At 43.4% G+C, this 144,179-nt stretch overlaps 1 pseudogene; it reads left to right on the top strand.

Annotated features, from left to right (window-relative positions):
• Nucleotides 1-130,676: 130,676 nt before the first annotated feature.
• LOC124803598 lies at nt 130,677-130,794 on the top strand (annotated as a pseudogene).
• The last annotated feature ends 13,385 nt before the right edge of the window (nt 130,795-144,179 follow it).

Raw genomic sequence — 144,179 nt, 5'->3', positions numbered from 1 at the left:
GGAATACAGATAAGCAAATAGATTATTTTATGCGTGGGGCAAGCTGACACTGGTATTGTCTTCCTTCCAGCACACTGTTCGATTCACATACATTTTGTCCTGCGACTGTCTGACAGAAGCGAGCAAATGCTAGGCGGAGAACTTCACAATTTTAAAAAACGTCTCTGAGCACTATGGAACATAACATCTGTGGTCATCAGTCCACTAGAACTTAGAACTACTTAAACCTAACTAACCTAAGGACATCACACACATCCATGCCCGAAGCAGGATTCGAACGTATGACCGTAGCGGTCACGCGGTTCCAGACTGAAGCGCCTAGAACCGCACGGCCACACGGGCCGGCGCAACTGTAAATCAGTCTTGATGTTCACAGGGTACTGTTTTCTAGCATTGTAGTATACGATATCTGGTTTCGCGCTACGACTAAATGTAATACACCTAAGCGCCAAAGAAACTGGTATAGGCATGCGTATTCAAATACATAGATACGTAAACAGGTAGAATAAGGCGCTGCGGTCGGCAACGCCTATATAAGACAAAAAGTGTCTGCTGCAGTTTATAGATCAGTTACTGCTGCTAGAATTGCACGTATCAAGGTTTAAGTGAGTTTGAACGTGGTGTTGTAGCCGGAGCACGAGCGATGGGACACAGCATCTCCGCCTTAGCGATGAAGTGGGGATCTTCTCGTACGACTATTTCACGGGGGCACCGTGAATATCAGATATTCGGTAAAACACCAAATCTCCAGCATCACTGCGGCTGGAAAAAGATCTACAAGAACGGGACCAACAACGATAGAAGAGAGCAGTCCATCGTGACAGAAGTGCAACCCTTCCGTAAATTGCTGCAGATTTCAGTGCTGGTCCATCAACAAGTGAAAGCGTGCGAACCATTCAACGAAACATCGTCGATATGGGCCTTCGCCGACCGGGGTGGCCCAGCGGTTCTAGGCGCTACAGTCCGCAAGTGCGCGACCGCTACGGTCGCAGGTTCGACTCCTGCCTAGGGCATGGATGTGTGTGATGTCCTTAGGTTACTTAGGTTTAAGTAGTTCCAAGTTCTAGGGGATTGATGACCTCAGAAGTTACGTCCCGTAGTTCAAAAATGGTTCAAATGGCTCTGAGCACTATGGGACTTAACATTTATGGTCATCAGTCCCCTAGAACTTAGAACTACTTAAACCTAACTAACCTAAGGACATCACACAACACCCAGTCATCACGAGGCAGAGAAAATCCCTGACCCCGCCGGGAATCGAACCCGAGAAGGTCCCGTAGTGCTCAGAACCATTTGATATGGGCCTTCGTAGAAGAAGGCCCACTCGTCTGCGCTTGATGACTGCGAGACTGGAAACTTTACGCCTCGCCTGGACCCGTCAACACCGATATTAGACTGTTGATGACTTGAAACATGTTGCCTGGTCGGACGAGTCTCGTTTCAAATTGTATCCGGCGGGTGGACGTGTACGGGTATGGAAACAACCTCATGAATCCATGAGCCCTGCATGTCAGCAGGGGACTGTTCAAGCTGGTGGAGGCTCTGCAATGGTGTGGGGCGTATGCAGTTTGGGACCCGAAATATGTCTAGATAAACTGACAGGTGACACGTACGTAAGCATCCTGTCTGATAACCTGCATCCGTTCACCTCCATTGGGCAATTTCAGCAGGACAATGCGACAATCCGAAGTTCCAGAATTGCTACAGAGTGGCTCCAGGAACTCTATTCTGAGTTTAAACACTTCCGCTGGCCTCCAAACTCCCTAGACATGAATATTATTGAGCATATCTGCGATGCCTTGTAACATGCTGTTCAGAAGAGATCTCCACCCGACCGTAATCTTACGGGTTTATGGTCAGCCCTGCAGGATTCGTGGTGTCAGTTCCCTTCAGCACTACTTCAGACATCAGTCGATTCCACGACAAGTCGTGCTGTGGCACTTCTGCTTGCTCGCGAGTTGCCCTACACGATATTAGACAGGTATACCAGTTTCTTTGGCTCTTCAGTGTAGTTGTAAATGTAGACATTAACTAGAAACACAAACGCGTGATATCATAAGAAGGCATTTGAGTCCAACCGTTCAGACGAGAATCTAGTGCCCTCCCCTGCTTTACTTCTTTATTAGGACATTTTGTAGTTTATAATAAGGAGAAGACAGCCGTATTCCATTTTGAAGAGTCGCCGCTTGTGGACTTCGTGCCCACGTGCTGAGGCTGGTCACGAAGCGGCGGACGTCAGTTGCCGCTACTTCATTATGCCGCATTAGCGGGAGAACGCTTTCCGCTTCCCATTTAATCAGCTCGTCAACCCGTCCGAAGTTATCTCCAGTGGCTGCTCGCAGCTAACACGTCGTCCGTCACGGCTGCATGCTTATCTGCCACCTGGCGGTTACCCGCCACTGCACCGTTTAACTTACCCACTGAGCTGAATATTAAACTTCAGTTTGCTAAATATGCACCATACTTCTGCGCAAGGCGCCGGCTTTTCGACGTGTAGTAAATTTAGATGTACATCGATTGTCCTGGAATGAAGATTGTGTACTTTGCCGGGCGCAGATTGGTTTTTCTGCAGTCGTTATTGGGTAATTACAGAAAGCAGATAGCGAAAGAGTGGGGAAAGTGGAAATAACTTTGTTGTTGTGCCTCTTTGGGTTCTTTCCCGATAGCTGTTTACGTTCCTCGCTCGTCGTGGCCGAGTGCCTTAATTCCTCTATAGCGGGTAGCTACGAAGATGGGTGGCTGTAGCCGTCATGCATACTAAACTTGTACTCATTCTTCGATATTTAGACTGCTTCACGGACTTTATTTCCATGAATTTTACTTTCTCTGTCTATCACTCGTGTGTTCTACAAACGCGTAACCTGGTCACATTCTTCTAGGTGCTCCACTATGTGTGTGTGTGTGTGTGTGTGTGTGTGTGTGTGTGTGTTCAACATCTCCTCTCAAACCGTTTAAATTTGTTATTCCTGTGCTACAAACTAACTCGCAATAATTTCGCAGACAGTATTCACATGTACCACTAAGTGCACATACAAAATTACACTGAAGAGCCGAAGAAGCTCGTACATCTGCTTAATATCATGTAGGGCCACTGCGAGCGCGCAGAAGTGACGCAATACGACGTGGCATGGACTCGAATAACGCACGTTGATAGGCAGCCCACACCTGCTAAATAATATACATGTCTACGGAGCTTGGGGGCCAGTGAAAGTATTTAAATCCAGAAGAGTGTTCCTTGAGCACGCTGTAGCAATTCTAGACGTGTAGGTTCTCGCATTGTACTGCTGGAAATATCCAAGTCCATCGGAATACACAACGGACATGAATGGATGCAGCTGATCAGATAGGATGCTTACGTACGTGTCACCTGTCAGGATCGTATATAGACGTATTATATTGACCTATTAAGAGTGTCATATCACTCCAACCCCACACGCCCCACTCTATTACAGAGCCTCCACCAGCTTGAACAGTCCCCTGCTGACATGCAGCTTTCCTGCATTCATGAAGTTGTCTCCATACCCGTTCACGTCTATTCGCTCTACACGATTTGAAACGAGACTCGTCCAGTCTAGACAACATGTTTACAGTCATCAACGGTCGAATGTTGGATCAAATGGTTCAAATGGCTCTGAGCACTATGGGACTTAACATCTGAGGTCGTCAGTCCCCTAGAACTTAGAACTACTTAAACCTAACTAACCTAAGAACATCACACACATCCATGCCCGAGGCAGGATTCGAACCTGCGACGTAGCGGTCGCGCGGTTCGAGGCTGAAGCGCTTATAACCGCTCGGCCACACCGGCCGGCCGAATGTTGGTGTTTATGGGCCCAGGTGAGGCGTAAGACTTCGTGTCGCGTAGTCGTCAAGCGTACACGAGTGGTTCTGCGGCTCCGAAAGCCCATATCGATGATGTTTCGTTGAATGGTTCGCAAGCTGGCACTTGTTGATGGCACAACATTGAAATCTGTAGCATTTTGCGGAAGGGTTGCACTTGAATCACGTTGAAGCATTCTCTTCAGTCGTCGTTGGTCACGTTCTTGCAGGATCTTTTTCCGATCGCATCAATGTCGGAAATTTAATGTTTTACCGGATTCCTGATATTCACGATACTTTAGTGAAGTAGTCGTACGGGAAAACCCCCACTTCATCGCTACCTAGGAGATGCCGTGCCCCATCGCTGATGCGCCGTTTATAACGCCATGTTCAACCTCAGTTAAATCTTGATAACCTGCCATTGCAGCAGCAGCAACAGATCTAACAACTGCGCCAGGCATTTGCTGTCTCACATGGGCGTTTCCGACCGCAGTGCCGTATTCTGGGTGTTTTCATATCTGCGTGTACTTGAATAAACATTCCTACGCCAGTTTTTTTTTATGCGTGAAACCTGAAGCATGTGCATGACGTTTAAATTTATTACTTTTTTTGCCACTGACTCGGCACGCAACGTATTTCTCACTCAGTATCCACATATGCCACTGGATGTACGTTAACAAATATGCCATTGCAAAACGCATAGTTTAAGAGATCTGAGCCGGCTGTTGTGGCCGAGCGATTCTAGGCGCTTCAGTCTGGAACCGCGCGACCGCTACGGTCGCAGGTTCGAATCCTGCCTCGGGCATGGATGTGTGTGATGTCCTTAGGTTGGTTAGCTTTAAGTAGTTCTAAGTTCAAGGGGACTGATGACCTCAGATGTTAAGTTCCATAGTGCTCAGAGCCATTTAAGAGATCTGACGTGATAAACACTGAGTTGCGTGAAAAAATTCCACATCATGCACGAAATTTTAATACATTTATTATTTGCTACTAAGACACTCCTACAGTCGAGTCAACTTAAGGAAATCACTAAAACCTGGCACTGTTTTTGACATCTTTGCATCGCGGACTACAAATGGCTGTAGGCGGAAACAATAGCCATCTGTAGACCTACAAAGGGGCGTTGCCTCAGAGAGGTTTAGAAAATCGAGTTGTAGACACGCGAAGCAGTTATACTCATAGATTTGTACGTTATTTTACATCTACATTTCTGTGCATGACTGTTTCAAAATTTCAAAGGTGTTCCCACAAATACACGGAAATCAAATTTTTACGGTGTTGTACTACATACGCAATTCGTTTTTTGTTTCAGTTTCTTAACAGAAAATCGACGAAGCAAATACCCGGGAATGCTGGGTCTGTTTGCTTGTCACAAATAAATACTTTGCAACCACACGCCACTTCATGGATTCCCCCAGCGTGTCTATTGTCTGGCATGTCTATTGTAGGTCAAAAGAAGACTTTTATCTTGTGTTTACTGATAGACGTCATCCTTCAACGCTTCCCCAGAAGGATTCTGCCTATATAATCGGTTATTCCAATAAATGGTAATCCTACAGAATGTGCAAGAGGTTTCTCATTCTTTTTGTTTGCATTATTAAGATCACCGGACAAAAAAATTTGTCACTCCAGTGCGCACGCGCAAGGTGAATCGTTAAGCCTTTACAGATGGCGCAGCGATGGCGACACGTGGCACCACGACGTGCGCACTGCCTCTACGTGACCATAAGAAATAAGCAGACAGTGAGACGTTTATGTTTCAAGCGAACATTGTACATAAACGTGGGTAAATGTGACGCAGTGGCAAAAAGCGGCAGTTGTCTTTGGCCGTGCCTCTGGCCATACGCTGTGTGAAGTTGCTGTATTTGTCGGTGTTTGGGGCGGACCGTTCAACGAGTCTACAACCAGTGGTGTGACACAGATGAGCACAAAACATTACGTCAGAATTGCATTCGGAAAATATCTAGGTAGAGAGCGACCAGAGGCGCGTTTCGCGGCTTGTGAATCAAAATAGCTTTCAAATCCGACAGGAATAGCTCTAGGCAGTGAATGACGGTCCCTCCCCACCTGTCAGCGACGGAAACTTGCGACTGAAACCGGACGCACTGTACATTTGGAGTCGGCCATTGCTCACACAGGCACAAAAACAACTGAGTGTCTTCATTAGGCTGGAAATCATCGAACATGGACAATAGCTTACTGGCGGAACATAGTGCGGTCTGAAGAATCACGTTTTTGCCTGACGCCAAATGAAGCATTTCATCCTGAATGTATGCAAGGTCAGACTCAAGTAGCCAGCCGAAGTGGCCGTGCGGTTAAAGGCGCTGCAGTTTGGAACCGCAAGACCGCTACGGTCGCAGGTTCGACTCCTGCCTCGGGCATGGATGTTTGTGATGTCCTTAGGTTAGTTAGGTTTATCTAGTTCTAAGTTCTAGGGGACTAATGACCTCAGCAGTTGAGTCCCATAGTGATCAGAGCCATTTTTCAGACTCAAGTCTGAGGTGGGTCTGTCTCTAATGTTTTGGGGTTGTTTGTCTTATCATTGCTGTGGCCTCCTTACTGGTGTGACCGTTAATATGAACCAGCATGTTTATTTAGACTTTCTGAACGGTCAGATGTTGCCTTTCAGTCAATATCTGTGTGATAAGTATGCTACTGGTATCCCTATTTCTCAAGACGACAAGAACCAAGTTATTCGAGCTGGAAGAATAGGTGACTGGTTTTCGGAACATTCCCCCACTCTACTATTCCTCCAGTGGCCTAGGGAACTGATAATTTCCCCGTTGAGCGCCCATAAGCTCGAAACAGAGACACTCCATAGGCCTGCAAAATCACGTGACTTGAACTGCATAGGAAATCTACGAAACATGTTGGAACAATGGGTGAAGCGCCGACATCAGCATTGCCACAATTTGTTGGAGCTGCGAGATCAAATCCTCTGCCAGTGGTTTAACCTGGTTGCGATGTACATGTGCAACATTGTGAGTTCACTTCATAACCGAATCCAGGCCGTTCTTAAGTCCAGAGGCGGAATTGCACAGTATCAAATTATGCTTGTAATTATTTATTTATGGATTTCTAATTCTTTTGTTCGTGAGCTTATTATTACCGTCTCGTTTGAAGGCCCCGTTTTATGGATACGCCTCACAGCCGTTGGTCATCAATGTTTCCCTAAACAAATATACACTATGTGATCAAAAGTATCCGGAGAGCAACAAAAACATACGTTTCTTCATGTTAGGTGCATTGTGCTGCTACTTACTGCCAGGTACTCCACATCAGGGACCTCAGTAGTCATTAGACATCGTGAGAGAGCAGAATGGGGCGCTTCGCGGAACTCACAGACTTCGATTGTGTTCAGGTGATTGGGTGTCACTTGTGTCATAGGTCTGTACGCGAGATTTACATATTCCTAAACATCCCTGGGTTCACTGTTTCCGATGTGATAGTGCAGTGGAAACGTGAAGGGACATGTACAGCACAGAAGAGTATAGGCCGACCTCGTCTGTTGACTGACAGAGACCGTCGACAGTTGAAGAGGGTCGTAATGTGTAACAGGCAGACACTATCCAGACCATCACACAGTTATTCCAAACTGCATGAGGATCCACTGCAAGTACTATGACAGTTAGGCGAGAGGTGAGAAAACTTGGATTCCATGGTCGAGCGGCAGCTCATAAGCCACACATCACACCGGTAATGCCAAACGACGCTATGCTTGGTGTAAGGAGCGTAAACATTGGACAACTGAACAGTGGAAAAACGTTGTGTGGAGTGACGAATCACGATACACTATGTGGTGATCGGATGGCAGAGTGTGGGTATGGCGAATGTCCGGTGAACATTATCTTCCAGAGTGTGTGGTGCCAACAGTAAAATTCGGAGGCGGTGGTGTTATGGCGTGGTCGCGTTTTTCACGGAGGGGACTAGCACTCGTGTTTTTTTTTTTTTTTTTTTTTTTTTTTTGCGTGGTACTATCACAGCACAGGCCTACATTTATGTTTTGAATACCTTCTTGCTTCCCACTGTTGTGGAACCATTCGGGGATGGCGATTGCATCTTTCGGCACGATCGAGGATCTGTTCATAATGCACGGCCTGTGGCGGAGAGTTTGCACGACAGTAACAGCCCTGTAATAGACTGAACTGCACATACTGCACTGTGAATCATACAAAACACCTTTGGGATGTTTTGGAAAGCAGGTTTCGTTCCAGGCCTCACCGACCGATATCGATACCTTTCCTCAGTGCAGCACTCCTGAAGAATGGGCACCCATTCCCCAAGAAACCTTCCAGCACCTGATTGAATGTATGCCAGCGAGAGTGGAAGCTGTCATTAAGGCTTAGGGTGGGCGAACACCATACTGAATTCCAGCATTAACGATGGAGGGTGCCACGAACGTGTAAGTCATTTTCTGTCAGGATATCTGGATACCTTTGATCACATAGTGTAGCTCTGATCAGAGGCTGTTACTGTCACAATGCACACGAAGACGGAGTTTTCAGAGTGACTTGGTTGTCTAGATGGTGGCACAAAGCGACAGCTAGATACCTGTTTGTGTTGGTAGGTTTCCTATAAACTCTGTGCCCTAGAGTAGTATCAGGTCTTCTGTAGATCAACATACCTAAAAACATGAGCCCCACCTCACTCTCCACCCCTACGAGGAAATGTTGGATGAATGTTGTTCATAAAATCATGGAAGTTGTGTAGATCCACCTTGTTGTCTAACTATACAGCAAACGTGTCATACGTATAGCGGAGCCAGCAAGATGGTTTTAGTTCCACGTTACTAAGTGCCTGCTGTTCGAAATGCTTAATAAAAACGTCAGCTACTGCAGAAAAAGGTGAGACCATAGCAACCGCCTCACATTGTTCATGAAATCTCCACCTTATAAGAGGGTAAGTCAATTAATTATTATTCGCATTTTAGTTACATTTTTGTTAATTTGGTAGTACTGTCGTTTTGCGTTGATGACGCATGCTTTGTTTATTTGTTTTTATATCTTTTTGTGGTCGCAAAGGGGTGTAAATCATGGCTGCTCCGCTGTCTATTTGCACCAAAGAAGAACAACGCTTAGTGATCCGTTTTTTGTGGTCGCAAAGGGGTCTAAACTAGCTCGCGTCCGTGTAAGAAGTCCACACGTGCACCCTGGGTAATGCTAAATGAGCTAGAAGGATAGCTGGCGCCAGACTTATCTTCTCTAGAGGATCTCCTGGCCTTGCGCACATGGAAGCAAGCCTGCCAGATAATGGCTCCTTCAGGAGCTGCATGACAAGAAATACCAGACCTAGCCTCCGAATTTTCCAACTAAATATTGAAGGACTAAGCAGATCCAAATGCGAAACTCTGTCTCGAATTCTCCGTGAGAGGAACATCGATGTTGTTGCTACACAAGAGACTCATGTAACTTGTGTGGCCGATCTTAAGGCAAGAGGCAGAATACCAGGATACGAGATACCAGGTGCGACATACCATCAGTCACACGGCTGTGCTACTTATATCCGCAGCAACATAGAAAACGCCCAATTATTGCACTCTGGCATTGACAGTGGAATCCACACTGTCACTATAAAAGTGGAAGAAGTTTCAATAACTAATGTTTACAAACCTCTACTCGTCCAGTGGCCTCCAGAGGAACTACCCCCACTCCCTCATTTAGCTCTGTACTTGGGAGATTTCAATAGTCACCATACAATGTGGAAATTGCAACATCAGTGACCAGAATGGCGTTGCACTCACAGACTGAATGGAAGGAAACAGCTTAAGTCTCATATTCGATGCAAAGGATAAGAGAACTTTCAGATCAGCAGCATGGAGTACAGACTCAAATCCAGATCTATGTTTCTCCACCCAGAATCACAGTGGCCAAGCAATTAGCATAACCAGAACGATCCTACCAGATTTCCCACGCAGTCAATATCGTCCAGTTATAGATGAAATAGGCATACAAATGCCGGTGATCCGAACTATACCAAGACCTAGATGGAATTTCCAAAAGGCAAACTGGAAACTGTTCTCCCAAGAACTTGACAAAGTCGTAAGATGGATCCCAGCAACACGTATAAATTACAGCAGATTTGTAGGTGCAGTGATTGTAACAGCAAAAAAATGTATCCCACGTGGGTACCGCAAGGAATACATTCCGGGCTGGAACAAAGATTGTGAGAAACTTCTTAAAACATACGTAAAACATTGTGATACAGACGTAGCCGATGAACTGCTACAGACACTGGACGAGGCTCGAAGGTATAGATGGATTAAGACAACTGCTGAAACTGATTTTAAAAAGTCAAGCAGAAAAGCTTGGAGCTTACTAAAGAAGTTGGGAGGAAGTAAACCACCAATGAAAGTAGCTCGTACAGTGCTACCGGACCAGATAGCAAGTCCAATTGCATCACTATCTAGAGCACCACGAGACAAACACCACACACAAAAAGTAAAAAGGGAATACAGAAACATTCAGCGAACAACACCTCAAGAAACTGAGTATTCTCGGAACTTCACAATTGAAGAACTAGAAGCTGCTCTCAGTCATGTTAAAACGGGTAAGGTGCCTGGTTATGATGGAATGCACCCTGAATTCCTGACTCGATGCGGAGATGAAACGAAGAAATGGCTGACCAAGTTTTTCTCATGCATACTAACATCGCGCTGCCTCTCAAAAGCTCTTAAAATTACTAAAATAATTGTTGTGCTGAAACCAAACAAACTATCAGATAAAGCCGAAACTTACCGCCCTGTCGCTCTTCTCAGCTGCTGCTACGAAATTTTGGAACGGCTACTCCTCAACAGACTGGGCCCAGGAATCCTAGAAGTCATTCCACCAGAGCAGGTAGGTTTCAGACCCAATAGGAACTGCACAGACCAGGTTCTAAGTCTCACGACATATATTGAAGCAGGTTCCCAAAAAGACTGCGGTAGCTTTCATAGACCTAACAGCTGCCTATGACACTGTATGGAAGGAAGGACTTCTACACAAACTGCTAAAAGTAATCCCCTGCCGCATGACATTGAGGCTTATCAACAACATGCTTTCGGATAGATACTTCCAGGTGATACAGGGTAATGACATAAGCAAACAGAGGAAACTGAGCAATGGACTGCCTCAAGGATCAGTTTTAGCGCCAATGCTCGTTAATCTTAACATCTCTGACCTGCCTGAAACCACCTCAAGGAAGTTCAGCTATGCTGATGATATGGCCCTAGCTATCCAAAGCAAGCAGTTTGAAGACACTGAAAACATCCTCACAAGTGACCTAAACAAAATGCATGAGTATTTCACCAAATGGAGGCTAATATCAAATCCCACCAGACTGAAGTAAGCTGTTTTCATTTGAACAACAGAATGGCGGGATATGAGCTGAAGGTTCATATGAATAACAGTCGACTGCGATATCAGCCACATCCAAAGTACCTGGGGGTCTCTCTAGATAGGACATTATCCTTCAAAAGACACCTGGAAAATATGTCCAATAAAATAAGCTCACGGAAAATCCTCATCCAGAGGCTCTGCCTCTCTAGATAGGACATCATCCTTCAAAAGACACCTGGAAAATGTATCCAATAAAATAAGCTCACGGAACATCCTCATCCAGAGGCTCTGCAGCACTAACTAGGGAGCAGCAGCAGACACACTACGAACCTCTGCATTCGCTTTAGTGTACTCTGTAGCCGAGTACTGTGCACCAGCGTGGTTAACCAACAAGCATGTAAACAAGGTGGACACCCAGCTAAACGCTGCTATGAGAACCATAGCTAATGCATAAAGACTACCCCACTATATTGGTTGCCACACTTAGTCATATAGCTCCACCCTCCCTGCGAAGATAGGAAACTCTGATGAAGGAATACACAAAAATAATGAATAATCCCCCTACTTCCTATTCATGAAGATGTCCCAACTTTGGAAAGAATACGACTCCGCTCCAGAAAACCCCCTTTAAGACCGGCCCAACAACTGTCAGCTGCCAACTTCAGCACGGATACTAAATGGCACGAGATCTGCAGTGATAGTGCCTCACCTGCCAACCGTGAACTTATCTGTCCATCAGAGAAACCTGAGGTCTTTGAACTTCCACGACAGCTATGGAAAAGCCTAAACAAAATCCGAACAGGACATGGACTATGTGCACACAATCTACACTAGTGGGGAAAGCTTCCCAGCCCTAGCTGTGACTGTGGGACACCTAATCAAACAATACAGCACATTGCCCCGGACTGTGAATTAAGAGCCCACCAGGGTAGTCGGGCTGACTTCTTCAACGCCACACCGCCCTGCCTCGAATGGATCGCCAATTTGAACGTCAGAATTTGAAGACTGGTGTAACGCAAAATATCTGCTGTGATGTTACTTTTTATTGGGTTTATGTATTATGTTTTATCTGAATATGTATCCTTCACTTATGTATTTTGTAGTGTATCGTATAATATCATAATGTAATAAGTGTAAACCATGTGTGTAGCGCCATATGCTAAATAAATAAATATGTGGTCGCAGGGCATATCAGGGGCGCGAAATTCATAGAAGACTTTCGGTACAGAACGGGAACAGCGTTTTGCCACAACGGAGTGTCTACGAATTGATTGAAAAATTCCGAAATAGTCGCACAAGTGTTATGCATGATGAAGGAGCCGTACGACCGTTTACCGCCACAAATGAAGAAACCATTGAGCGTTCACGTGAAATGATTCTCTTAGACAGACGATTAACTACTGACGAAGTGGCACATCGTCTGCAAATTAGTCATGGTTCTGCCTACGAAATCATCCACAACAGACTTGGGTTTCATAAATTTTGTGCAAGATGGGTCCCAAAACAACTCACACAGTTGCATAAACAAATGGGACATCTGAAAAAAACATCTGGATCGGTATGGTAACGAAGGGGACAACTTCTTAGACAGGATCATTACTGGTGACGAAACATGTATCCATCACTACGAGCCGGAGAGTAAACGGCAGAGTATGGAATGGAAACATTCAAATTCGCCGTGCAATAAAATGTTCAAGACCCAACCGGCCGCAGGATAACTGACGCTGAGGGTTTTTTGGGACGCACAAGGTCCAGTACTGGAACATTATGGGGAAAGGGACACAGCAATAAACAGCGTACTTTACAGTGAGATGCTTACTGCCAGGCTAAAGCCTGCAATTCGAAGCAAACGCCGAGGATTGCTGTCAAAAGGTGTCGTGTTGTTTCATGACAAGGTCCGTCCGCATACGGCCGCCCACACTCCAGAAACGCTCCAAAAACTCAAATTTGAAGTACTGGATCATCCTCCATATAGTCTCGATCTTGCTCCTTGTGACTATCACTTGTTTGGTCCACTCAAACAGGGATTAAGTGGCCGTCGATTTGCCTCGGACGAAGCAGTGAAAGAAGTGGTGCATTCCTGGCTCGCAGCTCAACCGAGAACCTTCATTTATGAGGGCATCAGGAAGCTTGTACAACGATGGACCAATTGCGTTGAAATGCAAGGAGACTATTTTGAAAAATGACGTTCTCGTAAGCTTGATTACAATAAAATTTTATAACTACTTTGCGGATAATAATTGACTTACCCTTGTATTTTAAATATCGCGACCGTAAGCATAATACCACTAAGTCACTTATACACGGTCCAGTAACATTAATTGACCAACACCTGTGTTCACCGTCAACGTCACAGGCGGCCAGTGGCAGTTCTAGCAGTGGAGAGAATATAAAGTGCATTGGGGGCACGCAGAAAAAAGTGCAGTCGTGGTCGTAATGCGGAAACGGAACGATTTATCTAAACATGGCTTTCAGCCCAAGAGTGGAAACATTTCCTTAAGGGCTGTTTGCAAACTGTTCGCGTGCCGCCGTGGTTAAAGTATACCGAGCACGGCAAAATTGTGCTGCTCAAAACCAGTGTCAAGAAAACTGTGGTACACCACGGTCTTAGGTGATTGCGGTGAATGATGGCCGCGGGGGTGTGTACTGTCGAACAGACGTGGAACTGTGGAGAATCTGACAGCTCAGATGAACCAAGGAGCTACCAACAGTGTCTCCTCAACGACCGTTAAGCGACCTTTGCTGTGTTTGGGTCTCCGCAACAGGCAGCTGGTTCATGCACCTTTGCTGACTGTTGCTCATCGGCTACGAGTGTTGGAATTTACGCTCTAGTAACGCAGGTGGAATTCCACGAGTGGATAGAGTAACCTTTTCACATTACTCACGTTTTATGCTCCATTGGACAGATGACCGTGGGTGTGTATGGACTTAAACGTATGAAAAACAAGAGGGTCCAGGCCCGTGGAGGGAGGGTTCTGGTCTGGGGAAGGTATTCGTGGCATTGCCTGTGTGGTCTTGTCGTTCTGGAAAGCACAATGGATCAATACGTTGGTTTTTGGGGACCACTCCTATATGCAGTGTGTTTTTCCTCGACATGCTGACATGTCCCAGCAGAACACTGCAATGTGTCAAACTGCTCGCAGTCTACGTGCAAGGTTCGAGGAACCCAATCGATCAAGTGTGGGGGCACTTCGATCGGTATATGTGCGCCATGGATCCTCAACCGAGAGCCGTAGAGCAGCTTTCAACTGCACTGGGTCCACATACCTGTCGGTACGTTCTAGAACATCACTGACTCTCTTCCTGCACGTTCTAGCTGCAATAGGTGATTATTCATCTTCTGGCAGGTGGTTCAAATGTTCAAATGTGTGTGAAATCGTATGGCACTTAACTGCTAAGGTCGTCAGTCCCTAAGCTTACACACTAGTTAACCTAAACTATCTTAAGGACAAACACACACACCCATGCCCGAGGGAGGAATCGAATCTCCGCCGGGACCAGCCGCACAGTCCATGACTGCAGAGCCTTAGACCGCTCAACTAATCCCGCGCGGCTCTGGCAGGTGGTCTAAAGGTTACAGTAACGTGAATGGAGTGTGTATGTCGGGCCGATACCACTCACTGAGGACCAGATCCCGTAGAAGTGTGAGGTTGTTTGTGTACCCTTGAAGCAATGACCTTTTGCGAGGCAGCGAGCTCCAAATGTCCGCTGCAAGGAGTTCGCCCCAAAACGACGCCTCTGATGGACCTGCGTTCTCTGATAGAGGCAATATTATCGTAGCTTTGGAAACCGACTGTCATTGACAAGCCGTGATACTTGTCTCCGAACCGCGACCGTTAAGCCGTAGTCACGAGGACCGTGGTATTCAACGAGCAGCATGCTGACTTTATCTCCACCGCTCTGGTGAATGCTCAGACTCGATCCGGCTTGGACATATGGCACGTGTGCTCCAGGGTGGTACAGGCGACTGTAGCGCTCCCCAGAGGGAATTCACGGCTGAAGGTGACGTGCGCGAACTACACAACGTACACGAGTTCTCGAAATGGACGAATGTGAACTAGCTGCGACAGCTTCAAAGCCTTCCTCACTCTGGACGAGGCTGCAGAGGTCTATGTGGACGCGTACGGTAAAAACCTGAAGTCACTTTTACTTCATCATTGTTTTTCACTTGAAATCAAGAAAGTGCGAAATATCTTACTGCAAGTACTGCGAGCTCTCGTGGCATTTACATTTATGTAACACCAGGTAACACGGAGCATACTTATATTAACCTTACCATGCCAAAGGGGGAAAAATGGTACAGTGCTGCTAAACCATCGTAACGTTTGGTACTCCATATTTTCTACAAAGGAAGACATAATTTATAAGTTACGCATTAGATAATTAAAATTATTAGCTGTCCAAGGGTACGTACAAAATATCCTGTTTTATACCCTACTGCAATCGCAAATTTTTAAAGGGTTTGGTAATCTACGTCTAAATTAATAAAAAAGTAGCAAAAGCTTTTAGAAAACGTGAAGGCAAAGAAAAATATTGAATTAGCGAGATGCAAACCAACTACAGATTGCACAGATCCCGTCGTGCCTCGACGTCTCTACTCTCTACACTACGCCGCACTTCTGTAATGCATCAACTTGCCTTATATACTGGCATCTCCCAATGACTTTAATCGCCAGTTAAGTTACATTTGATTATAACAAATCACAATAAGAGCAACGCGTTTTTGATAGATGTTCAGAGTGCCAGTGCCCTGAGACGGCATACTTTGAAACGTTGCTCCTCGTGCGTCGTCTCGGAGCTGCTGCAGTGTGTGGTGAACACCTGTCGTGGACGCGGCCACAGCCCACCAGCTCTCAGCCGCGGAGCGGTGCGCGAGGCGAATCACACGATGTGTCGCTCCGCACACCTGGACAATTTTTTAGCCCTACTACAGCTACGCTATATAGCTAAATAAGGGTCGCCAGCCACTCTTAGACCCGCGAGAGAGGGTTTAAACCGTCTCTTCCCCTGTACCACTATTCAGTGCCCTGAAACCATGTAATTACCTTCAGAAGCCCCCGAATCCGACCGCTGGATTGGGCGTCAAATACCCCAATCAGTCACTACACTGTCATCAGCAAATTTCTGCCGTCTCTTCTGCAAACAACGCACGAGCGCAATCTAAAGCAAGGGTTTCCAATCCGTGGGTCGCATGCGGCCCACAGCAAGCGTCAATGCTGCCCAAGAAGTAAGCATCTGTCGCACGACAGAGAGAGAGAGAGAGAGAGAGAGAGAGAGATCCGTTATTGTAAAGTTCTGATGAACTGAATATTTTCCCTTTGAATCCATTTGAAAATCCCAGAAAACGATACCACGATGCTATTCTCTCATTGGTCCAACGGTGCTCTCCGTCTCTCTCTCTCTCTCTCTATCTGTCTCATCTACATCTACATCTACATATACCTCGTACCACAACTACCATCTTCTCTCCCTGATCCACTCCCAAACAGAACGAGGGAAAAATGTCTGCCTATATGCCTCTGTACGAGCCCCAATCTCTCTTATCTTTGTGGTCTTTCCGCGAAATAGAAGTTGGCGGCAGTACAATTGTACTGCAGTCAGCCTCAAATCCTGGTTCTCTAAATTTCCTCAGTAGCGATTCCCGAAAAGAACGCCTCCTTTCCTCTAGAGACTCCCAGCTGAGTTCCTGAAGCATTTCCGTAACACTCGCGTGATGATCAAACCTACCAGTAACAAATCTAGCAGCCCGCCTCTGAATTGCTTCTATGTCCTCCCTCAATCCGACCTGATAGGGATCCCAAACGCCCGAGCAGTACTCAAGAATAGGTCGTATTAGTGTTTTATAAGCGGTCTCCTTTACAGATGAACCACATCTTCCCAAAATTCTACCAATGAACCGAAGAGGACCATCCGCCTTCCCCACAACTGCCATTACATGATTGTCCCACTTCATATCGCTCTGCAATGTTACGCCCAAATATTTAATCGACGTGACTGTGTCAAGTGCTACACTACTAATGGAGTATTCAAACATTACGGGATTCTTTTTCCTATTCATCTGCATTAATTTACATTTATCTATATTTAGAGTTAGCTGCTATTCTTTACACCAGTCACAAATCCTGTCCAAGTCATCTTGTATCCTCCTAGAGTCACTCAACGACGACACCTTCCCGTACACCACAGCATCATCAGCAAACAGCCTCACATTGCTATCCACCCGACCCAAAAGACCATTTATGTAGATAGAAGACAACAGCGGACCTACCACACCTCCCTGGGGCACTCCAGATAATACCCTCGCCTCCGATGAACACGCAACATCGAGGACAACGTACTGGGTTCTATTACTTAAGAAGTCTTCGAGCTACTCACATATTTGGAAACCAATCCCATATGCTCGTACCTTAGTTAGGAGTCTGCAGTGGGGCACCGAGTCAAACCCTTTCCGGAAGTCAAGGAATATGGCATCCGTCTGATACCCTTCATCCATGGTTCGCAAGATATCATGTGAAAAAAGGGCGAGTTGCGTATCGCAGCAGCGATGCTTTCTAAAGCCGTGTTGATTCATTGACAGCAACTTCTCTGTCTCAAGGAAATTCATTATATTCGAACTGAGAATATGTTCGAGAATCCTGCAACAAACCGATGTTAAGGATATTGGTCTGTAATTTTGAGGATCCGTCCTTCTACCCTCCTTATATACAGGCGTCACCTGCGCTTTTTTCCAGTCGCTCGGGACTTTACGTTGGACAAGAGATTCGCGATAATGCAAGCTAAGTAAGGAGCCAATGCAGTAGAGTACTCTCTGTAAAACCGAACTGGAATCGCATCAGGACCTGGCGATTTATTTATTTTCAACCCATTCAGCTGCTTCACAACCCCAGGGATGTCTATCACTATGTCCTCCATACGGGAATCTATACGAGACTCAAACGGCGGTATGTTTGAACGATCCTCCTGCGTGAAAGATTTCTCAAATGCTAAATTTAAATTTTCAGCTTTCGTTTTGCTGTCTTCCGTTGCCAGACCAGACTGATCAGTGAATGACTGGATGGAAGCTGTTGTGTCGGGTATCTGGGCCGACACCGTGAAGTGGAGATGGCTGAAAATGCACGCTAGACTAACGCAGACGGGCGTGAAGTACTGGAACAGGATACGTAATTAATGTTAGGAAGAAAAGTACGGAGCAGGATTAATACTTATCTTTAATATCATAGTAGTACATCGATCTTGACGATACACAGTAGACTTTAAGTTCAATCACTGTATGGCTAATGGCGCCTTGCTAGTTCGTAGCCATTAACTTAGCTGATGGCTATTCTGTCTCTCGGCTAATGAGAGAGAAAGGCTTCGTACATCTGGTCGGTAGCTAGGTTCTCGTACAACTGGGCTGTAGCTAGGTTCTCGTACAACTGGGCGAGTGCTCTCTCGTATCACGAGACCTGCCTTGGTGGTGGCGCTAGGTCTGCGATTACACAGTGGCGACACGCGGGTCCGACATGTACTAAATGGACCGCGGCCGATTTAAGCTACCACCTAGCAAGTGTGGTGTCTGGCGGTGACACCACAGAAGCCTTCGACCTGCTTACCGATTTTACGTAAGACCAGAATTTCCTTGGGTTTTCAGCAAGATCTTTTGCTAAGGTATGACGGTGGTAGTGGTTGAATGCTTCGCGCAGCGCTCTTTTTACAGCAGCACGAACCTCTACTAACTTTTGCCTGTCCTCATTCTCTCTCTCTCCTTCACAAAGGTTATTTTTAGTGTTAAGTGTGTTATATTATCTGTGGCTCAAAAATACTCGTTTTCTTCGAATGTGGCCTAGCTGAGCTAAAAGGTTGGACACCACTGGTCTAAAGTCAAAGACGGTAAGGACATACACGAGAACTCCACACTTCAAATTTGTATCGGAGCAAAACTCTATTTCTTCTTCTTCTAAGCGTCGCTCGCCAAGACCGCCTCCTTCGTCACACGACGCCTCCACCTAGCCATTCCCGGCACATCCTGTTAGGCGGTTTCTTTGTTAACAGTTCGTGTACACATCAACAGAAATAGGTTAAGAAGCTACCCACACGCGGGAAAGGGGACACACTTCCGGACGCTTCTGAACTTTTACACATCTAGAGAAACAACCTTACTGCTCCCTGACTACGGACTTCCCTAATACGCCTCTACACCTTGTAACCTCCCCACCGCAATTTTTATATGAAAAGACAAAGACAATACTTAATACAAATGGGAGCCAAGTGTAACCTCCCCACAAAAAATTTTAAAAGAAAAGGACGATACTAATTAGAAATGCTGATGGACATGGCTCTATGCGTAACCTGCCCACAATGAAATGTACTGACAATGGCAACAAAAAATGTGAAATACGCAATCTGACTCAAATATAAATCCTTCAAAAAATTAAAGTCCATTCAGTGACAAAAAATTCAATTAAACCGAAATATCGGTCTTTGGCCCTGTGTAAAACAATCAGAATTAAAGTCTTACCTCAGAATAAATGGATGTCACATATCTGCTCTTGTTGTTGCGCACCGCTTGGAGGAACTGCATTGCAAATAATAATATTCTCTTTTTTTGTGATTTTAGTGGAATTTTTCTTCAAAAGAAGTGGAATGAAATGGGGAGTGCAACGAGATCTTTAGTTCAATAAAAAATTAAATTTGAAAAAATGCTTTTGAAATAAAAAAAATTATTATTGGGGAACTTGTTGGAGAATAATTACAATAAATAAATTTTTACATTATCTAATGATTATATTAATTAATGGTATACCTTATTCCTCATCTTGACCAGTGTTGCCGACCGCCTACTTCACACAACCGCACTGGGCTGCTACTACTGACCGACCGCTCTGCATGACGACTACAGACTGAGTACTGCTCTCAACTAGACAGAGCTACAGACTCGCAACGACTGACTGACTGCTACTGCTGACCGACCGCTCTGCATGACGACTACCGACTGCTCTGCATGACGACTACCGACTGCTACTGACTGAGAACCGCTCGCAACACTCGCGCGGTCAAGCGCATACTCTCTGGTCACAGATGCTACAATGCCTCGCCATCGCTGCTATGTTACATACGTGTTTCAACCTACTCCGCCCCAGAGGGCTCAACTTGCCTCTTGCATTCTAACACTGCCACCGACCGACTCCTTGATTACACGAGCTGCCCTCAGCTCCACAACATTCTTTTCACATGCAGTAGTTTCAGCAAATTAGCCTCCAGAGCAGAGAGTAGCCACTACGATCGGCCATTTGATGCTAACGCTCATCGCACTGCCTTAAAGGGTGCAGCCTTCCAAAACTTTGTTCCCCAGAGGTTAACGGGAAACGCCAGACATTCTGTGGGAGACAGAATCCCCTTTAAAGACCGCCCAATAGGGCCAGGTCACCACATGTTAGCCGGATTAGTGGCAACCAATTATTAATCTTCCGGCAGGAGAACAACCGCTTTTTCCCAGTCACTAGGAAACCGGCGCTGTTGCTCACAGTACCATGGAGCACTTCCCAATGGTCGCAACCTGTAAATGAACTCTTACAACTTTCATAAGACGCAAGTTATTTACCGAACAGTCAAAGAAACTGGTACACCTGTCTAATAATGTGTAGGATCCATGCGAAGACCAGTAAGTACCACAACATGATATGGCATAGAATCAACTAATGTCTGAAGTAGTGCTGGAGGGAACTGACAGCACGAGTCCTGCCGGGCTGTCCATAAATCCGCAATAGTATCGGAGGTAGAGATCTCTTATAAATAGCACCTTGCTCGGCTTCCCAGATATGCTCAATAAGGTTGAAGTCAGGGGAGTTTGGTGGGCAGGGGAAGTGTTTAAACTCTGAAGAGTGTTCCTGGGGCCACTCTGTAGCAATCCTGGACGTGTGAGGTGTCGCATTGTCCTGCGTAAATTGCCCAAGCCCGCTGGAAAGTACAGTGGATATGAATGGATGCAGGTGATAAGACAGGACCCTTACGTACGTGTCACCTGTCAGAGTCGTATCTAGACCTATCAGGGGTCCCACATCATTCCAACTTCACACGCCCCACACTATTACAGAGTCTCCAACATCTTCAACTGTCCCCTGCTGACATGCAAGGTCCATGAATTCATGGGGTTGTCTCCATACCTGTACTGTGCAGACACTTGTTGTCTTATATAGCTGTTGCCGCCTGCAGCGCCGTATTCTGCCTGTTTACGTTCCTCCTTATTTGAATACGCGTGCCTATACCAGTTTATCTGGTGCTTCAGTGTTATGCAAAAACCTCTTAACACGACAATCCTTTAACCATCACTATGATGTTTCCCGTCATTTTATTCCAATAAAAGCCACCAAAAATAGTGCGTTTACTAGAGACCCTCAGTGTGGTGATGGTTTGAAACGGCATACATTCTTATGACGTAAGTTATAATATAAAATCCAAAAAATATCAGCTTTAACTGAAATTCGATATGGCGTCTCTCAACTGTGTACTGAAATGAGAGAGAGAAGTGCATGGTCTGCTTGTAGTGTGGCGTAGTTCTACCTCATTGGCCTATGTTCAGATAAGCGCTCAGAATACCTGACATGCTTTATATGCCTTTGCACATTCTGTAAAGCTATACCGCGTGCTTTTTTCCATTCTATGAAATGATAAATACGGGACGCTGAATGTTGATGGTCGAATGCACAGTACGTGTGAAGACGGCCATAGGATCTTCTTCCGACTATCGTTCTACGCCGTGTGACATGGCTGTAATTGATACAGCATTCCCTGTAGACAAGTCGGACAATGGACACTGATACACCAACAGATCGGGAAACTTAATTCACGTCCACACTAGAGCTACGCTCTACCAAAGTTATAGCTAGGTCCTTTTGGTACACTACGTAAATGACCTGGTAAATGGTAGGTCTACCGGTAGTATTGGTGGCATTCGTAGTGAAAGAAAAATGAATGAATATGAGACAGAAACTGGGGCCAACGACTTTTCTTTTTTTCTCTTTGTTTCATTGCTTCTTTGTTTCTTGGACATATAATAAGAACAACGCATCGTTCAGTGACAGTTTCGGTGATAGTCCATTGTGTATTTTATATCCTTACAAAAGATAAATTGCATTTTATTAGTAATTAAAATTAGTGGATCGTGTAACCTTTGCGCTTTTATGAAACCAAAGCAATTACTTTCGATGCAATTATAGCATACATGCACAAGCATAAAAATATCTATATAATTATTGTTGTTATTTTGTACTCAATAAGATATTCTACATTGTAATGAAAGGCAAGAGTTTTCTGTCTTGTAGTTAAGTGCGAAAACTGTTTACGAATATCATTAACATGTTCAATGTAAGCTCGACGAAGTACTGAAGCGGTGTTTGTTATGTTTTTGTTTTGCGTTTCTTTTTTACCTTTATTTTGTGGAAAATAGTTTTTGTAGCGCTACATGATAAATATTGATTTTTTTTTTTTTTTTTTGCTTTTCTACATCACTCTGCTTCGCGCTACAAATCAATAATTTCACACTAAAACCTTAATTAACCATTAGCAATTTCAATTTTGGCAGTGTTAATTTTTAAGTAACAGACAGGGGGCTGTTTATGTAGAACAAAAATACTCCGTACGTTACGTAGTACTTCATACAATCTCACTCAGTTTTTAGAAGAATCACCGCTTTCGGTTTCTAGGGGAATCCAGTAATAAGCAGACAAAATAATCGAAATGATCAAATGAAGCCCCTAGACCGACTAGAATGGTGGAGAGTTTACCACTCGTTTTTTGGCAGGCATGGAAATGGATGACATGTGACGGTGGAATAATCTGTGGACGGACGCGACCAATTTTACTTTGCACTGTGTCACAAATGCACAGAACTGCCACATATTGGGTTCTACACCGCCACATGTTGTGCAGGAACATCCACTGTATTCAGGTTATGCCAGTGTGTGGTGCGATTTCACCAGCTCCTTCATTTTTGGTGCGTTTTCAAAATGGTTCAAATGTCTCTGAGCACTATGGGACTTAACATCTGAGGACATCAGTCCCCTAGAACTTAGTAGTACTTAAACCTCACTAACCTAAGGACATCACACACATCCATGCCGGAGGTAGGATTTGAACCTGCGACCGTAGCAGTCGTGCGATTCCGGACTGAAGCGCCTAGAAGCGCTCGGCCTCAGCGGCCGGCTGGTGTGCTTTTCTTCGAGGGTGTGACACCCCATGGGTTTGTTAGGTGTAAGTGACACCTGCACGCTGTAAGGACCTCCTTGTGCAACACGTGATTCCATGCAAGATGGAGTGATATCACATGTCACCTGGTAGTTAAAATACATGTTCCGAGAAACTTTCGGTAACGACCGCATCATCTCTAAGCAATTTCACGATGTGGGGCCTTCCAGATCCCCCGGCCTACGAGTGCGACTTCAGATTGTCTTCATATCTGAAACATCGTGTCTGTGAAGGATGTATGCGGAATCTTCCTGATCTGAAGGACAGCATACGACGACGTATCGCTCTCATTACATCGGAAATGCTGCAAGCATCTGTCGACCATAGGATGCAGCATGTTGCTGAATCGCAGACTATGCTAAACGCATGTTGTAACTTGTAACTATATCGTAATAAACGCGCCAGAATAACCGTTATGAGTTGTTTAATAGCCACTCCCCTTTTCCTGTACCCATACCACGTTTTGACTGCTTACAGCGCCATATTTTCATCTGGTATCAGTAAGTGTGACTTTTTTCTTGTCAGGATACTTGACGAGCGCACCGATTAATAGACATACTGCGTTGTTTCAGCGTCCTGTGGTGTATACATCCTGCACTGCAGCACTCCATATTATAACTACGCAGTACTTCTGAACAATGTTAGAAAAACAAGAAAAAAAAATAAAATTAAAAACTGAAAACAACTGTCAAAGGTTTGGTGAGCTGATTTGCCTAAACAAAACAAAATAGACTAGATATATGTCTTAATGTAACTTTTTACTGACACTCGAAACCATTCACGGCAAATTAGTTGCATTTTAGACTTTATATTTCAATGTTTAACTTGCAATCATAATTTTAAAGAGCACTGGCGAACTATGCAGACCAGGCAGTCTGCTGTTGTGCGGCCTTAAAATATTCTTGCTGTGTGGTGTCAAATAGCCAAATATTTTACCACTTGCTATGTAAAGTCAAGCAGTTAAACTTCTTACCAACAGATATACTATTGCTATCGAAATCATTAAATTCTCAATCAATAGCTCATTTGGTGCACAGTATTTCCAGCATTGAAAGATGCGTCAAATTTTTGTCCAAATCTGTTTTATTTCTTGCTTTTTAGCTAAATGATCCCACAAAAATTGACTTTTTTATTTTTATTTATAAGTTCTGTTCAGAAAGAGTGAAATGTAACGTATTTAACTAATGATCGGTATTCTATTATTAAGGGCATACATTTCAAGTGGACCCAAATAGAGAGCTAGGCCTGTTAAAGCGCTGCTACAAGGATGGGGAGGTGTGCCAGTCCCTGATCGAATCCTCCCAGTGGATTAGCAATCTGGGTACTAGCCAGCCTTGCTGTGGATTTTAGGCGGTTTCCAACATTGTACTAGGGGAATACCGGGATGGTGCTCAAGTCTGCTCTCAGTTACAAGATTTGCAAACATGTAGAAAACTGTCACTCATTTCCATATAATTAACACGAACAACAAACAGTTGAGGTACACATATTCCGTCCTGGGGGTAATGAGGAGGCAAAAGGAAGGGCATCTGGCCACCCGTTACTACTAACCATGCCAAATCCTTACACACCCACGCTAAATCCGTTAATAGGCACGCCGAACCTGCACAGTGCTGGAGAAAGGCACAAGAAAAACAAAAATAAAATATGTATCAAGAGAAGTTTATATAGCTAGCAGCAGCTCTTTGTGAAATATTTCAATTCTCCCTCAAATTACTCATTAAGTTTTTCTTAATTAAACTGTTTGGTTTCCAGGAATATTTTTTTTTTCCAAAACTGGACCTAACACTGGTCAGTTTTACACCCTGTCTGTCCATTTCATTCTATTCGTCTACTATGAAAATTCGAAGAAAATTTTTCCCCATAATCACTAATTAACTTTTTCATAATTACCCCAATTGCATCTAAATAATTAAATCTTTTTTATAAAAATAAATTTGACTTGGGTCAATTTGATGTCTCATTTTCCATTTTTTACTTTTCGTTTGGCCATGAGACTTCGGACAAAAATCCTTTTTGTGATTTCCCCCTCTAACCTATAATTGAGTTTTCTAAGTACTCTAACTACCTCCAACTAGTGAAACCTTGTTTCCAAAACTACACCTCACGCTCATCAATTTAAAATCCCATCTGTCCATTTCTCACTCCTCGTTTGGCTAAAGGAATTCGGACAAAAGTTTGCCGCGTAATTTCCAGAGAGTCTCGTTTCGGCTCCGCTTAAACACTTGACGAAAGATTAGTGTGCCGCGTGGGGTAGCCACGCGATCTGAGGCGCCTTGCCATGTTTCGCGCAGCTCCTCCCCCCCCCCCCCCCCCCCCCCCCCGGGCCGGAGGTTCGAGTCCTCCCTCGGGCATGGTTGTGTGTATTGTCCTTAGGGTAAGTTAGATTTTGTAGCGTATAAGCCTAGGGACCGATGACATCAGCAGGTCGGTCCCATAGGAACTTACTACAAATTTCCAAAGATTAGTGTTTCAGGAGGAAGAGAGTAGAGGAGACTGATAGGCTGACAGGACCATCGATCACAGAGATGGCGGGGCAGCGTCGCGCGCTGTCAGTGCGTGTGAGACAGGTGGTCACCCAGCGCCGCCACCAGCCCTTCGGGAGTCACTCTGGCATCGCGTGTGTTACCTCAGCAGCCGGCACACTCGGCGAGCAGAGAGCACGCACCTCATTGAGACCCTGCGCAGCAGGCTGCCAGCTGCCGAACAGATTTACGGCGCAGGCCCCGGCGAGCCGAAGTGGACAATGGAGGCTGCCTACCTGTCGGCATCGCCAAGGAGGAACTCTCGCTTTTCACCGTGGGTGACACCGGACTCAGCTGACGTGATATCTGTAGAATGCACAGTTACCCAGGAGGAGAGCAAAATGTTTATTAACATAGGTCTTCGTTACATTATGTGAATGCGTGGTGTCTGTTCTTTCGGGCATGTCCAAAACAACAGACACCATGCATTCGTATAACTACTTCGTCTAGATGGGCAATGGATCCACCTTCTCCAGTGCGGAAGTATAAATACGTATGACCTCCTGCAAGAATCTTAGAGTAGCTAGCATGAGGGAAATGGACAGGAACTGTGGATAGGCGGCGCTCAGTGGGACGTGCGTAAGTCATGGGGGATGCCGAGATAGTCCACGCAACTGCGGTAACACTGTGTCCCACATGGCGCTGAGGTTAAAGTACCTGCCTAATAAGCAGGAGACCCTGGGTTCAAATCAGAGTCTGGCACACATTTTCACTCACCGCCACTAATTCCACATAATGTCCTGATGAAGCTGACATCAGTAATACCTTCCATTTCCTTCTGGATAAGCTTAAGTATTGTGGTATGAGTAAGACAGTGCACAAATGATTTAATTCATATTTAACTGGAGGAATGCAGAAGGTTGACATTAACAGTACAGATAGTCTGCAAAATCATCAGAGTCCTCTAGCGAATAATGTCACAAATAATGTCCCACAAGGTTCAGTCTTGGATCCCTTACTGGTCTTAATGTATATTAATGATTCAAATAGCTCTGAGCACTAAGGGACTTAAGATCTGAGGTCATCAGTCCCCTAGAACTACTTAAGCCTAACTAATCTAAGGACATCACAAACATCCATGCCCGAGGCAGGATTCGAACCTACGACCGTAGCGGTCGCTCGGTTCCAGACTGTAGCGCCTAGAACCGCACGCCAATGTATATTAATGACTTGCCTCTCTGTATTCATGAAGATGCAATGCTAGTTCTTTTCCTGATTTTACAAGTATAGTAATCGCACCCAACAAACAAGAATCAGCTGAGGATATTGTAAATAATGTCTTTCAGAAAAGTATTAAGTGGTTCTCTGAAAATGGACTCTCACTAAATTTCGAGAAAACACAGTTTATAGATTTCTGTACAGTAAATGGCATAACACCATTCATATATATAGACTATGAACAGAAGTCCGTTGCTAAGGCAGAATATTCGAAATTTCTGGGTGTGTGCACTGCTGAGAAATTGAATTGGAAAGAAACCTCGACGATTTGCTGAAACAGTTCGGTTCAGCTACTTGCGATGTTATGGTTAATGAAAATTTTTGTGATAAACAAATCAGTAAATTATCCTACTATGCCTATTTTGATTCACTGCTTTAATAAGACATCGCATTTTGGGGTAATTTATCATTAAGAAAAAAAGTATTCATTGTACAAAAGCGTGTAATCAGAATAATAGCCTGAGTCCACCAAACATTATCTTGCAGACATTTATGTAAGGAACTCCCGATATTCACAGTACCTTAGCAATACCGATATATTCACTTATGAAATTTGTTATTAATAACCCATCCCAATCCAAAAATAACAGCGAAGTGCATAGCTACAACACTACAAGAAAGGATGATCTTCGCTATTCTGGATTAAATCTGACTTCGGCACTGAAAGAGGTGAATTATGCTGCCACAAAAATCTATGGTCATTTGCCAAATAGCATTAAAAGTGTGACAGATAGCTAACCAAAATTTAAAAAGAAATTAGAAGAATATCTGAATGACAACTCTTTCTACTCAGTAGATGAAATTTTAGATATGAATTAGTATCTGTAAAAAAAAAAAAAAAAAAGAAAAATAAGAAATTAATTATTTTGTGTAAAGAAAACTTATGTTAAAGTGAGACGTTCCACATCGTTACGAAATGTATTCATGATCTATGGAACAAATATTAACGTATGTAGTGTATGTATGTCTGTATGTATCTAACGAAAGTTGTCTTCGTAAGCTAGCAAAATATCTAATGTGGAACACTTTGGCAGCCATTAGCAACTGATTAAGACAAAGAGAATGGATTCAAGTGTTCATTTTGTTCATAAACGTGATGATTCCGATATGCACAAGCACACGCCGTGTCGACCTAGTGAAAGTGCAGCAGTCGCCGTGCGGCAGTGCATATATACCATGTGATCAAAAAGTCAGTATAAATTTGAAAACTGAATAAATCACGGAATAATGTAGATAGAGAGGTACAAATTGACACACATGCTTGGAATGACATGGGGTTTTATTAGAACCGAAAAATACAAACGTTCAAAAAATGTCCGACAGATGGCGCTTCATCTGATCAGAATAGCAATAATTAGCATAACAAAGTAAGACAAAGCAAAGATGATGTTCTTCACAGGAAATGCTCAATATGTCAACCATCATTCCTCAACAATAGCTGTAGCCGAGGAATAATGTTGTGAACAGCACTGTAAAGCATGTCCGGAGTTATGGTGAGGCATTGGCGTCGGATGTTGTCTTTCAGCATCCATAGAGATGTCGGACGATCACGATACACTTGCGACTTCAGGTAACCCCAAAGCCAATAATCGCACGGACTGAGGTCTGGGAACCTGGGAGGCCAAGCATGACGAAAGTGGCGGCTGAGCACACGATCATCACCAAACGACGCGCGCAAGAGATCTTTCACGCGTCTAGCAATACTTTTTTTTTTTTTTTTTTTGTTCTAACAATATCCCATGTCATTCCAAGCATGTCTGTCAATTTTTACCTCTCTATCTACATTATTCAGTGGTTTATTAAGTTTTCATATTTATAGTGACTTTTTGATCACCCAGTATATGTGGCAAGACGCGACTCTGCCGGCGCGTTCCTCTCGACTGGCAGAGTGGCGAGACATGAATATTCACACGTCGCCAGTGGGTGAAGGCGAGGGCGCCTTAATGGAGGTGCAGCGGCGACGCACCGCGGAGAGAAGAGTGCAAAAGGGGAAAGGGGGTGGGAACCTAAAAACCTGCAGTCCGCTGACGAGAAATGTCAGACACTGTGAGCGGCAGAAAACTTCAGCACTAGTCGAAGTGGCACTCGCATTCCTTTTCGTCTAAAAGTAATTAATTTGCCTAGTAACATTATAGCTCCACATTTTCTTGAAAACGTCATATAAACACACAAAGCTGCTCTCTCAAATGTTTTATTTCCTACCAGTTTCAACTATTTGAGCATGACAACCCTGAGAACTAAATATGTATAAATATTTAAAGACCTCGGCTGCAAACAGTCACAAGTAACGAGTTGCCTGTTTTCAGAAGCGGCTTAGTGAAGTTTCAATAGAATCTTATGAATAACTTATTTCGAGTACACTCATTGCGTTTCTTTTATTAGATAAGTAATTGTTTTCCCGTATTTCTAGAGTAGCGAAATACATTGACAATCGTAAATTCCACCTAAAATTTTATTCTCAAAAATACGTCAGTGGTTATTTAACATTGTTAAAGTGTAAATGCGTTAGCGTTGCCTTACCACAGTTTACTTACTTCGAGAGTTCACGAAACACTACAGAAAAACTGCACAATAACCGCGCGACCGCTACGGTAGCAGGTTCGAATCCTGCCTCGGGCATGGATGTGTGTGATGTCCTTAGGTTAGTTGGGTTTAAGTAGTGCTAAGTTCTAGGGGACCGATGACCTCAGATGTTAAGTCCCATAGTGCCCAGAGCCATTTTCAAAATTTGTCGCATAAACGCCCCACACCATTACAGAAACTCCACCAGCTTGAACAGTCCCCTGCTGACATGCAGGGCCCATGTATTCATGAGGTTGTCTCCATACCCGTACACGTCCATCCGCTCGATACAATCTGAAACGAGACTCGTCCGGCCAGGCAACTTGTTTCGAATCATCAACAGTCCAATGTCGGTATTTGACAGACCCTGGCGAAGCGTGAAGCTTTGTGTCGTGCAATCATCAATGATACACGAGTGGGCCTTTGGCTCCCGAGGCCCATATCGATGATGTTTCGTTGAATGGCTCGCACATTGACATATGTTGTTGGACCAGCATTGAAATCAGTAGCAATTTGCGGGAGGGTTGCACTTCTGTCAAGCTGAACGATTCTCTTCAATGGTCGATGGTCCCTTTCTTGTAGGATCTTTTTCCGGCCGCAGCGATGTCGAGGATTTGATGTTTTAGCGAAGTCCTGGTATTTGCGGTGTACTCGTGAAATGGTCGTACTGGAAAATCCCTATATCATCATTACCTCGGATATGCTGTGTCCCATCCTTCGTGCGCCGGCTATAACACCACATTCAAACTGATTTAAATGTTGATAACTTGCCATAGTAGCAGCAGTAACTGATCCAACAAGTGTGCTAGACACTTGTTGTCTTACAATGATGTTGCGACTTCAGCGCCGTATTCTGGCTGTTTATATATGTCTGCATCTGAATACGCATGCGTATACCAGTTTCTTTGGCGCTTCAGTATACTGTTATGTGAGTTCTACGATACGCGGGCCAATGAATGAAAGTACTTTTTCTTTATTTATAGTGGTCCTGAAGACGGCGTAAGTGTTGCGCGAAAACTAGTCGGTGGAAATAAACTTTTTGATAATTCGACTGTGGTAGTTCGTTTTCTTAATTTACTTTCTTCTAATGGTGATGTCATCACTGTCGTGGACTGCATCGCACTGTGTAGCTCTGTTGAATTAGCCGGCCGCTGTGGCCAAGCGGTTCTAGGCGCTTCAGTCTGGAACCGCGCGACCGCTACGGTCGCAGGTTCGAATCCTGCCTCTGGAGTGGATGTGTGTGATGTCCATAGGTTAGTTAGGTTTAAGAAGTTCTAAGTTCTAGGGGACTTATGACCTCAGATGTTAAGTCCCATAGTGCACAGAGCAAAAGTATATTTCTACTTGAGACCTGAATAACTTTTTAGTCCTACCTGACGATGTTGCCTACTTCAGCTGAGGTCACGAACTGGGCAGAGCCCTTCCGTGCTCGGATGTATATTAACCACTGTGCGAGTGTGATGCTGTGCTGAGAGAGAGAGAGAGAGAGAGAGAGAGAGAGAGGGTGCCTCTCCTTCAGTCTCTACCATTCATTGTTGCGGATTCCAGCGAGACACCGCTAATGTCAGTAATATCGATGCGCGTTGTCGACTCTGGCGTGCCGCTGCTACCTTATGATGATACCAGAACAGGGAGAGATGCCGTTCAGTAATCTTAGTTTTGGTCCAGGCACCAGTGAGCTGGGACCACTATTCCTATGTCACCCTGTTTATATCAAATCAAATGAAATAGGGGTTAAAAGGTAAAAGTACTTAAGGGATGAGGTAGGACAGTCAAACCACATTTGAGAACGATTTCCATGCTCGAACAACAGTTCTGTTGTGTGGAATCTTGGAATTCAGGACAAAGCCGTCTTTTAGCGTTCTAAATTGGGAGTTGCTTCAGGTTCCAAGATTCCCAAAAGAAGTAAGAAGGTTGACCAGAAGGTAAGGCACCGAATTTTTTTACTTCAACAATTCTGTATTCAACATAATGAGAATTACACACACGAATGAATGGTGTTTTACATACACACGCTATTTTTTCACGTAATCTCCATGCCGTTCTATGGCTCTCCTCCAGCGCGAAACAAGGGCGTGTATGCCTTGTCGGTACCAATCCTTGTCCTGGTGGTGGAGCCAGTGCTTCACTGTGTGAACTTCGTTTGCTGATTGACAGATGCCGAGTCATAATACGTCTGTTCCCGCGAATGACAACATCAGCTCGCTGCAACATGTCAGGTGTGACAGCCGTGGGTGGTCTCCCCGACCGTTGCAAATCGTGGAGCTCCGCCGAACCGTCTTCTGATGACCTCACCCTCCGTGCCTAGCGACTAACTGTACTTCTCTTGACAGCAGGTGCTCCATAGACTTTGCGCAAGCGTTTGTGAATATTCCTTACAGTTTCCTTCTCTGCAATGAGAAATTCAGTGACGGCAGGTTGCTTGGAACGTGCACCACCTACAGACGTCATTTTGAAACTGTCCTGCAGCTACGCTATCTGTCAGAAGTGCCGAAAACTTGGCACTCTCAGTCAGCAGACTTCAAAAAATACACACGTAACGGTTTAAGTAGCTCTAAGTTCTAGGGGACTGATGACCTCAGATGTTAAGTCCCATAGTGCTCAGTGCCATTTGAACCATTTCCGATGAATTAACAAATACTCCGTAGCACAGTCAGCAAGCATTTCCGGTCGCGATGACTTCCTTATCGTTGTTTCCTGCAGTTTGACCCCGTTCACCCTGTATACGGATACGTGAACGTTGGGAGACGCATTACTAACGGACTGACAGGGATAGAGAGAAGTGGTGGACTGTGCCGAAAGAGCTGAGAGGTTCGGTGACTGTAAAAATAAATGAGAAGGCATCGAAGAGCCGTACCGAATGTATTCGCGTCAGGTGTCAGTGAGGAGACAAACACGGCGCTCGTGAGGGGCGCTAAACCGGCGAGCGGCATGAATTATGCAGCTTATTGCAGGCCGTATCGGCGCGCGACGGCTTAACAGTCGAGGAGCGCCGAGCTGCCTTCGAGCTGTGATTCGGCTGCCGACGCTCTTTTTTTTTTTTTTTTTTTTTTTTTTTTTTTTTTTTTGTTGCCGCCAGGCTGCCGTGCGGACGTCAGCGGCGCCTGCTGAGTTACGATGGGCGCGTGCGGAGGCGCACGCTCTCAATGGCCTCCATAAACGGAGTCCGCGCCGGCTGTCGGCGGAACGTTGCGTTGCGTTGCGCTGTGACGGCGGCGGCGGCGGACCGCATCGTCGTAAAACCTGCGCTCTCGCCGACGACGTCAACGGACAGCAAAACACACCGGGCCGAGTGAATGCGCGCTTCTCAGCAGAGAGTCCAAATGTGTTAACGTCTACGTAACAAGCATTTCGTACAAATGGTTTCACATTATCTTAAGCTACAGCTTCAACAACATCTATACTCCACGGATTACGGGGAAGTGCTGGGTGTATTTACTCCAACCACAATTTATGTCTCTTCTCATTGCATTCACGGATGCACAGTGTAGATTTAAGTCTCAGGAACTCCTTTCTGAAAGTATTTGTACGGATTGTTGCCATGTATGGAGGTGAAATATGAACGACAAACAGTTTGGACAAAATGTGGTTCAACAGAACAATGCTGAAGATTAGACGGGTAGGTCATGTAACTAATGACGAAGTACTGAACAGAGTTGGGGAGAAGAGAAATTTGTGGTACAACCGGACTAAAAGAAGGGATCGGTTGGTAGGACACATTCTGAGGCATCTAGTAATTTAGTACTGGAGGGAAGCATGGAGGGGGGGGGGGGGGAAGGAAATCGTAGAGGGAGACCAAGAGATGAATATAGTAAGCGCCGGCCGTTGTGGCCGAGCGGTTCTAGGCGCTTCAGTCCAGAACCGCGCTACTGCTACGGTCGCAGGTTCGAATCCTGCCTCGGGCATGGATGTGTGTGATGTCCTTAGGTTAGTTAGGTTTACGAAGTTTTAAGTCTAGGGGACTGATGACCTCAGATGTTAAGTCCCATAGTGCTCGGAGCCATTTTAACCAATATAGTAAGAAGATTTAGAAGGATGTAGGTTGCAGTAGTTACTCGGAGATAAAGAGACTTGCACAGGATAGAGTAGCATGGAGAGCTTGTAACCGGGACATCCTCCTCTAGCATTACTCTTCCTCAACAGTAGTTGCTGCACCAGTATCATTTTTCGAATTTTGGACAGGTCAGTATTACCTCAGTTGCTTTTCTGAAAACTTTCGTATAATTTTGTACACGGTATGTTATATTTCAAGCTAAAATTTATGAAAAGGAATTACTTTATAAAATATTTTAGTTTCGATATTATAATTACTTTTTAAAATTAACTTAAAATGTTAAAATTATTATTTTTTGAAACATATGAAATTACGAAATATTTGCACACTTAAAAAATTTCTGTTATTATTGACGTAATCCTGTACTGTTTACTATGTTTATTTCTGGATTCATTTATGAAATAATAATCAAAATTAATAATGTAACGAAACCTAGTATTAATTCATTTGTTAGGTAAAACTGTAAACCCTTTTGAATATTGTTTTTTCCTTAGAGTGAGGGAGTCGTAAGCTTGCCCCTTGATGTGGTCGCACGTATTTTTGTATAATGGGTGCGAACAATGTAATTTCGGATTTGTTAATATGAAAAATCAAATGAATGTATGATATACTAAAATGTGAGAAAATATATTTACGTAAATAAAAAAAAATTCTGCAACAACAATCATAAAATCTGTTTAGTTCATACCAACCGTGAGAACCTGACGTAAAATTTTCGGCTTCAAGAATCAGACCCGTATACAAGAAGACTGGAGTCATCTCAACATGATAAGCTAAGTAAACTCAAAATCTCCATAAAGACTGCTTATTAATTACTTGGACTGGGCATTGTTTAATGTGGACAACAGCTGGAGGTTACAAGCTGCACCAAACCAGTCTTTGGACTGAAGACCACAAAAGCAACAACAATGTATACTTCTCGTAACATATGCAGCTGCATCGTCATTATTAATCTAAAAATCACGTGCCATGCGTAACTCTGCAAAGTACGGTCGCCAAACGTCCTCTTCTAAAATATAAAGTCGCATTCGGGAGGACGACGGTTCAAGCCCGCGCCTGGCCATCCTGACTTAGGTTTTCCGTGATTTCCCTAAGTCGCTTCAGGCAAATGCCGGGATGGTTCCTTTGAAGGACCACGGCCGATTTCCTTCCCCATCCTCCCCTAATCCGAGCTTCATGCTCCGCCTGTAATGACCTCATTGTCGACGGGACATTAAACGCTAACCTCCTCCTCCTCAAATATAAAGGTAAATAACATGAAAGTGCTTACAAGAACAAAGGTATTACCACGTCATTTAAATGGCGCGTTCAGCGAGAAGCAGTAAGAAAACATACATTGCAGTAAATCCTAAGTAACACACACTATACATGCACTCAGCGGACTGTCACATGTGAAGTTTGTGTGAGAAATTTTCAAGTGTCAGTCAGACATTAAAAATATAAGGCTCTTACAACAATCGACATGATTACATACACATCTGTTCCTTGGCAGCAGTTATGTGAAAAACGTATCATATAAAGAATTAGGTGACGCCCATAAGCGTCTTTACAGAATCCTTAGTTCAAACGTCAAGACATATTTCAGGGCTAAACAAAAACTGTTTACATCGTATACGTTCAGTATAATATTGTTAAATCAAAAATTTAGTATCTTATCACGTAAAGTAGACATATATGTGAAAATCTAAACTGTAAAATAAAGTGTTCACAATTATAGCGTGTAACATACTTGGAGAAAGGATGTTAGCAATTAGTTTTGGGAAAAAAAACTTGGTAGGTGTCATAAATAACGGTGCTCATACTGAGAATAATTGAGATAAAATAGTAACAGTAGACGCAATAACATTAAGATGTAACTAACATTAAGATAGTCTGTATAAGATGCCGCATATGAAATATATCTGTTACTGCACAGCATGTGGCTATGGCCTTGTGTGTAACTGTTCATGGTTGTTGATAGCACAGCACAACAATCTCTTAAGTATAACCACTATTTGAAAACTCAAACAACTGAGATAATTAACACAGAGATAATCCTTACCATACCAAAAACTTATAGATTCAATAAGAAATCCGCCCCCGTGGCGAATACATTATGCTTTTATCGTTCAATGCTACAAAACAGTACTGGTATAAAAAAGAAAGTATAAAATAACATAATGTGGCAGAGAAATAACATAGTACTTCTATGAAATAAAAGGACTATCAATATAAGGCATTGTGGACAAAAGTAAAAATATAAATACAAAATACTACGACCTCACAGCATGCAGCGTCATAGCGTAAATGCAAAATATAGTCTATCGTCAATAGGTCGAGTTCAGAGAAATTGTTCGAAGTTTTCTAAAAATCTTACGTTCCTTTGTTCTATTTGTTCATTGAGGAGGCTGCCAGGATATTTATGCAAATGACTGCATATCTCTATTTCTTCGAGTATATTGATTACTCTGCCCTTCCTGACATTGCCTACAACCTCAAGTGTGTTATCTACGTCCCGAAAAGTATGATTTTCAGTGTATAAATGAGCGCAGAGAGTAGATGGGTTGTTCTCACTAGGAACATTGTTTTCTTATATCGTACCTTAAAGTTCCGTCGCGTTTGTTCTATGTAGATCTTATTACAGTTACTACATTTAATTTTTCGTATCCCGATTGCGCGAATTGTGATGAAGTATTAGTACTACGATGAATGTTTTTGGTTCTGAAGATTATCTGAATTCTTGTGCTTCTGAAAATTCTGACTATTCTGTGTGATATTGTCCCTATGTATTGTATCGCTACATATCTAAACTTACCGTTTACATGTTCTTCCTCTAGCGTGATTTCAATTGGACTTATGTGGTTTTGTTTGTGTTTACGTGCGTGTGATTTCCTGTCCATTTCAGTGTCCTAACCGTTGTTCTTTGCTATATCGTGAATTACTGCTAGATCTAATTTTTTTCTTTTTCAGTCAGAAGCATCTAGATTAATCTAATGAACACGAAGGCCTTTTTATATGATTCCAGATGGCACGAAGTTCTGTGGATAACAGTGTTTGTCGTTCGCTTATGGTACTTGCTAAACTGGTGTCTATGATCCTTGTTCGTTACTTGTAAGCCTAAAAATTTTGTACTCTTCTCCTTCTCTGTTTTCATTGTGAATCTCATTTTTGGATGCATGTTACTGAGTTCTGTTAAGATCTCATTCAATCCTTCAAGAGAGCCATCAAACGGAATCAGTTTGTGATTGACGTAGCATTTGCAATATACAACACTGTTCGCTATTTGTTTACGTTTCTCAAAAAACTGATTTTCAATACAATTTACAAAAAAAATGTCTGCTGGCGTACCAGAGAGACAACTACCTAATGCAAGGCCCTCAGGCTGTGAATAAATTTCTCCTTTGAAGTGAGAGCACGAAATCAAAAACAGCAACCTCATATTTTTTCAGAGAGGGTCTAACCTAACGTACTTATAATTTACAGCCGTTGAGATAAATGTTCTAAGCTGAGCGTTTAAATGTAACTTTTGCCACTTTCTTTATCTCCTAATAACTACTGCAACCAACCTACTTTTGAAACTGCTTACTGTTTTCATTTCGTAGGCTTCCTCTACAGTTTTTACCTCCCACCCCACATAGCCCCAACCACCCTTTAACCCACCTATACAACCAAAAACCCAACCGAAGCACTCACACACCCACCTGCACACACACACACACACACACACACACACACACACACACACACACACACACACACACACACGTGCGGGCGAGCACGCACACTTCCTTCCAGTACTAAACTGATGGTTGATATCTCAGATTTGTCAAATCGAATGCCCATTTCCTATTCTCCCCAATTCTGTTTCATAATTACTCATAAGTTACGTGAACTAACCATCTATACCTTCAGCATTCTTCTGTATCATACTATACAATTACCTTTTGAAATTACTTCCTAGCACTCAACTTTACATTCGCTGTTAACAAGTTTCTCTTCTCTTTTCTTGCAAATGCCACTCTGTATTTTGTATCCTCTGTACTTTGGCCATCATCAGTTATTTCGCTGCCCAAATAGCAAAACTCATCTACTGCTTTAAGTGTCTCGTTTCCTGACTTAATTCCCTCAGCATCAGTTCGGATACTACATTCGATTAGCCGTGTTTTGATTTTGTTGAAGCTCACATATCTTCCATTCAAGAAACTGACTATTCCGATCAACTACGCTGCAAAGTCTTTTGTTGTCTCTGACATGAATAGCATGTCATCGGTAAATCTCAAAGCTTTTATTTTTCTCGCTGAAGTTTAATTCCTTCTCAGAATTTTTCTTTAGCTTCCTTTAATTTTTGCTCAAAGTACAGACTGAATTACGTCGACGATAGGCTACATCTACATCTATATCTACATGGATACTCTGCAAATCACATTTAAGTGCCTGGCAGAGGGTTCATCGAACCACATTCACGATTCTCTATTATTCATATCTCGTATAGCGCTCGGAAAGAATGAACACGTTTATCTTTCCGTCCGAGCTCTGATTTAACTTATTTTATCGTGGTGATCGTTGATTAGTACTACGGCCACGACTTCGGTCGTGCTGCTGTGTCCCGTAATAACTTTGTGCCTGATTAGGCGGGCATTCTCCTGTATTGTATTCCAACTCTTGGAGAAGTGTCTTAAACGTTTGCACGTCCTCTTTGCATCGTCCCGCAAGAATGATGTGGCGCAAGTGCATCGGCAATTTGGTGATGCATATCCTAATTAGTTCCGCAGGCCCGTATGGGTCATATAGAAATTGATTTGCCTGCAGCATATGGTCGAATAGGCGTGCTGGGCTGCCGAAACCAGACTGGTTCAAATTTGGTGATGCATATCCTAATTAGTTCCGCAGGCCCGTATGGCTCATATAGAAATTGATTTGCCTGCAGCATATGGTCGAATAGGCGTGCTGGGCTGCCGAAACCAGACTGGTTCAAATTTGGCAGCATAATTATGCCATGCTTGACCCTATCTTGTGCCGCTTCCGACCAATAGGCGGACACGAAGGCTTGTCGAAACTCGGGAGTGGAGTTGCAGTGACGCGCTGCCGACCTCATGCGAATCGCCGGTTCGCCTTCCAAATAGCCACACATATATTCTATCTTATGTGAACTTGCCCAGTCAGGGGAAAGACAGAACTCAAATTGCTCGAGCCATGCTCGTGGATGTATTCCTTTTTGCGAATTTCGAAATATCTCAAACTTTCTCACCGTAAGGAAATATTTGAAATCAAATCCCCGCATTTCCTCCTGGCGAGGCCCTTGAATGTTTCTATTTTTCTCATGTCTGCCTGTCAAAAGACATTCTTCCCTGTCGTCAAAATCTCCCTCGTGGCCAGAGTCCCTCTCTGCACTGTTCGTACAGCTATTTTAGTGCTATTGGCGAGTTCGGAATCACACCCCATGCGGCTTTCCAGATGCGCCACGCGTTCTTGTAATTCGCCTGTTACAGCCTTGTGCTGCCTGTTCACTTCGAACTGTCCCTTCTGAAATCTAAGAAGCGAACGCACTTCTTCAGTCTCTACGATCGCTACCGGTGTAGTATTGCTATCGCTCTCCGTCACCTTCATCGTGCCTACGATGTCCGCTAATGCCGCAATCTTCTCATGTATTTGTCTGTTGTCCTCCGCCCCAGTCTGCTTCAATTGTTCTACTTGCTGTTCGAGTGCGTGAACCGCTTGACTGTTGTCCGATACTGTGTTGCTAACGGACGCAGGGCAATGCATTTCCGCCTCCTGGACCCTGGAGAGTACCTTCTGGTATTCCCTTTGGCATTCTTCTCTCAGCGCTTGGAAATTCCTAAGTAGCTGTTCCTCGCTCTCTTTCGATTACGCATCGCGACTCCGCTTGTCCTGTTCTAAGGCTTGCAGACGATCATCGATTTGTTCAAATGTACGGCCTAATTCTTTCATAATATCACTTTTTATTTCACTTTCCAGATTGTTTATTCTTTGTGAGATATCATCAGACTCTCTCTGCATCGACTTGTCGACTTTATCTGTCTGCTGGATTAGTTTTTCGACCATTTTCTCGACTATTTCGCGGATCGATTTTTCTGTTGATTCTTTTAGTTCTCGAAACGATTTTTCTGATTTCTCTGCGTTTTCTTTATTTTGATGCAATAAGGCTTTTATGAGTTCTGCCAAATCAATTTGGTTGGTTGGAGGCAAATTAATTTCTGGATCTGCTGTGAGCCCGTTCGTCCTGTTTTGCATTTCCTCTGAAGTATTCCCCATTGCATTTTCGGAACCGTCCAACGAGTTAATATTCGAAATCAAATTATCACCTTGATTCATGTTGCTTAAGTTGTTGGACCGCCTACTTTTAGCTTGGTTACGTGTCTGCAATAGTTCAATTTATACCCAGTATGCAACACACTAATCAGAATAAATGTATCCCCCAAAAATTACGACAGTCACACGAAAGGTACCCAACCTAGTACACACTTTTTCACACGCAAAACAAATTTATATCTTTGATCGAAGTCAGTGCAATTTACAAGCGAGAAAAAAACACATACATATAAAACACACAAATATAGAAAACAAAACAAGACAAACAACACAACGCCGCTCAACAACGCCGTGAATCTTTTGAAAGTCTGCTCAGAAACAACGCAGAAAATTTTTGAGCGCTGCAGGGAAAAAAAATAAGATTATACAACGCTCGCAATGTAACGTTTCACAGATTCCACAGTGTTGCGGAATGACAGAACAGGGTCGCCGTGTGTAATGTTGTTGCTTTAATTTGTTCTGAAAGCGGTGCTGATATTCAAGACCATAAACGTGGGTTAAAAGCTGTGAGCAATATGAGGAAGTTAACCTTGCATTACTGCGCAACTGTTTCACCAGGTATCCAGTCTAGCTTACCAAATTCCCAACCAGACTAACATTAATTATAATATTTTAGTACTCATCTTACAATAACCGGTGAGATATATATATATATATATATATATATATATATATATATATATATATATATATATATAAAGACAGTTTAAATAAAAAGAAATAAAACAGTTTATATTTGGACATTTATTTTAACATTGATCATTGTTCTGTTAAAATTTCAGCATATCAATCTTGATTCATAACTAAACTGGTGCCTTATTTAGGATTGTGAAAATGTGAGTTTGTAATCTTATGGAACACATCAAATAGGGAGCCAAGATTGGAAGACTACATACAACACTGCATTCATAAAACAACACACAAAGAGCGTTGAAGCATATCCAAGAGGAAATTAACAACAACCAACCGATTCAATTTTCACCCAAAGAAGTTGTGTTCGTAGCGCAATCCTGTCCGTCATGAAATTACCACACACTGGTATACTAAATTCATACTAACTCTCTGTGAAATCTTCCCGAAAAGAATAGCTGAGGGCTACTTTGATGCTTACACCACATGCTTCACATGGTCAACTTGGTTTACACAAAGAGTGTAACTCCACAATAATTTTGATAGTTAAAATAAATTACATCGAAACGCAATTTACAAAAGAAAAACCTCGAACTGGTTACTATCATTTTACTATTAACCTGATGGGTCAAACAATTGTATAAGCACATGGTACTGGTCTCACAAAGTACATCTCACGTGGGTTGAACATAAAGAAAAGTTGCTATATTGAAAAATACTGTCAAAACGAGACTTTATAATCGCACGCACATTTGCATTTAAGATTGATGATCTTAGTTGGAGTTACTGATCAACACGTGGTTCCACTTTACTCACAAAGTAGTGACAAAGCAACTACCGGAAGGTATTCTGAACTTTACACTCGAATCACACTGCTTTGCAATTTAAGATAACATTAGATATTTTAGAGCTAAACCTGAAATAAAGGTGATTAAATTTTCAGTTAGGCTGAACCTAAGAAATCCATTGTCCTACGGACTTAGCAGACACACGCATAGCTGGAGATCTTACCACTTCAGACGCTCACCGCCGACCGACTGCCGTGGGTCCCTCCTGAGGGGCGCCACACAGATACAAACGGAAGTGACCAGAGAGGCAGCTTCCTATACCAACACGACAAGGGACGGACAGGACCATACTAAGAATAGAAACCTCTTTGCTTTTAGAAAGCGTAGCTACCTGTTCTGACGTTGGTCCTACTGTTCTCTAGCAGACAGGCTTGTCTGCTACCATCAATCATGTAACTAGAAATACATTTACTCATTCATCCTCTCACACAGAAAGGAAGGGGGATGACAGTATCTTATCATATACAGTATATAAAAGAAAGCGGATGTAGGTTCTGTATGCGACTGTGTGACATGAATTACATATAAACTGTGTTTTAAAGTGTAGTAGTGTGACGGTTCGTTCTTGTTTATGTGTAAAAGTAACACGTTCCACTGCTCAGCCTCCTCCCAAATAGTCAGAAACACCACAATAAATTTAGAAGAGGAATTTATGCCGTAAATGACAACATATTTAAGAAATTAACGTGAATGGAATCCAACAGAGACCTTTCAACTTCTATAACTTGTGCGATCAATACTGCCTCACATGCTCCATCTTTTCTCCAGAACCAAACTGGTCTTCCTTGAGGCCTTTCTTTAGCCTAACTTCTATGATAACTTGTATGGTCAGTACTGCCTCACATGTTCCATCTTTTCTCCAGAACCAAACTGATCTTCCGTGAGGCCAGTTTTTTCCAGTTTTCCAATCTTCTGTAAATAATTCTTCTTCGTGTTTTACAACCATGACTCCTAAACTGGTTGTCCAGTGATATTCACGCCTGTCAGCACTACTTTATTTGGAATTGGAATTATTACACTCTTCTCGAGGTCTGAGCGTATTTTCCCTGTCTCATAAATCTCGCACACCAGATGGAACAGTTTAGCAGTAGCTGTCTAGGGTCTTGTTTAGACTTAGGTCTTTCAGCGTTCCGTCGAATTCTCCTTGCAATGTCGTATCTCCCATCTTTTCTTCATCTATGTTCTCTCCCCTTACACAGTATTTCCCTCAATTTCCTTTTCCCTTGTACAGCTCGTCTATATATTACTTCGACATTTCAGCTTTCCCTTCGTTGCTTTGTACTGTTTTTCCATATGACAGGCATGTATGCGGTATCTACCTTTCCCCTGGTTATACATACTTCTGTAGACTTACACGTGTCCTCTAGCCATTTCCACTTAACCATTTTACACTTACTATTTTTTCCTTTCACCAATTCCCCTGAATGTTTCCAGTAATATCCAAGTAGTTCTACTAGGCCTTGTCATTTTACCAATTTTATCCTCAGCTGCCTTCACTATTTCATCTCTTAAAGCTACCCATTCATCTTACAATGTATTGGTTTTCCCTGGTTCAGATAATCGTTGCCTAATGCTTCCTTTTAAAATCTCAACAACCCCTGGTTATTTCAATTTATGCAGGCCCCACCTCCTTAATTTCCCACTTCTTTGAAAATTCATCAGTTTTAATCTACAGTTCATAACGAATAAATTATGGTTAGAATCTATATAAGTCCCTGGAAAGGTCCTATAATTTAAAGTCTCGTTCCGATATCTACCTTACCATTATATAATCAATCTGAATTCTTCCATTGTCTCTAGCTACACATTAGAAAACCGAAACTGGAAATATGTGCCACACTACCAGAGAAAATATGCCTGAAACTGGAAAAGTGGTAGAGAGTTTTGCATGTCTTTTTCATTCAATTTGAGATTTGTTGTCTGATTAGAGGATGATAATGGTTGGGATCGCGTTAAGAATGTTTTTATTCGAGATCCTGGACAACAGTGACTGGAAGCACAGTGCTGTATGTAGCTTCATTTCCCTTCTTTAATGTGGTTATCGGCTCACTGGTTTCTGAATGCTTTTTGAATGCCTGAGAAGCCAAAAGGGCGTTGGAGTTGAGAAGGGGTGAACAGAGAATACTACAGAAAATGGCACTTTGCTGGGGGTGGAGGATAGGGGCTCAGGTGGACTTCACGGAAATGGAGCTGCTGAGGTATGCAAGAAGGGAGCTAACCATTGTCCAGCTTTACAACCACATGCAGCAAAGTGTTGACCAGATGGCCGAGAAGCGCCACAAGCAATAGGTCAGCACAACTTCCTCATGTTCTGCAGACCACCTTCATAGATAGTCATTGTTGTGTACATAGTTCCGCGTAGTCAGCGCGTACACAACTTTCCCACTAGAGCGCGCCCCACTAAGCACAACAGCGTAGGCGCAGCGCTCGTCCATTTCCGCACTACAAGATGGCGCTGCCTTAGAGATGGACCAAATTCTGCTTCCGTCGATCCGCATATTAATATGTAACGCAGCCAATGAGATTGCTCCTAACGTAGAACCTTTTCTCCTCATGGATCACACTCGCGCAGTGATACCTGAACGCGCAAGGTATTATAACGAGTGTACAGACCTCCGATTAGACAGTCTGCATTTGTCTGCACCAGTCTGCATTAGTCTGCATTAGTCTGTACCAGTCTATAGTCAAGTTTCAGTCTGCGCCTAATAAGATTACCATATTCCTGTACATCGCCATGAAGATAAATGTATAGACACTTTTTCCAAGTATCAGAGATATGTGAGAATAAGATTAGCGTACCAAGACCAAAGGAACTTCAGATTGTCAATTGGAAACAGCATCCAGAAGCAAGTTACGTATTGTCTACACTTTTTATTATATTAATAAATGTGTGTGAAAATTAATCAAGTTCTGTTTAAAGTTGGTCACCGTCAATCTGCTACTCTAAGCGTGCAAGTGGCATTTCTATCGTCTGACCTAAAAGATAAACACGCCACGATAAGACCACGAGACGTATTGCTGACACTCGCCTACTTCGTTAGAGCGATAAGTCAAATAATCTGATGGTGTGTGTACCGAAGGTCTTACAGTACGCACACCACAGTCATATACCGGCCACTTTAGCCCATTCACAGGTTGACCAGTTGGTCAGTGCTCCTGCGTAGCTAATCTGCTCCAATACATTCGCTTGTGTGGTGTCCGATTTCATATTGGTCGGGTCCAGGTTCCGGGTGCTCCATCGGCTGCACCAGCACATCGCTACCTGCTAGCCTCGATCGCTACCTACCACACTCTACTCTTTCCCCTCCTTTTTTTGGCATTGTGAAAACTGACGCTCGACTGAGCACACGTAAGGTACGTCACTAAGTCTCGGTGTGCCCACACACAGTCAGACGGGTCGGCGACCCGCTCAGCGGGTGGTTGGCCGACTCATCGGGCTACAAATGGGTGGGCTGTAGAAAATGATATGCTTGCCTCGTGAGCTGTCGTTCCTAATTCCAGTGGTCCTTTGATGTGAGGCTAGTGCCATAGGTGTGAAAACGAGTGCTTGGTCCATTAGAGTGTGAAGTCATGAGCACAGAGCTGGAGTGGACGTTTTTAGTAGTAGCGGATAACTTTGCAATATGGCTGGCATCTGGTCGCAGCGCACCTTTTTGGAGGAATCTCTACTCTGGAGAGAAACCTCGCTATTGGACCGCAGTGTTTTGTATTGGCAGGTAGCAGTGTTTCGCGGGAAAGGAGAGCAAGGTATAAGAGAAAGCCAAAAATGGAGGACTGTGGGTTGAGATGCATGGAGGCAGCATCGACTCCAGGTCGAGTCGCGGTGGAGGCGGCATCTACTTTGGCTGAGACGCGATGCTAACCTCAGCTACTTTTGAATCACGAGACGTGCAAGGAACAATGCCGCATCTGTAGCAACTTGCTATCTTCTTCTCGGGAAATACTGCACTATTGGGGGCGTTCATCGCGACGCACAGCAATTACATAACGTTGACCATTTCAGAGGAGCACCAGCGAGCTAGGTGACATTTGTTCCGCACTTGTGAAATTGTGTGCGATTGTCTGTCTCTTGTTAAACGTACATCTGTCGAATGTATGAAGCTTTCAGTCACCAAGCTTATAGCCACTGCTTTACATCAGGAAGTACCAAGGGTGTAATTTAGCATACAGCTGAGTAACACTTCCATTCATTAATCACTAATCAGATAGCGTTAGTCACTGTTAGACTGTCTCCTTTCCATGAGCTGTGATCACCTATGTTTAAATGAATAATTTGGAATACTTAAATGAAAGAATGTTTTTTATCGGAGACCTTCCTGTCATATTGCACTACTTTTTAAATCCCCCAAATTCAGATCTAAGCATAGGGCCTAAAATTTCGCGTTATCCATTAGAAGTTGAGCACATTAAATTCATAGGATAGGCAGTACAGGAATTGCCTGCCCACAATTAATTTTCTGGGTTAGGGAAATTTTCCACGAAAGGGGAATTTTGCAAACGTTCTGGCAGAGTCACGCGATATGTAAAATGTCAAAATCGGAAGTTTAAACATCGATATTTCAATATCTATAATGGAGTCGTTAAACCATCGCAACAGCGATGTTAAAGACACAATATCGACCTTCGATGTCAGCAAGGAAAACCAGTCTGCTTGTTACCTATATCAACGATTTTTTCTTCATTTAAAAGAAATATTTTCGGACCACTTGTCATAGCTGCACCAGCGCAACACCTTTTGCCAAACGTGGCCATTGGGCGCGGTTGATTGCAGAGGAGCGGGATGGGGTCATAAAAGTGCCCAGTCGCGAAATCTACGTACGTTGCAAGCAGTGAAGTAATCTCACCAATAACTAGAATGCTGAATATCAAAATACAGGGTGGTCAAAAAGTCCGGAAACACCCTGATAAAATCCAAATGGAGTAGCAAACAAGGAAACAGAGTCCTTACACACGAGGAACGGGAAGAGGGAAACTTTATAGGCTATGCCACCAACATGGCGGCCATCTTGAAAGCCGCCATCTTGGATTCAACTCCAAAATTTCAAATGGGAATGTGGTCATGTGACATATCAAACATAGAGAATTTCGCCAGAAAAACAATGCCGTTGTTATTTTAAACATAGCTTTATTCATTCTCGGGTTATAGCCAATTACTTGCGGCAGCAGTGGGACGCTCGGCAGCGTGAGTATTACGTGCTGAGAAGTCATAAAATGGAGTCTGAAACGGTGCAAAGTGACTATTCCATGCCTGATATGTTACATGTGTTTAACTGTTAGGTATCTTTTACTCATGCTAACGTTTTAGTCATTGTTTCCTTATTTACAGGTTACAAAATGTCCTTAACTTATGAAGAATGCATTGAAATCATCGTGATATCAGGAGAAAGATGCACACTGGTCATTGTTGAGGATTTCAACAGTCGTCACCCAACCAGACAGCCCATCACTCACAGCGCAGTTGCCAAGCTTTTGGCCAAATTCCGAGCAACAGGTTCTGTTGAAGATAAACATAAGGCTGGAAGACCAAAATCCGCCACCAATGAAGCAACAACAGTGAGCGTGTTGGCATCATTTAGCAAGAGTCCACAACGGAGTACTCGTCGCCTGTCACAAGAATGTGGGGTTAGCCGCACCTCCAAACTGCGAATTTTATCGCAGCACAAATGGCACCCGTACAAAATTCAGCTGCTCCAACACCTGAACGAGGATGAACCAGACCGTCGGGTACAGTTCACAGAATGGGTGACACAGCAGCTGAAGATACACCCACGTTTCCCCTATCAGGTGCTGTTCAGTGATGAAGCCATTTGGTTTATCAATGGTGAAGCGAACAAGCAGAATCACAGATACTGGTCCGACACAAATTGGCACAGGATTGATGCTTCCAATACAGTCGATTCACAAAAAGTGATGGTCTGGTGTGGTGTCTGGGGTACCAGAGTCGTTGGACCATTTTTTATTGATGGTACGTTAACAGCCAACGGTTATCTGAGGTTATTGTATGAAGAAGTGTTTCCCTCATTGTTAACGGAGGACGGGACATTTTCGGAATGCTTCCACCATGAAGGAGTCCCACCACATTATGGGCACAATTTGCGAGCATACCTGGATGTGCAGTTCCCTCAAAAGTGGATTGGTCGTAGGGGTGCTGTGGAGTGGCCACCACGTTGGTGGTCTCTCGGGACTGTGTAACATCAGCGTAATGTCTCTTCGGCACATAACACACATGCTGCCGAGCGCCCCACCGCTGCCACACGTAACTGGCTATAACCTGAGAATGAATAAAGCTATGTTTAAAATAACAACGGCATTGTATTTCTGGTGAAATTCTCTATCTGTTCGATATGTCACATGACCACATTTCCATTTGAAATTTTGGAGTTGAATCCGAGATGGCGGCTTTCAAGATGGCCGCCATGTTGGTGGATTAGCCTATAAAGTTTCCCTCTTCCCGTTCCTCGTGTGTAAGGACTCTGTTTCCTTGTTTGCCACTCCATTTGAATTTTATGAAGGTGTTTCCGGACTTCTGGACCAGCCTGTATGTGGCGTGCAATCATCACAGTCCTCTGGAGAGAATCTGAAGAGGAAAATCGTAACAAACATCAAAAAGCGCTTATTTCCAGTGCGCATGTTGACATATTAGCCATATCAGCTTTGTTCAGCTGGTAATCAAGACCGTTCACTTTCAAGATGCTTCAGCGAGAATTTGGTTGTACCAGCCGAAGCGCTTGTTCAAGTGAGACTGTCAAAAAATATAGTTCAAATGGTTCTGAGCACTATGGGATTTAACATCTATGGTCATCAGTCCCCTAGCATTTAGATCTACTTAAACCTAACTAACCTAAGGACATCACACAACACCCAGTCATGACGAGACAGAGAAAATCCCTGACCCCGCCGGGAATCGAAGCCGGGAACCCGTGCGCGGGAAGCAAGAACGCTACCGCGCGACCACGAGCTGCGGACGTGAGAATGTCGATATGTTACAAAGAAACAGAGAAACCATATGTGATTTATGTAATGAACATTACAAAACAACACTTGAAAATAATCATTTGCAAAGTGGAGTAGAAACTTACCAACTATCACATCTCAGTTGTTATCTGAAAGACAGTCTTCTAGATCGGTACTACTTACACAAAGCTACAAAAAACTGCATTCAAATATCTGAGGGCGTAAACCACATTGTAAACCTCTGAGAGACTGTTGTCAGAAGCAGGATGTACTCTGTGTGAACAACGCAATACGTTGACGGGGAAATGCATCTCAAGAGTGTTACTTTTTCTCTTCGTAGAGCAAAAGTTGTGCAGCACGTAGTATTAATAACTGCTGTAGTTAATGAATAGTAACTATGTGTTTGTATGTTGGTTTTTACCCTGTTCTATACGTTCATCATTTAAGATCGATGCTGACATTTCTCACCTCAGGGAGCCATTGGCTTATGGATTCGATTCCAAGGGAACTAATATATAACATTAATGGAGACACGGTTTTACTTTTAACTGCAACACGTACACTTTCTTCGTGAAGCAGGTAAAATCTATGCACTACATGTTCCGGCGTAACAACAAGCGCCGGCACGGAGATGAAGGACACAAGAGAAGAGAAGGCTGTAAGACGACGTCAGCCAATAGTACGCTGACTAGGACCGCACCACGACAGGGATGGCCTTTAGCCGAAGAGAATATGAGCGCCGCTCCTGGCAGCCTCGGCGGACACTAAAAGACGTACACTAGCAGAAACGCCTGGATGACCAGTTATTAGTGACCCATATTCATCCCTTACATGGTTTTTGTATATGGTGAATGACACTGACTTATTTGCATGTCGCCCATCGCCTGCGCCAACTCGTTATAAATCTAAAGTTAAGTATTGTCAGTCTACTTTATCGTAATAAAAACTATTAATGTGATTTGCTTGAATTGTTGCATTGCTATCAGAGAAGGTAGATCCTTTGGGCTCCCTGTAAGAGACGAGTGTGCAGGACCCCACACTACAGACATTGTTTTCGCAATAAAACCTCGAGAACAGAAATACGAATGGTATTTTGCGAAGTGATGGCTGTTCCAGTTTCGTTCTGTGCATGAGAGACTTCGGCGACGAACTTAGTAAGATACGAAAGTCATAAATGAGATCCCTGAAATCCATGAAAGGCTACACAAAACTGAGTGGATTTGAAATTAGTGATGAGCGAGGAAAAATGAATTTAAGACATAGTCGATTGAAATAAGCATAAGTGGCTCTCACGCCTAGATAGAACACAAGAATTAAGAGTAACAAAAAAAAAGCTTTATCACATAGATCGTATGGTAGAAGGAACACTAGAAGATCAAAGATATGTTTGCAATAACTTCCTATTTGGCCACAGTAAGTGAATCGTCTACTCTCTGAAAGAAAAATACGAAAAAGATATATCTATTTCACTGATGACGGAACATTTACATCTTTTATTTTGAAATTATCTACACTGAATACGAAATAAGAAGCTACTTTTCTGTTGTGCTTTTCAATACTTTGGAAACACGAGATCCATCTAGTTAGTACATTCATTACTCTTAGGTTACTTTATGTAAACAAGGAACGTGGGTTTTTCGTGTTCCGTGTTTTCTTGTGGTTCGATTCTTGTTACCATGATGAAGATCCGTTTCTTAATGGTTGTCCATTTTTCATTACTTCCTTCTATGAGACCTAGAATGAAAGTGCCGAGACACCATTACAAGACAATCTCACAGAATGGCGTGTCAGTAAGGACTAATCACACCTTGATCAAACAAGTACGCCACTGGACTCTGCTTTCGTCCAAACAGTGTGAAGCCACGAATTCTCCATTGCTTTTGAGAAAAGTCGGCTGTGTCTGCGTGTATTGAAACATTTAGTTAGGAGCGATATTCCCAAAAGAAGGAACGATATTTCAAGAATGACGCAGTTACATCAACGTCGACTCTATAACAAAGCAGGTCACAGGTGAAGTGAAATGGTACCATACGCACACATCGTCCGCTCTGAGTGAATAAACGGGACACAGAAGTACATTTTATAAACACTTACTGATAACTTCTCCACTGCAATGCAATGTGGCGCCCTGTTTTAAATTCTATATGAAATGTATATACCTCCACTAAACAGCAAGCAGAATTTTTTTATGTGCTTATTGTTTATAAGGGATAGAATAAAAGAAACTGAACTGTACTATAGATTTTGTGTTAGATAATTTCAGCAGCAAACGTAATGCTGGACGGCAAACGTTTAACACTGACGAAAGTATAAAACGTCGGGTGCAATCGAAGGATTCGTAATAGGACCTCTAAAGTTCTAAACACACGTAAAACGTTTGTCAGGTAGGGCCAGCTGCCGATGCTGTTGACTGCAAGAATATTTCATCACTGGACGATAGTAAAGGAATACAGAAATTATTGGACAAAATGCCCATCTGGTGTCATGAACGGTAACTGTCTTCAAATGTCGATAAATGCGTAATAATAATAATACCTACAGCAAAAGGATAAAAATTTGTGGATCACCTTGAGCGTTTCAAAAAATGGTTCAAATGGCTCTGAGCACTATGGGATTTAACATCTGTGGTCATCAGTCCCCTAGAACTTAGAACTACTTAAACCTAACTAACCTAAGGACATCACACACATCCATACCCGAGGCAGGATTCGAACCTGCGACCGTAGCAGTCGTGCGGTTCCGGACTGAGCGCCTAGAACCGCTAGACCACCGCGGCTGGCTGAGCGTTTCACATAGTAAAAGTGTGTAGAGACAATAGTAAACAGAGATGTTAGAAACAGCCACCACCTAAATCTGGCAAAATATATGATGGCTGATAACGTTCTCTAGTAATTCGCTAAGCGCGAATTTCCCATCGGACTGCCACAACGTATAGCGTGACTCATCAGTCAGAATTACATACTGTCCAGTGGTCTCTGTCTTTGCAGCCACCTCAAGTGGAATCTATCAGCATTGACTACAGAAATATATGGCTTCTTTTCTCAGATCTTCTATAAAGTTGGCCGATGTACACACGTCTGGCTAAGGGAAACGTAAGACGTAGTAAGGGCGGTGCGATACCCGTTGGGCTCAAAAAATTGGACTCGCTCATGTCCCTGGAATGGGGTACACACGAAATAGCTCGTCCGAAGTGGCAGTGTTTGCAAAAGTTGTACAGATAGTAAAATTCTCGTAAGAGTTCATCCGAGTGAGTATAAGTGCTAGTCACAAGTAGTGACAAGCCAGGTATAATAATTACGTTTGCTATGAAAATCGACGTATCTGATGTCGCATGCGGGGAATAGTTTACAAACACGTGTAGCGGTCGCTCATTGGCTAGAGTTTGTGACGACTGTTGGTTGACAGCAGATCATGTCACTGGTGGCGGCCAGATCTCATTGGCGCAGTAAGCTTCGTATTTCATGAATAGTTGTCAGATCGAATATTTATAGTCACGTAGGAAGCGATCTGGATTGGTGAACAAACGCTTTAGTTTCAATAGTAGCAGTAATTACAGACTCCGAGCGAGGTGGCGCAGTGGTTAGCACACTGGACTCGCATTCGGGAGGACGACGGTTCAATCCCGCGTCTGGCCATCCTGATTTAGGTTTTCCGTGATTTCCCTAAATCACTCCACGCAAATGCCAGGATGGTTCCTTTGAAAGGGCACGACCGACTTCCTTCCCCGTCCTTCCCTAATCCGATGAGGCCCATGACCTCGCTGTTTGGTCTCCTCCCCCAAACAACCCAACCCAACAGACTCAGACATTGTTAGACCAAGTGAACAAACCTTATGCCGGTCCACTATGTTATAGGGCTATGCTAGTTACCTCGCTGCAAATATTCTCAGTGTTATTTTAGATAGTTGTGGATATCTTTAAGGTCGCGATTATGTGAATAAACGTGATAGGAGTGGAGAATCCTTTGATGAACGACGGCACGCAGTATTTCAGTATTAGCGTTTAGTGCATCAAAGTTCAGGATTTCAGTGTTTAAAATCGCGGATGGCAGAATATTTTGTACAGGCGACCTCAACTGCAGATGGTTAATAGTCGCCGGGGTGTTTTATCTCTCACTGGAGTCGTGAGTTCATAGAGAGCATGTTAGTATGGCGATAAAACGAGATACGCGCCAGAATGAATGAATGCTTATAACAACCGAATGCGACTACAGTAGTGTCCAGCACAAAGTGCGGTCTGCGCATTCATTGCATTCTTTGTGTTAGCTCAAATAGCAAGTAATTGTTCTCATTTGTACTGAAAATGTACAACATGTGTCGGGCCTACACTATGTTATCAAAAGTATCCGGACACCTCTCAAAACATACGTTTTTCATATTAGGTGCTATGTGTTCTCACCTACTGCCAGGTGTTCCATACCAGCCACCTCAGTAGTCATTAGACATCCTGAGAAAGCAGAATGGGGCGCTCCGCGGAACTCACGGACTTCGAATGCGGTCAGGTGATTGGGTGTCACTTGTGTCATACGTCTGTACGCAAGATTTGCACACTCCTAAACGTCCCTAGGTCCACTGTTTCTGATGTGATAGTGAAGTCGAAACGTGAAGGTACACGTACAGCACAAAAGCGTACAGGCCGACCTCGTCTGTTGACTGACAGAGACGGCCGACAGTTGAAGAGGGTCGTAATGTGTGACAGGCAGATATGTATCCAGACCATCACACAGGAATTGCAAACCGCATCAGGATCCACTGCAAGAACTATGACTGTCAGGCGGGAGGTAAGAAAACTTGGATTTCTTGGTCGAGCGGCTGCTCATAAGCCACACATCACGCCTCGCTTGGTGTAAGGAGTGTAAACATTGGACGATCGAACACTGGAAAAACGTTGTGTGGAGTGACAAATCACGGTACACAATGTGGCGATCCGATGGCAAAGAGTGGGTATGGGGAATGCCCGGTGAACCTCATCTGCCAGCGTGTGTAGTGCCAACAGTAAAACTAGTAGGCGCTGATGGTATGGTGTGGTCGTGTTTTTCATGGAGGGGACCTCCACCTCTTAACACTAAAACGAGGAGGAGCTCCATTGTGCTCGATGTGCATGTTTTATCGCACCCGTAAAGGCAAATGTTCCAGCAGAACAGGTAGAGTATTCTCTAAGAAACCGTGGTAAGTCTCTCCGTTTAGTCAGGATGGAAGAACATGAAGCTCTAACGATCGGTCACCAACAGTGCCGGCCCGAACGTTGACAGGAAATCTTTGTTGATGTGATTGCACAATTCCGTGAGGATTCTCGACAGCCCATCGATTCTGAAAATTTGCAGTCTGATCACGTTGCACGGAAGGCTTATTCGTGAGCAACACATTTGCGCTGAAGTGAATGCTGGTATGTTGTTGACTGAACCATTCGATAACGTGCACTCGATCAGGAAAATCAGCTGCAGACACTGCCAGTACATGCCCTACACGATACAGATAGAGCAGGTTCTCGTGTAGCATTCTCTTGAGAGTCACGTGCTCAACATTATATCTGTTGTAGCTAACTGTCTTACGCCGGAAATACGGTTGTCGTCAACTGCACGAAGTTAGTCCTCCAGCTGAGATGTCCTCGTCCTTCAAGGCCTCTCGCAGTTGCGAATAGTCGGTTTAAACTTCCTTTGCTCCCTCAGACGATGACCAGTTGCCCCCTGTCGAGGTTCCGTCGTTCTGGGAATCTATCCCGATACAAAAGTTGAGCGCCACGGCCAATACAGTGTGCTAATTAGTACGGCAAATGGGCATCTGCCATCTCCGCATTTGAGCACTGTAACCTAAACCAAGTGCGGGTTGAACGCCAAACAGTGAATGCTATGTGCCTGCACAGTGCGTGATGAACACTAAACAGTCGGTGCTCCGTGCTTGATGCTAGTGGGCTAATGAGGTTAGTCGCGTCTCAACACAAGCAGTGAAATGAGTCACGCGTCAACATTACCTTCGTTCCCTTGCGACAACAAACACTGGTGGTGAACCTAAGAATTACAAATTTCTGTACATTCTAAGTAAACGTAACGAACAAGGTATTTTGAGCGTTTCAAGTAGGAAAATTTTTTATGTAATACTAATACGTCCTGTTTCTGTGTGTTTCTCATGGTTAATGAGCTCTTGCGTGAAAATGAAGCGTCTCCGAATCCATATGCATATAATACGTTTGATTCCTTTACGTGTCCGATCTGAATGGTCATCGCGTTGGATTGCCACACACGGGGGTCCGGTTCGATTCCCGGATGGAGAAGGAGATTTTCTCCCCTCAGGGGCTGGGTGTTGTGCTGGTCGCGCAGGTCGCCCAATGTGGTGTCGCACTCAATTAGAACTGCACTTGGCGGCCAAACTTCCCGACTGGGAACTTCCGGCCACTGACGCCATACGCTCATTTCCATTTTCCTCTACGGGTGAAGAACGTTCCTTGAAAGTTTGACCACACCTTTTTGTCACACCCTGTACGAGCCAACACGTCAGATTTGGCGTTACTGTGTCGCTAATATAGTAGCGCAGAATTGTGTGGCTGTTGATGTGTGAGCCGGCCGGAGTGGCCGTGCGGTTCTAGCCGCTACAGTCTGGAACCGAGCAGCAGCTACGGTCGCAGGCTCGAATCCTGCCTCGGGCATGGATCTGTGTGATGTCCTTAACTTAGTTAGGTTTAATTAGTTCTAAGTTCTAGGCGACTGATGACCTCAGAAGTTAAGTCGCATAGTGCTCAGAGCCATTTGAACCATTTTTGTTGTTGATGATGTGTGTATTTATTCTAAAGGCTAAAATACGAATAAAATTACAAATTGGCCGAAATCATTTGTAGGAGTAAACTGAAAAACATGATGTAGATCGTTTTGTTCGCGTCATCATAAAACACGATCACCGTCAACTGCTGCGAGAAAATGCCCCTTTTCAATTGACAGAGATTGCTGCTAATGCGAATCAAAGACTGCAACACGTATTAAATCTCTAGCGAAAAAGCAACACAAATTGGATACAGTAGCGTTACATTGCGAACGCGATCGGCTGCCAGTGTTACACAAGAGCTGCACTCGCTGAGCAAAGGAGCGGAGTTCGTGAACCGTGCGCGTTGCGTAAAAAAGTTTTGCTTCCGAGGAGAAACGCAACAAAGTTGCGCCGACGCGTTTTTTGCCTAGACTGCAGGTCTGTGTGTAGGCGTCGTGACGGCTGTCTGTAAACTGCGTGACGGAGTGTTCTCCAGCGGCACAGACACGCGCGCCAGTGGCTACGCGCCGGAGGCACAGTTCCCAGCTTTCACACTCCCACATCGACAGGCTTGACAACAGTCGTGCAGTTCCCCAGCAGCTACAACACTTGCAGCTACGATGGCCTGTGTCGCTAGCACACTTCGTTCAGCCAAACAACATTTCATGACAGTGTAACTGTGCTAAATTTCGTTCCTGTAGAAGTGAAATAGGGTATTTTTTGACACACGAAAAATATAATATGGTTGTTCCTAAGAAACGAAAGTATGAGGTGTAGAAGTATGAAACCGGAATTTGGTTGCAATAATTACACGTCTGTTGTTTGTAACTGATAAGTAATATTTCATTCAAAATAATCTCCATTGCTATATATACCAGGTGATCAAAAAGTCAGTATAAATTTGAAAACTGAATAAATCACGGAATAATGTAGATAGAGAGGTACAAATTGACACACATGCTTGGAATGACATGGGGTTTCCTTAGAATCAAAAAAATACTAAAGTTCAAAAAATGTCCGACAGATGGCGCTTCATCTGGTCAGAATAGCAATAATTAGCATAACAAAGTAAGACAAAGTAAAGATGATGTTCTTTACAGGAAATTCTGAATATGTCCACCATTATTTCTGAACAATAGCTGTAATCGTGGAATAATGTTGTGAACAGCACTGTAAACCATGTCCGGAGTTATGGTGAGGCATTGGCGTCGGATGTTGCCTTTCAGCATCCCTGGAGTTGTCGGTCGATTACGATACACTTGCGACTTCAGGTAACCCCAAAGCCAATAATCGTACGGACTGAGGTCTCGGGACCTGGGAGGCCAAGCATGACGATAGTGGCGGCTGAACACACGATCATCAAAATGGCTCTGAGCACTATGGGACTTAACATCTGTGGTCATCAGCCCCCAGACTTAGAACTACCTAAACCTAACTAACCTAAAGACATCACACACATCCATGCCCGAGGCAGGATTCGAACCTGGGACCGTAGCAGTCGCGCGGTTCCGGACTGAGCGCCTAGAATCGCTAGACCACCGCGGCCGGCCACACGATCATCACCAAACGACGCGCGCAAGAGATCTTTCACGCGTCTAGCAATATGGGGTGGAGCGCCATCCTGCATAAACATCGTACGTTCCAGCAGGTGTTTATCAGCGAGGCGGGGGGTGATGCGATTCTGTAACATGTCGGCGTACCTCTCACCCGTCACAGTAGCAGTTTTGATGTCCAGCGCCATCTGTCGGACATTTTGTGAACTTCGTTTTTGTTCTAATAAAACCCCATTATATTCCAAGCATGTGTGTCAATTTTTACCTCTCTATCTATATAATTCCGTGGTTTATTAAGTTTTCAAATTTATACTGACTTTTTGATCACCCTGTACATTTCTCCCACGTCTCATGCAGACTATGAACGCTACGCCAAAAAATAAAAAACAATAAACCAGTTCTTTTGAAGCGAACCAATCAGCGAGCCATTTCCGTACATTTTCATACGAACTGAAGCGTTGTTGAGCGAGAGCGTGTCCCAGTGGAGCAAATAGATGATAATCGGACGGAGCGAAGTCTGGAGAATAAGCCTCATGCCATAGTATTTCCCAACTGAACGCCTCGATCGTTTGTCTGACCCGTTTTTCTGTGTGTGATGGGGCGTTATCATAGAGCAATAAGACTTGGTGAGGCCTTTTCCAATATTCCGGTCGTTTTTCATGTAATACTTGATTTAAATCGGTAATTTGCTGTTGGTAGCGATCAGTGTTAACGGTTTCACCAGGTTTTAGCAGCTCGTAAACAGATGACAGCCTTCTGACCCAAACAAACACAGAGCATTGTCTTCTTTCCAAAGCGATTTGGTCTTGCAGACGATGTCGATGGTTTTCGTGGATTCACCCCTGAATTACAACGCTTAGAATTCTCTAAAGGAGTTTTGCTGTTTAGGGAGTAAAATAACTGATGATGGTCGAAGTGGAGAGGATATAAAATGCAGACTGGCAATGGCAAGGAAATCGTTTCTGAAGAAGAGAAATTTGTTAACATCGAGTATAGATTTAAGTGTCAGGAAGTCGTTTCTGAAGGTATTTGTATGGAGTGTAGCCATGTATGGAAGTGAAACATGGACGATAACCAGTTTGGACAAGAAGAGAATAGAAGCTTTCGAAATGTGGTGCTACAGAAGAATGCTGAAGATAAGGTGGGTAGATCACATAACTAATGAGGAGGTATTGAATAGGATTGGGGAGAAGAGAAGTTTGTGGCACAACTTGACTAGAAGAAGGGATCGGTTGGTAGGACATGTTTTGAGGCATCAAGGGATCACAAATTTAGCATTGGAGGGCAGCGTGGAGGGTAAAAATCGTAGAGGGAGACCAAGAGATGAATACACTAAGCAGATTCAGAAGGATGTAGGTTGCAGTAGGTACTGGGAGATGAAGACGCTTGCACAGGATAGAGCAGCATGGAGAGCTGCATCAAACCAGTCTCAGGACTGAAGACCACAACAACAACAATCCATCTTTCGTCTGCTGTCACTATTCGATGGAGAAACCACTTTTTTTTGTATCTGGCGAGCAGCATTTCACAACTGGCTTTTCGATTTGCTTGCCGTCTTTCCTTCAGTTCATGGGGAACCCACTTCCCTACTTTCTGCACCTTTCCCATAGCTTTCAATCGATGAGAAACGACTTCCTGCGTCACATTCAACCGTTCCGCGAGTTCCGGTTGAATTTGAGTATCATCTTCATGCAATAAGGCTTGCAATTCGCTGTCTTCGAACTTTTTCGGTGGTTTCCCACGCTCGTCGTTTCTCGCTCCAAAATCATCACTTTAAATTTTTGAACCACTCTCAACACTGTGTTTTCCCAGGAGCATGTTCCCCGAAAGCTTCTACAAGCATTCGATGCGATTCTACAGTAGTTTTCTTCAGATGATAACGGAAAACCAATGCTGTCTGCAAATCGCAGTTCGTAGGCACAAAACCCGACTTGTTTATAGGTTTGAAATAGATGCCGCTCTATGGAACTTGACTCACTGTGTGTTGACATTCGTCGTTAGCCGTTACAGGAAGCAGATAGTATTGCAGACGCGATCTCACGGGCAGCACCGTCTACAGGAAAACTGCGGTTTCATACTCCTACACCTGGTACGCTGACGGAAAAAACTCGCAGCAATCGCAGCAGAGTAATAAAATTCCGGGAATACATTTGTTTAGGTAACATATTTAAGTGTTTAACATTCCAAGATCACAGGTTAATGTAAGCGCGACATAAAACACAGCAAATGTGAAGCGCAGGCACATTAATCACTGCTATAACAGTCAAAATGTTGAATGCAAGCATGCGTACGTGCATGCATTGTGTTGTACGGGTGTGGGATGTCAGTCTGTGGGATGAACTTCCATGCCCGTTGCAGTCGGTGCCAGTTGTGGATGACGCTAGTTTTGTCGCCATATGGTGCTCGGTAGGAGACAGATCTGATGGCTGAGCAGCCAAGGCAATATGTCGACACTCTGTAGAGCTTGTTGGGTTAAAACAGCAGTGTGTGAGTGAGCGTTATCCTGCTGGAAAACACCCCCTGGAATGCTATTCATGACAGCGCAACGGGTCGAGTCACCAGATTGACATAGAAATTAGCAGTCAGGGTGCGTGGGATAACCACTGGAGTGCTCCTGCAGCCATGCGAAACTGCACCCCATATCATACATGCAGGTGGCGGTCTAGTGCGTCTAGCTTTCAGACAAGTTAATAGCAAGCTCTCAACTGGCCACCTTCAAGGTAACACACGGCCATCGAGAGAGAACCAGCTTTTATCAGAAAACATAACAGACCTCCACCCCGCCCTCAAATGACGTCCCGCATGACACCACTGAAGTAGCAAATGGCGATGGTTTGGCATTTGTGGAATGCACGCTACAGGGCGTCTGGCTCGGAGCTGTCCTTGAGAGAAATGATTTGTAACATTTCTTTGTGTCAGTGTGGTGCCTACTGTTGCTCCAATTGCTGCTGCATATTCTGTACTATGCGCCAGAACCATACGCCGAACACGATGGTCTTCCCTCTCGGTAGTGCCACGCGGCTGGCCGGAGGTCGGTTCTGTTATGACAATACAGCCTCGTGACCACAGCTGTCAGAAATCGCGTACAGTGGCTACATTCCTGCCAAGTAAATAATAGTAATGAGTGTATGGCATTGGTGGTCAGGAGACCCCTCGCGGGGCCGGGCGGCCGCCGCTCCACAAGTTCTTTAACGCTACTATGGCGACTTGCAACTGAATGAGGATGAAATGATGATGAAAGACACACAACACCCAGCCATCTCGAGGCAGAGAAAATCCCTGACTCCGACGGGAATCGAACCCGAGACCCCGTTCGTGGGAAGCGCGAACGCCTCCGCAAGACCACGAGTTGCGTACATCCTGCCAAGTATTTCTGCAGTATCGCAAAAGGAACATCCAGTTTCTCGTATCCCTACTACACGACCCCGTTCCAACTCAATGAGGCCTGATAATGGCGCCTTTGTCGCCTTAAAGGCATTTTCTAGACCTAAAAGCATTCACAACGTCCAGTCTAAACGGTAACTAACGCTCGCGACTGTTACAGCGCGTATTTAAAGTAAACCTGTTACCAGTGCCACTGTTACGCGACTGGTGCAAAACTCGAATAGACATCATTTTTCAGACGCAGGAGCACGCCTACCAAGTTTAGCTTGTATCGCACAGTTCGCTCTTAGTGTTGCGATTTTTTCCGTCAGTGTATATGTTCATCCATATTTATAAACTTATTTGAGTGGTGGAAGTTATTATTAAGAGGCCTTTAAATCTAATTTCGTTCTTTAAAACGTTTTATTTCAGCAGAGGAGCACTCGTATTTGCTAATCTATCCTCCTTTATTCTTTGTGGTATGCAAAATTCACTTCGTGAAGCAGATATAATAATAATTATAGTTTGAAATCCCATGCTATCTGCCGATTCTACACGTCCTGCAAGTGCTCTAACGGCTTACAAGCGAATGTGGTTAGCGGTTCTCTATCCCACGTAGTAAGACGGTAAACCATTCTTGGTAGGTGAACGGTGAGCTTGAAACCCACGCAGGGCTTCCTACAAACAGAGTGCGTGGGTCTACACACTTTCCAAAGAGTGAGAACATACCAGAATGAGATTTTCACTCTGCAGCGGAGTGTGCGCTGATATGAAACTTCCTGGCAGATTAAAACTGTGTGCCAGACCGAGACTCGAACTCGGGACCTTTGCCTTTCGCGGGCAACCGCTCTACCATCTGAGCTACCGAAGCACGACTCACGCCCGGTACTCACAACCTTACTTCTGCCAGTATCTCGTCTCCTACGTTCCAAACTTTACAGAAGCTCTCCTACGAACCTTGCAGGACTAGCACTCCTGAAAGAAAGGATACTGCGGAGACGTGGCTTAGCCACAGCCTGGGGGATGTTTCCAGAATGAGATTCGCAGGAGAGCTTCTGTAAAGTTTGGAACGTAGGAGACGAGATACTGGCAGAAGTAAAGCTGTGAGTACCGGGAGTGAGTCGTTCTTCGGTAACTCAGATGGTAGAGCAGTTGCCTGCGAAAGGCAAAGGTCCCGAGTTTGAGTCTCGGTTGGGCACACAGTTTTAATCTGCCAGGAAGTTTCAGTGAGAACATAGTTAAAAATCACTCATATTTTCGCTGATTCACATTTCAGTGGTTGGCAGGTGCGGCTGACCAAAATCTTGACAACGGGTATGCCTACCCTCTTGGTCCCACGCAGTCCAACATCGGACCACTGTCACTTCTTAAAGCCTCACAAATCTGGATGTTGCACGAGCCGACCAGCCTGCCAAATATTCACCATGAGGTCGCTTTCTAATTCTGACGAGTGCTGATAACCATGTCTCATACGAGTACACTACATCTCCTTTTTTTCGCAGTGATTATCCAAAATCTAAAGCCAGTCACGGCCGTTACATGCCTACCAGTCCTGCGAACAGCACCACACACGGACAAAGCCAGTACACTCCTGGTGGTCGTTCTACTTGTAACGGAATAGCAACTGTGATCACTTCCACGCTCGCCAATGGTGGGTAAGGGTGCGAATTAACATTAACGTCCGAGCATGTCTTCTTCGTGCTTCACTTTTTTGGTCAAGGCGCGTATATAATCTGACAATCAAACAAATCCCAAATTCCGGGAAATCATAGGACAGTGTCCTTTTGGTTACTCCAGCAGCTGAAAAATTCATTCAGCTCCTGCATTTACAGCGAAGCACGAGAAAGGAGAGGTCGTAAACTGATTTGAATCTCGACAAGTAAATAAGCACTGCCACATACCCGTCTTCCCCGTCCTCATGTATGGTCAACAAGTGGCCAGAGGTATGTTATTACTGGACCCAACGTTTATTGCTTCGCACTTTGCATCAGCGTAGTTGGAAAATTATAATTACTGATCAGAGGGTACCATCGCCGTCTAACGACTATGAGACGTCTTAATTCTTGCTAATTTTTCTTCCTGGGTGCGATAGGATCTGATTTAAGCTCCGTTTCCAGACAGTCCCTTGTAGATGGTCGCGGCTGCGAAGGAAAGAAACAACAACACTTGTTTGTCTCGCACAAAAGAAAGAAAGAAACAGTGTATAGGGACCGGGAAACGCAGCTTCTGATGTAGATGCAACGGCAGACGCAGCAGAGAAATATGGTCACAATTACAGGTAAAATCCGCATAATGCTCCCTGCATCTAGATACGTGTGTATACTGCGCAAGCCACAATACGCCATACGGTGGGATGCGGCGTGACCAGGGGCACATGGCTTCCAGTCTTTTAATTCCAGTCACGCATGCAGCGCTTTAAAAATGAAAAGATTGTATGCCGCGGTTTGCATTGTAACTATACGTACTTTTTGTTTTATTATTTGCGCCATGCTTGACTGTTTGTAAAAAGGTCCCTTAAGGCGTTTCACTCCATGTAGTTGGAATTTTCACAGAATTTCATCCAGCTTGAAATCGTTCCTCTGGTGACGTTGTTTTAACGCACTGAAAGGTTACCAGATATTGAAAATATTGACTGAATATCAAGCTTTACAATGCTTTATACCCCTACATTTTACAAATGAATCCTGCCATTGGAACCTGAATGAGAAAAATCTTTCCTGACGCCGTAGAACTTTTCCTACTGCAACAGGGATATTTGTGAAACATTTCTGACGAACACAGTTTAAGTATTATGTATATATACTGCCCAACCAGTAACTAAGCGTGTAATGAACTTCGCATTATAGGCTCAGCTCGTGCAGGAGAAATGTGCTTGCTATGTGTCACAATAATCACTTGAAAAACAAACAGTGAACTGTGGTGGTGAAACTGAAATTAATCAATCTCCTGCTCCTGCGTGCTCTTCTGGAACTCGCGTCGCCTTACCTAATAGCTGAAAAATGTTAAAAAAGGTAATTGGTGCATGTACTGCGAAAAAGTAATACAGTTTAATAAATTGTCTTTCTTTCGAAAGAAACCACGCAGAAAAATGGGATCAGAACCCAAGAGGCAACGCAGCATCAGTGTGAGTGAAGAATGCCACCTGGTTGACCAAACTAATTGTCTAATGCAGTAAGTATGGTTATTCAGATAGGGATAAATAAATAAGATAACGTTTAAAAAATCGTACATATTCGGTAGTTTCACGTCGACAAATGTAATTCATGAGTACAAGTGTTATACCAGCTCACAAAAATTCGTGTTCACTTGACGAGGTCCCAAATGAAAGCTACAAAATGTCTTTCTTCAAAGAAAGAGAGAGAGACAGAAATGAGTTGAAAGCCACTGACATTTATCGAAGAATTAATTATGAAGGGACATTACGACCCACGTGTGCACATGAATTCGAGCAGATCACAAAAGAATATAAGTCGCACTGCTAATTAGCCAAACACGCGATACGAGAAATTATTCTGACTAACCGCTTCTTGATTCTGGAACTTTTAACTAAGGATGTTACCACAGCTCAAAAACAAATTGAAATGGTTAAAGAAGCTTCAGTAAAAGTAGGACTACGAGTATCTTTCGAAAAAAACGGAATATATGACACGCAGCAAACAAACACCAAAGTTTTTGAACAAGAAATACGGAAAAATAAAAAGGGTTTCTCAATTTAAGTTCTTGGGGGAAATCGTAGAAGAAAACAGAACGCAAAAAGCTGCAAATGAAGTTCGCCGTCAAAAAATGGCAACTGCATTCAAATTAACACTAAATATTTATAATAAAAAATCACTTTCTGAATTCAGTAAACTTAGGTATTGCAGTACTGTAATCAAAACTGAATGTCTTTATGGAGCAGAAACTTTAATTTCAAATAGAAAGAGGGACACTGAAGAAATACAAAGAAAGAAACATTATTAGGAAAAATGTTAGGCCCAAAAATTACTGATGGAGAAACTTATAGGCTGAGAAGTAATACGGGAATAGAAGAATACACAGATATATATGGTGATGTGAGAAAACGAAGACTTGAGTTTTATGGTCACATTAGGTTGACGTCCGCCCCGGTATCTGTGTGGTCAGCGCGGCAGAATGTCAATCCACGGGGCCCGGGTTCAATTCCCGGCTGGGTCGGAGATTTTCTCCGCTCAGAGACTGGCTGTTGTGTTGTCCTAATCATCATCATTTCATCACCATCGACGCACAAGTCGCCGAAATGGCGTCAAATCGAAAGACTTGCACCCTGCGAACGGCCTACCCGACGGCAGGCCCTAGTCACACGACATTTACTAGGTTGACAAAACGAATAGCAGAATTATACGAAAACAGAAGTAAGGCCGAAACTGAGCCAATTAAATGCTGTGATTATGGAGGTTCTTAAAGTATCCGGCATAACTCAGTCAGACATTACACATAAAAAACATTCAGACAAATGATATTTGGCTCAGAGGGAAATTAGAAAAAGGATTGCAACACCGTGGTCTGATGAAAGAAAGAGACTTCATTCTGAGAGGATGAAACAAATTTGGACACAAAGGAAGGCCAACCATAATAAGCGACATTGATTGATTGTACCTCACGTGGTTCTATTGGGCCCATACGTGAATAAATACGAGTAAAACAGCGTAAGTGCAGCGCGAATGAAATTCACGGATAAAGCCCACTACAAGATGCAGTCTCACAATGAGTCACCGGAGCAGCCAACTCCATCCACCAGAACTACTCTGCCCTATGAAAGCCGGAAAAGAAGTCATGCTTCCTGTTTCAGAGCATGCTGAAATGGTTCAAATGGCTCTGAGCACTATGGGACTCAACTGCTGAGGTCATTAGTCCCCTAGAACTTAGAACTAGTTAAACCTAACTAACGTAAGGACATCACAAACATCCATGCCCGAGGCAGGACTCGAACCTGCGACCGTAGCGGTCTTGCGGTTCCAGACTGCAGCGCCTTTAACCGCACGGCCACTTCGGCCGGCAGAGCATGCTGACAGAACGTAATATTGGCTGCCCACGCGCTGCTGGTTCCCGCCGGTCAAACTCCTTCAAGGAATGTTACACACGACGGCACAAAGATACCACGCACTGCCCAACGCCAACTACACGATACTTTGAAAAACCAAACGACAGGCGCGTGGTGTGCTTGTTCACAGTGTGGAACAGAGCGACGTGTCCTGCACTGACGTGCGTCAACAGGTACCAGTATACCATGTGAACATGTAATCTACGAATTTCTTGTGCAGAATTGTATAACGATGACAAGATTAATTAATTTATAAATGGTGTTAGTCGGGCTAAGGTGCTGCCATATTTATATGTGTGAGACAAAAAAACAAAAAAAAAACAAAAAAAAGACACATCATGAATGAATTATCCCGAATGGGACTGAAATCGCTAGATGTGACGTACACGTACAGAGAAACAAATGATTGCAACTTCAGAACAATTGGATGATTTATTAAAGGGAGCCGGCCGGAGTGGCCGAACGGTTCTAGGCGCTACAGTTTAGAACCACGCGACCGCGCAGGATCGAATCCTGCCTCGGGCATGGATGTGTGTGATGTCCTTAGGTTAGTAAGGTTTAAGTAGTTCTAAGTTCTAGGGGACTGATGACCTCAGAAGTTAAGTCCCATAATGCTCATAGCCATTTATTAAAGAGAAAGACCAAGTCAATAACACGTTGGTCCACCTGTGGACATTATGCAAGCGGTTGTTCAACTTGGTATTGATTGATAGACTTGTTAGATGTTCTCCTGAGGGACATTGTTCCAATTTCTGACCAACTGCCATGTTAGATCGTCAAAATGGCGAGCTGGTTCGAGGGCCTTGTCCATAATGCTCCAGACGTTCTCAGCTGGGGAGATATGCGGTGGCCTTGCTGGCCAAGGTATGGACTGGTAAGCACGAAGACAAGCAGTGGAAACTCTCACCCTGTGTGATAAATCTAAGCCCATGCCGGCTTGCCAAGAAGAGAAACAAAACGGGGCGTAGAGTATCATCGAAGTACCGCTGTGCTGTAAGAGTGCCGAGGATGACAACAAAAGGGGACCTCCACCTCTACCTTAAACCATCATTCCTGGCTGTTGGGCCGTATGGCAGGCGTCTGTCAGGTTGGTATCCCACCATTGTGAGGGGCGTCTCCAGACACGTCGTCGCTAGACATCAGGGCTCAGTTCGTTGTGGGGCTCATCACTGAAGACAATTCTACTCCAGTCAGTCAGATTCCAGGCAACCAGAGGCGCTACAGCCATAAGTGATGGTGTGCGGTGCCAGTACTATTCATAGGAGGATCTCTTTGGTTTTCATCTATGGCCTCCTTACAGCAAAGCGGTACATCGATGACAGCCGGTGCCCTTTTCGATTTCCCTTCATGGAAAACCATCTAGACGTTTCTAATGCTTGTCTTCGAGCTTGTATAGCCCCACCTCGGACAGCAAGGTCACCAGATCCCTCCAAGATTGAGAACGTTTGGAGAATTACAGGCAAGGCCTTCTACCACCTCGGCATTATGACGACCTAACGCGGAAGTTGGACAGAATATTGCGTGGTATCTTTCAGAAGGATATCCAACAACTCTGTCTATCAGTGAGAAGACGAGTAACTGCTTGCACCAGGGCTGAAGGTGGACCAACACGCTACTGACTTGTTCAAGTTTTGAAGCTCTTTGTCTTGATTAAATCGTCCAACTCTAATAATTAGCTTGTCTGTACATGTACATCACGTTTGCCCATTTCCACCCCATTCGGGTAAGTCATTCGTGGTGTGTGCCAGTTTTTTTCTTTTGTTTTTTTTTCCTTACAGTATATAAGCTGTTTCCCTAAACCAATATGATTCCTTCATAGGGAACAGCTAACTTGTTCTTTCACAATTGGAACAGTTTTATGATTAATTCTCCATTCCCGTTACACATTTCTATAAGTCGTTTTTCTAATTCAATACGACCCTTTTATAAGAATCACATAGTAAAACAGTCTTGTAATCCATCATTTTTCATTTACTTTAGCTCTAGCAAGGACGGTGTTCAAACTAAAGCTCGTCTTCCGACAGATCTTGTTTGAAATCCCAATCCTGTCGTCTTGTTTTGGCGTTGTTGTCGTTGCTGCGGTCTTCAGTCCAGAGACTGCTTTGATGCAGCTTACCATGCTACTCTATCCTGTGCAAGCTTCTTCATCTCCGAGTAACTACTGCAACCTACATCCTTCTGAATCTGCTTCGTGTAGTCATCTCTTGGTCTCCCTATACGATTTCAACCCTCCACGCTTCCCTCCGTCCGCAGCTCGTGGTCGTGCGGTAGCGTTCTCGCTTCCCGCGCCCAGGTTCCCGGGTTCGATTCCCGGCGGGGTCAGGGATTTTCCCTGCCTCGTGATGACTGGGTGTTGTGTGCTGTCCTTCGGTTAGTTAGGTTTAAGTAGTTCTAATTTCTAGGGGACTGATGACCATAGATGTTAAGTCCCATAGTGCTCAGAGCCTTTTCTTCCCTCCAATACTAAATTGGTGATCCCTTGATGTCTCAGAACGTGTCCTACCAACCGATCCCATCGTCTTGTCAAGTTGTACCAAAAATTCCTCTTCTTCCCAATTCTATTCAGTACCTCCTCATTAGCTACGTTATCTACCAATCTAATCTTCAGAATTCTTCTGTAGCACCGCATTTCGAAAGCTTCTATTCTCTTCTCGTCTAAACTATTTATCGTCCATGTTTCGCTTACACACGTAGCCACACTCCATAGAAAAACTTTGAAGAAAGTGCTTCCTGACACTTAAGTCTATACTCGATGTTAACAAATTCCGCTTCTTCAGAAAGGCTTTCCTTGCAGTAGCCACTCTACATTTTATATCCGCTCTACTTCGACCATCACTCATTCTGCTTCCCAGATAGCAAAACTCATCCACCACTTTAAGTGTCTCACTTCCGAATCTCATTCCCTCAGCACCACCTGATTTAATTCTATTACATTCCATTATCCTCGTTTTGCTTTTGTTGATGTTCATCCTATATCTTCCTTTCAAGACACTGTCCCTTCCGTTCACCTGCTCTTCCAGATCTTTTGCTGTCTCTGGCAGAATTACAATGTCGTCGGCGAACCTCAAAGTTGTTATTTCTTCTCCATGGATTTAAATTCCTACTTCAAATTTTTCTTTTGTTTCCTTTACTGCTTGCTCAATATACACGATGAATAACATCGGGGAGAGGCTACAATCCTGCCTCACTCCCTTCTCAACTACTGCTTCCCTCTCGTGGACCTCGACTCTTATAACTGCCATTTGGTTTCTGCACTACTTGTAAATAGCCTTTCGCTCCCTGTATTGATCCCTGCCACCTTCAGTATTTGAAAGAGAGTATTCCAGTCAACATTGTCAAAAGCTTTCTCTAAGTCTACAGATGCTACAAACATAGGTCGGCTTCTGCCAGTTTTTCCACTCGTCTGCAAAGAATTCGTTTTAGCATTTAGCAACCGTGACTTATTAAACTGACAGTTCGGTAATTTTCACACCTGTCAACACCTGCTCTCTTTGGGACTGGAATTATTACATTGTTCTTGAAGTCTGGGGTATTTCGCCTGTCTCATATGTCTTGCTCACCAAATGGATTAGTTTTGTCATGGATGGCTCATCCAAGGCTATCAGTAGTTCTAATGGAATGTTGTCTACTCTCATGGCCTTGTTTTGACTTAGATCTTTCAGTGCTCTGGCGAATTCTTCACGCAGTATCATATCTCCCATTTCATCTCCATCTACGTGCTCTTCCATTTCCCTAATATAGCCCTCAACTACATTGCTCTTGTATAGACGCTCTCTATACTCCTTCCACGTTTCTGCTTCCCCCTTCTTTGCTTAGGACTGGTTTTCCGTCTGAGCTCTTGGTATTCGTACAGGTGGTTCTTTTTCCTCCAAAGGTCTCTCTAATTTTCCTGCAGGCAGTATCTATTCTACCCCTAGAGACGTATGCTTCTACATCTTTACATTTGCCCTCCAGCCGTCCCTACTTAGCCATTTTGCGCTTCCTGTCGATCTCATTTTTGAGACGTTTATATCCCTACATTTACGGTATTTTTATATTTTCTCCTGTCATCAATTAAATTCAATATCTCTTCTGTTAGCCAAGGATTTCAATTAGCCCTCATCTTTTTACCTACTTGATCAACTGCTGCCTTCACTATTTCATCCCTCAAAGCTTCCCATTCTTCTTCTGCTGTATTTCTTTCCCCTGTTCTTGTCAATCTTTCTCTAATGCTCTCTCTGAAACCCTCTAAAACCTCTGGTTCTTTCAGTCTATCCAGGTTCCATAACCTTAAATTCCTACCTTTTTGCTGTTTCTTCAGATTTAATCTACAATTCATAACCAATAAATTGTGGTCAGAGATCACATCTACCCCTGGAAGTGTCTTACAATTTAAAACCTGGTTCCCAAAATCTCTGCCTTACCGTTACATGATCTATCTGAAATCTTCCAGTGTCTCCAGGTCTCTTCAACATATACAACCTTCTTTCATGATTCTTAAACCAAGTGTGAGCTGTGATTAAAATGCGCTCTGTGCAAAATTCTGTCAGGTGGCTTCCTCTTTTATTCCGTACCCCTGGTCCATATTCTTCACCTACTACTTTTCATTCTCTTCCTTTTCCTACTATCGAATTCCAGTCCCTCATGACTATTACATTTTCGCCTCCCTTAACTGTCTGAATTATTTCTTTTATCACATCGTACATTTCTTCAATCTCTTTATCATCTGCAGAAATGGTTGGCATGTAAACTTGTGCTGCTGTGGTAGGCGTGGGCTTAGTAGCCAATACGAATTCCAATTTTTTAATTCATTATTAAACCTGCTCCTGCATTTCCCATGTTTGATTTTCTATTTATAACCCTGTATGCACCTGACGAGACATCTTGTTTCCCCTGCCACCGCACTATATCTAACTTTGACCTATCGATTTCCCTTTTTAAATTTTCTAACGTACCTGCCCGATTAAGGGATCTGACATTCCATCCGTAGATCGCCAGTTCTATTTCTGCTGATAACGACGGTCTCCTGAGTAGTTCCCGCCCGGAGATCCGAATGGTGGACTATTGTACCTCCGGAATATGTTACCCAAGAGGACGTTATCATCATTTAACTGAACACTAAAGCCGGCCGAAGTGGCCGTGCGGTTAAAGGCGCTGCAGTCTGGAAACGCAAGACCGCTACGATCGCAGGTTCGAATCCTGCCTCGGGCATGGATGTTTGTGATGTCCTTAGGTTAGTTAGGTTTAACTAGTTCTAAGTTCTAGGGGACTAATGACCTCAGCAGTTGAGTCCCATAGTGCTCAGAGCCATTTTTTTTTTAACACTAAAGCTGCGTGACCTCGGGAAATATTACCGCTGTAGATTCCCCTTGCTTTCAGCATTTCGTAGTACCAGCACAGCGAGGTCGTTTTGGTTGATGTTGGAAGGCCAGGTCAGTCAATCATCCAGACTGTTGCCCTGCAGCTACTGAAAAGGCTGATACCACTCTTCAGGAACCACACGTTTGTCTGCCCTTTCAACAGACACCCCTCCGTTGTGGTTGCACCTGCGGAACGGGGCTATCTGTATCGCTGAGGCACGCATGCCTCCCCACCAAAGGCAAGGTCCATGGTTCATGGGGGGAGGGTGGTATTCCGTATTATCTTCAAATTACTTAAATCGAGTGGATGGAATGGTTCCTTTGAGGAGTAGCAGGAAGTAGAAATGCGATCTGCTTGGTAATGGAGAAGACAGTAGACGAATCGAGGTCAGACAGATTGCATTGCTCAAAAATTTGTTCTGCAAAAGAGCTCTACTGGTGTCGGATTAAGGAAAGAACTTTTAGTATTTCAGTATAATTGTATCAACTACCTCCCCGGAGCTGTTTACTGCATTATTGGTTCCTTTTTTGACTGCGACCAAGACGTCTGCTTCCTCTCATATTGGCAGGCGTAAGTAACCTTGGCCTGTAACATATCCACTTCTTTTAGGATTAAGGTACTAAGAGAAACTAGGGATAGGTGGGAAGATAACAATGCCAAGTAATTGAGAATTTTAGGAATACAACTTAATAAATTTTGTTTGTGCTCCATTACATTTTCCCCTTACTAGACACTTGCTACCTTCTATTGTAAACTGCTGTGTCTCCACAGGTAAACGAATTCTTGTGTATAAGCCGAGAGTTCAGTCTGATGTTGACAAAATTTTTCTGTGAATCTGCACACAGGAATATGGCAAACCCGTATGTATAAGATAACCAGCTCTCTGTTAAAGCACTGTTTCTGTTTTCAACCCGTAGAATTTTGTACACTTTCTCATTCGTTGTAACACTCGAGCACATTGAAGTTCAAATGGCTCTGGGCACTATGGAAGTTAACATCTGAGGTCATCAGTCCCATAGAACTTAGAGCTACTTAAACCTAACTAACCTAAGGACATCACACACATCCATGCCCGAGGCAGGATTCGAACCTGCGACCGTAGCGGTCGGGCGGGTGCAGACTGAAGCACCTAGAACCGCTCGGCCACCACGAGCACATTACTCAAATCAGGTGTAAGGATTAAAGTTGATCAACGTCTAACATTCTGCGTGGTGTCTGTTTGTTCTATATCGTGTCTCCCTACCACTTTCGCGCAACGACGCTCTGAGCGTGTTTTTTAGGGAATTGACTAGTTTGAACCTGGGACCTGTTGCTGGTAAGGAAACGCCAGGCCACACATGACATGTAGAATTCAGAAGAGTTCAGTGAGACTAGCGATGATATAACCAAATTCTTAATGATTTCAGCGTCAGCTCCACTGCACTCCCTATAAAAGAATCTTAATACTATCTAAATTTAGTGGAAGGGGTTCAAGGCTTTCCTATTTTTAGTTAGCTGGTAAAATAACGTCGAGAAAGTAGTTAAGTTTACCATTGGAATTTTTATTCTACTCACAAAAGGGAAAACTATCAAAATGGTCTACAGTGACCCTCAATTATCTTTAATTACTTATCTAACTTGTCGTAAATTAGTGGCTGATGTGGCTTCTCAATAACTATATAACAGAAAAATCATCGCGTTTCAGATTTTTACTTCATGTGGCAAATGTGAACACCATGAGCTTTAATTGACGATCGACACTAGTATTACGCAAAAAGGGGGTGTAACAGATGAGACTTCTGCAGTTCTGAGTGAAGCTTTATGCTCTGTTATGCGGCATCGCGTGCGTTCATTACCTTGTCGGTGTTCGTCAGGGGGCGGCGAACAGCACAGCTCCGCTCACCTCGCCGTCTCGGAAGCAACTCTCTCCTAACTTCTCCTTGCTACAATTTACCGAAGTTGGTTTAAAAAAAAATATCTGGCTGTGTTTTCATCTGACCAATCAGGGTCTCAATGATAACCTTAAGCTCCACCTAAAAAAATTCTGTCTATCCAATGAGAAACGTTATACTTTTCGTGGTGGGGCAATGTTTTTTAAAGTTTGCAACGTAACAGAGACGAGAAAAAGTCTCACGATAAAACTTGCGGGTTGTGTGGTCCTAGCGGTTAACTGGCGACGTGGGTGTCCGTCCGTACCTTATCGTAGGGCCTTCCAGCTTAACACGGTTCTGCTCTCGGCTTCTGTTCTCGTTTCTCCCCTCGGAACTGCGTCTGTCTCACGGTGGGAAGGTATGACATGCATTTAGGCATTCTTGTGTTAGTCTGTGGTATTCCATTTGCTCACTCGTTACTCGTATTACTTTGGTTAATTTAATGTCACGATTTATTCGGAGCTATGTGACATACTACTGGATTTGCTTATCATGTCAGGGTTTTCATGGAAGGTGTTGGATTTGCCTGACACGTTACAAACGGCAAAATTTTACTATGATGTTTCACGAAATTGAATGTATAAATTAAAACTATGATGCCTGACGGTTTGATCTATGCATGTGCAATCATTATGCCAAAATTCAAACTTTCCTGTATTATAAACCTACATTAACCTTACAGTGCCAGTGGAATTCAGCTGAGTTTGTATATTGTTATTGTATAGGTTTAGACTGCGAAAAACTTGAGACGGTCCGTAATGTAAGAACAAGTTGAACAGGTTTCAGTTGCTATTAGTCTATGGCAAAACTTTCATTACAAAATTAATTTATTTTAAATAATGATTTCCTCTTACTTCTACGTGCATTATGAAGCCTTAAAGTTTAATTGACATAGCTGCCGGCGCGAGTCACTGCCTCCATTGAGATCGTAATAACAGAATTTATCATCCGTTCGGTTTGTTATTGTTATGCCTCTTGTGTTCAGCAATGTGTTTATTACCGCCTCCCTACCTGATGACATCGGTTGGTGCGTTGGGATGTTATGTGATCTCTGTCCCTTTCCAGTTGTAGTCAGTTCTTCTGTCCTGCTACAAATGTGGCCCTCGGCAGTCATTTTACACTTACTTCGTTGATTGTTATTACGTTCAAATTCTTGTTCCGGATCGTCGTTGGCTGTGGAATGGAAGTTTTAAATAACCCAAGGGATCCTACTGGAGGGGATGTAGTGAAATATTACGCGAGAAACACAATAGTGTCATATCATAAAGTACACGCCCAGTTGAATTTATTTGTCTGAAGACGTGGACATTTATTTAGAAATCCACTTCACTCAAAGTCCGTACTATCAGTCGGATTTTCCAAAGAAACTGTCAATGCGAAAGATCGGGCTATAGTTTATTATACACTACTGGCCATTAAAATTGCTCCACCAAGAAGAAATGCAGATGATAAACGGGTATTCATTGGACAAAGATATTATACTAGAACTGACATGTGATTACATTTTCACGCAATTTGGGTGCATAGGTCCTGAGAAATCAGTAACCAGAACAACCACCTCTGGCCGTAATAACGGCCTTGATACGCCTGGGCATTGAGTCAAACAGAGCTTGGATGGCGTGTACAGGTACAGCTGCCCATGCAGCTTCAACAAAATACCACAGTTCATCGAGAGTAGTGACTGGCGTATTGTGACGAGCCAGTTGCTTGGCCTCCATTGACCAGACGTTTTCAATTGGTGAGAGAATGTGCTGGCCAGGGCAGCAGTCGAATATATTCGGTATCCAGAAAGGCCCGTACAGGACCTGCAACATGCAGTCGGGCAATATCCTGCTGAAATGTGGGGTTTCGCAGGGATCGAATGAAGAGTAGAGCCACGGGTCGTAACACATCCGAAATGTACCGTCCACTATTCGAAGTGACGTCAGTGCGAACAAGAGGTGACCGAGACGTGTAACCAATGGCACCCGATACCATCACGCTGGGTGATATACCAGTACGGCGATGACGAATACACGCTTCCAATGTGCGTTCACCGCAATGTCGCCAAACACGGATGCGACTATCATGAAGCTGTAAACAGAACCTCGATTCATCCGAAAAAATTACGTTTTGCCATTCATGCACCCAGGTTCGTCGTTGAGTACTCCATCGGACGCACTCCAGTCTGTGATGCAGCGTCAAGGGTAACCACAGCCATGGTCTCCGAGCTGATAGTCCATGCTGCTGCAAACGTCGTCGAACTGTTAGTGCAGATGGTTGTTGTCTTGCAAACGTCCCCATCTGTTGACTCAGGGATCAAGACGTGGTTGCACGATCCGTTACAGCCATGCGGATAACATGCCTATCATCTCGACTGCTAGTGATACGAGGCCGTTGGGATCCAACACGGCGGTCCGTATTACCCTCCAGAACCCACCGATTCCATATTCTATTAACAGTCATTGGATCTCAACCAACGCGAGAAGCAATGTCGCGATACGATAAACCGCAATCGCGATAGGTTACAATCAGACCTTTATCCAAGTGGGAAACGTGATGGTAGGTATTTCTCCTCCTTACACGAGGCATCACAACAAAGTTTCACCAGGCAACGCCGGTCAACTGCTGTTTGTGTATACGAAATCGGTTGGAATCTTTCCTCGTGTCAGCACGTTGTAGGTGTCACCCCCGGCCCCAACCATGTTGAATGCTCTGAAAAGCTAATCTTTTGCATATCACAGCATCTTCTTCCTCTCGGTTAAATTTCCATCTGTAGCACGTCATCTTCGTGGTGTAGCAATTATAATGGTCAATAGTGTAATTAACATCATGAACAGTTCTTCCGATAGCCACAGTCCATTGAACCGTTGGCCCCATTTCAAATAATATTCATTATGTCTGACTAATTTTTTCTTGGCTGTCCTTTCATCGGTAAGTGTTGGTACAGCATCCAGCAGCTACTCAACTTCCCTAACTCAATGGGTATGCTATCCGCCGTTAATGTTTCCAAAGTTTCTCTGTGTCTTCCCTTCTTGCTCGTAAAATATTTCAGCAGTAAATACTTGTGTCCTTGCTTCACTTTCCAATCCACTGCAAAGTGCAATTTGTGGTATCCGTATATTCATATCTGTGTGTATATCTAAGCGTCAATTCGTGCTCCTTCTGCAGCAAAAGAATCTTGTTTGGACTTCACCATTGTGTCAAAATTTCTTAAACATTAAGTTTTTTATTGTAATATTCATCATATGGCTTCAAAGAAGCCGAATAATCGTTTACGCCATCTGTCTTCTGAATTTGGCTAGTTTTTGATCCTTATTTTTCTTCTAACTCGAAAACGAAAATACTTAATGTGTCGAATAGTCAGACAGAATCATCTGGCGAAGATAATAAAAAGGCTAAGCAGCGATCGATCAAATTGCAGAAATTACCAATAATGGATTGAGGTGTTTGTATTAACAAAATCATTCTTTTTTTGCGAGATTCGACTTGAAGTACAAGTACCTTACGATAAATAATTTTCAGTGGTGTGAAAAAGCAGATTTCATCAACTCTGCACAGCTAGTTAACAAACTGAACGCTGTAATTGATCTTTGTAGCAGAAGTGTCAAACTCGTGGCTCATTTTTCATTAGCTTTTAACCAAAAATAATATTTTCTCATAGTTACTTTACGGATGTTATTCACAGTAGTGCTACAGATTGTGCTACCAGATTTAACTCAGTTGAAAGCAATGAAATCATCTACTTCGCTTCAATTCCTTTCACAAAATAAGAAAAGAAAAAGGTTGTAATGAGAGTGTTCGTTTTCTTTCGAGCAACATGGCCAAACTACGGGTTAGCACAAAGAAAAAACCAAACTTGATAAATAAGACCCATCTTAATTGTGACCTGGAAGATGATTACCAACCGCAGAAATGCCTGTTGACTTCACCACGGCAATCTAAAGCCTGAGATTCACTAACTCGTCTTGGGTGCTCCCAGACAGAACGCTTGACACACCGAAGTGGCACTGGTTTGTTATGGCCAACCTGCGTCTTTTGCATCAATTCTGGAAGAACCAATCTGGAACATCACGTTGCCGTTCTAACGGCGAAGTACCCCTTGCAAGTGATTACCTGTGCATGAAAGCGTTCAGGTTCATACAAAGACTTGTTTTTAACGGAAACAGTCATCTTGGTGATGATTAGTAACGTTTAATCCTACTGGTTACTGAATACTGACTTACAAAAATTGGGCATAAATATGTTTATACATTAACGTCACCAACTTCCATTAATTTATCTGTCTGTTGCCGCTGTCGCGTAACTCATAAAATTCATATACAAGTTTGCACACATATTAATTCCTAATGTTTCTGAATTAATTTTTTGCCTTAAGTGTTTTACTTTTCTGAATGTAAGTAACAACGATATTTCTACCATTTTCTCGCCATCTCTTGAGTTTGTGCTAAACAGGAGGAAGGTTTGGCTCAAATGGCTCTGAGCACTATGGGACTTCACTGCTGAGGTCATCAGTCCCCTAGAACTTAGAAGTACTTAAACCTAACTAACCTAAGGACATCACACACATCCATGCCCGAGCCAGGATTCGAACCTGCGCCCGAGCGGTCGCGCGGCTCCAGACTGCAGCGCCTAGAACCGCTCGGCCACTCGGGCCGGCGAGGAGGGTTGGAAATCAATCTTCATCAAGAGGTACATTATTACTGACTTAAAACTAGCTCAAAAGCAAAAATATGATGTAAAATATCGACCATAGCCTTTTTCAAAAGCAATGGTACCAATATTTGACCAAGCAGTAGACAAAATTGTAAACCTTAATCCACAGTTTCGAGCCTTACGAACATGAGCTCTATGTCTACACCTGAATAACTACCCTGCATTTCACTCTTGATTATTTGACAGAGGTTTCACTTTCTGTTTCTCTGTCGTCCCATTTTCTAACAGGATATGCCCGAACACTTAAAATATAACGTTGCGAATTTTGATTTCTTTTGCATACAATCTAATAATGATGCATAGCTTGTGTCCTGAATCGTTTGTATAGATTAGGAACAGCAGGAGAGTTGTAACACTTCCTTGGGAAGCGCCAGATATCACTTATGTTTCACTCGACTACTTTCAGTCATTTACTACGAGCTGTGACTTTTCTGACAGGAGATCACAAGTCCAGTCACACCATTGCGACGATGCTCTACAGGCACACAATTTGTTTAGGAGTCGTTTGTGAGAAACGGTGTTAAGAGCCTTCTGGAAATCCCCTTTCGATAGCATCATTATGTCGTGTGAATAAATAACCAGTTGGGTTCCACAGCCGGCCACTGTGGCCGAGCGGTTCTAGGCGCTTCAGTCCGGAACCGCGCTGCAGCTACGATCGCAGGTTCGAATCCTGCCTCTGGTATGGATGTGTGTGATGTCCTTAGGTTAGTTAGGTTCAAGTAGTTCTACGTCTAGGGGACTGATGACCTCAGATGTTAAGTCCCATAGTGCTTAGAGCCATTTGCACTATGTATTTTGTGTATAAGAACGACGTGTTCTGAATCCGTGATATGTGTCAATAGATCGTTTTCTTTGTGGTATTCATAAAGTTCGAACACACTGTATTTTCCAGAATTCTGTCACATAGCTGCCAAGTCAATCCCCTTTATCAATTGTGGTTGAAGGATTAGTGGAAGAGATGAGGATCAAGAACACTGCCGCAGATTATGCTTGATACATTGTGAGATACTCGTAGCATCCATTACACAACAGTTAAAAGGAAAGTTCCTAAGAGAGTTCGCCAGAGGTATCGGTAATCGTTGCGTAGTTTATACTTAGCTCTTACCGAGCTTCACGAGATAAGATGACGTAAGAAATGCGTTTCGTTTGAGCATTGCGATTGTTATATGATAACTGCTTGAAGCTTAACTGATGTGGTGTCAAGAACCTATGAAACATAGGCCTTGATATAACATTACCGGAAAAGCACTGCTGTCAAATTAGCTAATGAGAAACGATTAGGTTAACGCATTATAAGATAAACTCACTAATCTAAGTTATTGACTAGAATAGTGTAAGCACGGAACACGAGAAAGTAATGAGATTTGTTTGACAGCAGGAGAAAAATAAAATACTGCAGAATATCTGTCATGGCTCTTAATAATGGATAAAGAATTAACACATTTAGAACATTTAAAACCATACGCCTTTAAGAATGTTATCTGTAAAATGAAATACCATACACTAATCAGCCAGAATATTATGACCATCTACATACCAGATGGTATGTCCACCTTTGACCCGGGTAACAGCGGCAACGCGTCGTGGCATGAAACCGATGAGGCCTAGGTAGGTCGCTGGAGATAATTGGCACTACATCTGCACGCACAAGTCAGCTAACTTCCGTAAATTCCGGGCAGGGGGTCGATGAGCTCTGACGCCACATTCAGTCATATTCCAGATGAATTCGATCGGGTTCAGATCTGGCCAGTTGGAGGGCCAGCACATCAATCAGAAATCGCCACTGTCTTCCTCGAACCACTCCATCATATCATTGCCTTGTGACATGGCGCATTATCTTGGTGAACGATCGAGAAACATGATCGTCAATGAAGGGGTGTACGTGGGCTGCAACCAGTGTACGATACTCCTTGGCCGTCATGGTGCCTTGCACGAGCTCCGCTGGACCGATAGACGCCCACGTGAACGTTCCCCAGAGCAAAATGGAGCCGCTGCCAGCATCTCTCCGTCCCGTAGTACAGGTGTTAAGGAACTGTTCTCCTGGAAGACGGGGATTGTCACCCTCCCATCAGCATGATGAAGAAGGTACCGGTATTCATCAGACCTTGAAACGTTCTGCCATTGCGCCAACGTCCAGTGCTGATGGTTATACGCCCATTCCAGTCATAGTTGCGGGTGTCGTTGCGTTAACATTGGCACACTCACGCGTCGTTGGCTACGGAGTCCCGTCGGTAGGAGTGTTCGGTGCACTGTGTGTTCACACACACTTCTATACTCCGCCCACTATTGGAGTCTGATGTTAGTTCCTCCACAGTTCGCCGTCTGTCCTGTTATACCAGTCTGCTCAGCCTACGACGTCCATCTGTAATGAGGGGTAGCTGCCCAATTCTAGATCTACATCTACATCTACATCTACATTTATACTCCGAAAGCCACCCAGCGGTGTGTGGTGGAGGGCACTTTACGTGCCACTGTCATTACCTCCCTTCCCTGTTCCATGGTTCGCGGGAAGAACGACTGCCGGAAAGCCTCCGTGCGCGCTCGAATCTCTCTAATTTTACATTCGTGATCTCCTCTGGAAGTATAAGTAGGGGGAAGCAATATATTCGATACCTCATCCAGAAACGCACCCTCTCGAAACCTGGACAGCAAGCTGCACCGCGATGCTGAGCGCCTCTCTTGCAGAGTCTGCCACTTGAGTTTGCTAAACATCTCCGTAACGCTATCACGCTTACCAAATAACCCTGTGACGAAACGCGCCGCTCTTATTTGGATCTTCTCTATCTCCTCCGTCAACCCGATCTGGTACGGATCCCACGCTGATGAGCAATACTCAAGTATAGGTCGAACGAGTGTTTTGTAAGCCACCTTCTTTGTTTATGGACTACACTTTTTAAGGACCCTCCCAATGAATCTCAACCTGGCACCCGCCTTACCAACAATTAATTTTATATGATCATTCCACTTCAAATCGTTCCTCACGCATACTCCCAGATATTTTACTGAAGTAACTGCTACCAGTGTTTGTTCCGCTATCATATAAACATACAATAAAGGATCCTTCTTTCTATATATTCGCAATACATTACATCAGTATATGTTAAAGGTCAGTTGCCACTCCCTGCACCAAGTGCCTATCCGCTGCAGATCTTTCTGCATTTCGCTGCAATTTTCTAATGCTGCAACTTTTCTGTATACTCCAGCATCATCCGCCAAATGCTGCATGGAACTTCCGACACTATCTACTAGGTCATATATATATATATATATATATATATATATATATATATATATATATATATATATATATATTGTGAAAAGCAATGGTCCCATAATACTCCCCTGTGGAACGCCAGAGGTCACTTTAACGTCTGTAGACGTCTTTCCGTTGAGAACAACATGCTGTGTTCTGTTTGCCAAAACTCTTCAATCCAGCCACACAGCTGGTCTGATATTCCGTAGGCTCTTCCTTTGTTTATCAGGCGACAATGCGGAACTGTATCGAACGCCTTCCGGAATTCAAGGAAAATGGCATCTATCTGGGAGCCTGTATCTATTATTTTCTGGGACTCATGAACAAAAAAGCGAGTTGGGTCTCACACGATCGCTGTTTCCGGAATCCATGTTGATTCCTACAGAGTAGATTCTGGGTTTCCAGAAATTGCATGATACGCGAGCAATTCTACAACCGATCGATGTCAGAGATATAGGTCTATAGTTTTGCGCATCTTCTCGACGACCCTTCTTGAAGACTGGGACTACCCGTGCTCTTTTACAACCATTTGGAACCTTCCGTTCCTCTAGAGACTTGCGGTACACTGCTGTTAGAAGGGGGGCAAATTCTTTCGCGTACTCTGTGTAGAATCGAATTGGTATCGCGTCAGGTCCAGTGGACTTTCCTCTGTTGAATGATTTCAGTTGCTTTTTTATTCCTTGGACACTTATTTCGATGTCAGCCATTTTTTTCATTTGTGCGGGGGTTTAGAGAAGGAACTGCAGTGCGGTCTTCCTCTGTGAAACAGCTTTGGAAAAAGGTCTTTAGTATTTCAGCTTTACACGTGTCATCCTCTGTTCCAATGCCATCATCATCCCAGAGTGTCTGGAAATGCTGTTTCGAGCCACTTACTGATTTTACGTAAGACCAGAAAGTCTGGACGCGATTTCACCTTGGTTTCGCCACGTGTTGAACACACTCACCACAGCACTCCTCGAACACACGACAAGTCGTGCAGTCTCTGAAATGCTCGTGCCGAGCCTACATGCTATGACAGTCTGCCCCCCGCCAAACTTAGATTGATCGCACACATTCTCCATTCTACACGTGAACTACACGCGCACTGATACCACATGCACCGCGCGTGTTCTGACTAGCAGTCATTCCTCGCCAGGTGTCGCTGGTATCTCCTGGACGGTTTCTGTCGGTACAAGGTCGATGGTCATAATGTTCTGGTTGATCATTGCACATTGAATATGTTTCTCGACTCGAATTCTGAAATTCCGATTAATGCTTTCGAGCAAAGCAATAATTAAGCTGGCTTTTGCATAGAGAATATACTCCTTGAAGCGTACAAAGGTTCCTGCAGGATTTGTGTGAAGAATGGATTTCACTTGTCTCCATAAAGTAAACAAGAATGAGTCTAAACCGGCGAGCGTGTCAGTCACGGAAGAGATGACCCCTCAAGCGGATCAAGCACCAGGGGAACTTTTGCCGTAAGCACGCTTTGCAGTTCGCGCTGTGTGTGCTGTAGCCACACATCTCCATCATCAATTTCCTCACGACTAGGCAAAAAAAGTCCTCGCTCATATTGTTAAGTTGCCGTGAACTCGCAATTACTGTGTGCTACTTTTCTTCAAAATACATCTGGGCAAAATAAAACGGGTCTGGAAAATATTTCATGTACCGTAAGACAGGCAATGCAGCTTACATCTTCCACATCTTGAGTGCCTACCGTAAGGTGCATGAAATATTTTCCGAGCTAATATTATTTTGCCCAGTCTGTAGTAAAGACCGGGCAAAATAAAATTTCATGCACCTTAAGGTAGGCACTCAAGATGTGGAAGATGTATTTTGCGCAGCCTGTAGTAAAGACCCTGTCTAGGGCCCCTACCACCACGGCACAGCGTGTCCCCAGGTTGCGGATAGGGGATACGGACTTCAGATATGAAGAGTAGCTGCGAATACAAAAAATAGGCAGTCGCGGACAGTCGGTGGGCAGCAGGCGATGGCGTGATGAACCATCCCTGTTTCTTCTTCTCTTACTATCAAATCTATTCATCAAGAATCAGCAACATTAATGGGCATGGGTCCCTTTGAAGTAAAATATTCCGGAGGTAAACTAGGTTCCCATTCGGATCTCCGGGCGGAACCTACTTCGAAGAGATTCAGGCCGAAAGGAACTTTCAGGTTGGGAAGATGGAACGTTAAAAGTCTGAACAGGCCAGGAACGTTCCAGACATTATTAGACGAAATAGATGGATACGATGTAGACATCACAGCTATTCAAGAAACTCGGTGGCAGGGGGAGGGTAGCATAAAGAGGGGTAGCTATACATTTTTCTATGGAGGTGCAGAAGCTCACAGTTTTGGAACAGGTTTCGCAGTGCAGAGAAAAATGCTTCACGCAATCAAAGATATAAGGTTCATTAGTGACCGACTAGCAGTTATAGTGTTGTCCGGCAGGTGGAATAGACTAGTAGTAATTAATGTACACGCACCAACTGAGGACACTGAAGGGGTTGTTAAAGGCGGCTTTTATGGAGAACTAGATCAACTGTGGGATGAGTTCTCCTCGTACGATACAAAATTAATCATAGGTGATTTTAATGCGAAGATAGGGAAGGAGGAAGCATTCCGGTCTACAATTGGGAAAGAAAGTTTGCATAACATTTCGAATGACAATGGCACAAGGGTGGTTAATTTTGCTGTTTCAAAAGACATGATTGTTGAGAGCACATATTTCAAAAGGAAGGACATTCATAAAATAACTTGGATCTCTCCAGGTGGATCATGTTCTTGTAGATGGGAGATGGCACACTAGTATAGAAAATGTTAGGACTTTCAGGGGAGCAGACTGCGATTCTGATCTTTTTCTTGTAGTTGCCAAAGTTCACCAACGGCTATCTACAGCAACATCAAGGTGTCACAAGGCGGAACTTGTGAGGTTCGACACTGACAAGCTAAATGATGAAAACTTTAGAAGAAGGTACATGATAGAAATTTCAAATAGGTTTGATGCTCTCAGGACACACGAAGATCAAGACGAGGACGTAAATAAACAGTGGAGCACCTTGAGAAATAATATCAAAGAAGCAGCGAAGGTCATAATAGGTACAATTAAGAAGAACAGGAGGAAACCGTGGTTTGATGAGGAATGCAAGAAATTGGTAGAGGAAAGGAGAAAAGCGCGATTAGATTGGGATGGAATGGGAGACAGAAAACGAGAAGAGTTATTTAACATGAGAAGGGAAGTTGGTCGTAGGCTACGGGCAAAGAAGAGGGATTATTTGAACAATCAAATTAAAAAAATGGAAACAAACAGTAAAACAAAAAACATCAGGGAACTTTACCTAGACATAAATGGGTATAGGAAGGGGTTCAAGGCTAGGACAAATGCAGTTCGAGAGGATGCCGGGGGAATACTGACAGACCCTAGTGCTATATTAAGTAAATGTAGGGCGTATTTTGAGCATCTATTAAATGTACACCAGGAAGCAAGAAATGAGCAGGCGTACAAAATACATACAGCAGAACCCCAGATACCTGAGCCAACGTTAAAGGAAGTAAGAGATGTAATCAACAACTTGAAAAACCATAATGCACCAGGATCAGATTGCATAACTGGAGAATTAGTTAAAAATGGGGGACAGAAATTGGTGGAAGTAGTTCACAAAGTGATAACTAAAGTATGGAACTCAGAAATGATACCTGAAGAGTAGCAAGAGTCGCTTCTGATACCAATTTTTAAGAAGGGTGACAAAATGGATTGTAATAATTATAGAGGGATATCGCTATTACCAGTATGTTCCAAAATTATCTCGAAAATTCTGCTAAGCAGGCTTACACCATATGCAGATGAAATTGTGGGGGATTACCAAGCTGGTCTTAGGAGGAACAGATCAAATATAGACCAAATATTCACCTTGCGTCAAATTTTGGAAAAGAAATGAGAATACAATAAACCAGTTTATAATCTTTTCATAGATTATACAAAAGCATATGATTCAGTATTGCAATCAAAACTGTACAGTATTCTTTTGGAACTTGGAATACCAAAGAAGTATGTTAGACTTATAGAAGCGAGTTTGAAAAACACAAAAGGTACAGTACGCGTGGGGAAATTGGAGTCAGAAGAATTTGTAATAAAGAATGGACTTAAGCAGGGAGATGCCCTGTCTCCGTTACCTTTTAATTTAGTCCTAGAATATATTGTACGAATGGCAGCAGATAATTCAGAGGGTGTGGAGTTAAATGGAAATATTAAGATATTAGGGTGTGCAGATGATCTAAACATCATTAGCGATAGGAAATAATCTGTAGCAGCAAATGCGAACGCGTTAATGAAGGCTAGTGAAGATGTAGGTCTAAGGATAAGTGAAGACAAAACTAAATACGTGGCTACTACTAGAATGCCAACAGCAGTAGATCAGGAAATGTTAAGAGTTGGAGGCATGCAGTTTGAAAAAGTGAACACATTTAAGTATCTATTCGTGGACATAACTTCGAGGTATGAGATTGAATCCGAACTGAAGAAGAGATTACGGGCTGGAAATGCGTGCTACTTCTCACTGAATAGATTAATTTCATCGCGGATATTGTCTAGGAATTTAAAGATCAGAATATAAAAAAATTTTATTCTATCAGTTATGCTGTATGGGTGTGAGACTTGGTCTCTCACTGTGCAAAATGAAAAGCCGTTTCGAGTATTTGGAAACAAAATTTTGAGGAAAATTTTCTGAGCAAAAAGGGATGACATTAGCGGAGAGTGCAAACGAAGAGGTTCACGAACTCTATTCAAGCCCTGACATAATCAGTACAATTAAATCACGTAGGCAGCGATGGGGGGTTCACGTAGCTCAAATGGATGAGGGCAGGGCAGCGCGCAGAGTACTGGTAGGGCACTTAGAGGGAAAACGTCCTGTGGGGAGGCCGAGGCGTAGATGGGAGGACAATGTGAAAGGCTGATTTGAGGAGCCTAGGTATTGAAGGTGAATGGAAGGAAATAGTCCAAGACAGGGACAGATGGCGAAAATACGTTGCTGCGGTAATGGGCTCTCGAGCCCGGTATGACAAGTGAGTGAGTGTGTGTGTGTGTGTGTGTGTGTGTGTAGTAAAGACGAATGATGCATATTCTCAGTAATGCAGACCGAACATTTACACGTTCTAAATGAAGTGGCATTTCTTGAAGAACCGTGGAATTTTCGGCAGTGTAGTGAGTTGTGTTTTCTTTACTTGCACACCAAGAACCATTAAAGCGTAGCTCGCCATTAAAGAATACCAACGCGTCATGAGGCAGCATCTCAAGCAACACTTCATACGCCTTTGGCAGGGCAACGAAAATCGTGTGTACAAAACCGAAAGCTTTAATCCAGAGAGTCAGTGCTTACGAATACGAGTTCTACACTGACATCAAAATGACTACGCTGCAGTTCTTGCAGTACAGCGAACTTCACTGGGTGTTTATGGTACTCATCATGAAGAATTGGTTGAAGAGAATGTTCACAAAGTCGAAAGGCAGCTGTCTGCCTGCTTGGACACCACTGCGGAGTTGGCAAAAGAGATTGTCTAGTTACTTGGATAATTTGTTTTGACCTCAGGGGCCATGTTGACCCAAGTCTTCTTTTTTGCGCATTTCTCGTTGCCCTGAAGGGGACCACTCACGAAACATTTGACAGACGTCCGCGAACAGGACCTCGGGCAGAAATGTGAACAAAAACCACGCTGCGCGTGAATATCCAATAGTGCCGATAATTGTATCCACACTTCCTTTGCTGATTGACAGATGGAGCACCATTTGCATAGTCGTAATGAGTCTGTCCTCGCGAATGACAACATCAGCTGGCTGCAACATGCCGGGTGTAACAGCCTTGGATGGTCTCCCCGAACGCTGCAAATCGTAGAGCTCCGCCGAACCGCCTTCTGATGACCTCACCCTCCGTGCCCAGCGACTAATTGTACTTCTGTCGACAGCAGATGCTTAATAGACTTTCCAAAAGCGTTCGTGAACATTCCCCACAGTTTATTTCTCTGAAGTGAGAAATTTAATGACGGCACGTTGTTGCTTGTAGCGTACATCACCTACAGACGCCATTTTGAAACTGTCATGCAGCTACACTATCTGTCGGAAGTTGCGGTAACTTGGCGCTCTCACTGAGACTTCAAATAATACATACGTAACGTTCCGTATTTGAACATTGTTTTCGGCTGAGGAAAAAATGCGGTGCATTACTTCCTGGGCAACCCTCGTACTATTCCGCGTTCAAAGTGTGTTACTCCCCTTCGTTCGGCCTTAAAAGCCCGCCCCCGGTAGCTGAGTGGTCAAAACAAAAGAACAAAAGCAAAAAAAAAAAAAGTGGTCAGCGCGGCTGAATGTCAATCCTAAGGGCCCGGGTTGGATTCCCGGCTGGGTCGGAGATTTTCTCCGCTCAGGGATTGGGTGTTGTGTTGTCCTATCATCATTATTTCATCCCCATCGTCGCACAAGTCGCCGAAGTGGCGTCAAAATGGTTGGTTCAAATGGCTCTGAGCACTATGCGATTTAACTTCTGAGGTCATCAATCGGGGCGGAATTTGAACCTGCGACCGTAGCGGTCGCTCGGCTCCAGACTGTAGCGCCTAGAACCGCACGGCCACTTCGGCCGGCAAGTGGCGTCAAATCGAAAGACTTGCACCCGGCGAACGGTGTGCCCGACGGGAGGCCCAATCACACGGCATTTATTTTAATGACGCCGGAAACATTTTCACATGAATTACCTGACTACAAATGAGAGCTCCGCCAAAGCACTGCCTTTTTATACCATGTATACGCGATACTGCCCCCATCTGCATATGTGCATATCGCTATTCCACGACTTTTGTCACCATAGGGTAAGATTTCCAATAAAACCATACGAGAAGAGTATTTATACATTCCGAGACGAAATGAAGCTGTCTTGAAAGCCGTCGCTGTTGGCTACACCGTGTGAGGCAGGGTTATGGGTTGCGATTTTAGTGTTTCCTCGTTTCCATCCAACCTCCGTATGTTTGGGGCTCCCTGGAGGCCGCGCGGTGTGACGTCAGCGCCCGGCAGCTGGCCGGCCAGCGCGGCAGCAGGTGTAATTGGGGCAGAGCGGCGGCTGCGTGTTGCCCGCCGTGCTCTGCCGTGCTGGGGTAGGCGCCGAGGTCGCACGCGCTGATCAATACGGCGCGCCTAGCCGCTCAGCACGCCATGCCACGCCACAGCGCAGCCCTGGTCTAGGCTGATCTTCGGCGCGTGCCAGCCGCCGCCACCCGTCACCGCTGTGACTCGCTGGCGGTGGCTACGGCGGGGCGAGGTACGTGCCGAGGTCCTCGCCGAGCTCAGTCTCCGGTGAACACCGTTAACTGTTTAATCTGGGGTCATCATTCTTCTGACTGGTTTGATGAAGTCCGACACTTCTCCTATGCCAATCTCTTCGTATCAGTATAACACATACACCCGACGTCCCCAATTATTTGTTGGTTGTATGCTGATCTCCATCCTCCCCTACAATTATTTACTGCGATGGTTGCCCAGAAACTAATGCACCGAATTTTTACTCAGCCGAAATCAATGCTACGAATGCGAAACGTCACGTAAGTACCGGGTGATCAAAAAGTCAGTTTAAATTTGAAAACTTAATAAACCACGGAATAATGTAGATAGGGAGGTAAAAATTGACATACGTGCTTGGAATGACATGTGGTTTTATTAGAACCACCCCAAATTGCTAGACGCGTGAAAGGTCTCTTGCGCTCGTCGTTTGGTGATGATCGTGTGCTCAGCCGCCACTTTCGTCATGCTTGGCCTCCCAGGTCCCCAGACCTCAGTCTGTGCGATTATTGGCTTTGGGGTTACCTGAAGTCGCATGTGTATCGTGATCGACCGACATCTCTAGCGATGCTGAAAGACAACATCCGACGCCAATGCCTCACCATAACTCCGGACATTCTTTACAGTGCTGTTCACAACAATATTCCTCGACTACAGCTATTGTTGAGGAATGATGGTGGACGTATTGAGCATTTCCTATGAAGAACATCATCTTTGCTTTGTCTTACTTTGTTACGCTAATTATTGCTATTCTGATCAGATGAAGCGCCATCTGTGGGACATTTTTTGAACGTTTGTATTTTTTTGTTTCTCATAAAACCCCATGTCATTCCAAGCATGTGTGTCAATTTGTACCTCTCTATCTACATTATTCCGTGATTTATTCAGTTTTCAAATTTATACTGACTTTTTGATCACCCGGTATTTTTTGAAGTCTGCTGCCTGAGGACGCCAGGTTTCCGTCACTTCTGACCGATAGCGTAGCTGCAGGACAGTTTCAAAATGGCGTCGGTAGGTGGTGCACGTTCCAATTGAATTTCTCACTGCAGAGAAAGAAACTGTGCGGAATATTCACAAACGCTTGTGCAAAGTCTGTGGAGTACCTGCTGTAAAATGAAGTACAGTTAGACGCTGGGCACGGAGGGTGAGGTCATCAGAAGGCGGTTCGGCGGAGCTTCACGATTTGCAGCTGTCGGGGAGACCATCCACGGCTGTCACACCTGACATGTTGCAGAGAGCTGATGTCATTCGCGAGGACAGATTAAACTCATTAAAGGATGCCATTCGTGGAAGACATTTTGAGGACAATGAGGAGGCGATTCACGCAGTGAAGCACTGGCTCCAACACCAGGACAAGGATTGGTACCGACAAGGCATACACGCCCTTGTTTCGCGCTGGAGGAAGGCCATAACACGGCATGGAGATAACGTGAAAAAACAGCGTGTAGGTGAAACACCATTCTTTCGTGTGTGTAATTCTCATTATGTTCAATAAAGAATTGTTGAAGAAATAAAATGCGGTGCCTTACCTCCTGGGCAACCTTCTTACTTCTTTTGTGAGTCTTGGAACATGAAGCAACTCCCAATTTAGAACGCTACAAGACTGAATTCCAACAGTCAGGCCAGAGAGCCACACAATTTTTCACACTATATCTCCACACCACAGAACTGTTGTTCGAGCACAATCGTTCTGAATTGTGGCTTGACTGTCCTACCTTATCACTGAAGTGCTTTTGCCTTTTAACCCCTCTTGCATTTGATTTGATATAAACAGGGTAGCAAAGGAACAGTGGTCCCAGCCCACTGGTGCCTGCACCGAATCTAATATTGGCTCAAATGGCTCTGAGCACTATGGGACTTAACATCTCAGGTCATCAGTCCCCTAGAACTTAGAACTACTTAAACCTAACTAACCTATGGATATCACACACATCCATGCCCGAGGCAGGATTCGAACCTGTGACCGTAGCGGTCGCGCGGTACCAGACTGTAGCACCTAGCCGGTTCTAGGCGCTATAGCCTGGAACCGCGCGACCGCTACGGTCGCAGGTTCGAATCCTGCCTCGGGCATGGATGTGTGTGATGTCCTTAGGTTAGTTAGGTTTAAGTAGTTCTACGTTCTAGGGGACTGATGACCTCAGAAGTTAAGTCCCATAGTGCTCAGAGCCATTTGAACCATTTGAGCCTGAAGCGCCTAGAACCGCTCGGCCATACCGGCCTGCTAAAATTACTGAGCAGCATCCCTCCCTGTTCTGGTAACGTCCAAAGGTCGCAGTGGCACGCCAGAGTCGACAAAGCTCATCGATATTACTGACATTAGCGATGTCTCCCAACAACGAACGCTAGAGGCTGAAGGAGAGACACTCTCTCTCTCTCTCTCTCTCTCTCTCTCTCTCTCCCTCCTCTCAGCACAGCAGCACCATCGCACAGTGGCAATATAGAGCCTAGCATGGAAGGACTCTGCCCATTTAGTAACCTTAGCTGAAGTAGGCAAAATCATCATGCAGGAATAAAGTGTTATTCAAGTCTCAGGTAGAAATATACTTCGATAAATGACGAAAATTGTACTTCAGGATAACAGTTTGTTAATTAGCACATCAAGTAATGCTTTGATAGTCAATGACAGTTGTAAATTATAAAGCACTCCTGTGACAAAGGATTGTATCAAGCTGAGTCTGACTCCAGGTGCCAGGGACAGTGGTCATGTATGTGTGTGTTTATGGTGCCTACTTTTGACTAAGGCGTTGCTGGCCGAAAGCTAACTTTCCGACAGTCTTTTTGTTGTGCCTTTCTGCGACTCAGCATCTCAGCTCTATGGTGAGTGGCGACTATCTTTTTCATTACATTATTGAGTAAATCTTTTTATTCATTCTTGTAATATGTGAACTCATATGTCATATGTTGTAGTTCCTATGAGACATCTTCCAGAGCAATGGAAGAACCCATACTTATGGCCAGACACTTTTGTAGTTGCATCTGGTCATAACACCTGTTATTTTAGTAAAGCCAATCAGTAGGCTTAAAGAATAGTTGGACTTCGTTTGGTTGATGTCTGTTGGTTACATTTCCTTTTGAAATTGGCAATCCAAGTAATTTGCACCTTTCAGCCTGCAGCGCTTCCCATTGGAAGATTAAATGTTGGGTGGTTTCGTTCCCTGTACCACACAGTTTGCACTTAGCCCGTATACAAATGTTTCTCGAAGCTCCTATGGTCAGTCATTAAACTTACTATGATTTCAATCTGCCTCCAATACAAGTCCAGGATTACAGAACTTCTCTTTGAACATGCTTTTGGTATCAGTAGCCTTCCATGTCTTTTTTTTTTTTTTTTTTTTTTGTTTGGGGGCTTTAGCCCAGTGTTTTAGGTCCTGCCCTCTGATCCAGCTATGTAGTTTAGATCTTACCATCGCTTTAGTCATAGTTGGTTCACCTCCATGGCTGAGAGGTCAACGTGGCTGACTGCCGGTTGAAGGGGATGAGACCTGGGTTCGATTCCCGGCATTGCCAGGGTGCATTCAGCCCCGTGAGGCTAACTAAGGAGCTACTCGATAGTAACGCTTCTAAGGTCCAGAAACCCAACAACGACAGAGAAAACGGTGTGCTGGCCACATGCTGTCCCATACCACATCTAATGACACCATTGTCAGAAGATGACACGGCGGTTGGTCGGAGCCTTACCTTAATTTCAGGCATAGTTAGGAAAAGTGCCGGTCCAACAAATAAATGCGTCAATCCACTCCTGGCGAGCCTGTCAGCTTGATCGTTACCACTAATACCCGAGTGACCAGATACCCGTGTTAGGTTGCTTTAACTCTAGGCTCACAAGGGTTCCATGGACTTCTACAGAGATCTTTCATCTAGCTGCAAAGGCTGACAGAGATTTGAAAGCTGCTTGGCTGTAGATGCTATCATCCTTGTCACACTGACATAGATCCCCTGTGCATACTCTGTTGCAAATGTCTGTGCCCCAAATACTGTAGCCAACTGCCCTAGACAGACTAGCTCCCTCTAGCACAGTGGTCACAGCTTGTGTTAGTCGGTAGGGTGGCAATTTTTCGGGTGGAAATTGGCGCGAAAGCAGCAGTAACACAAGCTGGGGTGCACCAACAACAGACAAAAAGAGTCGAATGTCATTGCTGTCTGGGGAATCCCGAGAATGGGTGAAGTCGCCTGTAGACTTCCTTTGAACACAGTTGTCTCTTTCCATGCACTACATCAGGGTTATGTCCTAAGTGCATATGGTGGATGCAGATGACTGAAATAGTTGTATGTATAGTGTTGTGGTCTTGCTCGTATTGTATGACGATGACGGAAAGGAGACGGTGAAACCCGGTGCCCGGACGTAAGCTACTTACTCTCGATCAACACCAAGTAGGACGGCAAGCTTAGTGTCCCCATATAACGCAAGGTTCACCATTAACAGTGTCACGTGCCCTCACTCCAAGACACTGCCGTAAGCTCGTGGCTCCGTCAACAAAGTCAGACATTCTACAGTGACTAATCGATAAACTGGTCTCTCGCTGGGAGAAATTTGTTCGTCACCATGGTAACTAAGTAGAGAAATGTAGTGTAGACATGAAGAATAAAGAAGTAGAGCGTTAATAACGTTTTTTTTACTTGGAAGACTTTAAAAGTTTTCACATAAAGGAATTCGGAGGCATTATTTTTCAGCATGCTCTCGTAAATGACATGGTCTCTAAATCTTTACGAATGCAATCTCCTCAGACTCTTTCCGTAATTTAAGTAGGACTATAGTTTTCATACTTTTCTATCATCCTCTGCATAAAGGTCTCCTCTACAATTTTTTCAAGAAACACACTATTATGGCTTTCAGATCTACGTGCCGGTGTTGCCACTTCATCTTTTTTTAAAAGTTGTCTACGCAGATTCCATTAGGATGTCTTACTGTTGGTTTCTAGATTTTTGTAATGCAGCAAAGATTTATCTAGTTTCGCTTAATACAGATTTTCTTACCTACATGTCATATCACTTACTAGCTACATGTCATAATTGTTTATTTATTTATTTATTTTCCTGTCTTTTCTAATAATTCTCAGTTCGGTCGTTGCCTTTAAGGCTTTTAGTGGATTTGTAATAAAAGTCAATTTTCACTGCTGTATGTCTAAAATGGTAATACTAGGTGAGCGTACATTTTTGCAGGGAAAATTCCGCGTAGCTGGAAAGCCATCATAGACTTTGATTCTTATTTCAATTACTTTTCCTGTGATGCAGTGGTTGTTTGCTGCTACCCTAAACACAAAAAGAGTTTTAGTTTTTGTATAATTTCACTTTCAGTTTGTTCCTTTTGCAGTAGCAGTGTACCATTCGTCACTGGAGGAATGAAGCGTCCCTAAATCAAGAAGAGTTGGCGAAGACCCACAAAAAGCTTTATCTCTGACATCGGTCTCTTGTTGACTTTTGGAACATAATTATTTGATGTCTGGAGTTTTGGTATTTCCTTCTGTCTCCCTGCTGGTCGTCAAATATCGAATGTTTAGGAAACCTGCTTTCTCGCATCGGTAGACAACATCCAAATAAATCGTATTAATGAGTTTTATTACAAAATGAAGAGAGACAATACTTTGTCAATTACACCAGACGTGTCACAAGCAAAGGGAAACATGCGAAATAATCAATTTTCTTTAGTATAAACAATTCCAAGTCTGTACTACATAGGGCGTACAAGCAAAGTAACGAGCGTTGACGTTTCTATCCAATTCACTGGTCTTGAAGCTACTACTGAACTGGACCGCGACAAGTCAGGTGTGGTGCTTATGTCCTCTTCGCATAGGGCCCGCTGCTGTCGCGTTGTTGTACTGGAGAGAGGTCGGTCAGCGTGCGATTGGCTGACGTCTTCTTATGGCCATCTCTTCCCTGTCGTTCTTGACTGGCGTGCCGGCGTTTGACTTTACGCGGTAACATTTCTCAAGTACGAAAATCTCCTTCATAGGAATCAGCATGGGTACCAAAAACAACGATCGTGTGAAACCCATCTCGTTCTTTTCGTCCAGGAGACCCAGAAAGCAGAAGTTACAGGCGCCCAGGTACATAGCGTGTTCCTCGAGTTTCAGAAAGTGTTCGATACAGTTGCGGAGTGCCGCCTAATGAACGAAATACGAGCTTACGGAATACCTGACCAGTTGTGTGGCTGGACTGTAGAGTCTCTAGCAAACAGTTCACAGCATGGCATTGTCAACAGAGACAAGGCTGCAGATGAAAAGTAACTTCAGGTATACCGCAACGGAGTGTTTTACAATTACTTTTCATTAAATTTTCCCCAAGACATTTAAGTCTCATCTTCATCTACGATGCTGATGGAGAAATGACTTAAAATTTGTACCACTGCCAGGACCTGAGGCCAGTTCTTGTTGCTTACAAGGCAGAAATTCTGACCATTATACCACCTCAGCAACATGGTCAATATTACTGCACGGACTACTCAAGTCGAACACAAACGGTTCCACATGTCCAACGTTGGGGTGCTATTCCAATGCCGGAGAGCCCCGACAATAGTGACAATGTAGAGGAAAAAAAGTTGAAGACGTGAATTGAAGTTTCTGTTCGGAAGGTCATTCGACTTGGGTAGTTAGTGCATGAAGGCTGAGCATAGTGCTGTGGTGGTGTCATCGTCAGCATTTGTGGCTAGTAAGCAAGAAAAACCGGGTTCGAGTCCCGGCCGCAGCGCAAAGTTTAATTCATTTCACCAGCTTCCATCTTTATCGTACTTACTTTTCACTATGTATGTGACCTAGTGGATAAAGTCTGAGGTTCCATGAAGCTATCAAGGATGACTCTGATACAAAGAAGTCGCGACGCCAGCAAATTGTAGTGAAACGCTGGCGGACCTGCAGAGGATCTACGCTTGGTGCATATATTGGAAACTCACCCTCAACGCAAACAAATGTAATGCATTGCAATGCTTGCAATGCAACTATCGCGTTTGGAGCAGCCAACTGTCCTCTCTACGGCGCTCAGGCACGTCGTACACATAGGGCACAATTATGGAAGGAAGGTCACCTTCTCAGCAATGGAGGCTGTGGACAGGATACAGCTAAAGTCAATGAATCTTCCCATTGATTTCGGAGCCCTGCTTGACTTGCTCAGGAAGGTTTTTGAGAGAAGAAGAGAGGAATTCAATATGCAAGAGATTTACGTACAGTCTGTCCTTGCAAACGGCCGAGTCGCGTCAGATTACAACAAACCATGGCCTGACTGCAATTTCCTCACCTACTTTCCATAACATCTGAAATCGTAGCAGGACAAATAAACACCCATAACAGTCTGCTAGTCATGCAGGAGCTTCGAAAAGTAGTGGAGGAGAGGAGACTGGATGTTGTCTGTCTACAGGAGCCATACTCCCGGGCTGGACAGATTTCCTTCTTGTCTACCACCTGGCAAACAATTTGCACCGGAGAAGAGCCAAAGGCAGTCCTAATAGTCGCAAACAAGGCCCTACGGGCCACCACAATAATGCAGCTATCAAATAGTCACTGTAATGTTGTAGAATTGCAAACACCTGTAGCAAAAATATATCTTGTAAACATGTATTTCCAATATGGAGGAAATTTTGAGGACTTTTCGGACCACCTTGCGAGAATCATCACGGCTCTGCGTGGGCGTAAGGTTATTGTCACGGCAGACATTAATGCCAAGTCCCCCATGTGGTACAGCGGCACAAGAAATGCAAATGGCGAGAAGGCCGAAGCACTGATCATGGCTTCCCAAATTGTAGTAGCAAATAAACCTGGAAATCCCCCCACCTACACAGGAGGAGGCGGACAAGGGACAAACATAGACGTCACCTTGGCGACCGCTAATGCCATCAGCTTCATTAAAGGTTGGAGGGTTATTGATCACGCCACTACAATTGATCACAATTTAATTTCATTGTAACCTAAAGTTGACGCTTGAGTACCACTCCTCCGCTGTTCGATCGTGTGTATCGGAGAGCACCGAATTACGTAGAGGGAACGGTGATGGACCTTAGGTACAGAAGTATGTGGTATCAGTGACCTTGCGGAAGATATTATTGCTGGCTTCTACCTTCATTCTCATAAACTTGCAATGCTGCTTGTAGCTCACAGTAGTATCCAGAGTAACTCACAGATATTTTGGATGGGTCGTATCTCGGATATACTATCTGTTTCCTTTGCCATGTGATGACAAATTTGAGAAGTGCCTGATTGTATTTAAGATAAGGCTAATTTGCTCTATAATTTTACAGTCTCCAGCATCTCTGAAATAACCTTGGTATAAAGGAAAAGTCAAAAATACATTGCCGGAAGAAAGTTAGTACACCCTTCTAGAGGTCTCCAGTTCACTCGAGATTTATTGTTGCAATTGTGTACATAGATATACTATCTGTTTCCTTTGCCATGTGATGACAAATTTGAGAAGTGCCTGATTGTATTTAAGATAAGGCTAATTTGCTCTATAATTTTACAGTCTCCAGCATCTCTGAAATAACCTTGGTATAAAGCAAAAGTCAAAAATACATTGCCGGAAGAAAGTTAGTACACCCTTCTAGAGGTCTCCAGTTCACTCGAGATTTATTGTTGCAATTGTGTACATAGAGTGCATGAAATGATTGTATTTACTGATCAAAAGCACAAGTGGTTCTGAGGTGTCAGTTATCGAACCACGATGAAATACTCATATTGGTACGTAGTGTAGCTTCCATTGGCGACAATGCAGGCATCGACTCTGGCATGCAGCCGATAGTGGGATACGATATGCCACGCCTGCCCGATACGTTTACGTAGATCTGTTGATTGACGAGTTGGACGAGTCACTTCTCGTCTCATCATACCCCACATGTGCTCGATTGGAGAAAAGTCCAGAGATTGTGCTGACCACGAAGGTTGCTGCACGTATTGCAGACCATGTTGAATTTCACTGGAAATATGTGGGTGAGCATTATCCTGTTGGAGTAACCCATCACCGTCCTGTTGCAAGAACGGCAAAAGAACATGCTGCACATACCGAGCGCTGGTTAGTGTTCCCTCCAGAAACACCAAAGGTGAACGGTAAGCCCTGGGATGGGACGTGTGGTTCAAATGGCTCTGAGTACTATGGGACTTAACTTCTGACGTCATCAGAATTGCTTAAACCTAACTAACCTAAGGACATCACACACATCCATGCCCGAGGCAGGATTCGAACCTGCAACCGTAGCGGTCGCACGGTTCCAGACTGTAGCGCCTAGAACCGCTTGACCACGCCGGCCGCCGATGGGACGTGTGTTTCTTGGACGAATGCATTTTATGAGCCAGCGCTCACAAGGTCTACGTCACACGCGCGAACTACCATCACTTGCGTGCAGGCAGAGTCTGCTTCCATTGATGAAGACTACGGCGCGCCTTTCCATCTTCCAAGTGGTCCTCTGACGGCACAACGCGATCCATGAACGTCGACGCTGCGTCCTGAGTGGAAGTGGGACTGAAAGTGTATGTGCCCGTAGTCCCTCTGTTAATAACTTGTTCGCGACAGTTCGTAATGGCAAGTTTGGGCTCAGAAGCCCTCTTATCTGTGCTGGGGTTGGTGTACGATCTGCCACTGCTGCCCTTACAATACAATGATCCTGGTGAGCGTCTGTGCTATGTGGACATCCAGAACCTCGTCTACGGGTCTGAGAGCGTTCACGTGTCGTTGCACAGCTGACTCAATACGTCCAGCTTGTATGGCAATTCTCCGAAACGGCCATCCCGCCACTCGGAAGGCCACAATTTGGCCCATTTCAAACTGGCTCTGTTGGCTGTAGGAAACAGTTGCGTCTCCGTTGCGTGGTTACCCGCTGCTTGAAACGTTTGCAGCACACTTTGCCATCTAGCTGCAGGATTTCTCTATTAAAAGGTAGACACAGATGGCACTCTGGTGGCTATGCCAGTACGCTGCCTGTTGGCGGACGATGTTGAAACCATTATCAGTACATTTATTGATCGAACAGTCCACGGGTATACTGCCGGTTCATAGTACACAGTATTTCGGCGATCAGACATGTCGCCATCGTCAGGTGCGCTGACGAACTGAGCTGCTGAGGGAGGGCGGCCGATTTAAATCCCCTCTCCCTGCGGGCCGCTCTCTTCGCCGTCCGCCCCCGCCTGCCGGCGGTCGCGAAGACGTGGGCGTAGGAATCTGCCGTAACGTCGATGTGCTTGCTACGTCCGCCCTGGTCGCCAGTTCGTACTTCTTGCTGAGAGTCTTCTTAATTACATTCAGTGCCGGGTCCCAAGCCTTACTGAGATTGTAGCCGCCCGCCCTCAGGAGCTCAGCACCTGACGATGGCGACATGTCTGATCGCCGAAATATTGTGCCCGTTGGACACTATGAACCGGTAGTAAACCCGTGGACTGTTCGATCAACAAATACGCAGGGAGAAACTGAAGAATCACAGTACATTTATTGTCCGCCAAGTGGCATACACCGTCATCGGATCAAAATCGACGTCATCTTTACAGATGTAGCCTCGGTTTTCCCTCCAGATTTACCTTTTTTATTTTCATTCCCGCCAATCCTAATTTGTGGTTACGGGGAGTTCCACACGGAGCCCTTGGCTGGGCCCCAGACGGAGCGTCCGGCGCCGTGGTTGCTGGAGGCTGGGCAGGCCAGCCGCCGTGGTGCCGCCGCCACAGCTGGTACGCCTCGCAGTCAGTGGGCCATCGAGCCCCAGCTGGGCCGGCGCGCCTGGCCCACGCCGCCGCCTCTTGCCCCAGGTCAGCGCAGACACGGCCGCGCCGCGCGCATGCTCCCGCCAGACAGCCGCCGCGGTCCCGGGCGCAACGACCCCACCAACAAGCCAGCGGCAGGGGCGCCCGGGGCTTACATACACTGCCACACAAGTACCAAAGTCATTCCGAAAATTATGCCTCTTACACTACTACATGATGTGCTACAGACGCGAAATTTAACCAACAGGATGAAGATGCTGTGTTATGCAAATGATAAACTTTAAAGAGCATTCACACAAGGTTGGCGCCGTCGGCGCCACCTACATCGGGCTGACATGAGGAACGTTTCCAACCGATTTCTCATACACAAACAGCAGCTTACCGGCGTTGCCTGGTGAAACCTTGCTGTGATGCCTCGTGTAAGGAGGAGAAATGCGTACCATCACGTTTCCGACTTTGATAAAGGTCGGATTGTAGCCTATCGCGATTGCGGATTTTCGTATCGCGACATTGCTGCTCGCGTTGGTCGAGGTCCAGTGACTGTTGGTAGAATATGGAATCGGTGGGATCAGGAGGGTAATACGGAATGCCTTGCTGGATCCCAACGGCCTCGTATCACTAGCAGTCGAGATGACAGGCATCTTGTCCGCATGGCTGTAACCGATAGTGCAGCCACGTCTTGATCCCTGACTCAACAGACGGGGACGTTTGCAAGACAACAACCATCTGCACGAACAGTTCGACGATATCTGCAGCGGCATGGACTATCAGCTCGGAGACCATGGCTGCGGTTACCCTTGACGCTGCATCACAGACAGGAGCGCCTGCGATGGTGTACTCAACGACGAACCTGCGTGCACGAATGGCAAAACGTCATTTTTTCGGATGAATCCAGGTTCTGTTTACAGCATCACGATAGTCGCATCCGTGTTTGGCGAAATCGCGGTGAAAGCACATTGGAAGCGTGTATTCGTCATCGCCGTACTGGTATATCACCCGCCGTGATGGTATGGGGTGCCATTGGTTACTCGCCTCGGTCACCTCTTGTTCGCATTGACGGCACTTTGAACAGTGTAGTTACATTTCACATGTGTTACGACCCGTGGCTCTATCCTTCATTCGATCCCTGCGAAACCCTGCGTTTCAGCAGGATAGTGCACGACCGCTTGTTGCAGGTCCTGTACGGGCTTTTCTGGATACAGAAAATGTTCCACTCCTGCCCTGGCCAGCACATTCTCCATATCTCTCGCCAACTGAAAACGTCTGGTCAATGGGTGGCCGAGCAACTGGCTCCTCACAATACGCCAGCCACTACTCTTGATGAACTGTGGCATCGGGTTGAAGCTGCATGGGCAGCAGTACCTGTACACGCCATCCAAGCTCTGTTTGACTCAATGCCTAGGCGTATCAAGGCAGTTATTACGGCCACAGGTGGCTGTTCTGGGTACTGATTTCTCAGGATCTTTGCACCCAAATTGCGTGAAAATGCAATCACATGTCAGTTCTAGTATAATATATTTGTCCAATGAATACCCGTTTATCATCTGCATTTCTTCTTGGTGTAGCAAACTTAATGGCCAGTTCAAATGGTTCAAATGGCTCTGAGCACTATGGGACTTAACATCTATGGTCATCAGTCCCCTAGAACTTAGAACTACTTAAACCTAACTAACCTAAGGACATCACACAACACCCAGCCATCACGAGGCAGAGAAAATCCCTGACCCCGCCGGGAATCGAACCCGGGAACCCGGGCGTGGGAAGCGAGAACGCTACCGCACGACCACGAGATGCGGGCTTAAAGGCCAGTAGTGTACTTCTTTTTTTAAAAAAGAAATAGTGTTATTTACCAAAATATTAGGGCATTTAGCATACTCTACCTTACGAACGTATCCAGACACCCCTGTCTCGTGCGAATTGACCACCAGACAGTACAAAAGGAGGCGGGGAGTATTGTGATGTCAGTGAAGTAGCAATAGAAAGTGTCAGGAGACCTCAGTTATTTTGAACGCGGACTAGTCATTGAATGTCACCAGAGTAAACATCTCCATCAGGGATATTTAAACGGTTCTAAAGCTGCCCGAGTAGACTGTTGGATATTTGACTGTCAAGTGGAAACAGGAGGGAAGAACCACACAGGAAGTCAAGACTAGACAGGCTTCATGTAGGGACTGACAGAGACTCTTGAAAAGCGCAGAAGGAGGTTGTAAAAATTGCATGAAATCAGCGTAAGGAAATGCCCATGAGCTCCATAGTGCTACCAGCAGTCCAGGTATGCTAAGTTCATCATAAGAGTAAACCTGATGTAAACAAACACAGAAGCCGTATAACACGTGCACTGGTGTTACACTCTTGGAAGCAGTTCCTACTTATGTATTAGATGTATTATTACTAAGTTATGTTAAATGAAACTTTATGATATTCAAATGTATTAGCCGGCCACGGTGGTCTCGCGGTTCTAGGCGCTCAGTCCGGAACCGCGCGACTGCTACGGTCGCAGGTTCGAATCCTGCCTTGGGCATGGATGTGTGTGATGTCCTTAGGTTAGTTGGGTTTAAGTAGTTCTAAGTTCTAGGGGACTGATGACCACAGATGTTAAGTCCCATAGTGCTCAGAGCCATTTGAACCATTTGCCAAATGTATTAATAGCCATCAACTGTTTTCTTAATCACGCTTTACCTGTGCAGTTTTTATTTAAAAAATCGTGTTCAGTCACAGCCTCTGCACTGTTGCGCTCTGATTGACGCGCTGTTGATGTGTAGTCTGAAAATGGCTGATGCTACTTCCTGTTCCGCAGCGAAACACACATGTGGAACACGGTTCAAAAGTTCAGAGAGATATGTTGTTCTTGATGTCTTTCATAAATTTACAGAGACAGTCGGCTTTATAGTTTTCCGAGGGACTGTATTAGACAGAGTTGAGACCCAAATACATTGTTCATGGTTCGGCGGTTCAAGTCTCGTTTGAGTTATCGTTTTTCCTCCATAAAATGGAAATACATACAGCTCATAATTGTAAAATTCATCATAACTTTTTGTGAATAATGCACGTCTTCTTGTTTCTAATTAAATATTCCACGCGAAATTCCTGTTTTCATTTGACGTATAAATTCTTAACTATCGATATTTTATGAAAGGCTTAATAAAAGTAGCTTAAATGAAGGAAATATAACGATTTAATTTTTAAGGCAAAAATGAAAAACCAAATACTCTTTTTTGGACTATGTCCACCGTTTTATACTATATAGATAAGTGTCGTAGAAATATGAAAAACAATCATTTTCACAGCATCGAGCACACCATAGAAGTGCTGCATTTTTCACTTGTCACTATACCATTACAATATGAATCTAACAGCGCCGATCTGGAGGCAAGTTACGGGATTTGGGTCGAGAAGTAACAAGATTGTTAAGCTTCCGGACGTACTGGAACTAACGCACGCGGGTTTTTCACGTGTGACTGTCGAACGCTGGCAGGATATAGAACGGCTCATCATAAAAGGAGAGGATAAAATGCGACGCCTGGGTGGCTTCGTGGATTCTGTTGTTGACCGATTCGTTATCAACGTAGCAGCTGACTGTTCCAGTACTGAAATTTATCTCTCCCTTTCGGATAACGAAGGAGCTAAGAGGCTACCAGTCGACTGACTCTAATTAATACATTCAGTGGCTTCTGTATTCAACAGTACGGTGAAATCCCTGCAGCATGCTTTTGCATTACACACAGCTCACTCAGAAAAATTACTCCGTGTTCAAATTAGAAATTTTCGTCACTCTTTTTTGTAATTAGAATACTATGTAAGGTGAGAACGAGAGCATTTTATGCTTTCCGTCTGGGTATCTAAGAAGCGCGCGGTAATATCGGAGTTTTGCCAAATATTATTCCATTCTCTTTAAAAATTAAATGACATTCGCAGCTGTATTGTTTCTTTGCTCGTCTGTTTCTGCCTTTGAACTGCAACTGCTTACGTCATAACAGGTTAGTTGAACCGCTGGCTGGACAGTGCTGTTCCAAGTTTAATGCGCCGGTAAAGCTGTTGTCCTGCATTATCGCTCAGTCTATGAACGTGTAACGCAGCATAAAACGTATCCTTAGGATCATACTTGACTGTATTGGTCACAGCTTAGCTTCCGCTCCAAGTGAAACGAAACCCAATGAGATTCAAGCAAACGCGGAAGAATACATGGCGTAATTTTTATATCGGGTTTATTCTTACGATGAACAGAGTATAGCACAGTGACTGCGGGTAGCGAGTTAAAAAGGATGGTGTGCGACGGTCGAGAAGCTCCTGATACGCCACTACTCCGTACTAAGCGGCGCTTCATTTGGTGTAAACAGCGTCATTACTGGGCAACGGACGACTGTAAACAGGTGATTCGGAGTGACGAATCACAGTTTGTCCTGCGGCAATTCTATGGAGCGGTTTGGTTTCCCCGAATGCTGGAGAACGTTAGCTGCCACCATGTAAAGTACCTACAGTGACTGCAGAGGAGTTACGATGTGAGGGTGTTCCTCCTGATTAGGGTGTGGTCACATTATTGCACTTAAGAAAACTCTATTGCAGAAGCATGTGAACACATATTACGACATTGTGTATTGAATAGAGCAGAGGAACAGTTCGGAGACGATGACTGTTTGTGTCAGCGTGATAATGCACCTATCGTAAAGAAGGCAGTCTTTCCTCCACAGACTTTCAGGTTAGATTAGATTAGATTAGTTTATCGTTCCATGGATCCGTGCTGAGGAGATCCTCATGTATGTGGAACATAACAATTTTTTTTTTAGCTGAAACAGCAATATTAATAGTATGAATATATACAATACATCATTTGTTTATATAAAAAAGTTCGTCAATGTAGTAGAAGGAGTTGGCAACTAGTAAGTCTTTCAGGCTCCTTTTAAACTGATCTTTATTTGTAACTAAATTTTTTATGTTTTCTGGCAAATTATTGAAGATGAGTGTTCCTGAGTAGTGGACCCCTTTTTGAACTAAAGTAAGTGCTTTTCAGTCCTTGTGCAGATCATTTTTGTTCCTGGTATTGTATGTATGAACTGAGCTGTTTGTTGGAAAAAGAGATATATTATTTAGAACAAATTTCATTAAGGAGTAAATATACTGAGAGGCAGTAGTTAGCATACGCAGTTCTTTGAAGAGGTTTCTACAGGACGTCCGTGAATTTACTCCGCAAATAATACGTATTACAAGCTTTTGGACCCTGAAAACTTTTGTTTGAATTGAAGAGTTACCCCAAAATATTATACCAGATGACATTATGGAATGAAAGTAGGCAAAGTATGCAAGCTTTTTCATTTTTATGTCGCCTATGTCTGCTAACACTCGAATTGCAAATACGGATTTGTTAAGGCGTTTCTGCAGTTCTGTGGTGTGCTCCTCCCAACTGAATTTATTATCACGTTGTAATCCCAGGAATTTGAGATTGTCAACTTCTTCTATATGCTCTTCTTCATACTTTATGCATATGCTGGGTGGAAACCTCTTACAGGTTCTGAATTGTATATAGTGAGTCTTTTCGAAGTTTAATGTCAGTGAGTTGGCTTTAAACCATTTATTAATATCCATGAAAATATCATTAGCAGATCTTTCTAGAGCTACACTCGACACACTATTTATAGCAATACTTGTGTCATTTGCAAACAAAACGAACTCTGCTTCTGGCAGTGTAACTGATAAGAGATCATTAATGTGCACAAGAAAAAGCAATGGCCCTAAGATGGATCCTTGTTGGACACCACATGTAATTTCTTCCCATTCTGATGATGGCTGATGACTTCATTCACTAGTCCCTTGAATTGACACCCTTTGTTTCCTGTTAGCGAGGTATGATTTGAACCATTTTGCAGCACTGCCCGTGACACCATAGAATTCTAATTTATTTAAAAGGATGTTGTGGTTCACACAATCTAACGCCCACAGCAGACGTCAAGCTGTCGTAATGACGAAGGGTGGACCATCTCATGTTAATGTCTGCTAATGCTCTTCATCAGATCGTGCATGAGACCTCAAATGCTTTTTCTAAACGAGTAATAAATTGTTTTCAGCGATTGCCCCAACGAATTTTATATATAAATTGACGACAGAAATACATCAAATATATTTCTCTAAGTACTAATGAAATGTTATTGTGTTATTGTAAGTGAAAGGGTGTCTCCGTAAGGGTGTGCAAAAATTTAACAGGACATAGAGGATGCTACAATGAACAGTTTGAGATAGGGAATCTGGGGTCGGAGAAGCCAACTTAAAAAGATAATAGGAATAACATCACATTATTGTGTACTTTTTTTATTTACATTAGTTACAGTTAGCTGCAAATACCATCATTGACACAGTGAACATACCATTTGTACTGTATCTTACGAAATTTGCTGAAACTGATGGCCGTCAACCTCGATGCAAGCATGACATCGGCGAGCAACATTCTGAGGCACCCTGAGAAATACCCTTCGTGTGTTTCACATCGCATCACAGACAGCTACAATTTTGGCAACTAATTCCACCCCCGTATCCACTGTGGTCTCATACAAAACTGACTTTAGATACCCCATAGGAAATAACCAAGGGGATTCAGGTCAGGTGACCTCGCAAGCCATGGAATAGGACCTCCCCTTCCAATACAGCGTTCAGGAAATACTGTACCGGTACTGCTCCATCGTCTTGCGCTGCACGTCTCTGAAAAGCACTGAGTAATGAATGCGTCTGCCTTTGATTTGTAGCACGTTCTGCCATGGGACAATGTAAATACGGCACAAAAAAGCCATCTTATGGACAAGTAAACCCAGCCCAGTACGTGTAAAATTGTACCCATGTTATTTGAAAATAAGTTGGAAAACGGTAATGCCAGAAAAAGCGGTAGACAGGTGTACTTCCAACCTTCCTAAGCTAGCTTCTCCGACCCCAGGTCCGCTGTCTCAAATGTTCAGTGGAGCATTCTCTATTTTCTGTTACATTTTGCATGCTCTTACAGAAACACCGTGCATAATGCATTTAGTGTTCTGCACGAATGTGAAACTCTTACACCCAGGCAACCTACCTCTGCAACGAAGTTTCTGGTTTTTATTCATCATCTAGGGTAGATGCAAGGCATAGTACTTGCTTGTTGTTGGTGATGGCACAGGCTTTCGTGTTCCACGAGCTTCCTTATCGAAACTGCATTTTATCATCATATTCCTCCTCTTTTTCTTCCCTGTCTTTTTCCTCTCCCACTCCCTATTCTCACAATAAAAGTATAGGTCATTGCAGAATGTAGATCCAGTGTTACATCGGAGAAAAAAATATCACCACATTTTTATGATGAAATAAAGCATCACTTGTTCCATCCCATTCTTATTCAAAATTACTAGAAACAAACAGAAGTTACGTAAATTTCTAGAAGCCTTGGTAACACTGCGGTAAACTGCTTTCTTTAACTAGATGCTGCTAGATACTGAGAGCTTGTAGAAACGAAAAGAAGTGACGCTCAGACAGAACATGGTGCAAAGTATACGCTAGAATCGGGGACAGGAAGTATAGTTAATTCTCGAGCTACAAAGAAGAAAAAGTTGGATGAGTAGCTTTTATTGGTGTTGTACTATCTTAAAATTTTCCAGCTGATTGCCTGTTGGCTTCATTGTCCTACGACAGACGGCACTAGGATAGGAGCCGGCCGGGATGGGCGATCGGTTCTAGGCGCTACAGTCTAGAACCGCGCGACCGCTACGGTCGCAGGTTCGAATCCTGCCTCGGGCATGGATGTGTGTGATGTCCTTAGGTTAGTAAGGTTTACGTAGTTCTAAGTTCTAGGGGACTGATGACCTCAACTTCCATAGTGCTCAGAGCCATTTGAACCATTTGAACTAGCATAGGAGCGTTCCCAAATCGCCCCTGACGCCGAGTTGCTCCTATAACACAGATACGGCAATTGAATTCCTAACTGTGTTTAAGATGTTTGTGCAATCGGCCATACACAGAAATCTGCCAGGTATTATATGCTATGTTCGTTTAATGAGAGAGAGTTACTGCAGCCAAATAACGGACTGTATGGAAACTGTAATGTGCAATATGGGATATGGCTGGCTGCATACATAGTTTCATGATCACGCTTTGGTTGTATGGTCGAGTGGTCGATCACTTGAAATGACTGATGAACAAGTTTTCCTGTATCCAATCGGCTGTCCAGAGAACGTCCTAATAAGTGAGGATTGCCTTATTCTGGCCTCAGATACGCTCGATTTTGAAAATAGAGATAAAAATTTACGTAGCCAGAGAACCGACTCGTGGAGGTAGCATCTTAGCTCTCTTGGTGAAAAACGCATCCAAACTTCTCGATTTATATGTGCAAAACAGAGAATTAGCGATCACAATGCCGTTATATCATCACTGAATACAGCTGTAAATAGGAAGATATTTCTCCTTGGCAAGCAACAAGACATTGATTTCAGATTACCTACGTGGACAAAATGAAAATTTCATCTCCAGATCTAACATTGTAAGCAGCAGTGGACACAGGTTAACAGTACTCTTTAAACCAGTGATTCCCAACTTTCCTGAAACTACTCCTGAGTGTAATCAGATGTTCGCTGGTACCCCCCACCTCCCGTCACCATCATCAACATCAGCAGCAAACTGAACTACGGAATGAAAAAAATTACTTTAAATCTTTTTATTTTTAAAGATTTTAAAGATAAGTGATATTCAGTGGTTGGAAGTATTTTATTTAAGCACGAACTAAATTAATGAAACAGTTGATAGTGCTTATTTGTATCAACTTTTGTTAAAAGGATGATGAAAACGGTCTGAACGCATCGCGAGTGCTACCTAAAACTCCTTCTCAGCAAAGAAGCTAACAATCCACAGTGAGAGTAGAGATTTACCACAAAACATGTTTCCTCTGCACTACTCGTCTCCCTGCTGGCACTTGCTTCATCTGCACCCCCATTTAAAGTTGACCAAGTTGAATTGGGTGCACTATATTTACATATTGTAAATCTCTTGATTGCTGGACTCCTTACTTCTGAACTTCGGAAATTGAGAGGTTTCTGGCTGCCAGTGCATTTTGTCTGGTCACAGCCGCCAATAATAATAATAATAATAATAATAATAATAATAATAATAATAATAACATTCAACCAGATGTAAGACAAGGTGATGGGCTCTGTCCTAATCTGTTCAACGTTGTTCTAGACAAATTTATGGAAGAATGGGAAAAAGAACTCAAGAAATGTGGGGTTTGTAAGCCAATGTGATTGGGCGTTGCCAAAAACAACAGTTGCCGACGATCTGGGGATACTAACAGAGGATGAGCAGACTGCAGTCAAACAGTTGAAATTACTCAAAGAATGTGCAGGAAAAGTAGATTTACTAATTTCATTTGAGAAAACTGAATTCTTTTGTTCAAAAACAGAAATTACAAGCTTGAAAACAAAATGTGGTAAAACTAAAAGCGTCCCATACTTTAAATACCTCGGAGAATTCATCGAACCGACAGGTACTGAGAAACCCTCACAGCAACATGACCTCCAAAATATTAAAAAAGGATTAGGGTTAACGCAAAACCTCTATAACAAAAAATCAATGTCGAGAGGGGCAAAACTTCGACACTACAATACTGTCATAAAACCAGCAATCCTCTTCGCAAGTGAAACACTAATCCTTAACAGAAAACAACAACTTGAAGGCACCAAAAAGAAGAGAGAAAGATCATCAGAAAAATTCTAGGAGAAAGACATACCCAAGACGGTTATAGGCTACAATCAATCAAAACAACAGAATAGTTTTTGAACATCGAAATTGATATTAAGAGAAGGCGAATGAAATTCCTTGACCATCTAAGCCAAGTATCAGAAAATCGATTGACAAAGAGAATAGTAAATTATTTAACCTCACTTAAGAATTCCACACCTTGGCTAGATGAAACTCTACAGAACCTAAATAATGCAAACATAAGACCAGCCGACATTCTAGAAAGAGACACCTACAGACACAAAGCAGAGAAATGGGAAATTATATCAGAGCAACCAAAATAAAAACAATACAGACCAAAGTGGTCAGATGAGTGTAAACAAGCCGTTTCGGAAAAAATGAAAGCCTATTGGAAGAACAAGAAGAAATCAAAGAAAAATTGATCGATTTATTTGCTTAACGTCTTCATTTTCTGGGGCGAATTCGCTAATAATAATAATAATTTGTAGACCCTGCAGTACTGTAGGCCTACTAGCCACTACATAATTAGTATTGTGGCTCTGAGCACTATGGGACTTAACATCTGAGATCATCAGTCCCCTAGAACTTAGAACTACTTAAACCTAACTAACCTAAGGACATCACACACATCGATGTCCGAGGTTCCAGACTGTAGCGCCTAGAACCGCTCGGCCACATCGGGCGGCCTCAATTAGTTCATTTATTGTTGCCAAGTGAATAATGAAGCAATTTCTGGACAATTGTGGGAACTACCTACAGTTATGAAAAGGCATTTTAACGAGCAAATGAAGCGTATGCGATACATGACTCAGTTGCACTATCGTAGAGTCATGGTAGAAACTACAAATGTGTGTGTATTGCACAAGGCTGGCGTCATCGATATCCTTACCAGTGATCTACCTAGCGGCATGTGTCAGCTGGCGGACTTCTGCTTCTACTACTTCCTGTCGTTTCGCGCCTTTTCTGGTGGACAGGGGGTTGCCGCGTTGCGCCGACAACGCTAGTTAATAGCGACCGCGGGAGTGCGGTAGGGTAGTAATATGAAGTCTGTCAAATGAACATCCAATGAACAAGTCAAGAGACAGGAATACTCAAAATTGAGACAGGAAGTGTATAACAGCAATTCACTGAAATACGAATGTCAAACGGTGTGCGACTTTCCGGGTTAAATATTTTTGGAATTTTTAGTTTCATCAAAATGAATGTGTGAAATTTGGTAGGTGTGTTACCATTGTTGGAATTAAATAAAGTTTTATAAGGGATATCATTTTTAATTCCTGAAGAACATTACCATCTTTTATGATTAATTTTATAGTAGACGATGAGAGACACTTCATGGGCAGTTAGGCTGCACTGTAGTTTCCGTTAAACTTCCGATAGAAAATCCTTAAGAACAGCTTAGTTAAAATTATGGGACGAAAGCTTGCAAGTGGGTGCACTATTTGAGGAAGATGATGTTCTTCCATTAGTTTCACAAGCTGTAACCTCCATCACATTGTGTCGCTCGTTTGAGAAAAACGTAATTATTTTTAGGTTGTGTAATCGGTACTACAGACTTACGAGATAGTGATAACAATAATGATATTTTAAAAATAATTTAGTTTCGTAATCTAAACAATAAGATTTAGTTTTTACCCATCAGGGAATTTAATTTTACCCCTCATGAAGTAATTACTCCCATGTTGGGAACTAATGTCTTGAACAGTTATGTGTCTAGAAATTATGTGAGGGATCACAAAATCGTAAGCAGAAAGAAATAGCAATTTAAAATTACGAAATCTGCACTCCAAATGTTGCTTTTTACATAACGAGAGACTAACAAAAACTGTAGTATAATAACTTACCTGGAACCACTATATTACACAATTATTTTAAAATAAAACTACTGGTACAAAATGTTCTAGTATTGTGAGGAGATAAAAATTGGCCAAGTGGAAGTAGTACACAAACACTGAGGGTTCTGTACGAACTTAATTGTGTAAATACGTAGTTCATACACGGCCAATGGCCTTTCCACAGTGGTAACACCCGTTTCCACCCAATCACTGAAGTTAATCATGCCGGGCTTGGCTAGCACTTGGATGGGGTATGGTCCGGGTCTGCCGAGTGCTGTTGGTAAGTGTGGTTCCCTCAACACATGTGAGCCCCGTTAAGGAGCTACTTGATTGAGGAGTAGCGGCACCAGTCACAAAAGCTGACAACGGCCGGGAAAGCGGTGTGCTGACCACATGCTCTTCCATATCCGCATATGATGACGCCCGCGGGCTGAGGATGACATGGTGGCCGGTGGTTACCGTCGGGATTTCAAGGACTGTTCCGACTTTTTTTTGTTTTTATAGTTCATACATGCCGGGAATCGATCATGTCGACGATTTTCGCTTGTTATCGGTTGCGCGAATTCCAAAAACGTATCAAAATCTCTACAGTAGTTCCTTAGATTAGACTGGATGTACACAAGGAAACGTGCAAGGGACTTCAGTATATGTAGAGAGAGAAGATATAATAAAATATTGTCATTTGCATACCAAAACATCACTACAACATACAGTACATTTCATGTTTCCCTGCAGTCCTAATTTTCTATTATGCTTTCGACAGATGCTGAATGCATTGGGATATTTTTATACTATATAATTACAGTTTTAATATATCTTGCTTTTTTTCCTTTGCTTGTACTGTGAAGCCTTGCTTCTTGCCAAATTTTATGATTCTAGGTCAACGGAAAGTACACTATAAGCTATAATGAGTGAGTTTGCCAGTATCGAAATATGTGACATAAATGGCCATATCTGTTGAATGCATTGACTTAGAAGCTTAAAGTTTTTGCACCTCCACGAGACCGGAGACCTTAGTATGTGACATTAATGTCAACTCGATATGTCTACCCGTTTCTAAGTAAAAGTGGTCTTGTAAGACAGGCAGACAAATAGACAGAGAGACGGACGGATGGGCATTGAACTGATCCTATAACAGTTATGTTTTTAGCGGTTGAGGTACGGTATCATAACAAACAGGGATTACAGGTTACTGAACATATTTCACAAACAAAAAGAAGGGAAAAGTTTATGGCACAAAGCATACAGCCTTTCATTTAGGTGCATATAAAACCACATGTCCAAAAAATGTGTGTTTATTGGTGGTTGACACCTTGGATTGTTATCCTCTAGAGTGGTAGCTGGTCCAGAATCTGAACCAAGCTTCAGTATTTCCACAAAATTGCTGCAGTTTGATGATTAGCAGATTAGCAGCCTGACGTACATGCTCAAGTGGGCTTGGTATTCCGTGTAACAACACCATTATTGGTCTTGTGAATAGATCGCTTGCAAGTATGATTTTACTTTCCACAGGCGACGTTTTCGGGTCACATTCTGTAAGTCTCATTTTTGGTCGTCTAACGTACTTAAATTTACTAGACTCAAACGCAAACGTGTCGGAATGTGCTCAGTTTCGCCATTTGCCGAGGAAACATAAGTATAATGCATTTAATTGGTAAATGAAGTGGGCAGCACTTGGGCGTTGTGCGTGTTAATTTTAATAGAACCTGCGCTGTGTCAGTTATTGTATGATATGTTTCGACATACAGACTTGAGTTCTGCAGTCTTTCATTTCTGCTACACGAAGCGCCACGTTACACCAAACAACAGAATAACAAACATTGGGCAACGTTCCAACTTCTGGTCTGCTGGAACACTTAAGATGTCATTCAATGAATTCACGAAAGAAGTTCGTCCCATATCTGCTGTTATTCATTATCATTTCATTTTTATTTTGTGTATTACGACGTTTCGACTGTGTAGCCACTAGCAAGTAACTACATACATACAAGAAAAACAATAATTGGGATGAAATTACAAAGCAGTCATTGATTACAGCCACCTGAATAAAATCAGGCTAAAAGCTAATACAAAATATCTTACAATTCTTATCCCATAAACTGCATATGGTTCAGGTTAGAGTCACATAGTTATTTCATGGACTGTTCGTGGTTGACTTCATATGCAGTAAACTAAAATAAAAATAAAATTCAGTTTGCAGTGTAATTTCTATTCTTACTATGTTTTTTTGTGTGTGCAGTTACCTGAGAATGACTACTACGTCGTAATACATAAAATAAAAATAAAATGGAAATGAAAAAAGCTGATGCAGGTAACATATTTCTTTTTTGAAGTTTATCACGGCTGTGCACCCTGTCGCAAATAAATAAATAAATTCAGATCGGCAGCACGAGTCCGATTTTATGCTGTGCTTAGTTGTTTCGTATCTGCTGAAACTTTGCGTGCACAATTAAATTACTAGCTGTTATCTCTTGCGCTCTCTCGCAATCTCAACAAGCTACCAGTAAGCATGGCGCAGCGGTCACTTACTGCGTGCGTCTTGGGAATGGCCCTACTGCAAGATTTATGATGCTTCACGTATCTCCGTCAACATGTAAATCCTCTTCCGTACCCTTGTGATCTAATTGCCTTCTTGGTTTTGACATCACATGTTGTGGAAGATTAATAAAGAAAAAGTTTTCTAACATACCACTAGAAACGACGCTTCACTCCAGTTACAGCAAAGCATATAAAACAACTGAGATGCAATGTCAGAGAAGTTCCGTCTTCAGCGATATTGTTGCGTTTCGCAGACATGGGCAAACAGCCATAGTTACAGAGATATCAGAGACTAAACAGACATACAGTCGTCGTACAACTCCATCTTTTTACACCTCCTTAGTCGCGTCATGAGCTCGTCCCTATCGCGGCAGTTTGCATGTGGCATTTGCTTGCTGAGTCAGACGTATTCAACGCTTGGCTTAACGCCATTTGGTATATGTATCTTCGTCCATTATGAAGCCACTGACAGGAAAATAATTGTTAAACTTCACATAAGGACTGACAACATGTATAAGGAGTGAATGCAGCTACGGCTGAAAATTTATTATTATTAATATTTATTTATTTCAGTCACAGTTACGATTCAAAATAGCCCTACATTAAATCACAACAGTCCGGTAAAGAATGAGCAGATCCTCCGCAGACCGGTGAAGAAGGTAACGTGTGGAAATCACAGACAACAAGGAGGGACATGATGATAGGACTGCGTTAAGATATCAGGCTATAGTTTCCATGGTATTAGAGGAAGCTGTAGAAGGTAAATACTGTACGGAAGGACATAGATTGGAATTCGTCCAACAAATAACTGAGGACGAAGGGTGCATACGCTACTCTGAGTGAAGAGGTGGCACAAAAGAGTAATTCGTAGTGGACTGAATAAGTCAGAAGAAAGGAAGTCAACTGTGACTCAGATAAAACATTCGTTAACACTCGCGTTACACAACAAGCCCGACCAACTAGAAACGGAGGATGCAGATGAATGATTGTATGAAATATTTACCGTCAAAAACAGTCTTGATCACACTTTATTTAATACGGTGACCGGTTTCGACCACTACTGTGGTCATCTTCAGATCAATGAGTAAGAACCTCCTTCTGGTGGTAAATCACGGTCTAGTGATTTATCACCAGGAAGAGGTTCTTACTCATTGGTCTGAAGATGACCACAGTAGTGGTCGAAACCGGTCACCGTAATATACATCTACATCTACGTCTACATGTATACTCTGCAAATCACATTTAAGTGTCTGGCAGAGGGTTCATCGAACCACCTTCACAATTCTCTATTATTCCAATCTTGTTTAGCGCGCGGAAAGAATGAACACCTGTATCTTTCCGTACGAGCTCTGGTTCCCCTTATTTTATCTTGGTGATCGTTCCTCCCTATGTAGGCCGGTGTCAACAAAATATTCTCGCATTCGGAGCAGAATGTTGGTGACTGGAATTTCTTTTAGTGATGTCCAGCCCAAATCCTGTATCATTTCTGTGACACTCTCACCCATATTACACGATAATACAAAACGTGCTGCCTTTCTTTGAACTTTTACGATGTACTCCGTCAGTCCTATCTGGTAAGGATCCCACACCGCGCAGCGGTATTCTAAAAGACGACGGACAAGCGTAGTGTAGGCAGTCTCCTTAGTAGATCTATTACATTTTCAAAGTATCCAGCCAATAAAACGCAGTCTTTAGTTAGCCTTCCCCAAAACATTTTCTATGTCTTCCTTCCAATTTAAATTGTTCGTGATTGTAATACCTAGGTATTCAGTTGAATTTACGGCTTTTAGATTACACTGATTTATCTTGTAACCGAAGTTTAACGAGATCCTTTTAGCACTCAAGTGGATGATCTCACACTTTTCGTTATTTAGGGTCAAAATAAATTGTGATCGAGACTGGTTTTGATAGTAGATATTTGTAACACATTGATCACTGTTCACTCCCACAAGGTATTCAAAAGGTTGTATGAAGGATAAACTGATGAATTCAGATGTGTTTTATCTCGAATATGACTTATCAAAGGCGATATATGTGACAGTTAAAGGTGATGAGACTGGTAGAAGGATACTAAAAACAGAAGGAAGCAGGCCAATAATCAAGTTCTCAAACGTCGAAATCATTAACATTGTTAAAACCTATCTAAATCTGGGTTTTAGAAACAGAGTGCTTCTTTATTTTGTCGAACTAGTTTGAAACATGTACGGTAAAGTACTACACATTGTGAATGAAAATGTCCGGAAAAATTGCATAACTTTTTTATCTACTTTATCGTAAAAAAGGGTTAAAAGTATGAATACCGATCTGAAATGCCAATTGCCCTCTTAGTTATGGTGCAGTCGTTTAGAGCTTTGCACATCTATGACGGTGTGCCGAAACCCTGCGCTCGCTGTGGTCCTATGGATCATTTAAGTCAAACGAACACAATGTAAGATAGCGTAAAGAACTTTTCAAACCGAAACTACCTTACCACATGAGGACATACTGCTTCGAAAAATTTGAGAACTAAAATTTTCAGGTAGTTGCGTAAAGTGGGTGGAAAGCTGCTTGAGAAGAAAACAGCAGCATGTCGTGTGTGGAAATGAAAAGTCGTCCAGGAATTAGCACGGTGTCTCGTGAGTGCGACAGGGCCCATTATTGTTTCATTGTATGTCGTAGGTTCTGTCGTCCTGTAAATATCGCCTCTATTTTGGAGAATTCCAGCTCTTCGTAAGTTCCAGACGTTAAGATATCAACCCTCTTCTCCAGATGAATTATAATCTGTATTCAGTACTTAGGTAGGAGCGAAATGTTATTCTTTAACCAAATGCGAAAAAGTGCCAAAGAATTTTGGTATTGAACTAGAAATAAATTAGTTCTGAATATAACAACAATCATATGTTCTTCTCGACGGTATCCCTAATCTATCAGGAAACAACGTGGAACCAGAGTATAACTGTGCCTCCAATAAGCAGGAAACGCTGTCGCTATATCCAAGTAGTGTCCACCCACCTCTGTGACGTCCGAAACTTTCGGAACCTATTTACACAAGATATACTCGTAAAACTTAAATTTATGTAATCACTCACTCTGTCCAACCTCCGCTATTGCGTTGTAATCCTACACGGTGCGAGTAGTTAAAATATCAGATCATTAGAATTAACCATGAATGCTAGTGTGCATTACATCTGCTACATACGTCTATTTGGCTGAATGTCGATGCTTTATCCCTGTAGTAAAGTTGGTTGCGGCTTCTCAAGTTGCTTAACCACCATACGATAAATTTACTTCGCCGGATTGTTAGTGTGCATGTACCCCAATATCTTACATCGGAGGCCAAGTACCTGTCACAGTCGCACAATGTCTCACTTATCTTGTATCGTAGCCACGCACATCCGTCTACAAAAGAGAGAGACATTCGCAAACACCTCCGTCGTTCCTGAAACATGCTTCTGTGCATAGTTCGCAGGATTAGTGGGCCTGTTGCATCAAGAAAGAACTACGGCACTTTCTTCTGTCAGTTTCATAACGTTTCACGAAGAAAAATGTCGTATGTGGTCAATCTACCTCAGACCACTGTTGCTTACTCCAGCAGGAATTACCTCTCCATTACCCTGCAAGTTTCCTCCTAGTGGTGCCGAGCGAGAAGCAATTGTTAAGATGTGGCGAACTGCCATAAAAAACCTTAAGGTCAGAGAATATGAAGGAAATATACATGAAGAGGTCGTTCTCAGTGTCCTCAGGTTCGTAATATTTGACCTTCAGTATCAATTTTTCAGCTGAAGATACAAGAAGAGAAGCAGAGTAATGAGGAAATGTTTATACCGAAACACTGAAAGAACATCAAATAGACTTTGCCTTAATCCGAGAAACCCTTGTAGAACGCGAAATACGACTTCACAGCAGGCTTCCAGGCTTTAAGCTGGTAACTGCTAAGTATTACCCTAAATATAGAATATCGATTTGCATAAGAAGCAATAGCAGCAACTACGAAGTCCTGCCATCTGCTTCAAATGACAACTTCCTTACAGTCACAGTTACAGCGGGAAACTTGACGATACTCAGCCTGTGCAAACCATCAGGTTGCAGCTAGCCTTCTCCACCGCTGCCCTGACCGCAACACCCAGGTATCATCGGTGGGGACTTCAACAGCCACCATATACTCTTATACTATGGGGATATCAAGAATGCGACGGAAATGAGCAAAACTTGTTGACTGGATGGAATCAGAAATACCTCAGACTCATTGTAACCTCCCCACAGAATTTAAAAAAATTGAAATTATAATAATTATTATGGAGCCAAGTATAAACCCCCACAGAAATATTTTTAATTAGAAACCAAGAACCATGAACCAAGTGTAACCTCCACACAAAAATAATAATGAAATGAACCATGTGTAAACTCCCACAAAAATATTAATTAAATGAATTTTTAAAGCATTGTAACCTCTGAACAAAATTAATTTTAATGTAATCTCTGAACAAAATTGGCTCCCATTTATAATCTGTGTGCAGAAATGCATTCACATTTAATGTTCCCACAAAATTCTTTTCTCATTTAATGTTAAGTTCGAAACAGAAAAATTCCTAAACACCAAAATAATAAAAAAAATTTGTAACCTGGTAAATTTTATGAGGACAACAGCGCTGCCCTTCGGCCCTGTATTCTGAATAAAAAAAGCAAAATTCTTACCTCAATAAAAACTGCGAATATATCTGCTCTTACGTAGAATTTTTTTTTTTTTTACACAGCTTCGTGCAATGCTGGCGTATATATTTTTTTTTTTTATTTCTTGGAAGGAATGATCATGCATTGGAAATATTCTTTAAATTGAAATGAATGCTTTTCTTTAAAAAAGTTACTTTATATTATAAAAATTATTATTGGGGCATTTTTTGAAAGAAATCAAATGATAATTAATATACATTACTAGATATGCGCAAGGCTGCTTCTTTACCTTCTACAATAATACCCATCCTGCAGAGTCCTGACCAGAGCAGACTGCCGACACGCGCAGACTACTGCATACTCAAGACAACTGTCGAATACTGCTTACTAGCACGGACTGACTACTACTGCCGACCGTCGACTGACGCCGACTCGCGACAAGCAACAACTAACTACATACTACTCTCTGGTCAGAGACTCTGCCATGCCTCGCCCATCACCGGCAACACATACGTCTTACATAACCCTCCACTGGGGGGGGGGGGGGGGGGGGGCAAAAATTTGGCAGCGATGGTGAGTCAATTGGACTTGCCATGAGCAACAAATTTTTCTTAATTAACTAAGATTACAATCACAGAATATATACATATATATATAAGTGCAGAACATGAAATAAAATATAGTGCACATGCACTGATTACAGAGCACATCAAGCAAAGACAAAATGTATACACAATGAGTACAAAACATATTAACAAATAGCATAAAGTACACACGCACTGTAGAAGTCTTAAACAGTTTTACAACAAATAAACATATCAAGGAGTGAAATAAAGTGCACACGGATTGTAGAAGTCTTTAGCATTTTTGGGACAACTGATCTTGTTAACAAATGAAAATGAAGTGCACACGTGCTGTATATGTCTTTATCATTTTACAAGAACTAGGAAAGGAATGGGAAGGATTGCGTCATGGTTGTAGCACATTAGGTTGCACGCAGCTGCACTGAAAGTCCATATCTTTCTACAGAAGCAGAACACCAAGTGAGACAATCTGAAGTTCTTTTCCCTGAAGTATTAATCAGTGTAGCCAAGACACTGAAATGTCGTAGTAACATTCCATGTTATCATTTTGGTAGTACATTAGGTACACCAAACAGTGGGACCATAATAACATCTCCATCGCTCGAGGTGGTGGACAGCATCTCGTGTCAACACCACGTTGTTGTAAGGTACACCAACGTAGAATTAGTGCAAAAACCAAATATAGTGCTCCATGATCATGAGGATAGACAGGACAAACGGATATTGCTGTAATTTCTGGTAATTAGGTCAGAAGGTGAAGGACATTAAAACTTATGCCAGGCATCATTGATAATTACACTAGTCTATTAACTGATTTTTAAGTAATTCGAGGCACTCATCGCCCAGTTACTGAACATTTCTCTACCATGTACGAAGTATTACAGAATAATGTTCATAAGTTATCGGTTTACAGAGAACATTGGCACTCATTGGCCAGATACAAATCATCAGAAGTCATCATTCAAAACAGGAGCTAATTCATATATATAGCATGAAAGTGACATAATATAAATTTAATGTATAAGAAACAGTGGCATTCGTTGGTCAGCAAGTATTAATTATTACAAAACATTTTTTTTTCCTTGGAGTGACACATGACATATTTAAAAATAATTATTGGCACTCATTGGCCAGTTACTAAACAAGTAGCAAGTATTGAATATTACAAAACACTATTCATAACTCATCTGATTGCAGTAATTGTTGGCACTCATTGGCCAGTTATAAAGTATTCATATACACTCCTGGAAATTGAAATAAGAACTCCGTGAATTCATTGTCCCAGGAAGGGGAAACTTTATTGACACATTCCTGGGGTCAGATACATCACATGATCACACTGACAGAACCACAGGCACATAGACACAGGCAACAGAGCATGCACAATGCCGGCACTAGTACAGTGTATATCCACCTTTCGCAGCAATGCAGGCTGCTATTCTCCCATGGAGACGATCGTAGAGATGCTGGATGTAGTCCTGTGGAACGGCTTGCCATGCCATTTCCACCTGGCGCCTCAGTTGGACAAGCGTTCGTGCTGGACGTGCAGACCGCGTGAGACGACGCTTCATCCAGTCCCAAACATGCTCAATGGGGGACAGATCCGGAGATCTTGCTGGCCAGGGTAGTTGACTTACACCTTCTAGAGCACGTTGGGTGGCACGGGATACATGCGGACGTGCATTGTCCTGTTGGAACAGCAAGTTCCCTTGCCGGTCTAGGAATGGTAGAACGATGGGTTCGATGACGCTTTGGATGTACCGTACACTATTCAGTGTCCCCTCGACGATCACCAGTGGTGTACGGCCAGTGTAGGAGATCGCTCCCCACACCATGATGCCGGGTGTTGGCCCTGTGTGCCTCGGTCGTATGCAGTCCTGATTGTGGCACTCACCTGCACGGCGCCAAACACGCATACGACCATCATTGGCACCAAGGCAGAAGCGACTCTCATCGCTGAAGACGACACGTCTCCATTCGTCCCTCCATTCACGCCTGTCGCGACACCACTGGAGGCGGGCTGCACGATGTCGGGGCGTGAGCGGAAGACGGCCTAACGGTGTGCGGGACCGTAGCCCAGCTTCATGGAGACGGTTGCGAATGGTCCTCGCCGATACCCCAGGAGCAACAGTGTCCCTAATTTGCTGGGAAGTGGCGGTGCGGTCCCCTACGGCACTGCGTAGGATCCTACGGTCTTGGCGTGCATTCGTGCGTCGCTGCGGTCCGGTCCCAGGTCGACGGGCACGTGCACCTTCCGCCGACCACTGGCGACAACATCGATGTACTGTGGAGACCTCACGCCCCACGTGTTGAGCAATTCGGCGGTACGTCCACCCGGCCTCCCGCATGCCCACTATACGCCCTCGCTCAAAGTCCGTCAACTGCACATACGGTTCACGTCCACGCTGTCGCGGCATGCTACCAGTGTTAAAGACTGCGATGGAGCTCCGTATGCCACGGCAAACTGGCTGACACTGACGGCGGCGGTGCACAAATGCTGCGCAGCTAGCGCCATTCGACGGCCAACACCGCGGTTCCTGGTGTGTCCACTGTGCCGTGCGTGTGATCATTGCTTGTACAGCCCTCTCGCAGTGTCCGGAGCAAGTATGGTGGGTCTGACACACCGGTGTCAATGTGTTCTTTTTTCCATTTCCAGGAGTGTAGTTTTACAAAACCTTATTCAGTATTATTCAGAAGTCATCATTCATAACAAGAGTTAATTATTGGAATAGGATTAAGTCATCATTCAGTATTGCTCAGAACTCATCGTTCAAGTGACATAGGACATATTTAACATGTAACAGACTGTAACTATTACTCAAGGTCTGTGATTAGAAAACATTATTCAGCATTACTCAGAATTCATCATTCAAATGACATATTGCTCAGAACTGATCATTCCAGTGACATAGAACATATTGAAAATGTAACATACTGTAACTATTATTCATTTTTTTTGTGCTAGCAATGCATTGCGTTGGGATCTATAGTTAATTACTGCGGCATAACAATATTTGCTTTTGAGTTATTGCTGCAAATGAAGATGTGTAACCTCATTCGTCATGAGTCAGCTGTAGCACGGTTATGAAACAAATAGAGTATATGTGATCACATTTATGAATGACACATGTTTAATGACCAACTGCTTATAGCACATTAATTTCATGAATAGCTTCTCCTGGAAAAAATACAAAGTGGATTATTAAACTGAAAGAAGAAACGCATATTATGCTGAAAAGTAGTGAACTTCGAATTAACAGGTAGTGAAATGTGTATAAAATATATATGTTCTCTAGCTGTCCTTTCCAAAACCTTCAGTCATCATACCATGCGACATAAGACACTGTCAAAACGAACTGCAACAAATACTTAAATAACTACATAGCATAAATACATAAACTTCAACATTATCCTCATCTGCAAAGAAAAACTTCATCACCTGCAAAGAAAACTTCATAATTCATATCACTATAACTCCATTATTATCATCACCTGTAAAGAAAAACTTCATTATCCATATTAGCATATTCGTCATCATTATTCATCACCATTCATTATCATCTGCAAAAAAGTCACTTAATTATTCATTATACAACTATTCCTTATTTCTAGCATATTTCATCACTAAAACTAAGATGTGTAGTTCTGTCTGACAGCCTGCATCAATCGCCTCGTATTCTGAAAGAAAAAATTAGTTAAGGCTGCTATTCTACGATGTGTATAGTATATTCTTGTTAATCCTTGTTAATTCTGATCCATTTACTCTTCGTGACGAGGTATCGCATCTTCTTCCGTTCATTCCGAAGGTGAAATTCCCATTTCTGTTTAATTTATTTCTTTTACATGTTATTTCTTTCTGAAAATGCTGAACAAAGATTACTGTCTTGCATTTAAATCATATACCCACTAAATAAAAACTGGTTTATAGTAACATAATTGAGCATACAGCTTAGCATGACAGAAAACGTAATATGTCAAAAACATAGACAATGTTCATAGGCAAAAATGTACACAGTGTATCACAATGTAGCAGCAAAAAAAAAAAAAAAGTAAAATAGTCACAATGTTGAGATAACATAAGGCAAAAATGTCAAAGTCAACTGGTGTTTGTTATATCTTAAATATTTCATAGTGCATACAAAGAAAACAGTAAAACAATCATACATACATAAAAAGTGGAAAATGTACACGGTCTGATATATAACGACAAGAAAAGTGACCTTCTTTGTGTTCAGCTTGCATGTTGTGTAGTTAATAGAGGCGAGAATTGAAGACTTTAATGGAGAGAAAATTTGATAAAATTAATATGTCACTAGATATAATTGCATAATTATTCATAAAATACGTAAGTTTATGTGGAAAAAGGTGCACGGTCTGATGTGTAACGACAAGAAGAGCGACCTGCTAACCTTACCTTGCCGGGCACTTGGCAAGAAAAATACGATAATCATCAGTAAGTCGTCACATAAATATAATTGCATAAGTGGTCATAAAATGTGTAAGTTCATCCGGAAAAAATGCACGGTCTGATGTGTAACGACAAGAAAAGCGACCTGCTAACCTTACCTTGCCGGGCACTTGCCAAGAAAAATACAATAATCATCAGTAAGTGTTCATGTGAATATAATTGCATAAGTGGTCATAAAAAAATTGGGAAATGACATTACAGTGTGATAAATCATGAAGTATGTTCATTCAACACTAGGTTTGACGTTGGAGATGTGGTGATTGCCTTTGGTTTTTCTGGTTCTCAAAGTTTCGACGTGTACTACATTGGGGTGAGGAATGCTGCGAATTCGATATGGACCTGCGTATAGAAGCTCAAATTTACTGCACCTACTCTTTCCTCTGATGGATAAATAGTGTGTGCGTACTAATATCTTCTGTCCAATGTGAAAGTCACGGCGTGTACAAACCTGTTTTTGCTGTCTTCTCCGGCGTTCTGCGGCACGTTTGATGTTGTTCAGCGCAATGTCAATTATTTCATGGTGTCGTAGTCGACGAAATGTAGGAAAGGTTACTAATTCTTTAATTTTGTTAGGTAGTTCAACATTTTTCAGTATAACAGACGGAGATAGCATAGTAGATTCAATTGGTATGGAATTAATTACGTCCTGGAATGAGAGTATGTGTGTGTCCCAAACAATATGTTTTTTATGGCAGTATATTCTACACAGTTTACCAATTTCTTTCATTAATCGTTCACAAGGGTTCGAAGAAGCATGGTACATGGATATATAGATCGGAGAAATGTTTCTAGCTTGTAACATACGTGTCCATATAGCAGATCGAAACTGTGGTCCATTGTCGGAAATTACTTTCAACACATGCCCTACATGAAATAGAAAATGTTTTACAAATGCTTTCGAAACAGTTTTAGCAGTAGCTTTGCGTAACGGAGTGAAGGTAACAAATTTTGAAGTGAGTTCAACGGCGACAAAAATGTAGCAAAAACCTCTATTAGTTCTGGGAATCGGACCAAAAATATCTACAGCGGCCATGTGTCTCAATTTAACAGGTACAATGGGATGTAATGGAGGAATATGTGAAGTCAAATCTGACTTAGCTTTCTGGCAGATTTTACATGACGCTAAAACTCGTCGAATACGTTTTTCCATGTTGGTAAAATAACAGTTCTGTCTCAGTGTGAGGAAACATTTTCTGGCTCCGTAATGTGCGTAACTTAAATGAGTATACCAGATTAATTTGTTAACCAGCTCGTCAGGAATGCATAATAACCAATGTTGCTGTCAGGGTGAGAGCGGCGAAACAGAATGTTATTGCGTACAGTGTAATGGTTTCTAATGGTAACATTATTCCTATCTTGCCAAAGATGTTTAATTTCTTTCCATACGTTGTCTTTACTCTGCTCTTTTGCTATGTCTTGTAATGACGACGAAATGAAATTTTCAAATGCAACTTGTTGAATGTACATGACGCTGAAATTTGCTTTGCAGAAGTTGGTTGCGATGTATTGCTAATTGTTGCTGAGAGAACGGGATAGTGCGTCTGCTACAACATTTTGTGTGCCGGGAATGTGAACAATTGTAAAATTAAATTCTTGTAAATAAAGTTTCCATCTACTTAATCTGTCGTGTGTAAATTTAGCCGAAAGTAAAAACTGTATCGCTCTATGATCTGTGTAAACGGTCGTATGTCTTCCATAAAGAAAATGCCGAAATCTTGTAAATGCCCATACAACACATAATGTTTCAAGCTCTGTAACAGAATAATTACTTTCAGCAAGTGACAGAATGCGACTCGCAAAGGCGATGTTTTTAATTACTGTAGTGCCATCTTCTTCAATTTCCTGAAAAATGTGTACGTCTAAAGCGGTGTTAAAACTGTCGGTGGTAATGGAAAAATTTCTAGTAAGATCTTGGTGTGATAAAAATGGTGCATTCAACAAAGCATGTTACAAATAACATTCTCGTGAGCAAGATTCTGCGTGTCAAAAGCATTGCTTGCGTTACTGGAAGACGCAACCTGTACTGTATCTAGTCAAATTCTATCTGGCGTGCTATTATTCTCAGGAGGATGATGTGGCATTTCCACTATTTGGACTGTTCTGTTATTTCTTCCTGACGTATTACGTTCGGGATAATATCTACTGTCTGGTTCATTCAAGATAATATGTCGTTGCGGATGATTTTGCTGCTGATAATACCGACTGTTATTAAACGAACGCTGAAAATTGTGCCCATTATTTTTACGTCTGTCATGATAGTCATTTCTATACGGTGCATTGCGCTAGGAATTGAAATGATGTGTTTTCTGTACGTAGTTATTTCCTTGTTGCTGTGCGTTACTATTTGTTGGGGCTGACGCTATACGTGCAGGCGGCGAAACATTAAAGCTTGGTTGACCTTGTACATTACATTGTTGGTTAGGTATGCTAACCGGCTGGTTTTGTTGCTATTGCGGTGAAAAACCTCTATTGTTACCAAAAATATGTTTGCTACTGTTAAAAATTTTACACATACTGATGATTAAATTTTTGTCAGGTATTAAAGTTCTCATGGTTGTCGTTTCTGGAGCGCCTAATGATAACTGTCACTTTCGGTAAAACTTGTCTTATCGGGTTTTCTTTACACATTCTTACACATAGATAGGGCGACAGTTGAAGAGCTGTTCTGATAGATATAAAGGATAGTAGAAGAGAAGGCAGCAGTGCAGAAAACTAAAGATGAAATAGCACTACTACGGCTCGGGGCCCTGTGCACGCTACGGCACATATTCATTAAAGCGTAATGAATCCCCTGAGGTTTATTACGCACTGCAAATAAATTTTAGTTTCTGCATTACAGGCAGTGCCAGTGAAAATTCAAAAGCAAATTGCTGTATCCATGCTAATTCTAATGTCTGCATTACACGAAATCCCGGTAAAAATTCAAGAGCAAATTGCCGTATCCAGTTCAAAGCATGTACCTGTGCTCTGTCATTTTCAAATACCTTAGATTTTCTTACGGATAAAAATTGCTCGTAATCAACGTTATCGTCTCTAAATGTGTGAATAGGTTCAGGATTGAATAACAATCTGTTTGTCTGTATCACTTCGTATTCTAAGTCGCGTGGTCTCTGTAAATTACCTAAGTTACACTGGCTGTGTGAATGTGACAAATGTTCGAAATGCGGCGTCTGCTGGGACGTGTTAGTGACTAAAACATTTTTCATTTCTGTCGCTTTAATACGTTCGTCAATTAAGTTGTTCTGCTGCTCACATTTCTTATCGATTTCCGTATCCACAGTGTGTGAAAGTTCTGGTGACTTTAAATTAAACTCGTCGTGTAACTGTGTCGCATTTTCAGAACATTGTTCAGCGACTGCATTAATTTCATCTCTAAGTTATTCTGTTGTGTCTACACGTGTACTACTTAATTCTTGTACAACTGATGTGGTTCCTTCATTACTGTTCCTAGCATGAGCCTTACTTTCCTCACATAATTGTTCTTTCGTGTCGTGACGTTGCACGGTAACAGCTGTAATCTGTTCACTAACTTGTTTGTTCTGTTCGTTAAGGTTGTCGTGTTTTTCGTTCGTCAGTTAGAAACTTTCATTAAGTTGTTTGCGCGATTCATTAAGTTGTTTGAAATGGTTGTCGAAACTTTCATTAAGTTGTTTGAAATGGTTGTCGATTATTTCACTAAGTTATTGTTTGAGATTTTCATTATTTTCATTAAGTTGTTGCTTGAAATTTTCATTATTTTGTTTGAAATGATCGTTTTGTTCTTTCTTAAACTGTAGCAATACTGCCATAATTTGATCCAATCCAATATTACCTACACTATTCTCTGTGCTGTTTGATGGCATACCTGCAATTGTCACGTTTTCTGTAACCATTGGTCATTCTGTAATTCTTGTAAAGGTTGGCCAATCGAATGTGCACTGTTGGTCACTAAATAGGAATTAAATAAATTTGACGTACTTTGAGTACATTGTTCATTTTCGTCAGAAAAATTTGCCTGTTCATTACGTAAATTTTGCAAACCGAGTGTGTCAAGCCGGGCAGCGTTCATTGTAACAGAACGTGCCGCGTCATCAATTGTCGATAAATTAACAAAGGACACAATTGAATTTATTTGCTCATCATTAGCATTAAAATCATTACTAGTGATCGGTACGCACTGATTGTCTGTAAATGGAGGATTGTCATCATTACACTGAGTGTCGCAAATATTATCGGTCAAATTATTAGAGTCGGTTATTTCGCTCATTACACATCGTGATGTACTGTTAACAGTTTTTCGCGGCATTTTCACTAATCAAAATTAAGCACAAATCAAACAAGGACAATGCAAAAATGCAACAAACACAATTACAACAGAGAGCAACAAATTGCCGATGAACTGTGAAAGAAAGAGTGACAAATTAGTAAATGCGTTGCGCCAGATGCAAACTACATTTAAGTAAATAAGAGCAGATATATGACTACTTATCAGAAGATTCACAAAGAAATACGATCCTGGCCGGATGTCGGCAAGTGTAACTTCCCTACAGAATTTAAAGAAAAATTAAATTATAATAATTATTATGGAGCCAAGTGTAAACCCCCACAGAAATATTTTAAATTAGAAACCAAGAACCATGAACCAAGTGTAACCTCCGCACAAAAATAATAATGAAATGAACCATGTGTAAACTCCCATAAAAATATTAATCAAATGAATTTTTAAAGCATTGTAACCTCTGAACAAAATTAATTTTAATGTAATCTCTGAACAAAATTGGCTCCCATTTATAATCTGTGTGCAGAAATGCATTCGCATTTAATGTTCCCACAAAATTCTTTTCTCATTCAATGTTAAGTTCGAAACAGAAAAATTCCTAAACACCAAAATAATTTAAAAAAATTAGTAACCTGGTAAATTTTATGAGGCCCTGTATTCTGAATAAAAAAAGCAAAATTCTTACCTCAATAAAAACTGCGAATACATCTGCTCTTATGTAGAATTTTTTTTACACAGCTTCGTGCAATGCTGGCGTATTTTTTTTTTTTTTTATTCTTGGAAGGAATGATCATGCATTGGAAATATTCTTTAAATTGAAATGAATGCTTTTCTTTAAAAAAGTTACTTTATATTATAAAAATTATTATTGGGGCATTTTTTGAAAGAAATCAAATGATAATTAATGTACATTACTAGATATGCGCAAGGCTGCTTCTTTACTTTCTACAATAATACCCATCCTGCAGAGTCCTGACCAGAGCAGACTACCGACACACGCAGACTACTGCATACTCAAGACAACTGTCGAATACTGCTTACTAGCACGGACTGACTACTACTGCCGACTGTCGACTGACGCCGACTCGCGACAAGCAACAACTAACTACATACTACTCTCTGGTCAGAGACTCTGCCATGCCTCGCCCATCGCCGGCAACACATACGTCTTACATCATATACAACGCAAATGACAAGACTATCTTCTTTTACTGTCGATGGAATAAGGACTACACGCCTGACCTTTACTTCATCACCCGGTGCCCAAACGTGCCGGATGAGGTTCTCTGCAGAGTCTTAACCGATTCCCCCATAGCCAGCGGCATTGTGCAATAATTCTCCTGACAGGATTGTTCATACCCAATCAAAAAGGAAATTCAAAATTTAAAAAAAAACTAGGCTATATTTTCCCAACAAACAGAAACCAACAACTACAATAGATTTCAGAAAAATAAGAGTACAGACAAATAATGAATATGATGAGGTTACTGCATTTTTTGTGGTAAACTCCTGGCTGGGATGAAGACGGTGGTGATCTTGCTGGTGCATCCGATCGCCTACAATCACTAAATGAGGGCAGACAAAACAGTATAAAAGAAACCGTGGCTTCATTGGACTATACATATTACAGTTGGAGGGCCTGGTCCTTAGAAAGCTGGATACTTTAACACCACCAAACGACAGAAGTCTAACATTAATATAGATGATATGGCTCATTACATTATCTCCTCCCCCAAGTCAACAAGAGATAAACAAACCAAAAGAGAAGTTAGATATGTCTATAAATTAAAGAAACCATCAGCTCTGCAAACACTTAAGTACTCCATCTCATTTCAGATACAAGAGGCCATAGTATATAGTGAACATGGAACCTAGAAAGACAACAGGCATGATGGCATTTATTCCGAGTTTCTGATGCATTGTGGTCTAGTCAGTGTCAAATGGTAGAACACCTTCTTTTTAAACGTCTTAGAGACAGATCGTCTGCCATCCCACTTCAAGGAAAGAAAGATCATTGCTGTAACAAAGCAACAAAAAATTCTCAAAAGTTGGAACCTAATGACCCATTGCTCTCCTTAATGTCATGTTCAAGCTTCTGGGAAGGCTCATTAATAACAGAATCTGCTTGGCCATTAACAAAATCGTCCCAGTTGAGCAATTTGGATTTAAACTAGGAACAAGACGTGAGGAACAGGTAGTAACAGTAGCAACGCATATTCTCTTCTCTATTCAAAGCTATAATCAATGAATTTCATATATCAGAAATGTATTAAGTTATTTAAGGAATAATGCATTTAAGTAGCAATGAACTATATTCTACTTCAACTAACAAGTTACAAACATAAGTGTATTTCTCATGTGAAGCTAAAATTCACGTATTCCCTGTATGAAGTGCACAAACGGCATTTAATCTGTATAATATGTGCAAACATACATTAGCGCAAATCATTTCAGATGGGAATAACTCGAAATGTACCGAGAACTTCTCATCTGAAATAGATAGAAATAGGCGATTACTAACCAACATGCTTTCTCTATGTTACAAATTATTCTTAACCACGTTCATTGTGTTACATTTTCTTTTTCTTCGTTTTTTTGCCATTTGCATTATATAAATTATATTCTCATCAACTAGATAGTAACAAATTATATGGAAAAAATTTTAACAATTGTTAAGCATTCAATTCGCTGTAACTTCAGAGAAATCTTTGTATATTATGTTCTTTATATTAATTTTTTTAAAGCATTAACAACTGTATGCCAATAAGACTGTAACAGTGAGAAGTCTTTGCTATTAGATTCAGAAGTATCCGACCCTCCTTACACTTCAAGGCGGTTGGTTACTCTGTACTGTTAATGAAATAAATAAATAAATAAATCGAAATTCGGATTTGAGAAGCAGAATGTAAAACTGAGGGTTTCCTTTGGAAGATCAAAGATACCGTCTGGCATGACAGACTCCTTACTTAAATCCGTTAGTGTCATTCCGTCTCGGAAACTAACCACTCGAATTGGCAACATGCGGAGAAACAGATACCTCCAGGTGTTCCCAGAGAACTGTAAAAGTAGAATTCATAAAAGACTTAATTGATGGAATTCCACGAGGTTCTGTTTTGGCCCCATTTCTTTTTATGTTCTGTACGTATGACCTCCCTGAAACAAAGTCAAGGAAATTTATTTACGCTGATGACATTGCTTTCATTGGTCAAGATCAAAACTTTATGAAAGCTGAAACACTACTGACAACATGCCTGAAGACGTTGGATGAATAGTTCAAACATAACTATTCCGACAGCATCATCAAAAGACTGTTGTATCAACTTTCTACCTAAAGGATAACCAAGGAAACTACAAATGTAACATCACATTCTGAGATCAGTCTCTCCAGTATTGCAACACTCCATAAAGCCCAGGTGCGACCTTACACATTTCTTTGACATACAAAATCTATCTCCAGTATGTGACAACTAAAATAAGAATTTCGAACGATATACTCCTGAAATTAACAGGAACAGCCTTTGGTGCTATTGCAACACTCCTCAGATAATCAGCTTTACTTCTTCCATAGTCAGCCGCTGAATACTGCTGTTCCATCTGCATAAACAGTGCTCATACTAAAATAATTGACACACAGCGCAGTCGAGCAGAGCGCCTCATCACAGTGTGTATTATTCCCACAATCACACACTGAGTACCGGTGCTTAGTAATATTTCACCGTCATGCATAAAACGATCACAGACATTGTTGAGTATGTTGACAAGAATAGAAAACAATCCAGAATTACCAGTTCATTCAAAAATTTCATTATCAGTTCACCAGCGACTGAAGACAATAAAATCATCGTGGCGTACTGCAATCAGTCTGTGGGACACTAAATTTCAATATAAAAGATGCCCGGAACAATCAAAAGCAGTAGAAAACTTGCATGAAGCGTCACCAACTAATTAAAACTCACTGGGAGCGACCAGCAGGCTTTCATCTGCCCAGTCTACGTTGACGCGTGCTGAATCAGATCAAACTGCAGTGCTGCACCAGTGTGGATGGAAGTCCTGCCCTGAATATGTCTGCAGTGAAATGGAGAAAACAGTACATTACGTAAGATATGAATGTTCTCTCCACACCTTCACGACTTGTCTGTAGAAGCTTCTGACTGGATTTCCAGTCTAGACTTAGTGCTATGGACCCATTTACGAAATTGAGGTTGTGGGTATCTGTGTAAAATTTGTATGACTGTTGTAAACAGTTGTCTTGTATTTTCTCCAGTCACCAACGACAAATAAATAAATAGTTTCCCTCTGTTAAATAATTTCCGTCTGTTAAATAATGGCAACGGCCTTGCCGCAGTGGATACACCGGTTCCCGTGAGATCACCGAAGTTAAGCGCTGTCGGGCGTGGTCGGCACTTGGATGGGTGACCGCCCAGGCCGCTATGCGCTGTTGCCATTTTTCGGGGTGCACTCAGCCTCGTGATGCCAATTGAAGGGCTACTCGACCGAATAGTAGCGGCTTCGGTCAAGAATACCATCTTACAACCAGGAGAGCGGTTTGCTGATTACACGCTCCTCCTATCCGCATCCTCCACTGAGGATGACACGGCGGTCGGATGGTCCCGGTAGGCCACTCGTGGCCTGAAGACCGAGTGCTGTTAAATAATAATCAAATGCTTCCATCTTATAGTTCTTTCTCTTTTCGTTTCTCAACTGCTCACGTGACCATCTGTTCCTCCACCTTCATTAATCACGTTTTATCGAGTTCTCTCACCTCCCGCTCGTCCAACCCTCCTCTCATGTCCATTGCTGCTAGCACTCACACATAAATTGTCTTTGTTGTTCTACTTCTTCATGAATATAAAGTGTGTTTCTCTCAGCTGTAGCCGGCCGGTGTGGCCAAGCGGTTCTATGCGCTTCAGTCTGGAAGTGCGCGACCGCTACGGTCGCAGGTTCGAATCCTGCCTCGGGCATGGATGTGTGTGATGTCCTTAGGTTAGTTAGGTTTAAGTGGTTCTTGAGTTCTAGGGGACTGATGGCCTCAAATGTTAAGTCCCATAGTGCTCAGAGCCATTTTCTCTGCTGTAGCTGCCATTGTTTCCAATATTTATGTCAAATTTATTTCTAAATGTTGGATCTATATTGGACGTAGAAGCTCTTACGACGTTTTTAGTAATAATTCAAAGTAAAATATGTAGAATGCCTGTTTTAATCCTCTTTCCATGAAAAGTACACTAATAAACAAAATTAACAACGCACATATAATCAAGAGAGGCCAACCAAGATAAATACAAACGCGAATATATACGTTTTCAACCTTTTCAAAGGAGATAACGCTCATAAATGCCATACTGATATAGTTATCTGTACTGATGAAATACGTAGTGCAAACATCAGTAGTAGGCACAAACGACCAACACGGCACTATCAAGCGACGTGACACACGCTAGGAGTAAAACGGGAAGCAGGATAAAGTAAAGCCCAAGAGAAACAAAACTTTAACCACCAGTGCACTGCGGGGCGAAAGAATGCCGGTGCAGGTGGATTGCGTAAGTGGATTACTTCCTATAGAAAGTTGTTTCATTCAGTCTGAATTAGGCGACTACCGAAAACTCGAGCGTAACAAATAAGACTCATAAAAATAGAAGAAGGGGATAGAAACATGAGGAAGTGCACAATTTAAGGACAGCAGATGTTTTTAAATAAGATGAAATGATAGTACACAAAAAGAACGAAAAATGCAATGGAAAGGAGAGCACTGTGTAGGTGATGGGACAGCAAGGTCCACACAGATTGGGTCGTTCCATTTCGAAGAAAAAACAGAAACGGTAGATACGCAACAGACGGCGATATGTTTAAGATAGGAGACTGAATGTGCGATTAATGGTACAAACGATGTAAGACTAGAAAATGACAATCTTCATATTAAATATGATGCAGACAGGTGAGTAACTAAAAGCTTTTAAAGAATATACACTCCTGGAAATTGAAATAAGAACACCGTGAATTCATTGTCCCAGGAAGGGGAAACTTTATTGACACATTCCTGGGGTCAGATACATCACATGATCACACTGACAGACCCACAGGCACATAGACACAGGCAACAGAGCATGCACAATGTCGGCACTAGTACTTTGTATATCCACCTTTCGCAGCAATGCAGGCTGCTATTCTCCCATGGAGACGATCGTAGAGATGCTGGATGTAGTCCTGTGGAACGGCTTGCCATGCCATTTCCACCTGGCGCCTCAGTTGGACAAGCGTTCGTGCTGGACGTGCAGACCGCGTGAGACGACGCTTCATCCAGTCCCAAACATGCTCAATGGGGGACAGATCCGGAGATCTTGCTGGCCAGGGTAGTTGACTTACACCTTCTAGAGCACGTTGGGTGGCACGGGATACATGCGGACGTGCATTGTCCTGTTGGAACAGCAAGTTCCCTTGCCGGTCTAGGAATGGTAGAACGATGGGTTCGATGACGGTTTGGATGTACCGTGCACTATTCAGTGTCCCCTCGACGATCACCAGTGGTGTACGGCCAGTGTAGGAGATCGCTCCCCACACCATGATGCCGGGTGTTGGCCCTGTGTGCCTCGGTCGTATGCAGTCCTGATTGTGGCACTCACCTGCACGGCGCCAAACACGCATACGACCATCATTGGCACCAAGGCAGAAGCGACTCTCATCGCTGAAGACGACACGTCTCCATTCGTCCCTCCATTCACGCCTGTCGCGACACCACTGGAGGCGGGCTGCACGATGTTGGGGCGTGAGCGGAAGACGGCCTAACGGTGTGCGGGACCGTAGCCCAGCTTCATGGAGACGGTTGCGAATGGTCCTCGCCGATACCCCAGGAGCAACAGTGTCCCTAATTTGCTGGGAAGTGGCGGTGCGGTCCCCTACGGCACTGCATAGGATCCTACGGTCTTGGCGTGCATCCGTGCGTCGCTGCGGTCCGGTCCCAGGTCGACGGGCACGTGCACCTTCCGCCGACCACTGGCGACAACATCGATGTACTGTGAAGACCTCACGCCCCACGTGTTGAGCAATTCGGCGGTACGTCCACCCGGCCTCCCGCATGCCCACTATACGCCCTCGCTCAAAGTCCGTCAACTGCACATACGGTTCACGTCCACGCTGTCGCGGCATGCTACCAGTGTTAAAGACTGCGATGGAGCTCCGTATGCCACGGCAAACTGGCTGACACTGACGGCGGCGGTGCACAAATGCTGCGCAGCTAGCGCCATTCGACGGCGAACACCGCGGTTCCTGGTGTGTCCGCTGTGCCGTGCGTGTGATCATTGCTTGTACAGCCCTCTCGCAGTGTCCGGAGCAAGTATGGTGGGTCTGACACACCGGTGTCAATGTGTTCTTTTTTCCATTTCCAGGAGTGTATTTTAGCGGTGTATCTTGATTTGGTGTCACTATAAGAAGGTGTTCCAACAAAGACGAATACCCGATTAAGAAGTGATTTTTCATGTTAGTAATGGGTTTATGAGAGGACTACAGTAGTAAAACGAATCGGTGTCACTTCTAAAACAGTGACTGTGCACGTAAGTGGTTGAGCTACGTCGCTGCCCACGTATAAGAACTGCACTTAATTATCAGCCAAGTGTTCTAGAACAAGTAACAGATTACATAGCAAACTTTTATTCAGAATATGGATCCTAATTCTACTAATGAGTGCTAGTCAACGTATAATATGTGGTACAGACTCTAATTATATGCTTAAGAAAGAAGACGCCTAAAATAAAGTGGACAGATAGGATAAGAAATGAGGCTTCCCACAGAATAGGCGCTGAAATGACAGCATTAGAAACATTGTCTAGAATAGAGGACAGAGGATAGCTAGTGTGTTAAGACTTAATGGAATGATGTCCATGGTACTAAATGGAACAAAAACTACGAGGAGAGCGAAAGACTGGAATCAGTCCAACAAATAATTGAGGATGCTGACTGTACTACTCTAAAATGTAGAGGTTAATTCAAGATATGAAGTTGCGGCACGTCGCAATAAAATTTATCATGTTAGAAGGATATTACGCATGTTTGCCTTGAGATGTCTACCAGTATTATTGGTTCTGTCTTCGTGAACACCATAGCTACATGTGGATGAGTTAGATTTAAAGCAATCAGGGCCTGTTTAAGGCACACCCACGATGAAGAAATAGGACACGTCTCTTTCTTGAAAGATAATGTCTACACAGTATCTGGATGGGACTCACACCCTATAAAATATACCGTCACATAGGACGTTGTCAGGCACGTGGCACACTTTGCAGAGAACATGTACTAACGCAAGCTCTTTTAGACCAGCAAATTATATGTCTTTGGAATCAAACGAGACACCAAACATGAATAAACTTGAGACTTGGATATATTTGGAACGTTATTTCTATTTTGAACTGCAATTTCCTTAACCTTTAATATAAAGGGAGTGGAAGGACTTGACCCATACAGCGACCATTTCATTTCAACATATTTATTTGCATCATAGATAAACCATTAAGAGAATTACAGTCATAAATCAGATATTTTCTTTAAGAAACGCCATTCAGGCAAAGTTTACAAAATGCTTGTTATATAAAACCACAAATGAATTAATCTCTTTAAAAACATTTAAAAACCCGCCACTCAGGCCAATTTTACAAACTGCTTGTTATATGAAACCACAAACGAATTAATCTCTTTGCAAACATTTAAAAAAACCGCCACTCGGGCCAAGTAAATCACTTGAAATAAACTTTACATCAAATAACCAGGAAATCAATTATTACTTCCACATTCCACATAGATTGAAAACCACCCCCCCCCCCCCGCCCCCCCGCCCGGGCGAGATATTACCAGACAACTCTACAAGGATATAGAAAGTTTGGTCAATAGTAACCCAGTTACTTCCCCATCGAAATTGACATACGCCACAAAAGCTGAATTGCACCGTAATTTTAGAAAACGCTTTCAATTGAGACTCATTCTTCTAGAAATCCCTCAAAATTCTTAAGACAAATATTTAAAACATTTAACCTGGGAAACCTTGCAGGGCCACCACAAGTTTTAGAAAACTGCAGATTGTACAATAATTGAGGCCCGAGATTGTGAGGCCGCGACTTGGCCACGAACGGTGGAGGCGACTGAGTACTTTTCTTCGAATTAAGATGTGGACTCCGTTTGTACTTCCACCCCGTTCAGAACACCAAACAGCACACGCCAGCTCAGGCGAAGTCCACCGCCCGTACGCCAGCTAGTAATTTAAAAGGGGAGGCTTTGCACTTCGGTGGCCCAATGATTCTTCTGAAACATAAATCAGAAGCGACAACAGAGAACCAAACAACCCTTCCTTCACCTTAATACTCAAACTTATACAGAAAACTACAATAATAAAAGTGATTTCATTCCTTTAAGCTAAACCACGTACACGAATGATGCAAACGGAACTGGCTCATTAAAACCCAAGCATCACATGGAGCACCTTATGTGGGCCTGTAAGGTACCACACGGCAATCTTTAGACACGGAATATAGATCGTTCGGTAAGGCTTCACACACGTGTCAATGTCTTAGACACTTGAAGCTGAGGTAAGAACAATGCTATTAAGGAGCAAAGCACACACTTAATAAGAGGCATGAAATATCACATCACAGTCCTTGCAACGCTTTGCTGCCTCAAGAGCAATCATCATTATATTTCACTAATCGTTGGTAGGACTTGAATTTCTTAACTTGATGCCAGCTATAGATGGGTCGAACTCGTTCATTCCAGTGAACTACTTCAATCGTTTAACTCTTTACCGTGAAGCGTTCAAATGAAGTAGTTCATTCATGAAGTACGGGAAGCCTGGCGAAGTTGCCAGTTCGCCGCTCAGCCGCGGCTACGCTCGCTTCGCCTCGCTCGTACAAAAAGCTTCGTAATACTTCATAATTTTACCAACAGATGGCCAACTATGCAGTAACGTACACGTAACGTTTTACGCTCTTACAGCGCCCGAATTAACTTAAATAGAGCATGGTCGAAGAGGACACATGAAAGATAAACAGAGAAGCTTGTTACATATAAAGAAGGTGATACATTTAATCTCGCTCGACATTTTTTCATGAAGCGCCCAAAAAAGTCTTTATCTGCCAAGTGAAACATTATTTGTTGTATTCATGGACTGAAAACTAGGGCTACCAACGAAATGAAGTCCAATTTTATGTTCCTTTTAAAATTTAATCCAAAATAGAATGAGTTTGTGTACCACTGTCACAAAGTCTATACGCCTACGTTAAGTAATTATTCAGAAGTTTTCCTGTAGATTTTATTTTTGTTGAGAATAATAACCCACCGCATTAAAAACGTAAACTGTCACCTGTAGTCATTGGTACGATTTCAAGTATAATCCCTCTTTCAGTGTTATTAACAAACCTTTTATTTTCATGTTGGCTGTCCGTGCTCACACAGCCAGCCTCTTCGTTTGTATCTTTAATATTCATTTGTCTGCAAGCGCTGCCAACGGTAGGCTACTCGTGGACGCGAAGTATAACTGCACAAATGGTCACTGGTAATGATGCCAGCACTGCAGGAAGCAGCTGACGCTGCTTTCACCTCGACCCTCACCTCTCCAACCACTCCTAAAGCTATCGTTCACCACAAACACCGCGCGATTCGTCGACAGGCAGTAGAGGGAGAACTGAAATGAAGGGAGGATGAGTGACGTAGCGCCGATGTAGTGGGAGAGGGAGAGGGAAGAGAGTGAGTGAACTAGAAAAAAGTGTGGAGCGTGCTATCTCTGAAGAGTTTGAAGTACCAGTTCATTTAAATTGAATGGTTAGTTCACACTTCACTGGAGTGAAGCTTTCATTTGAACGACTCATTCACGAGCTCCCCATGACTAATGCCAGCTGCTGGATCGATGTGGCGAAGACACCAGACGTTGATTAGTCCGATAGTAACAGCGTGCTCCTTCACGGAAGCGAGCACATGCCTTCACGAGGTTGCCAAGAAGCCACAGCGCCGGCCCGCTGTTACTGACCCCAGTATGATCAAGCGCTAACTGCCGCCCGTACTCAGGCACACCGTGCTCGCTGTCGTCTGTCCAACGTCTCGCTAATACACGCACTTCCGCGTGCCGTGCCCAGCGTTGTTGTCCCTGTCCACTCCTTACTGCCCGCTATATCCTGAGTCGGCCCAGGCTCCAAAGACAAACTTCTGCCAGAGGGAATCGATAGTGCCTAACCAAAGATAGCCCTGGCACCAGTCCCACCACGGCCCAATATTAAATAACATAAAAAAGGAAAACTAATACTTTATGCTAAGAGCAAGGACTAAGAGGTGTGGTGTACTGAGACACCTCACAAGAAGGGTTTGTGACAGTTGCTGCCAGAAGTACAGTGGACGTCCTTCTGTAGCAGGGACATCGCAGGTCGCAAACCAGTCACGCTGCCCGCGACAGTCATGCCCCATGGCGAGGCTGTGCCATCAGGAAAGAGAAACGCGCGCTTAGGTAACCCAGCACGACCAGAAGTTGTCACAGTTCAGTCAGGTTGGATCCCTGACGGTGTTTACTTGCGAGTTCGTGTGCGTCGTTCTTAACGGTCGCGAGTTCTGCTCTGTGTTGCTAGTCGTAGTGCCTGAGTCGACGTTGATCTGTCGTTTCGCTTTTGAGGCGCAGTTGTTATCCGTACGTGTCCCGTTCTGCCTGGCATTTACAGGCGACAGAGTTAGGGTATTTGTCGATCGGGACCCTGGCTACGTCAGTCGGGCCGAGGTAAAATATGACTAGGGCTAAGAACAGGAATCCGCGGCTAGGCGGATCTCCCGCCGCTCATTCGCGCGGCAGTGTTATACCGGCCGATCGAAGTTCATACCGGTATACTGCCGGAGGCACCAGTACAGTCACCAACCAATGGGCTAAGGACCGAGCGCACCGTGCCTCCCGCCACAAGTCACCAGTAACCACTGACAGTGTAACGGATTCACGAGAGCCTTGTCCACAGCCCCATGTGAGGGACCGAACTTCCACCTCGTCATCCAACGACTACCATGGCTACCTGGTGACAAACCTCTCACCCACTCCATGTCGGTACCAAACACTGATACAACAGATAACCCCACAGATGCACCATTGGGTGCTGTTTCGTCAACACCATCTCGTCAGTCCAACGGACCTTCTGGGGTCTCCGCCCATGTCGATCCCTCTGTGACAGAAAATCCAAATGGTCATCCTCTCGAGTCCATCGCAGCAGCCATCATTCGGATTCGGATACCTCCCCACCAGGGGCAGCCACACCTATAGGTGCCAAGGACCAGGACATAGGTTCCTGCCCCGACCTCACTTCTCAGAATCTACTGTCACCACTAACAAAGAAGGAGAAGGTCGGACCTAATGTGGTTTACAATCCCGCGAACTACATTTAACTGAACACTGAACTGCAATGCCTTATTACAGGCCAACTGCAGGCAGTTTACCAGAAAGAATATGCCAAGTACATGCTTCAGACGAAAGACGGTTACTTCCAAGTCCTCAACTCTGTGAAATCGAAGGCAATGAGTTACTGCACACATCAGGCTTCTGTCAACAGAAGAAATAAAAATCGTTATCAAAGACTTTCCCTCCGAAGTTACAGAAACAGGCGTCAGGGATTAATTACTCTGTTTCAAGTTCCTGGACCCTTTGGTCCACCAGTATGACAATAGGGCACTGAGAACCAGAAGTTAATCCCTATGTCAATCTATGCTGTCTCCCTTATTAGGAGAGAAGCCGTCGAACATATTTACCAAACCAGATATGTCCTGTGCACCAAGATATGTATTGAATCATATGAAGGCCAGAATGGCCCATCCATCTTGCCACAGGTGTCAACGTTTGCGACACATCAGATATTACTGTTCACTGCCTTTCGGTATATCAAGCATGCCAGCCTGCATGTGTCAGAGGACTGCAAACTCCCAGCCTATGAAAACCTCCTACATATGGTCTCCTGGAAGGACTGTTCTACATACAAGATGACAATGAAGTCTTCCGGCTTCCGAGAAGGAAATCAAGGACGAATCAGCCACCTCTGCTACTGTGGGTTCGTACCCAATTCCCCGTTTTACAAGGTAAACCCAAAGACCGTCAAACCACAGATGCTCAGGCACCTGATACATCTGCAATATGGGGAGTGCCTCTGAGTCGATCCCCTTCAACCACTTCTGCCACTGCATCTCTGTATTCTCCTGCTCATCTGTCTACCGTGACGAATACCAACGCCCACCAAACAGAAAACCCATCTGCAGCCTCTTCACGCCCACCTGTTGAAGAGCGCCAGCCCTTCATTGCGTCACCTTCTCCACCTGTCACAACACCAACACTGCCCATCGAAGGGTCAAGCAGCCCATCTACGATATCCCCACTGTGGTGGAAACAGATGCTTTGTTTCGGGATGACATGCCAGAGATCCTTCAGGTCACCTCTCTGTGCACACAGCTCCACACCAGGGCTGTCATTCGTAAAAAGGCTCAGAAGATACGCTGGTCAGAGGATGGGCTCACGAAGGTCGTCGCCCTGATTGAAGAACTCAGACAAATTTTATTATAATGGCGAATCGCCCACTGCACGATCACCAGCCCTCTCAGGTTCAAGTGGTCTATGTTTTTAATGGTAATGGTATCAAACAGATGAAAACTGAACTGAACATCTTCCTCTATGACCACCATTTTCGGAAACCCACCTCCAACTGGCGGATGATTTTCGTCTACACAACATGATTTGCTATCGCACAGATTGGCTCCTGCACCAAGTTGGGGGCCCAGTGCTGTTCCTCCATAAGACACTTGTCCACAGTCACAAGGCTGTCCAACCACTGTAACACACAAAGGCCACAGTAGTTACTGTCTGTAACCGCCTTGGTGCTATCACATGTATTTGTGCCCTAACCTACCCACATCTTGAAGTGGACCTCTGCAACTGACATTGTTTCTCATTGTTGGGGCAGATCTTAACGCGAAGAATCCAGCTTGGCTCTCGTACATCACTAAACCCAAGGGTCGACTCTTCCTCGAACTGGAAGATACTATAGCACTGTCTGCCTATGGCTCCCACACTTACACACATCTGCTCCAACTGCCAGTCAGGCTTTCTGGGTGTGGCCATTTTCAAGAACATCTCTGTGCAGTTTTTGTTGGAAACACTCTATGAAATGTCCTCTGACCATGACCAAGTGCTCCTGTGCCTTACCATTGTAGCTGTGTCCTTAGACGTCCAATGTACCTTGACCATAATGGATTGTCACAAATTTACCAGGGTCCTCAACATCACCATCTGGCAGTACCGCGACCTGACAACAACTGCCAATATGGTTAGCGCTTTTGATTATTTAGCCATGAAAATCCAGAATGCAATGAGAGCATTTACTTCGATTGCACCTAGGGCTTTAATCCAGTGGATGATTTGCCTCCCATATTTCACGAACTGAAAATCCATAAGAACCACTACTGCACTACTGCCAACAGTGGGATCCTTGAGATAAGTACTGCATGAGGTATCTCCAACGAGTGTTCAGCCGCCACGTTGCTGTAAACGGAACAATGGGACGACGAGATGTTCACCTTTCTCCTGCAACGTAAGTCGGAATGCGCTGTTGTCTGGGCCCTGATGCGCCCCATGGTGAGACCACTGATCCCATTTGCATAGCAGATGGCTTAACTTATGATGCCCCCTGTGTGATGGAAACTTTGGCCGATGCATCAGAGATCCAGAATCAATTACTCATCCAGTACCTCACGCCTAATGAACTCCAGGATGATCACGATATTCTGGCCGCCATTGCTGCTTTCCCAAAACAAACCATCTCTTACTGCCATTTACCTAACGTGCCTGGCATAAGTCCAGTGGATCCTCTGGTGGAAATGTGGGCAGTCGGCTCCTGGCTTTGACGTCATCTTAAAAGAACACCTCTATGGGATCCGCGCAAGCCACTGGCCTTACTCACCAGCATTATGAACTGTGGATGTGGAAACACGCCAAACTGATTGCCATTCGCAAGTTCTCGAAGAATCCTATGCTCCTTACCAAGAAAAGGACAATTAGCTTTCTGAATACATGGCAGAGGTCCTGGAATCTTCGATTCTCCACCACATTTCCCAGCCTCTGGTGGCGGCTGTGTCAGTTCGTTCAGATCTTTTCAGTTTTACTTCCCTCCTGTTAGTTGAACTACAAGTTCTTAGGATCACATAACACATCAGCAAGGGCTTTAGCTCTACCATGTCGACGTCAGCGGTTTTCCTGGACCAACAAAACGCTTACGACAAGATTTGGCAGGACAATCTTTACAAAATGCTGATGGATACGACCATCCTGGACATATACAAGGTACGGCCAAACATTCAGGAAAGATTCCTCACACACAAATAAAGAAAAGATGTTATGTGGACATGTGTCCGGAAACGCTTAATTTCCATGTTAGAGCTCATTTTAGTTTCGTCAGTATGTACTGTACTTCCTCGATTCACCGCCAGTTGGCCCAATTGAAGGAAGGTAATGTTACTTCGGTGCTTGTGTTGACATGCGACTCATTTCTCTACAGTACTAGCATCAAGCACATCAGTACGTAGCATCAACAGGTTAGTGTTCATCAGGAACGTGGTTTTGCAGTCAGTGCAATGTTTACAAATGCGGAGTTGGCAGATGTCCATTTGATGTATGGATTAGCACGGGGCAATAGCCGTGGCGCGGTACGTTTGATTCGAGACAGATTTCCAGAACGAAGGTGTCCCGACAGGAAGACGTTCGAAGCAATTGATCGGCGTCTTAGGGAGCACGGAACATTCCAGCCTATGACTCGCGACTGGGGAAGACCTAGAACGACGAGGACACCTGCAATGGACGAGGCAATTCTTCGTGCAGTAGACGATAACCCTAATGTCAGCGTCAGAGAAGTTGCTGCTGTACAAGGTAACGTTGACCACGTCACTGTATGGAGAGTGCTAAGGGAGAACCAGTTTTTTCCGTACCATGTACAGCGTGTGCATGCAATATCAGCAGCTGATTGGCCTCCACGGGTACACGTCTGCGAATGGTTCATCCAACAATGTGTCAATCCTCATTTCAGTGCAAATGTTCTCTTTACGGATGAGGCTTCATTCCAACGTGATCAAATTGTAAATTTTCACAATCAACATGTGTGGGCTGACGGGAATCCGCACGCAATTGTGCAATCACGTCATCAACACATATTTTCTGTGAACGTTTGGGCAGGCATTGTTGGTGATGTCTTGATTGGGCCCCATGTTCTTCCACCTACGCTCAATGGAGCACGTTATCATGATTTCATACGGGATACTCTACCTGTGTTGCTAGAACATGTGCCTTTACAAGTACGACACAACACGTGGTTAATGCACGATGGAGCTCCTGCACATTTCAGTCCAAGTGTTCGTACGCTTCTCAACAACAGATTCGGCGACCGATGGATTGGTAGAGGCGGACCAATTCCATGGCCTCCACGCTCTCCTGACCTCAACCCTCTTGACTTTCATTTATGGGGGCATTTGAAAGCTCTTGTCTACGCAACCCCGGTACCAAATGTACTTCGTGCTCGTATTGTGGACGGCTGTGATACAATACGCCATTCTCCAGGGCTGCATCAGCGCATCAGGGATTCCATGCGATGGAGGGAGGATGCATGTGTCCTCGCTAACAGAGGACATTTTGAACAGTTCCTGTAACAAAGTGTTTGAAGTCGCATTGGTACGTTCTGTTGCTGTGTGTTTCCATTCCATGATTAATGTGATTTGAAGAGAAGTAATAAAATGAGCTCTAACATGGAAAGTAAGCGTTTTCGGACACATGTCTACATAACATATTTTCTTTCTTTGTGTGTGAGGAATGTTTCCTGAAAGTTTGGCCGTACCTTTTTGTAACACCCTGTATATACCAATATCACGGATGATTTACTGTGCGATAGGATGTTATTGGTTACTCAGCAAGGAAAACGCTCGAGCATACATCACATGTCGATAGGTACTCCTCAGGGCTCTGTGTTGTCTCCCATCCTCTTTAACATTTGTGTTAATGATATGCCAGTCATCCCACGCTGCCACCTGGGGCAATACGCCAAAGATACGGCGCTCTATACGACTGGCCACACATCTCACTTCTCGTTTCCAGAGGCAGGTGGACGCAACGGTCACCTGGTGTCGTTCAAACAATGTTGCCCTTAATGCTGCCAAAACTATGACGGTCTACTTCACCAAACGGTCCCCTATCCTCAGCCACAACGTCACTGTCGCAGGTGTCTGCGTCCCATGGTACAGGGATACCAAATATCTAGCAGTCCTGATTGATAACAAACATTCGGAATCCGTCACCTGAAAGGGCAAAAGCTATCAAAAACATTGAGCACTCTCCTTAACAGCAGGGAACTTCACTCAAACACCACGCTCTGACTGTATCATATGGCTATCCATCCTTCCATCACCCACTGCTCCACTGCCTGAGCCGTGATTAGTGCCTTCCAGATGCAGCCCCTCTGGCAACTGCAGAATAAGGTGCTTTGGTGAGCCTGCATGCTGCTCCACTCACGAGGATTTTTACCCTATACAAGGAGACAAACACGAAACATGGTAACTCTAAAGAAGTCTGTACCAGAGATGACAAGACATCGCTACGACGAAGTGCACAACCTGTATGAGACTGTCAATGGATTACAACACATTGGCACCTCAACCACCCAGCTCTGGTAATGCCATCCTGCTCCTCTTACCAATCAAGGACTCAGATTCAGACGATGGCTAACGATATCCCTGGCACAGCCACTAATATTGTGTCAGTTTTGATACAGACGCTCAATATGTGAAATCCATGGCAAGACCACCACTATC

The sequence above is a fragment of the Schistocerca piceifrons genome, chromosome 6 (assembly GCF_021461385.2).
Source record: "Schistocerca piceifrons isolate TAMUIC-IGC-003096 chromosome 6, iqSchPice1.1, whole genome shotgun sequence".
Classification (NCBI taxonomy): domain Eukaryota; kingdom Metazoa; phylum Arthropoda; class Insecta; order Orthoptera; family Acrididae; genus Schistocerca; species Schistocerca piceifrons.
Note: the sequence above shows the minus strand (reverse complement) of the source record. Positions and strands in the feature narration are given on the sequence as shown.